General features: G+C 39.0%; 1 protein-coding gene and 1 pseudogene across 1 annotated transcript; one reads left to right on the top strand and one right to left on the bottom strand.

Moving 5' to 3' along the window:
- Positions 1 to 44,811: 44,811 nt before the first annotated feature.
- SH3BGRL (SH3 domain binding glutamate rich protein like) lies at positions 44,812 to 125,241 on the bottom strand. Its single transcript, XM_036305038.1, has 4 exons — positions 124,999 to 125,241; positions 69,123 to 69,308; positions 64,713 to 64,793; positions 44,812 to 46,434 (listed from the first exon to the last, which is right to left on the bottom strand). Exons 1-4 carry the CDS (start codon positions 125,041 to 125,043, stop codon positions 46,402 to 46,404), a joined length of 345 nt encoding a protein of 114 aa, XP_036160931.1. The 5' UTR covers positions 125,044 to 125,241; the 3' UTR covers positions 44,812 to 46,401.
- A 12,065-nt stretch (positions 125,242 to 137,306) lies between these two features.
- On the top strand, positions 137,307 to 142,269 carry LOC118653533 (annotated as a pseudogene).
- The last annotated feature ends 1,910 nt before the right edge of the window (positions 142,270 to 144,179 follow it).

Raw genomic sequence — 144,179 nt, 5'->3', positions numbered from 1 at the left:
CAGACCCACTGACTTAATCTGGCAGAGAATTAATTCTATTAAGCTTATAGTCCTCAGGGGTCAATATAACTCCCTCCCCAACAATGACCCAAAAGAGTCAATGATTTGACTCATGTACATAAAACCAGTGGGGAATGAAGCATCCATCTTATATAAAAACTGCTGTTTGAAATTTTAACCCTGCTATTTTTGGCTTCTATAAATGCTTGCTTGCTTAAACAATAAGTAAAATAAGACTACTCCCATTTCAGAGAGGCCATTAAACTTTCCCCAGATGAAGTTATCAGTGTTGGCACCAGGCCAAGCCTTTGGTTGAGGTCTCAAAGCCCCAGCATATAGGGCTCTTTAAGAACTTGCAAAGAGGACTGGAAAAAAAAACCATATTTGGAAGACAAAGAGGGTAAAAAAGTATAAATACAGGAAACTTCCTGTGTGACTTGGCCCAGAATTTGAGAGACATTTTCCTCTGGGCTTGTGTAATAATAATAATAATAATCCTATCTAATAAAAGAGAAACATGGTAATTAGCTTATGACCGCTACCCTTCCCATTGGCTAATCAGTGAGACATGCATATTAACTGCCAGCCAAGATGGCAGCCGGCAGCCAGGCGCTTGAAACTAACATGAGGCTTGCTTGCTTCAGTGACGGAGGACTCCAACGTTCCCCGCCTGCCTTGCCGGCCCCTGAGCCTGCAGTTTAAGAAACATTGTAACAAATATAGAAGCTAAACAAAACCCCAGAAACCTGCTTGCAGCGAGCTGGGATCTCAGAGCTGGAGTTATACATTGTTTCGATTATAGAACCGAAACAAATCAGATACCTGCTTTTAGCAGCGGAAGCCTCAGAGCTAAAGCTGGCCCAGAAAAAAAAAAGAAAAGAAAAGAAGGAGCAGTTGGGAGCTTCTGTCACCCGCCAGCCTGAAAACAGCCCTCAGCCCCTCACCCAGACTGGCCAGGCACCCCAGTGGGGACCCCCACCCTGAAGGGTGTGTGACCAGCTGCAAACAGCCATCATCCCCTCATCCAGGCTGGCCAGGCACTCCAGTGGGGACCCCCACCCTGATCCGGGACACCCTTCAGGGCAAACCATCCAGCCCCACCCATGCACCAGGCCTCTATCCTATATAGTAAAAGGGTAATATGCCTCCCAGCACCAGGATCAGCGGAGCCGAGAGGCCTCCCAGCACCGGGATCAGCGTGACAGGGGGCAGCGCCCAAACCCCCTGATTGCCCTGCGGCTCTGTGTGTGACGGCGGCAGGGCCACAACCTCCCAATCTGCCCTGCTCTGTTCGTGACAGGGGAAGGTGCCCCAACCTCCTGATCAGCCCTGCTCTGTGCCTGATACGGGGGGAGCTCCCCAACCCGCTGATTGCCCTGCGGCTCTGTGTGTGACAGGGTGTGGTGCCCCAACCTCCCCCCCACGGGCCCTGCTCTGTGTGTGACAGGGTAGAGCCATAACCTCCCCATTGGCCCTGCCCTGAGTGTGAGAGTGGCGGCGCCCCAACCCCCTGATCGGCCCTGCTCTGTGGGTGATAGAGGGTGGCTCCCCAACCCCCTGATCCGCCCTGCTCTGTGTGTGTCACAGGGGGCGGTGCCCCAACTCCCCTATCGGCCCTACCCTGTGAGTGACAGTGGGGAGCTCCTCAACCCCCTGATGGGCCCTGCTCTGTGCGTGACAGGGGTGAGCTCCCCAACCCCCTGATGGGCCCTGCTCTGTGCATGACAGGAGGGAGCTCCCCAACCCCCTGATGGGCCCTGCTCTGTGCGTGACAGGATAAGGAGCCCCAACCCCCCTGATGGGCCCTGCTCTGTGTGTGACAGGGGGCAGTGCCCCAACCCCCTGATTGGCCCTGCTCTGTGCATGAGAAGGGGTGGCGCCGCAACCTCCCCATTGACCCTGCCTTGAGTGTGATAGGGGGCGGTGCCCCAAACCCCCAATCTGCCCTACCCTGAGCGTGACTGAGGGTGGCATCACAACCTCCCAATCCGCCCTGCTCTGTGCATGACAGGGGGCGGCACCCCAACTCCCCAATCAGCCCTGCTCTGAGCTCGACCAGGGGCTGCACCTAGGGATTGGGCCTGCCCTCTGCCACCCGGGAGCAGGCCTAAGCCAGCAGGGCGTTATCTCCCAAGGGGTCCCAGACTGTGAGAGGGCACAGGCCAGGCTGAGGGGCCCCTTTTCCCCCCTGAGTGCACAAATTTTTGTGCACCGGGCCTCTAGTAATAATAATAATAATAAATGTAACTCCATCTCTCTAAGCATTGCTTGGTTTTTTTCTGGTTTTCTGTAACACTATTTCTGACAGGGCTATAAATGGGGTTGGTGCTGTTTCACTCAGGGAATGTAATGGGTGCTTTTTTCCTGTACCAGAGCTACTCCTCCACGAGTGGCCCAAAATATTACTTTGCCCTTGGTTGGACAGAGATCCTTGTATGGAGACCAATAGGGTCAGCTGGGATCCTGGAGTTTTTATCAGTCTGGTTCCAGAATAGTGGGGCAGAGGGTCCCTCTTCCAATCCAGTCACTGAGGCCTCTTTGAGATTATTCAGAGCCATAAACTTGGCCTCTACCTTTGTTTCCTCTGTAAAGCTTACAATGCAGGGTGTGGTAGGCTGTATCACCTGTCCTGAGGCTACTGGGAGGGGCTAGCTAGCTCCTCTGAGGAGAAATGGCCACTTAGGTTTGGAAGCCTAAGAACACCCCAATGCAGGACTCCTGGCCAAGTCTCCCTGCCCTGCTTCCCTCCCCTGCCTCTCCTCAGGCACTCCAAGTCCATGCCTCCCTCACTGTACCAAAGCCTCAGGTGAGTGATTGCAATTGAAAAGACCTGTGTTCTGGGTTTAGAGAATGAAAAACAACAACAACAACCAAAAACACACACAACAAAAACACGGCTTTCTCTCCCTGCAGCACTGCACTGCTTTCCTCAAGTGGCGTTGCCTTTCGCAACTGTGGTATTGGGTGCAGACTCCCAGGCAGCCAGCAGCCCTGCAGCTTTTCTTTTCACAGTTAGATGTTATGCATGCAGCCAAGGGACAGTTGGTGCTCAGCCTGGGCCAGGTTTCTATTTTGTCTGAGGGAACTGATACTCCCTCGGCCTCTTTGCCCACTGGTCTGCCACCCTTCTTGAGCCTTTGCCACCCTTCCTACCAGTCTCCAGGCATTTTGTGCCCTTCCTTGGTGTAAGTTGCCTCCTCAGCTGTGCCTAATTTGTTAATTCCTTGTGGATGTTCTCTGATTTAGTTGTATTTCCAGTCTGGACCCATGATGATGTGCTGGACACATCTGCCTATTCGGCCCCCATTTCATTTTTTCTTTCCTCTATCCTTTCTTTTGTTAATGTGCTGTATTACATTGATTGGTTTGAATATGTTGAAACATCTGTGTGCCCCTGGAATGAACCCCACTTGATCATGATGCATTAATTTTTGGATGTACTATTGTATTCAATTTGCTAGTATTTTGTTTAGGATTTTTGTATCTGTATTCATCAGAGATATACTAGTAGATCTGTAATTTTTCTTATTTTGTGTGCTATCTTTGCCAGGTTTTGGTATCAGGGTTATATTGGCCTCATAGAATGTGTTAGGAAGTATTGCCTCTTCTTCAATTTTTGGGAGAGTTTGAGAAGGATAAATTTTAAATCTTCTTTGAACATTTGGTAAAATTCACTGTTAAAGCCATCTGGTCCTGGACTTTTATTTTTGGGGAGGTTTTTTGATGGTTGTCCCTATTTCTTCACTGCTGATTGGTCTATTTAGATTTTCAATTCATCATGATTAACCTAGGAAGGTCATGCATTTCTAGGAACTTATCCATTTCTTCTAGGTTATTGAAGTTGATGGCATATAATCTTTCATAATATTCTAGTATGATCCTTTGTGATATATGCTATCTGTGATGTCTGTGGTAACTTCTCTCTCACTTCTGATTTTGATTATAAGGGTCTTTTCCCTTTTTCCTTAGTGAATCTAGTCAGGGGTTTGTCAAATTTATTCATCTTTTCAAAGTACCAGCTCTTTGTTTTATTAACATTTTGCATAGTCCTTTTGTTCTCTATTTCATTCAATTATGTTCTAATTTTTATTATTTCCTTTCTCCTGCTGACTTTGGGTTGCTTTTGTTCTTCTTTTTCTAGTTCTTAAGATGTGATGTTGGGTTGTTTACTTGAGATATTTCTTGTTTCCTGAGATAGGCCTATAATGATAAAAACTTACATCATATGAATGCATTTGCTGCATCCCAGATGTTTCGATATGTTGTATTGTCATTCTCATTTGTCTCTCTATATCTTTTGATCTCATCTTTTATATCTTCTTTGACCCAGTTATTTTGTAGTAGTATGTTATTTAATCTCCACATAGTTGTGGATTTCTTTACTTGCTTTTTGTAATTGATTTATAATATCAAGGCATTATGGTCAGAGAATATGCTTGTTATAATTTCAATGTTCTTGAATTTGTTTTGTTTCTTTTAAAGCGAAAGCAAAGTTTTATTACAGAAAAAGTTCCCTGCAGTAAGGAGGGGACTCAAGCAGGTTGCCCTCAATGTTCTTAAATTTGTTGACGCTAGTTTTGTGACTCAACATATTGTTTATCCTTAAGAATGTTCCATGCACACTGGAGAAGAATGTATAATGAGATGTTTTGGGATGAAAGGTTCTCTAAATGTCAATTATGTCCATTTGGTCTAGTGTTTCATTTAAGGCTGATATTTCTTTATTGATTTTCTGTTTGGTTAATATTTCCAGAGCTGTCAGTGGAGTATTAATGGCTATGAGTGTGATTGTATTTTCATCTGTCTCTCCCTTTAGTTCTGTGAGTAGTTTTATATATTTTGGTGCTTCCTGATTGGGTACATATATATTAAGAAGTGTTATGTTTTCTTGATATAGTGTCCCATTTATCATTTTAAAGTGTCCATCATTGTCCCTTGTTATCTTGAAATCTATTTTTTTAGATATAAATATGGCTACATCTGCTTTTCTGTGGATACTGTTTGCTTGGAGAATCATTGTCCACCCTTTTACTTTGAATCAACCTTTGTCTTTGTAGCTTAGATGTGTCTCTTGTAGGCAGCATATACTTGGGTTTTGATTTTTGATCCACTCTACTACTATGTGCCTCTTTATTGGTGAATTCAGACCATTTTCATTCAGGTTAAGTATTGATGTATGAGGATTTCCTATAGCCATTTTATCTTTTGTTTTCTGGTAGCTCTGTGCCACCATTGGTTTTCTTTTGTTTATTTATATTGTTTTTGCTTGGTGGTATTCCATACTTCTTTCCTCTGCTTCATTTTTTTAAGCTGTATGTCCTGGTTTGGGGATTTTTGTGTGTGGTTATCATTAGCTTTATAAAAAACATATTTGCATATATACAGTAGTTATTTTCTTTTTTTCTTTTAAGTGCATTTGATCTTCCTCCTTCTTTGCCAGTCCAAACCTTTACCCCCTCTTTATCTTTTGTTATCACAAATTATCCCTGTTTGTGCTGTAAGTTATGTGGTGATCTTACTCATAGGGTTGTGACCTTATATTCTTTGTTTCAGGTAGAATAACTCCCTTGAGTATTTACTGCAATGGAGGTTTTCTGCTGATAAAATCCCTCAGATTCTTATGTCTTGGACCATCTTTATTTCTCTTTCATATTTAACAGATAATTTTGCTGGATATATTATTTGTGACTGGTAATTTCTCTTTTTGAGATATATGAATATTCGATTCCTCTCTCTTCTGACTTGTAGAGTCTCTTCTCAGAAGTCAGATGAAAAGAAGGAGGTCACTTCCTTCTTTTCCCTGTTTTGAGAATTTTTTATTTGTCTTTAATTTTTGACAGTTTTAATAGCAAATGATTGGAGAGGGCCTCTTTGAATCAAGGTAACTAGTGGTTCTGTTTGCTTCTTGGATTCAAGTATGTATTTCTTTCCATAGATTTGGGAAGTTCTTATGCACTATTTGTTTGAATACACTCTCTGTTTCCTGCTCCCTCTCTTGCTCTTCTGAAATGCCAATTTTCTAATATTGCTTTGTCTGGTGAAGTTAGATAGTTTTTGTAGAACTCTTTCATTTTTCTTTATGATCAAGTCTCTCTCTTCTTTCCTATCTATCATTTCTAGAATAATATCTCTAATATCACTTATTGTTTCTTCCATCTGCTTGGCTCTGTTTTCTATGCTTAGTAGTTTCACTCTTAATCTCCTTAATTGCATGCTTCATTTCCAGGATTTCTTTTTTTAAAAATATATTTTTATTGATTTCAGAGAGGAAGGGAGAGGGAGAAACATCAATGATGAAAGAGAGTCATTGATTGGCTGCCTCCTGCATGCCCCCTACTGGGGAAAGAGCCAGCAACCTAGGCATGTGCCCTTGACTGGAATTGAACCAGGGACTCTTCAGTCCACAGGCCACTGCTCTATCCACTGTGCCAAACCCACTAGGGCCATTTCCAGGATTTCTGATTGGTTCTTTTGTAAAATTTAAATCCCTTAGGTAAAGTACTCATTTTGTTTATTGATTTATTTTCTGGGTGCACTGAATTGCCTGTCTGTATTTTCTTGCATCTCATTGAGTATTTTCAGAACTGAAATCTTGAAATCTCTGTCATTTATATCACATATTTCCATGTTTTCCACCTTGCTTTCTGGGGATTTTTCATTTTCTTTCTGATCATCCTTGTTATTGTGGTTTTTCATGGTATTTGCTATTCTCCTTTGCATAGGTATGAATGCCTGTCTATATTAATCGCCTTCTATATAGCAGCTTTCTCTGAAGAGGTCTTTTTGCTATTTCCCAGTGGATGTTGCTGAATTGCAACAGTTTTATATCTGTGATCTCCCAGTCTTGACCTCCACAGCCTCAGTAAGACAGTACAGCTGCACTGCTTGGGAATGGGGTTTGTTTTGCCCTCACCATAATGGTGACCCCAGATCTCTATGAGGTACCTCCCAAAGCAACCCTCCCGGGGATCAGTCACAGAGGGAAACAGTGGTTCTACTGCAATAGCTCTTGGTTTACAGATAAAATGCTCTGCGACCTGACTCAAAGGGCAACTGGGGGTGAGTTTGGAGAGTTCAAGTGGCAGCAGGGCTCTGTGGTTCTTTTTCTTTGTTTGAAAAACCAATGCCAGGCCAGACAATAAAGAGCTACATGGCAGAACACTGTGCTCTTTTAGGCATCTGCTGGCTCAATCACTGTTTGCTCTGCTGGCTTGTATTAGCTCTGCTGGACTACTCCCTGCAGCTCTTTGTTCCTCCAGGCCGAAGGAAGTGCCTCCTAGGCTGACTTTCACCCCACTCCAGTGCTGAGCCTGGGGGCTGTCTGTGTTTTCCTCCCTTCTCACCTCCCTGTTTGTTCTAGGTTTATCTCCTTTAGATGTTTCAATGCATGGGTCTGTCAGGCATGCCTCTGTATTGAGCAGGGAATTTTTTGTTGAATTATAGTTGGTTAACTTGTTGTAATTTCAGGGTGAGAGGCCAAGGGGATCTCTCACACTGTCATTTCTCTAATATCACGCTCTTCCCTCAAAATTAAAATCTGGTTATCATGTCTGTTTCCTACACAGAGCTACCATAGATATTGGCATAAATTAATGCAGTGATAAGTTCAAAAGCCTATTTCAACCATTAGAAAAATGGCCATACCACTTTATAGGCGGTATGAAATCAATCTGATAAAAATTTATAATCTATTAGAGATTTTCTGCCCCCACTGATATCTTGCTACAATTGTTCATACACATAATAAAAATATTTATATAGCATGTATGCTACATATAAGTGATATACATATGTATATGAAAAAGTATATAACTTTTGCTTCTCCAAGAAGCATCACATCATTAAAATATGTTCCTCTTCTGCAGCATAATGCACAGGGAAGATAAAAATTAAACATAACACTTTGGAATCAGTTGATTAACATATTTTTATTGTTTTATATCTTTACTTCGGTGAAGTAGAGACAGAAAGAAGTCTGCAGAATTTTAGATATTTACAAAATAAAGTATGAATTAATAGATATTTCTGTCAGTTTGAAAAAACTTCAAGATATGAGAATGAAGGTTTCTACGCCTAAGGCTCTACCATTGAATATCATCTCAGATATTCAATGATAAGCAATATTGTGGAGTAAGAGTAAAAGTTAATTTTTATTTTATTTTATATCTTGGGGTGATATTAATGGTGAAATAACACATTTATGAAGTGTGATGGTCAGGTTTCTCCACTTATGGAATATATGCCTAAAGAAACAATTCGTAATTTAGTACAAAAAGACTTCATAAAAGAAACTATTTCATGCTGCTTGTTTGGGGAAACTTATGCAGTATTTTTCATCAGATGTCAGAATATGAACCTACTGATACTCCGGAGATTTTTTAAAAATCTAACTTAGCTGGCACAAGTTTGCAAAGGCCCAGACAAGATAATTAGCAAACTTACCTAGACACTTGAGTTTAATGACTTAATAATTGGGAATTATCAGCATTGATATTGCAAATTAATTTTAATTCTAGTTAGGATTTTGAAAAGTTTCACAAGGCAAAGGAGAACAAAGAAATTCTGAAATTCTTGAAGATGGAATGAATCAGCAATAATGACACAAAAGATGTTTACTCATATGGATCTGCATACACTTCCATATATACTGGTTACTTTTAATAATAATAAAAATTGTTTCATTCATTAAAATTAATTACAACCTAGGTTAAGTGGTATTCATTAATAGATGGGGCTTTACTATTTCAACAATGCATTAAAATCATTTAGCTATTACACTGTGAACATTTTATAAAACTGTAAAAAGAAAAACATTGTTTAATATCTATCCTTAAATCACTAGTAGCAGTCACTATATAGGCATGAAATAGATATTTACTGCAATTTCCAATTTACCTTCAGCTTTATTTTATAAATGTTTCTCAGTACATTTAACAAAGTCTTACAATCTGTACTGGGGTTGTTTAAAAAGCAAAAGAAAAAAGCAGATAACTGGAATCCATTTCAAGACCTCCTAAATGGAAATGGGGGAGAATAAATATTGTGTTGATAATAAACCCTGGTGATCTCTTCTTGTACACTAAAGTCTGGGAACCAATAGCAAAAAATAGCAATAATTTTAGGTCACCTCTCCCTTATCCTCCACTACTGCTATAAAATGATAGTCTTCTTCCAAATCTGATTTTCCTCTGTGGCTCATCTCTTGTTGAATGGCACCTCCAAGCACTCAAACCCAAACTCAGCAACCTGGGTATCATCCTTAATATTGACCACTCCCTCACCTCATATATAATTAATCATTAAATCCTACATGAGCTAGTTTTAATATCTCAGTTTCCCCACACTCTCCACCTCTCCAGATATTGACTTTGCTCATATCCTCATCACTTTTGCCTATACATTTTCAATAATATGTTAACTTCCTACTTCCAGTTTTAATATCTGCTCTCCTCATGGCTGCTAAATCAGGGCTGTTCAATCTTGACTGAACTGTGGAATCACCTGAGGAACTTTGAAGACCATAATATCTGGATCCCAATGTTAATTATTCTAATGTGCAGCTAGAGTTGGGAACAGCAGTATTAAAGGGATGTCTCTAAAACGTAAGTTTAAGTTTATGTAGCTGCAGCAGAAAGTTTATCACAGTGTGGTGTAGGAAAACCACATCCCTCAGAATCATCTGGAGAACTTAATAAATAAGCAGATTCCTGAGCCCTGACCCAGAACTTTAAAGTTGGGGAAAATATATTTGAATTTTAAATGAATACATCCAGATGACACACTAATTTCTGAGAAGTGTTAAAATCTAAACTTCATACTTGTTCATTGAAACAATTTTCTGTAGAGCACACTTTTCCTATCTTTTAATTACATCTACCTCTTTCCCCCATTAACCTTACTTATCTTTTTGTAGTTTCCTAAATTTATCAGTTTTGCATTCTCTTGCCTATTCACACACACACCACACACACACACACACACACACACACACACACACACACACCTGCAGGTCTATATAATCGTGCCATCTGCTTAACAAGTATTGGCCTTAAACAAATAGCCAGAGATTTCTTCAGCAAAATGGGTTTCTTTGGGAACAATAAAGAATTGCAATTCAGGACATGTGTTCCAATGATGAATCACATGCAAGTCCAGAGAAAATCTCTATGAACTTGAGATTTAGCAAAAAAAAAAAAACCAACAAAAAAGAAAAACTCATGGAAATGGACAACAGTGTGTTTAATGCTGAGGTTTGGGGGAGGGGGATGAGAAGAGGTGAAGGAGGGTATGGGGAATAAATGGTGATGGAAGGATATTTAAATTAGGGTGGTGAATACATAATACAGTGTACAGATGAAGTATTGTAGAATTGTGTACCCAAAATCTATATAATTGTATAACCACTGTCATCCCCAATAAATTCAATAAAAAGGAAAAAAAAGTATATTGGAGGAAACTGAAAGTCAAAGTGTGTATAGTGAATTTTCATTGGGCAGCTTATGGCAGTCTCCTATTGGCTGAGATGATACTGGACAATGAAAAATATTTTCTTCCTCCTGCAAAGGTAAAAAGAGTATCATTTCCTGTTGGAGATGTAAGGTAAGTCTCTTCCTGTTGAGGTCAGTAGTATATGTTGAGTGACATGTGTGAAAGTTCTCTCTTCTAGCCTCCTGACTCCATTTTAAATGCATTTTATGTTTATTAGCTAGAGGCCCGGCGCACAAATTCGTGCACAGATGGGGTCCTTCAGCTTGGCCCCACCCTCAGCCTGGCTGGTGATCGGGCCATCTTGCCCAGTCCAGGGGGAGGGACCACAGGAGGTTGGCTGTGAGAGTGTACTGACCACCAGAAGGAAGCTCCTGCATTAAGCATATGCCCCCTGGTGGTCAATGCATATCATAGCTACCAACCAGTTGTCCAGTCATAATGGTCGCTTAGGCTTTTATATATATACTGGAGGCCCGGTGCACAAAAATTTGTGCACTCAGAAGGGAGGTGGGGGGGTCCCTCAGCCCGGCCTGTGCACTCTTGCAGTCTGGGACCCCTCGGGAGATAACGACCTGCTGGCTTAGGCCTGCTCCTGGGTGGCAGGGGGCAAGCCCAATCCCTAGGTGCAGTGCCTGGTCGGGCTCAGAGCAGGGCTGATTGGGGAGTTGGGGCGCCGCCCCCTGTCATGCACAGAGCAGGGTCAATCAGGGGGTTGGGGTGCTGCACCCTGTCACACACAGAGCAGGGTCAATCAGGGGGTTGGGGAGCTCCCCCTTGTCACTCACAGAATACAGCCAATAGGGGAGTTGGGGCACTGCCCCATCACCCACAGAGCAGGGCCGATCAGGGGGTTGGGACGCCACCACTGTCACACTCAGGGCAGGGCCGATGGGGAGGTTATGGCTCTACCCCGTCACACACAGAGCAGGGCCCGTGGGGGGGGGGGGTTGAGGTGCCACACCCTGTCACACACAGAGCCACAGGGCAATCAGGGGGTTTGGATGCTGCCCCCTGTCACGCTGATCCCGGTGCTGGGAGGCATATTACCCTTTTACTACATAGGATAGAGGCCTGGTGCACAGGTGGGGGCCGGCTGGTTTGCCCTGAAGGGTGTCCTGGATCAGGTTGGGGGTCCCGCTTGGGTTCCTGGCCAGCCTGGGTGAGGGGATGATGGCTGTTTGCAGCTGGTCACACCCTCTTCAGGGTGGGGGTCCCCACTGTGGTGCCTGGCCAGTCTGGGTGAGGGGCTGAGGGCTGTTTTCAGGCTGGCAGGTGACTGAAGCTCCCAATCACTCCTTTTTTTCTTTTCTTTTTTTATTCTGGGCCAGCTTTAGCTCTGAGGCTTAGCTCCAGCTCTGAGGCCTCTGCTGCTGAAAGCAGGTATCTGTTTTTTTTGGGTTCTATAATCGAAACACTGTTTCAACTCCAGCTCTGAGATCCCCGCTGGCTGAAAGCAGGTTTCTAGGGTTTTGTTTAGCTTCTATATTTGTAACAATGTTTCAAACTGCAAGCTCAGAGGCCGGCAGTGACAGGCGGGGAACATTAGGTTCCTCCGTCACTGAAGCAAGCTAGCCTCATGTTCGCTTCAAGCTGCCTGGCTTCCGGCTGCCATCTTGGCTGGCAGTTAATTTGCATATTTCCCTGATTTGCCAATGGGAAGGGTAGCAGAGGTATGGCTAATTACCATGTTTCTCTTTTATTAGATAGGACTAGAGGCCCGGTGCATGAAAAAATTCATGCACTGGAGCGGGGAGTCCCTCAGCACGGCCTTACCCCTCTCACAGTCTGGGAGCCCTCAGGGGCGGGAGGAGACCTGGCGAACAGGGGAAGGCAATGCCCTCATTACACCTCTGCTGCTGCCACTGCCGGCAGCGCAAGCCTTGGCTGGCCTGGTTTCCTGAGCCTCGGGCGACCCTGGGCAGCTGGGCAGCCATCACCCAAGGTTTGCCTGCACCTTGGGCCAGCCATGAGAAGCTGGGCAGCCAACATCTGAGGCTTCCTGCGCTTCAGGCTGGCAGTAGGTGGCTGGGGGGCTGAGGGGACTGGGGGTCTCAGGAGGCAGGCACGTGGCGACTGGGCCTGCCTAGGGGTGCGCCTAGCCTTGCCACATGCCTGTTGCCCTGGTGGGGCTGAGGGGACTGGGCACTGCCATCCTGTGGCTGTGGGTGCTGCCATCTTTGAGGGCAGAACAGTCAATTAGCATATTCCCTTCTTATTGGCTGTGCGTGCCACCATCTTTGAGGGTGGGATGGTCAATTAGCATATTCCCTCCTAATTGGCTGTGGGTGCCACCATCTTTGAGGGTGGGCCAGTCAATTAGCATATTCCCTCCTTATTGGCTGTTGGAGCCACCCTCTTTGAGAGTAGGACAGTCAATTAACATATTCCCTTCTTATTGGCTGTGGGTGCCGCCATGTTTGAGGGCATGGCAGTCAATTAGCATATTCCCTCCTTATTGGCTATGGGCGCCACCATCTTTGCAGCCCGCTGCTCAGTCATTTGATCGTCCCTCACTAACCCCCCTGCCGGCCTGGTTGCCCCACATAGCCTGTTCGGTCATCTGTTCAGTTGCGACGGTCGCTAAGGCTTTTATATATATAGATTTTCACATTTCTGTCTTTTGATTAGGATCTTTCTCTGAAAGCATTTCTGATCAAGAGTCATGTTTTTCCTGATTCAGTGGACTTTTATCCCTCAATGCTAGAAATGACCTTTTCTGGGTGTCATGTCTCATTTCAGAGGGAAAGTTCATAGATTAGAAGCCTATTGTGATCACATTTGAGTAACAAGGAACAATAGGAGATAGATTTCTCTGGCATTTCTATCTAAAATCTGTATCTTAGAATAGTGAGCACACCAAAAGTATACTCAAAACTGAATTAAATAAATGCATTGGGAAGACACTATGCATGAATAAAACATGAAGCAATTAAAGAGTATTGTTATTTCAAAACATAATGTCTTATTAATAATACAACCTTTAGGTTGCAAATTCAGAGACTTTGAATTGGATTAGAATCCAGAGTCACTTCATAGTCTGGATGAAAGAGAGACTTCTCTGAATTTAAACCTTTTAACTGTCCTGTTCTAAACATCTTAGGAAAGCTGCCTCATCAGATGCTGTTTGTTCCAATTGTTTCAGGAATCTTCACCTTCAGGTCACCTGTTGTTGTGTAAGTCCAGTCAGGGTGAGGTGCATTCTTTAAGTGTGTCACACAAGTCAAGGAGTCTATGCCCTGGAGGTTGGCAGCACAAGGATTTGGAGACAGTACCTGATAGGGGCCTTTCCAGAAAGGTTAAAGAGAGTCTTTCTGGAGGTGTTTCTTTCTTAATAGATGGAATCTTCAAGTTACAAAGTGTGTTGCATAATTTCTCTCTTCTTGGAGCATACTTATAAATAAGAACCATCAATGCACCATGAGAAGTCTGAGTTACTCAAAGGAGTTTCCTACAGATCATTACAAGGGGTCAGGAGATAATCTGTCAGTGTTAAGAAGTCTTGAGGGGCATCATTAGTAATGGAGGGGAGAAGAATAGCAGAGTTATTACAGTGTGAAAAAAGAGTTATGTGAGGAGCAGTTAATAAAAGGATTTCATAAGAGGTGAAGAGGTTGACTGAAAAATGTTGAGTATGATGAGAATGCAGGAAGTGTATGGGGTACAAATATGGTTAGAATGAATTTCACAAAAATTTCCTTGGTGGCTTTAACGAAAACTGCCATGGCAATAATGGCTTTAAGGAAAGGGGGATATCCCCAAGCCACAAGGTACAGTTTCTGGATATAACACCCTATTGGTCTGTGGGGGCTAAAATACTCTCCCACTTTCTAAGTTCTTCTAGCTGAAATAATAAATTGACAGAGACAGATTAGCAGGAGAAAATCAAATTTAAATATGAGCACACGGAGAATTCATATAAGCATAAAATTTCCAAAAACAGTGAAGTAAAATTGGGTATATATGCCATTTTGGACAAAGGAAAATGGGGGTATGAGTCTGAGATTTCAAAGGAAGTAGAAAATTTAAAGATAATTGAAGAAGAGGGGAACAAATCTGGTAAATTTTGCTAGGCAACACAGAAACAATGAGACACAGGAGGTAATCTAGTAAACAAAACCCTGCTTATCTCCTTTCCATCCACCATATCAAACAACAACAAAAACAAACAAACCAGAATAGCTGCAGCAATCCTGAGAAAGAAGAACAAAGTAGGTGGGATCTCAATACCAGATATCAAGCTGTATTACAAAGCCACTGTTCTCAAAACTGCTTGGTACTGGCACAAGAACAGACATATAGATCAATGGAATAGAATAGAGAGCCCAGAAATCGACCCTAACCAATATGCTCAATTAATATTTGACAAAGGAGGCAAGAACATACAATGGAGTCAAGACAGTCTCTTCAATAAGTGGTGTTGGGAAAATTGGACAGATACATGCAAAAAAATGAAACTAGACCACCAACTTACACCATACACAAAAATAAGCGCAAAATGGATAAGGACTTAAATGTAAGATGGGAAACCATACAAATACTAGAGGAATCCAAAGGCAACAAAATCTCAGACATATTCTGAAGCAATTTCTTCACTGATACAGCTTCTAGGGCATTGGAAACTCAAGAGAAAATAAATAAATGGGACTACATCAAAATAAAAAGCTTCTGCACAGCAAAAGAAACCATCAACAAAACAACAAGAAAGCCCACTGCATGGGAGAACATATTTGCCAATGTTATCACCAATAAGGGTTTAATCTCCAACATTTATCGGGAACTCATACAACTTAACAAAAGGAAGATAAACAATCCAATCAAAAAATGGGCAAAGGACCTAAATAGACACTTTTCAAAAGAGTACATTCAGAAAGCCAAGAGGCATATAAAAACATGCTCAAAGCCACTAATCATCTGAGAAATGCAAATCAAAACAACAATGAGGTACCATCTCACACCTGTCAGAATGGCTATCATCAACAAATCAACAAATGACAAGTGCTGGAGAGGATGTGGAGAAAAAGCAACACTAGTGCACTGCTGTGGGAATGCAGACTGGTGCAGCCACTATGGAAGACAGTATGGAGTTTCCTCAAAAAGTTAAAAATGGAACTCCCATTTGACTCAGTGATCCCACTTCTAGCAACATATCCCAAGAAATCAGAAACACCAATCAGAAAGGATATATGCACCCCTATGCTCATAGGAACACAATTCACCATAGCTAAGATCTGGAAACAGCCTAAGTGCCCATCAGCAGATGAATGGATTAGAAAACAGTGATGGAATCTATGCTGCTGTAAAAAAGAAGGAATTCTTACCATTTGCAACAGCATGGATGGAATTGGAGAGCATTACGCTAAGTGAACTAAGCCAGTCAATGAAAGAAAAATACCACATAATGTTACTCATTTATGGATAATTAAGACCATTATAAACCGATGAGCAAAAATAGATACAGAGGCAGAGCAGCATCAAACAGACTGTCAAACTACAGTGGGAAGGCTAGGGAGGGTTGGGGGGTGGAGGGTGGGGTAAGAGATCAATGGAAGGACTTGTATGCATACATAGGAGCATAACCAATGGACACAAGACACTGGGGGGCATGGAAGGCTAGGGGAGGGTCACGGGGGGAAAAAAGGAGACATATATAATACTCTTGGTAATACTTTAAGCAATAAAACAATTAAAAAAATAAGAAGTACAAATTGGTTGTTACAGAATAGTCATGGGGATATATAGTACAGCATAAGAAATATAATCAATTTACACTAATAAAAGACAAAGATGCTAATTGACTGTACCTTCATTATGCCCTAAGCCATGCCTACCAGCCAATCAGAGCAACTATATGCAAATTCACCCAACCCAGATTGTGGCCGGTGGGCACGTAGCTGGAGCAAGCAGGAGGCTTGGTTGCCCTGGTGATGGAGAAAGCCAAGCTTCCCGCCTGCACTGGCTGTCTGTGGCCTCCGCAAAAGGCAACAAAGTTTCAATTATAGAAGCTAAATATATCCCAGATACCTGCTTCTAGCCAACCTCCACTGGGAGCTTGGGTAGCTGGGGGCTGTGCCCAGCCTCCAAAGAGCCATAAGCCCCTTACCCAGGATGGCCACACCCTCATGGGGTGAGGGTCCCTGCTGGGGGGCTTGGCCAGCCTGCAAACAGCCATCAGCCCCTCACCCAGGCTGTCAAGGCATCCCAGCGGGGACCCCTACCCTGAAGGGGCTGTGGCCAGCCTACAAAGAGCCATCAGCCCCTCACCCAGGATGGCCACACCCTAATGCAGTGAGGGTCCCCACTGGGGGCCTTGGCCAACTGCAAACAGCCATCAGCCCCTCACCCAGGCTGGCCAAGCACCCCAGAGGGGACCCCCACCCTGAAGGGGCTGTGGCCAGCCTAAAAACAGCCATCAGCCCCTTCCCCAGGCTGGCCAGGCACCCCAGTGGGGACCCTCACCCTGAAGGGACTTTGAGCAACCTGCAAACAGCCATCAGTCCTTCACCCAGGCTGGCCAAGCACCCCAGCAGGGACCCCCACCCTGTTCTAGGACACCCTTCAGGGCAAACAAGCTGGCCCCCACCCATGCACCAGGCCTCTATCCTAGATAATAAAAGGGTAATATGCAAATTGACCCTAACAGCAGAAAGACTGGGAATGACTGGTCACTATGACACACACTTACCACCAGGGGGCAGACACTCAATGCAGGAGCTGCCCCCTGGTGGTCAGTGTGCTCCCACAGGGGGAGCTCTGCTCAGCCACAAGCCAGACTAATGCCTGCCAGTACAGTGGTGGTGGTGGGAGCCTCTCCTGCCTCCTCAGCAGTGCTAAGGATGTCCAACTGCAGCTAGGCCTGCTCCCCACTGGCAAGTGGACATCCCCTGAGGGTTCCCGGGCTGCCAGAGGGATGTCTGCCTGCCAGCTTAGGCCCAATCCCCCGGGGAGTGGGCCTAAGCCAGCAGGTGGTCATTCCCCAAGGGGTCCCAGACTGTGAGAGGGCACAGGCCTGGCTGAGGGACCCTCCCGAGTACACAAATTTTTGTGCACCGGCCCTCTCCTACTGTAATAACTATGTATGATGTCAGATGGGTACTAACTAGATTTATTGGGATGATCACTTAGCAAGCCATATAATGTCTTATCACTGGGTGTACACTAGTATAATATTGTATGGCAACTGTAAGTGAAAATTTAAACTGATTTAAATTAAAAATAAACAAAAATTAAATCAAAAATAAATAAATAAAGTAAAATAAAACCCCAGTTAATTTTAGAAGGACAAGAAAACAGAAAAGACTGGTGACTCTTATTTTCAAATTCTAGTCAGAGAACTCTCATAGCTCTCATTGCACCACAAATGGAGTTGGAATTCTTAATGATGGATCTAGGACAGTGGTTGGCAAACTCATTAGTCAACAGAGCCAAATATCAACAGTAAAACGGTTGAAATTTCTTTTGAGAGCCAAATTTTTTTAACTTAAACTATATAGGTGGGTACATTGTTATTAACTTAATTAGGGTACTCTTAAGCTGGCTTTTGCTAAAAAACATCCTCAATCTGAGGGGTCGACCTCAGTGAACATACCCCCACTTCTTCAAAATAGACTCGCCCAGGCCGAAAACCGACTTCTGTGCATGGGCCACGAAGTTTCAATCGCACTGTACGTGTCGCCCGCAAGTGGTATTTTGTGGAAGAGTCACACTCAAGGGGCCAAAGAGCTGCATGTGGCTCGTGAGCCATGGTTTGCCGACCACTGATCTAGGATGATGGAACTGAGGAAAGCCTTGTAGAGCCCTATATCTCTATTACAATGAGTGAGAGAGCATTCAAAATTTCTCCATGACTCCAGTGAAAATACAGAAATACCAACCAACTAGAACAATTAAATCTAGAGTTTGTTATAATAAGAAGCCAGCCACCATTCCTTGCATTTTTTTCAGAGATTCAAAGGCAAAGGAGTGGTAAAGTTTTATAGTGGGGGAAAAAGTGAAGTCTTCAGGTATATCCTTATTTGGAAGCTGTTGGCATGCAGAAGCTGGAGATATAGGCTAACAAGAAGCAGAGCAGCCTATGTTTATCTGATATGGGATCATATTTTATTTACTCCAGTTAGTTCTAAGTTGGAAGTGTATCCAAAGTATACGGAAGCTGGAAGTTATTGGTCAATTTCTGGCTGACTTGGACTGATTACACAGAGGTTTTTTTGTTTGTTTTTTCTGTTACTTCTTAGACAGTTTACTGCAGCGGTTGTTTGACTTCCTGGGCTGGCTGTTGCAAGTTATGGGTTAGAGTTCTATTTTTATCTAAGGATTGACCTTTGTTTATTCAGTTTTATACTCCAGGATAGGATCAAAGGGACCTGAATGAGGCAACAGATATAGAAAACTTCAAGTTCAGAAAATTGATGAGAGACTTTTGTGGACCTGGTGACTAGAGAGTAAAATATATTTATATCACTCACAGTTTAAAATAAGTTTGCCCTTTATGGAAGAAGCTAGAAGAAACAGATGAAAAAATCAACAACTTAAGTAAGACCCAAGAAGATATGAAGAGCGATATAGCTGCAATGAAAAACTCCATTGAAAGTATCAACAGTAGACTAGGAGAAGCGGAGGACCGAATTAGTGATTTAGAAGACAAGGAAGCAAAACACACCCAAAATGTACTGCAATTGGAGAAAAAAATGAAAAGACAGGAGGAGAGCCTAAGGGAGCTTTGGGACAACATGAAACGAAACAACATACGAATAATAGGGGTACCAGAACAACAGAAGGATGAACAAGGATTAGAAAACCTATTAGAAGAAATAATATCAGAAAACTTCCCTGAGGTGGGGAAGAAAAAAGTCACACAAGCCCAGAGAGTCCCAAACAAGGTGAACCCAAAAAGACCCACACCAAGACACATCATAATTACCATGGCAAATGTTCAGGACAAAGAGAGAATCTTACAGGCTGCAAGAGAGAGACGGAAAGTTACATACAAGGGATCTCCCATTAGATTGTCAAATGATTTCTCAACAGAAACACATCAGGCCAGAAAAGAATGGACGGAAATTTACAAAGTGATGCAAAGCAAAGGACTGAATCCAAGAATACTCTATCCAGCAAGGCTATCATTCAAACTTGAAGGGGAAATAAGAAGCTTCACAGACAAAAAAAGGCTAAGGGAGTTTATCACCACCAAGCCAGCAATGCAAGGAATGCTAAAGGGACTGGTATAAAAATAAGAAATTAAAAGCTCAGAAAGAAAACAGCCACACAAAAACAGAAATGCCTACAAACAACTACCTTTCAATAATAACTTTAACCGTAAACGGACTAAATGCTCCAAACAAAAGACATCGAGTGGCTGAATGGATAAAAAAACATGACCCATACATCTGCTGTCTACAAGAAACCCACCTCATTAGAAGGGACTCACACAGACTGAAAGTGAAAGGATGGAAAAATATCTTTCAGGCAAATGGAAAGGAAAAGAAAGCTGGGGTAGCAATACTTATATCGGAAAAAATAGACCTCAAAGTGAAGGCCATAACAAGAGATAAGGAAGGCCACTTCATAATACTAAAGGGATCAATACAACAAGAAGATATAATCCTGGTAAACATATATGCACCCAATGCAGGAGCACCCAAATTCATAAAAAAACTCCTGGAAGATATCAAAGGAGACATCGACAACAATACAATCATAGTAGGGGACTTTAATACACCACTGACAGCACTGGATAAGTCCTCTAGACAAATAATCAGCAAAGATACAGCAATCCTAAATGACTCACTAGATCAGATGGACTTAATAGACATCTTCAGAACACTTCACCCGAAAGCCAGGGAATATACATTCTACTCAAATGCTCATAGGACATATTCAAAAATAGACCATATATTGGGTCACAAGCAAAGTATCCCCAAATTCAAGAAAATTGAAATCATAAAAAGCGTCTTCGCAGACCACGATGGCATAATATTAGAAATAAACTACAATAAAAACAACCCAAAATACTCAAACACCTGGAAGCTGAATAGCATGCTATTAAATATTGATTGGGTTACCAATGAAATCAAAGACGAAATTCGAAACATCCTGGAAACTAATGACAATGAAAACACAACAATCCAAAACCTATGGGACACAATGAAAGCAGTCCTGAGAGGGAAGTTTATAGCTCTACAGGCCTATCTCAAAAAACAAGAAAAAATGGTAGTAAATCATCTAACTCTACAACTCAAAGAATTAGAAAGAGAGCAACAAGAAAACCCCAGAGTGAGCAGAAGGAAGGAGATAATAAAGATTAGAGCAGAAATAAATGACATAGAGACCAAAAAAACAATACAGAAAATCAATGAAACCAAGAGCTGGTTCTTTGAAAGGATAAACAAGATTGACAAACCTCTAGCCAGACTCACCAAGAAGCAAAGAGAGAGGACCCAAATAAACAAAATCAGAAACGATAGAGGCGAAATAACAACAGACCCCACAGAAATACAAATGATTGTTAAAAAATACTATGGACAGCTCTACTCCAACAAACTAGACAACCTGGAGGAAATGGACAAATTCCTAGAAAAATACAACATTCCAAAACTCAATCAGGAAGAATCTAAAAATCTCAACAGGCCAATAACTATGGAAGAAATTGAAGCAGTCATCAAAAAGCTTCCAGCAAACAAAAGCCCAGGACCAGACGGCTTCACAGGGGAGTTTTACCAAACATTCAAGGAAGAACTAAAACCTATCCTCCTCAGACTACTACAAAAAATTCAAGAGAAAGGAACACTTCCAAGCTCATTCTATGAAGCCAGCATCACCCTAATACCAAAACCAGGTAAAGACAACACAATGAAAGAGAATTACAGGCCAATATCCCTCATGAACATAGATGCCAAAATCCTCAACAAAATCTTAGCAAATCGGATCCAGCAGTACATCAGAAAGATCATACACCATGACCAAGTAGGATTTATCCCAGGGATGCAAGGATGGTACAATATCCGCAAATCAATAAACGTGATACATCACATAAACAAATTGAAAGAAAAAAACCACATGGTCATATCAATTGATGCAGAAAAAGCATTTGACAAAATTCAACACCCATTTTTGATAAAAGCTCTCAGCAAGGTGGGAGTATAAGGATCATACCTCAACATAATAAAAGCCATATATGACAGGCCCACAGCCAACATCATACTCAATGGACAAAAACTAACACCATTTCCCCTAAGATCAGGAACAAGACAGGGATGCCCCCTCTCACCACTCCTGTTCAACATAGTACTGGAAGTGTTAGCCATTGCAATTCGGCAAGAAGAAGAAATAAAAGGCATCCAAATTGGAAAAGAGGAAGTAAAACTGTCCTTATTTGCAGACGACATGATATTATACATACAAAACCCTAGAGACTCCATCAAAAAGCTACTGGACTTAATACATGAATTTGGCAATGTAGCAGGATACAAAATTAACCCCAAGAAATCCGAGGCATTTCTATACACCAATAGTGAACTTTCAGAAAGAGAGATTATAAAAACAATCCCGTTTACCATCGCACCAAAAAAATTAAGCTACCTAGGAATAAACTTAACTAAAGAGGTAAAAGACCTCTACTCAGAAAACTACAGGACGTTGAAAAAAGATATAGAGGAAGACATAAACAGATGGAAGAACATACCGTGTTCATGGATTGGTAGAATCAACATCATTAAAATGTCCATACTACCCAAAGCAATCTATAAATTCAACGCACTTCCCATTAAAATACCAACGGCATACTTCAGAGATCTAGAACGAACTCTCCAAAAATTCATCTGGAATAAAAAAAGACCTCGAATAGCTGCAGCAATCCTGAAAAAGACCAAAGTAGGTGGGATCTCAATACCAGATATCAAGATGTATAACAAAGCCACTGTTCTCAAAACTGCCTGGTACTGGCACAAGAATAGGCATATAGATCAATGGAATAGAATAGAGAGCCCAGAAATCGGCCCGAACCAATATGCTCAATTAATATTTGACAAAGGAGGCAAGAACATACAATGGAGCCAAGATAGTCTCTTCAATAAATGGTGCTGGGAAAATTGGACAGATATATGCAAGAAAATGAAACTAGACCACCAACTTACACCATACACAAAAATAAACTCAAAATGGATAAAGGACTTAAATGTACGACAGGAAACTATAAAAATTCTAGAAGAATCCAAAGGCAACAAAATCTCAGACATATGCCGAAGCAATTTCTTCACTGATACAGCTCCTAGGGCACTTGAAACTAAAGAGAAAATGAACAAATGGGACTACATCAAAATAAAAAGCTTCTGCACAGCAAAAGAAACCATCAACAAAACAACGAGAAAACCCACTGTGTGGGAAAACATATTTGCCAATGTCATATCCGATAAGGGCCTAATCTCCAAAATTTATAGGGAACTCATACAACTTAACAAAAGGAAGATAAACAATCCAATCAAAAAATGGGCAAAGGACCTAAATAGACACCTTTCAAAAGAGGACATTCAGAAAGCCAAGAGACATATGAAAACATGCTCAAAGTCACTAATCATCCGAGAGATGCAAATCAAAACAACAATGAGGTACCATCTCACACCTGTCAGACTGGCTATCATCAACAAATCAACAAACGACAAGTGCTGGAGAGGATGTGGAGAAAAAGGAACACTTGTGCACTGCTGGTGGGAATGCAGACTGGTGCAGCCACTATGGAAGACAGTATGGAGTTTCCTTAAAAAACTGAAAATGGAACTCCCATTTGACCCTGTGATCCCACTTCTAGGAATATATCCCAAGAAACCAGAAACACCAATCAGAAAGGATATATGCACCCCTATGTTCATAGCAGCACAATTCACCATAGCTAAGATCTGGAAACAGCCTAAGTGCCCATCAGTAGATGAATGGATTAGAAAACTGTGGTACATCTACACGATGGAATACTATGCTGCTCTAAAAAGGAAGGAACTCTTACCATTTGCAACGTCATGGATGGAACTGGAGAGCATTATGCTAAGTGAAATAAGCCAGTCAATGAAGGAAAAATACCACATGATCTCACTCATTCATGGATAATAGAGACCATTATAAACTTTTGAACAATAATAGATACAGAGGCAGAGCTCCCTCAAACAGATTGTCAAACTGCAGCAGGAAGGCCGGGGAGGGTTGGGGGGCAGGAGGTAGGGGGGTAAGAGATCAACTAAAGGACTTGTATGCATGCATAGAAGCATAACCAGTGGACATAAGACATGGGGGGATAGGGGAGGCTAGGGGACTGTCTAGGGCGGGGGGATAAAATGGACACATATGTAATACCCTTTGTAATACTTTAAGCAATAAAAAAAATAAAAATAAAAATAAAAAAAAATAAAAATAAAAATAAAATAAGTTTGCCCTTTAAAAGATAAAAAATGTCTACTATGTGCAAATGTTTTCTTTTCCTTTAACATCTTATTCCTCTAACATTTATATAGAAACAAAGAAAACTGAGGAGTATTATCACTTCATAATAACCTGGACCTGCTAACAAGGCTGTTAATCTGGGTAGTATAAAAAGTCTACTGATTTTGCAGATACAGCACTCTGACAGCCATGCACTAAGAAGGCCATTTTCTCATTTCTCTTCCTAAATCATATGTGATGTATTGTATTGTGGGCCCTGAAATGATATGTCCACATCCTAATCCATGGAACCTATGAATGTTAACCTTATTTGGAAAAAGGTGGGTTTTTTTTTAAGTGTAATTAGGGACCTGGAGAACATTATGCTAAGTGAAGTAAGCCTGTCAGAGAAAGACAAGTACCATACATATGATTTCACTCATATGTGGAACTTAATAAACAAACTGAACTACTAAGCAAAATAAAGACAGATTCATAGAGAGCAGGCAGATAGCTTTGCTATGGGTGGGGGGGGGGTGGAGAGATTGAGAAAAAAATAAAAAAAGAGAGAGAGAACTCATGGACATGAACAATAGTGTGGTGACTTTGTGGGGAGGGGGTGGGGAAGAAGAGGGCATAGAGGGGTTAGTGATGGAAAACATAAAACAAAACAAAATTTTAAAAACATAATTAGGGATCTTGAGAGGAGGAGATCATTCTGGATTATCTAGGTAGATCCTAAAGGTAATGACGAGAATCCTTGTAAAAATGACATGGAGCCTTAGGTGGTATGACTCAGTTGGTTGAGTATGCCTCTAGGAGGAATCCGCATAGCAACTGAAAACTTGCTGGTTCGATTCCAGTCAGAGCAACATTCCTGGATTGCCAGATTGATCCCCGGTAGGGGGCACGCAGGAGGCGGCTGATCAATGTTTTAACTCTCACATTAATGTTTCTCTCTCTCTCTCTCCTCTCCTCTCCCTAAAAAAGTCAATAAAAATATTTTTTTTTAAATGAAGCAGAGGGATATTAGATAGAGAGAAGAGGAGGAACTGTGAACACTAAGGTAGAGATTGGAAGAATGTGACTACAGGCTCAGGAATGTCTGGAACTAAAGAATGGATTTTCCCTTAGAGCCTCCAGAGGGAATGCAGATGTACTGACACCTTGATTTCAAACTTCTGGCCTCCAGGACTGGGAGAGAATAAATGTCTGTTGTTTTAGGCCAACAAAATCATTGTAAGTTACTGGAATTGCAGGGAACTAATATTATGCTTTGCATGCAATTTCTCTAAAGTGAGACCAAAAGAAATAAAAAATATCTGGGTCATAGATTATGTCAAAAGAGGAAGAGGTTTCCCTTTACACTATTAAAGAATGGACACACGAATATTCCTAAGGTTACATTATAAATGAGAAATCTATGGAATAGGGCAAGAATCACTCCCAAGTCCCAAGTACCTTCTATAAATTCTGCAATTCAGAGATTTAAAAAAGGCAGGCAGCTCCACAATAATATTAATAGAATAATGTTAGTATGCTATTAGTATTTTTGATAAATGAAATGAAACACTAAAAATACTATACAGTATATATGGCACATGTTATAAAGAAATATTTAACTCAGAACTCAATCAGATTGAAAAGGCAATGGTGGGAGATTCCAAGATGGCTGCAGAGTAGCTAGAAGGTGTGTCCACCTGCTTCCATCCCCAAACCAGATTTACAGCTAAATCACAGAGCAATCAACTTGAAAATCAAATTGAAGTATAGCTGATCTGAAATGTTATAACCAAGGAGCACAGAAGAAGCCACAAAGAGACTAGTAAGAGGGGCAGAGATGCAGAAAGGGAGAGCCCCCTCATGCAGGTGCAGTGGCTGAGAAGCTGGAGGGATACTGTGGCTGTAAAACTCCCTCTCCCTAGAAGTATGGAATCTCAACCCCATGCAGGAATCCCTAACTCAGAGTAACAGAGACTGGAGGAGGAATCCACATAGCATCAGGTGGTTGGAATTAGTGGGAATTCTGTCCACCTGGGAGACTTGGACCACACCATCCCAGGGAAGGAGCACTACTATTGTTGTAGCATCAGCCTGGGGAGTTCACTCTGGACTCCAACAGCTGAAGAGGCCATGCTGTCATACTCAGTTACTGCAGAAGGATCTGCTGGCTACATCCAGCAGTGACTTTGAGGAACCCTCTAATTTCTGGTAAGACTTTGGGCATAGACCCAGTCAGTAACTAAACTGTGTGGCTTGGGAAAGAGAAACAGTCCCTCCCACCTTGAGCACATGGTCTGTGTCCTCCATCCCTTCCCTGACCCCTCCCCCAGCTCCCTTTGCTCTGCTCAGCTTGCTTTGTCCTGCTGGGTTGGGTGGCACAAGGGAGCTGTGCAAGATTGGGATTTTTTCCTGTCCTGCTATGTTTGATGGTTCAAGGAAGTCAGAATTTTGGCTCTTATTGCTGGATTCAGTGCCCAAGTAGAGGTAGGAATTTTGGCCAGCCCTGCCAGAAGGATCAAAGTGCCACACAGGGCTGATTTTGGTCACCCTCCTGCTTGGTTTAGTGGTGTGGGGGTGCTGGGGAGCCATGCAGAGCTGAAATTTTCTACTGTGTCCCAGGGAGGCACCTGTCCAAGAGCCAGATCAATAAGTGCTAGGCTCTGTGGCTGCATTGTGGGGAAGCAGACCTGAGCTCTTTTGAAAGTTCAACTTGCACTGCCCCAGAAAGGAGAGGAAGTGCCCATTCCCCCATGCTACAGGTTGTAGGAACTACCCCCAACAAGAGACTGTTTGGATTTATCCTGCCAAATCCTGGATATCTCTGTAGTGTGCAGTTCCATGGATGAAGGGAGAGTGGCTCAAAGTGGAGATATTGAAAGTGTGAGACCCTTAGAGGCTATTGTCTAGGATAAGGAGGAAGTACCTAACTCCCTACTGCAGGCTGGGCTGGCAACATTATCAATAAGATACTCTTTCAATCTATTCCTGAGCCCAGGGTGACTAAACTTGTTCCTGCAGTGGAGATGGGTGGCTATAATAAACCTGAACCTGCAGTGAGCCCCTGAGGGAAAACTAGAGTTAGAGACTCTGTCAGTGACTGAGGGACGTGGCTTTGAAGCAAGGACTAATTTCCCCTCATTGAGTACCTGACTGCCTGATCCCTAAATAGGGGACCCATTAACCCTATTTCAGCTAGCCTGGGTTATCATGTACTCTCTATTGGGAAGGCTCTAGAGAAATACTAGGCAACCTCAGGTGGTAGACAGAGTAGCTAACAGGTAGAGGTGGACTTCAGGGAACCTTGGTCCTATCACAGATCTCCTCCCAGCTGTGAACTGAAAGAAGCTTACTCTTTTACACAGATTGGCCCCTCCCATACACATGAAAATCTAATAGGTGCAGTCACAAACAGTGAAAAGTCTGGTAGCTACAGACAGGTAGCCAAAGGCCAGTTACACACAACATATGAAGGCAACCTGCATCTGAAACCCACCCAAGTGGATCCAGAACCAACACAACCAGTGGTGGGCTTTACACCACACCAGAGCTCAACCCAACATGCCATAAGAGCAGCACACATAAAAGGGGTGTCCCAGTAGGCACCAAACACTTCTGGGAACAACTCAGCCTCATGGGCTAGCTAGCCCCTGCACAGCATCTCATACATGGTGATCAAGATTTACATCTGTAGTACCCCAGCCTGAAGGGTTAACTTCACTCATGAAAAGGCCAACAGTAATCAAGCCTACACTACAACATGGAGTACACATAACCCACAAGAGACATTCCTGTGGTACAGAGCACAGGTGATCTGGAAGATTATGCCACTGAGCTCAACAAGATACCTTGAGACTGCACCTGCACAGCAGCTTGCATAATGTGGTTGGGGTTGAGCCTCACAGTCAGCCAGCCTGAGGGTCAATACCACCAATGAAAGGGCCAACAGCAATAAACACCCAACAACAGGAGGGCCCACATAACTCACATAAGGGAAATTGCTTAGTGCACCCAGCTCAGTAGATTAAGAAGGCTTCACCACTGGGTCCCACAGGACACCCATCACATAAAGCCACCCCATGAAGACTGGGAGTCATAGCAGTTCTATCTAATACATAGAAACAAACACAAAGAGAAAGCTAAAATGTGGAGACAAGGAAAGAAGACTTACATGAAAGAAAAGGAGGAATCCCCAGAAAAAGAGCAAAATAAACAGAGACAAGCTATATATCAGAAATAAAGTTCAAAGTAGTGTTTATATGATGCATAAGGAAATAAGCAAGAACTACAACAGTATTAAAAAGAACATACAAACCATAAAAATAACCAGTCAGAAAACAATACACACATATGTTCAGATGACATCAAAGGAATGGTGTTTGGAGAGTGCACCTGGTCCTCTCTCCCTGAAATTTCAATAAGGTTTAACCAACTATAATTCAACTAAGAAATTCCCGTTCAACACAGACACACACCTGAGAGACATGCACAATGAAACATCTAAAAGAGGGCAACTGGGAATAAACAGGGAGATGAGAAGGGAGGAAAGCATAGATAGCCTGCAGACCCAGCACTGTAGAGAGGTGAAAACTAGGGTTTCAGGTGCTACTTTTGGCCTGGATGAACAGAGAGCTGCAGAGGGCAGCTCAGCAGGGCTAATGCAAACCAGCAGAGCAAACAGTGACTGGGCCAACAGATGCCTAACAGAACACAGGGTTCTGCCATGTAGCTCTCTACTGTCCAGCCTGGCAATGGTTTTTCAGACAAAGAAAAGGAACCACAGAGCCCTTCTTCCACTTGAACTCCCCAAACTCAACTCCATTTGCCCTTGGAGTCAGGTCACAGAGCATATCCTATGTAATAAAAGACTAATATGCAAATTGATGGAACAGCAGAATGACCAGTCACTATGATGTGCACTGACCACCAAGGGGCAGACACTCAACACAGGAACTGCCTCCTGGTGGTCAGTGTGCTCCCACAGGGGGAGCCCGGCTCATCCACAAGCTGGACTCACAGCCGCCAAGTTCACCGGTGGTGGCAGGAGCCTCTCCCACTGCCGAGGCAGCGCTAAGGATGTTCAACTGACAGCTTAGGCCCACTCCCCACGGGCTCCTGGACTTCTAAAGGGTGCAGGCCAGGCTGAGGGATGCGCCTCCCCCCGCATGTTGTGCACCTCTAGTTATCTATAAACCAAGAGCTATTGTAGTAGAGCCACTGTTTCCCTCTGTGACTGATCCCCAGGCTGGTTGCTTGGGAGGTAACTCATGAAGGTCTAGGGTCACCATTATGGTGAGGGCAAAACAAACCCCATTCCCAAGCAGTGCAGCTGTACTGTCTTATGGAGGCTGTGGAGGTCAGTACTGGGAGATCCCAGAGATAAAACTGTTGCAATTCAGCAACATCCACTGGAAAATAACAAAAAGACCTCTTCAGAAAAAGCTGCTATATAGAAGGCCATTAATATAGACAGGCATACATGCCTATGCAAAGGAGAAAAGCAAATACCATGAATAACCACAGTAACAAGGATGATCAGAAAGAAAATGAAAAATCCCCAGAAAGCAAGGTGGAAAACATGGAAATATGTGATATAAATGACAGAGATTTCAAGATTTCAGTTCTGAAAATACTCAATGAGATGCAAGAAAATACAGACAGGCAATTCAGTGCACCCAGAAAAATAAATCAATAAACAAAATGAGTACTCTACCTAAGAGATTTAAATTTTACAAAAGAACCAATCAGAAATCCTGGAAATGATGTATGCAATTAAGGATATTAAGAGTGAAACTACTGAGCACAGAAAACAGAGCCAACCAGGTAGAAGAAAGAATTAGTGATATTGAAGATATGAATCTGGAAATGATAGAGAGGAAAGAAGAGAGAGACCTGAGCATAAAGAGAAATGAAAGAGCTCTACAAAACCTATCTCACTCTATCAGAAGAATCAATATTAGAAAAATTGGCATTTCTGAAGAGCAAGAGAGGGAGCAAGGAAAAGAGAGTGCATTCAAACAAATAGTGCATAAGAACTTCCCAAATCTGTGGAAAGAAATACATACTTGAATCCCAAAAGCAAACAGAACCATTAGTTACCTTGATTCAAAACAGACCCTCTCCAAGACACTTGCTATTAAAACTGTCAAAAATTAATGACAAATGAAAAATTCTCAAAACAGCTACAAAAAAAGGAAGTGACTTCCAAGGGAAAACCCATAACAATTTCATCTGACATTTCAGCAGAATTTCTACAAGTCAAAAGAGAATTGAACCAAATATTCAAATTTCTGAAAAAGAGAAATTACTAGCCATGAATAATATATTCAGCAAAATTACCCTTTAAATATGAAGGAGAAGTAAAGATAGTCTAAGACATAAAGAATCTGAGGGATTTTATCAGGAAGAAAACCTCCTTTGCAAGAAATACTCAAGGGAGTTATTCTACCTGAAACAAAGAACATAAGGTCAATACAAAACTATGAGTACGATCACAAAATAACTTACAGCATAAACAGGGATAATTTGTGATAACAAAAACATAAAAAGGGGGGTAAAGGTTTGAACTGGCAGAGAAGGAGGAAGATCAAATGCACTCAAAAGAAAAAAAACTACTGTATATATGCAAGTATATATTTTATAAACTTAATAGTAACCACACATAAAAAAAAAATCACACAAATCAAGACACATAGCATAAAAAAAGAGGAAGCAGAGGAAAGAAGTATGGAATACCACCAAACAAAAACAACAGAAATAAACAAAGAAAAAGAACCAATGGAGACACAGAGCTACCAGAAAACAAAAGATAAAATGTCAGTAGGAAATCCTCACACATCAATAACTGCCCTATATATAAACGGTCTGAATTCACTAATAAAGAAGCACAGAAATGAGGCAGAGTGGATCAAAAAATAAAACCCAAGTATATACTGCCTACAAGAGACACATCTAAGTTTCAAAGACAAAGGTTGATTCAAAGTAAAAGGGTGGACAATGATTCTCCAAGCAAATAATATCCACAGAAAAGCAGGTGTAGCCATACTTATATCTGACAAAATAGATTTCAAAATAACAACGGACAAAAATGGACACTTTAAAATGATAAATGGCACGGTATATCAAGAGAACATAACACTTCTTAATATATATGCACCCAATCAGAGAGCACGGAAATACATAAAACAACTACTCACAAAACTAAAGGGAGAAACAGAACAAAACAGTCATATTCACGGACCTTAATACTCCATTGACAGCTCTAAACAGATCAACCAAGCAGAAAATCAATAAAGAAATATCAGTCTTAAATGAAACACTAGACCAAATGGGCATAATTGACATTTAGAGAGCTTTTCATCCCAGAATATCAGATTATACATTCTTGTTCAGTATACACAGAACATTCCCAAGGATAAACCATATGTTGGCTCACAAAACTAGCATCAATAAATTTAAGAACATTGAAATTATTCCAAGCATATGCTGTGACCATGATGCCTTGAAATTGGAAATCAACTGCAAAAAGCAAGTAAAGAAACCCACAACTATGTGGAGATTAAACAACATACTACCACAAAATAACTGGGTCAAAGAGGAAATAAAAATGAGATCAAAAGATATATAGAGATCAATTAGAATGACAATACAACATATAAAAACTTCTGGGATTCAGCAAGAGCTGTAATAAAAGGGAAGTTTATACCATTACAGGTTTAACTAAAAAAAAAAAAAAAAAAAAAAAAAAAAAAAAAGAATCCCAAGTAAAAAACCTAATACCACCAATAATGGAACTAGAAAAAAAAAATACCAAAAGCAACCTAAAATCAGTGGAAGAAAGGAAATAATAAAAAAGTATACTTGAATGAGCTAGAGAACAAAAAGATCTTACAAAAATTAATAAAACAAAGAGTTGGTTCTTTGAAAAGATTAATAAAATTGACAAACCCCTGGCTAAACTCACTAAGAAAAAAAGGTAAAAGACCCATATAAAAAAATCAGAAATAAGAGAGGATAAGTCACCACAGACTTCATAATATATAAAGGATCAATTAGAATATTATGAAAGACTATATGCCACCAAATTTAATAACCAAGAAAAAATGGATGAGTTCCTAGAATTCATAGAATAAATGATGAAGAATTGAAAATCTAAATAGACCAATCAGCAATGAGGAAATTGAAAGTAACATAAAAATCCTCTCAAAAAAACAAAATCCATGACCAGATGGCTTCAACAGTGAATTCTACCAGACATTCGAATAAGATTTAAAACCTATCCTTCTCAAACTTCTAAAAAATTGAAGAAGAGGCAATACTTCCTAACACATTCTATGAGGCCAATATAACCCTGATACCAAAATCTGGCAAAGATAGCACACAAAATAAGAAAATTACAGATTGATATCTCAGATGAATACAGCTGCAAAATCCTAAACAAAATACTAGCATATCGAATACAACAGTACATTAAAAAATTAATGCATTAGGATCAAGTGGGGTTCATTCCAGGGGCACAAGGATGGCTCAACATACTCAAATAAATAAATGTAATACAGCACATTAACAAAAGAAATGATAAAAATCATATTATCTTATCAGTAGATGCAGAAAAGCATTTGATATGACACAACATCCATTTATGATTAAAACTTTCAATAATGTAGGAATAGAAGGAAAGTACTTCAACATAGTAAAGGTCATCTATGATAAACCCTCAGCTAATATCATACTAAATTGTGAAAAACTGAAAGCTTTTACTCTAAGGTCAGGAACAAGACAAGGATGTCCACTCCCACAACTCTTATTCAACATAGTGCTGGAAGACCTAGCCAGAGCAATAAGACAAGAGAAAGAAATAAAAGGCATCCATATAGGGAAGAAAAAAGTCAAACTGTCATTTTTGGTGGATGACATGTTTCTATATATAGAAAACCCTAAACACTCCACAAACAACAACAAACTATTAGAAACAATACACAAATATAGTCAAGTTGCAGGATACAAAAGCAATGTGCAAAAACCCATTGCCTTCCTGTATACTAACAACAAAACTTCAGAAAAAGAAATGAAAAAAATTCATTTTGCAATTGCAACCAAAAGATTAAAATACCTAGGAATAAAGTTAACAAAGAATGTGCAAAACCTATACATTGAAAATTTCAAAGGATTATTAAAATAGATCGAAATAAACTCAATAAAATGGAAAAATATCCAGAGTTCATGGATTGGAAGAATCGACATAGTTAAAATGGCCATAATACCAAAAGCAATGCACAGATTTAATGCAATCCCCATCCAAATCCCAATGTCATTTTTTAAATAAATAGAATGAGAAATCATCAGATTTGTATGGAGCACATAAATATATAAAAATAACTCTTAGTGGGCTGTAAGGGAGAGATCAACAGCATTACAGTCATAGTAAGGGACTTTAACACAACAAAGTCATCACAGGATAGATCCTCCAAACAAAATATCAACAAGAAAACAGCAACCCTAAACAATACACCAGATCAGATGGATTTAATTGATATTTACAGAACATTTTATCCCAAAGCCACAAAATATATATGCTTCTCAAGTGCACATGGAACAGTCTCAAAGATAGACCAAATCTTAAGACACAAAATAAGACTTAAAAATTTTAAAAATATTGAAATCATATCAAACATCTTCTGGGATCACAAAGGCATGAAATGAGAAATCAATTACAATAAAAAAACTCAAAAAAATTCAAGCACATGGAGGTTAAGCACATGATCAATAGCATGTTATTGAACATCACTGGGTTAACAATGTGATCAAGGAAGAAATAAAAAAATTACCTGGACACAAATGAAAATGAACACACAACAAAATAAAATCTATATGAGACCCAGGAAAAGCAGTCCTGACAGGAAAGTTCATAACATTATAAGCCTACCTCTAGAAGCAAGAAAATCTCAAATAAACAAACAAACCACACCAAAAAAAAAAAATTAGAAAAAGAACACCTAGAATAAGTAGACAGAAGGAAATAATAAATATCAGAATGGAAATAAATGACATAAAAGTGAAGTAAACAACACAAAACATTAATGAATCCAAGAGCTGATTCTTCAAAAAGACAAAAAAAAAGTTTTATTCAACTTTAACCAGTCACATCAATAAAAAAAGAAAGAGGACCTAAATAAATGTAATCAGAAATTAAAGAGGCAAAGTAACAGCTCACACCACAGAAATATAAAGAATTGTAAAAAAAAAAATATGAATAACTATATGCCAACAAATTGAAAAACGAGGGAGAAAGGGACAAATTCTTAGAAACATACAATCTTCAAAAACTGAATCAGGAAGAATCAGAAAACCTGAATAGACCAATAGCAGCTAAGAAAATGAAGCAGTAATCCCAGCAAACCAAAGTCCTGGATCAGATGGCTTCACGGGTGAATTTTACCAAACATTCAAAAAGAACTAATACCAACACTCCTAAAAATATTCCAAAAAATTTAAGAGAAAGAAAGACTTCCATGATGTTTTTTTCGAGGCCAGCAGTATCCTAAATCCAGAATCAGATAAAGACACTAGAAAGAAAGAGAATTACAGGCCAATATCCCTGATGAACATAGATGCTAAAATACTCAACAAAATATTAGCAAATCAATTCCTGTGCATTGAAAAGATCATACAGCATGACCAAATGGGATTTATCCCAGGGATGCAAGGTTGGTACAAAATTATCAAATAAATAAATGTGATACATCACATAAACAAAGGAAGAAATAAAAATCACATGATCATATCAATAGTTGAAGAAAAAGCATTGGATAAAATTCAGCACACATCCTATCTAATAAAAGAGAAACATGGTAATTGACATACGACCGCTACCCTTCCCATTGGCTAATCAGTGAGATATGCAAATTAACTGCCAGCAAAGATGGTGGCTGGCAGCCAGGCAGCTTAAAGCGAACATGAATGAGGCTTGCTTGCTTCAGTGACGGTGGTCTCCAACGTTCCCCACCTGCCTTGCCGGCCTCTGAGCTGGCAGTTTGAAACATTGTAACAAATATAGAAGCTAAACAAAACCCCAGAAACCTGCTTTCAGCGAGCCAGGATCTCAGAGGTGGAGTTGATAAAGAGTTTCAATTATAGAACACAAACAAACCAGATACCTGCTTTTAGCAGCAGAGGCCTCAGAGCTGGAGCGAGAGCTAAAGCTGGCCCAGAATTAAAAAAAAAAAAAAAAAAGGAGCAGTTGGGAGCTTCAGTCACCCACCAGGCTGAAAACAGACCTCAGCCCCTCACCCAGACTGGCCAGGCACCCCAGTGGGGACCCCTACAGTGAAAGGGGTGTGACCAGCTGCAAACAGCCATCATCCCCTCACCCAGGCTGACCAGTCACCCCAGTGGGGACCCCCACACTGATCCAGGACACCCTTCAGGGCAAACCAGCCGGCCCCCACCCGTGCACCAGGCCTCTATGCTATATAGTAAAAGGGTAATATGCCTCCCAGCACCGGGATCAGCGGAGCCGCGAGGCCTCCCGACACTGGGATCAGAGTGACAGGGGACAGCGCCCAAACCTCCTGATGGGCCCTGCTCTGTGTGTGACAGGGTGCGGCACCCCAACCCCCCCCCCCACGGGACCTGCTCTGTGTGTGACAGGATAGAGCCATAACCTCCCCATCAGCCCTGCCCTGAGTGTGAGAGTGGCAGCGCCCCAACCCCCTGATCGGCCCTGCTCTGTGGGTCATAGAGGGCGGTGCCCCAACCCCCCCCCCCACGGGCCCTGCTCTTTGTGTGACAGGGTAGAGCCATAACCTCCCCATCGGCCCTGCCCTGAGTGTGACAGTGATGGCGCCTCAACCCCCTGATTGGCCCTGCTCTGTGGGTTATAGAGGGCGGTGCCCCAACCCCTGATCCGCTCTGCTCTGTGTGTGACAGGGGGCGGTGCGCCAACTACCCTATTGGCCCTACTCTGTGAGTGACAGGGGGGAGCTCCTCAACCCCCTGATGGGCCCTGCTCTGTGCGTGACAGGGTACAGAGCCCCAACCCCCCTGATGGGCCCTGCTCTGTGCATGACAGGGGGCAGCACCCCAACCCCCTGATTGGCCCTGCTCTGTGCGTGACAGGGGGTGGTGCCACAACCTCCCCATCGACCCTGCCTTGAGTGTGACTGAGGGTGGCATCGCAACCTCCCAATCTGCCCTGCTCTGTGCATGACAGGGGGCGGCGCCCCAACTCCCCAATCGGCCCTGCTCTGAGCCCGACCAGGGCCTGCACCTAGGGATTGGGCCTGCCCTCTGCCACCCGGGAGCAGGCCTAAGCCAGCAGGGCATTATCTCCCGAGGGGTCCCAGACTGCGAGAGGGCACAGGCCGGGCTGAGGGACCCCCCCTTCCCCCCCGAGTGCAAATTTTTTGCACCAGGCCTCTAGTCTATATATATAAAAGCCTTTTATATATGACTAAAAGACCAAATGACTGACAGTCAGACATCCCTCTCGCAATCTGGGATTGCTGGCTCCTAACTGCTCGCCTGCCTACCTGCCTCATCACCCCTAATCACCTCTGCCTGCCTGATCGCCCCTAACTGCTCCCTTGCTGGTCTGATCATCCCTAACTGCCCCCTTGCAGGCCTGATCCGCCTTAACCACTTCTGCCTCAGCCCCTACACCCAGAACCTGGGCTTCTCTCCCTCTGGCCAGCTGCAGGCACCTGGGACCCAAGACAGCTTCGCCGGGCCGGCCTCAGGTGCCTGGGACCATGGGCAGCTTTGCCCGGGCTGGCCGCAGGCACCCAGGACCACAGGGAGCTTTGCCCAGGCTGACCACAAGTGCCCTTGATCCCAGGTGGCTTCATCCAGGCCCAGCTTTGTCAGAAAGGACGTCCAGAAGGTCATCCAGAAGACATCCAGTCTAATTAGCATATTACCCTTTTATCAGTATAGATAGTACTGGAAGTCATAGCAACAAATTGGAAAAGAAGAACTCAAACTGTCACACTTTGCAGATGACATGATATTGTATATAGAGAACCCTAAAGATTCAAGGAAAAAATTAGTAGATCTAATGAATGAATTTGGCAAAGTAGGAGGATACAAAATTAATATCCAGAAATTGGTCACAATTTTACATATCAATAATGTACAATCAGAAAGAGAATCTAAGAAAACCCATTTACTATTGCAACAACAACAACAAAAATAAGGTATGCAGGAATAAATTTAACCAAGAAGGTAAAAGACCAGTACTTGGAAAACTATAAGGCATTGAAGAATGAAACTGAGAAGGAAACAAAGAAAAGAGAAACAACTGTAATAATCTGAACAAGAAAGATTTAATTATTTAAAAATATATATATAAAGAAGAAAATAAAAGTCACCTGTACAAATACAAAAAAAAAAAAAATGAGCTTGGGAGTCTTCCCTCCTCTTGAATCTTTTTGGATTATTTTGAGAAAGATTGGTGTTCATTTTCTATTAATGTTTGGTAAAATTTACCTGTAAAGCCATCATTTCCAGGACTTTTGTTTGTTAGGAGGTTTTTTCTTTTTCTGCTTCAATTTCACTAGCCGTAATCTGTGTATTAGGATTCTCTGACTCTTGTTGATGTAGTTTCAGAAGGTTGTATGTTTCTAGGTATTTATCCATTTCTTCCATATTGTCCAATTTGTTGGCATATAGTTATTCATATTTTTTGTAATATTTTCTTACAATCTTTTGTATTTCTCTGGGGTTAATTGTCACCTCTCCTCTTTCATTTTTGATTTTATTCATTTGGGTCCTCTCTCTCTTTTTCTTTTTTGTTAATCCTCACCAGAAGATATTTTTCCATGGATTTTTAGAGATTAGAAGGGGAGAAAGAAAGAGAGAAACATCAATGTGAGAGAGATGCATCAGTTGGTTTTCTCCTGCATGGAGATCAAGCCTGTAACTAAGGTACATGCCCTTGACCAGAATTGAACCTGGGACCTTTTATTCCATAGGCTGATGCTCTATCCACTGAGCTAAACTGGCTAGGGCTCTTTTTTTCTTGATGAGTCTCATTAAAGGTTTGTCATTCTTGTTTATCTTTTTAATGAACCAGCTCTTGGTTTCTTTGATCTTTTGTATTTTCATTTACTTATGCTCTGATTTTTATTATTTCCTTCCTTCTACTGACTCTGAATTTGTTTGTGTCATTTTTCTAGTTCCTTTAAGTGTAAAGTTAGTGCTCATTTGAGCTTTTTCTTGTTTATTTGTTTTTTGAGATAAGCCTGTAATGCTATGAATCTCTCTTTTAAGACTGATTTCCCTTGTGTCCCACAGATTTTGGGTTGTTTTGTTCTCATTTTATTTTGTTTTATGCCATCTTTTGATTTCTTTCTTGATCTCGTTGTTAACCCATTCATTGTTTAGTAATATGTTATTTAGCATCTATGTCTTTGTGTGTTTTTCAGTTTTATTCCTGTGGTTGATTTCAAATTTCGTAGCATTTTGGTCAGAGAAGATGCTTTATAGAATTTTAATTTTCTTAAATTTATTGAGAATTGTTTTTGTGCCCTAACATGTGCTCTATTCTAGAAAACATTCCTCTGATGACTTGGGGTGAAATGCTCTGAAGATATCAACTAAATCCTTTTGATACAGTGTGTCACTTAAGGCTGCCATCTCCTTATTTTATCTGGAATATCTACCCATTGATGTAAATGGGGTGTTAAAATCTCCTGTTATAACTGTATTACTGTAAACCTCTCCCTTTATGTCCATCAAGATTTCCTTTACATATTTAGGGGCTCCTATATTGGGTGCATAAATAGTTACAAGGGTTATATCTCGTTGGATTGATCCCTTTATCATTATGTAGTGTCCTTTGTCTCTTACTATATCCTTGATTTTAAAGTCTATTTTGTCAAATATAAATATTGCTTTTTTCCCTTTCCAGGTGCATGAAATATATTTTTCCATTCTTTTACTTTTATTCTGTATGTATCTTTTGGTCTGAGGTGACTCTCTTGAAGATAGCATGTTTTCTTCTCCATTCAGCTATTGCATGCCTTTTAATTGAAGCATTTAAACAATTTACATTTAAAGTGATTATTGATAGGTATGTATTTATTTCCGTTTTATTTTTTAACTATATTCCTCTGTTTTGTTTTTCTTCTTTTACTTTTTTTTAATATATATATATGTATGTATATGTATATATATATATTGATTTCACAGAGGAAGGGAGAGGGAGAGAGACATAGAAACATCAATGATGAGAGAGAATCATTGATTGGCTGCCTCATGTATGCCCTACACTGGGGATCAAACCTGCAACCCACACATATGCCCTGACTTAGAATTGAACCGTGGTCTCATGATTCATAGGTTGATGCTCAACCACTGAGCCACACTGTCTGGGCTCTTCTTACACTTCTTAAAGCAAACCCTTCAACATTTCTTGTAATGCTGGTTTGGTGGTAGCAAACTATTTTAGGTTTTTCTTGTCTGGGAAGCTCTTTATTTCTCCTTCAATTTTAAATGATGGCCTTGCAAGTTAATGTAGCCTTGGTTGTAGGTCCTTGCTTTTCTTCACTTTGAATAGTTCATGCCAATCCCTTCCCACTTGAAATGTTTCTGTTGAGATATCACCTGACAGTCTTATGGAAGCTGCCTTGTAGGTCACTTACTGCCTTTCCTTTGTGGCTTTCTAGATTATCTCTTTGTTTTTAGCTTTTGACATTTTAATTATGATGTGTTGTGATGTGGGCCTCTTTGGGTCCATCTTGTTTGTGAGTCTCTGAGCTTCCTGGACTTGTATATCTTTTTCTTTCACCAGGTTAGGAAAGTTTTCAGACATTATTTCTTCAAATAGGTTCTCAATCCCTTGTTTCCTCAGTTCTGTTTCTGGTACCCCTATCACATGGATGTTGTTGTGCTCCTTGTTGTCACAAAGATCCGTTAAACTATCCTCATTTTGTCTGAGTCTTCTTTCTTTTTGCTGCTCTGATTGGGGATTTTTTCTACATTGTATTCCAAATCACTGATTCAATCCTCTGCTTCATTGAGCCTGCTTTTTATTCCTTTCAGTGTATTCTTAATTTCAGATATGGCATTCTTTGTTTCTGACTGATCCTTTCTTATGGCTGCTATGTCTTTTTTCATACTGTTGAGCATGCTTATAATCATTACTCTGAGCTCTATTGCTGATAAATTGCTTACCTCTACTTTATTTAGCTCTTCTTCTGGAGAATTATCTTGTTCCTTCATTTGGAACCTGTTTCTTTGTCTCCCCGCTTTGGTTGCCTGTTTGTGTTTGTTTCTATGTATTAGATACATCTGATATGACTCACAGTCTTTGTATGGTGGAGTTATGAAGTAGGTGATCAGTGGGCCCTATTGGCACAGTGTACCTGATCACCAGAACTGGGTTTTCTAAGGATGTCCCTTGTGCACGTTTTGTGGTCCCTCCTGTTGTTATTGAGTCTTGATTGCTATTGGTCTTTTTGTTTGTGGGCTCAACCCTCAGGCTGTCTGAGAGTGAGGCCCAACTCCCAACACAGCGTGCAGGCTGCTGTGTAGATGCTAATCACATAAAATGAATCCACCTCAGCAGGATTTGTTGCCTGCCACTATCTGCCTGTGGATATGCTGCTTGTGAAGCTTATTGGATCCTGTTCTGTTGTCTGAAGCTGGAAACTAGGTGTACTGGTCTTAGCCTCTTCAGAGGGTCTCTGGTGCAGACCACTGTCAGACATTGTCTGGGTTTGGCTCTGAGCAACCTGTTTGGAGCTGTCAGCAACCCATAGCTTGTGGCTTCCTCTGCTGGGCCTGTGTGCTTATGGAAAGGACCAAGCTGAGCACTACATTATGCATTTACTAGTCCCAGGCCCAGGAGCAGATCAAGCAAAGACTCAAAGCATACGAGGATCCGCCTCTGCCTGCAGGCTGTCAGTCTTAGTCACTTAATGATCATCTGGCTGTAGTCAGGGCTTAATCTCCACAGAGTGGGATGAGCGGGATCTCAAAATATGTGGCTATCACTTCCCCCGCAAGCTAATGCTACCTGGATGGTAACTGTCTGCCTGATAATGATGGCTTCTGCAGTATAAGGGAATGGCTCAGCACAGGGATCCAGGAGCCTGTTGTCTCAGGTCTCTCCCCAAGGCCACCAACTCCAGACTCCCCTCACACAGTGGTAGTCCACTCTGCTCTCCCTCTACTGAAGCTCAAGGTGAATGGCTACAAACAAACTTTTTGTTCATTGGCCCTTTAAGAGAGTGCCATCGCTCCCTGGTGGACAGAAACCCCATTTCTTTTCAAAGCCAGATGTTATGTGAGCACTTTTCCCAGTTCTGGTGCTCTGGGCTGTGGAGCCTGGTTTGGAGGATAGACTCCAGACTTCTCAGAGGGAACTCCCACAGCTGAGAATCTCTCCAGAACTTCAGCTACTGCCTGTGGGAGGCTGACAAGCCACCTCACACCTCCACACTTCCTACCAGTCTTGATGTGGCCTCCTCTTTAAGTCCTTGGTTATCAGGCTTTCTCCAGCTAGTTTTCAGTTGGTTATTCAGAATGATTTTTCTATATTTTAGTTGGAATTCCAATTTGGTCCCAGTGGAAGGTCAATGTAGCTTTCTCCTAGTCCACCACCATGTCAGGCTCCCTAACAATATTATTGACTATATTATTCCCTATGCTGTATTTTACATCCCCATGACTATTTTATAACTACCAATTTGTACTTCTTAATCCCTTCACTTCTTTCATCCAGTTATCCAACCTCCTTAGAGCATATTTTGATAAATGAACTGTCAACAGTCAGAGAAAGACAAAGACCATATTATTTCACTTATATGTAAAATATAATGAATATATATATATATATATATATATATATATATATATATATATATCAGACTCACAGATACAGAAAACAGATTGATGGTTGCCAGAGGGGAGGTGGATTGGGGTACTAGCTGAAAAAAGGTGAAAATATTGAGAAGTACAGATTGTTCATTACAAAATAGTCATGAGGATGTAAAGCACAGTATAGGAAATACAGTCAATTATATTGTAATAAGTATATATTGTGCCAGGCAGGTGCTGGAAATATCAGGGAGAACAGTTTATTATTTGTCTAACCACTATGCTCTACACCTGAAATTAATACAACAAAATATTAAATGTAAATTGTAATTGCAAAAATAAATTTAAAAAATATAGAATATAAAAAAAGAAAATAAGACAATCCATGGAATGGGAGAACATCTTTGCAAATCGCATATCTGATAAGACATGTTTTCTGAATATACTGTGTAAAGGACACTTGCAATTTAAGAATGAAAATATAACCTAGGAGAACCAAGATGGCGGCATAGGTTAACGCTGGAGTTTGCTGCCTCGAACAACCACTTCAAAAATACAACTAAAAGATGGAATGGACATCACCCAGAACCACAGGAACGCTGGCTGAGTGGAAGTCCTACAATTAGGAGGAAAGAGAAACGCATACGGACACTCAGAGGAGGCGCAGTGCTGAAGTCAAATACTAAGGTGCGGAGTGCATGCAGAGCCGGCTGGTGGCTGAGGGTGTGGTTGGCGTTTTCAATAGGGAGGGAGTCGCAGACTCTGAGCTCCAGATATGGGCGAGTCTTTAGGGACCCAGACTCAAACGGGAGAAGCGGGACTTTCTGGCTTCGGTCAGAACTCGAAGGCAGCTTTCTCTCCGAGGTTTACAGCGGTTGCTGGGACTCAGAGAGGCAGAGCCCCTGGGGACAGGACTGAGAGCAACCATAACTGCTCCCTCCGCCCGCCCTCTTGATCCCGTGCGACCCGCCCCGCCCAAGCACTGCACAGAGCCATTTGCCGGATAGCCTCAGGCAAAGGCTAGATTAGCACCTCCCCAGAGGACAGAAGTTTTCCCACTGCAGACACAGCTGATTCTCACAGACAGTTGGCCTGGAGATTAAATCCCCCTAGTATTAACTACAACAATCAAGGCTTAACTACAACAAGACTGTGCACAAAGACCACTAGGGGGTGCACCAAGAAAGCATAAAAAATGCAGAGACAAAGAAACAGGACAAAACTGTCAGTGGAGGATATTGAGTTCAGAACCACACTTTTAAGGTCTCTCAAGAACTGTCTAGAAGCCGCCGATAAACTTATTGAGATCTACAAGAAATCTAATGAGACCCTCGATGTTGTGATAAAGAACCAACTAGAAATTAAGCATACACGGACTGAAATAAAGAATATTATACAGACACCCAACAGCGGACCAGAGGAGTGCAAGAATCAAGTCAAAGAATTGAAATGTGAAAAGCAAAATGAAAAAAGAATCCGAAAATACGAAGATAGTGTAAGGAGCCTCTGGGACAGCTTCAAGCGTACCAACATCAGAATTATAGGGGTGCCAGAAGATGAGAGAGAGCAAGATATTGAAAACCTATTTGAAGAAATAATGACAGAAAACTTCCCCCACCTGGTGAAAGAAATAGACATACAGGTCCAAGAAGCGCAGAGAACCCCAAACAAAAGGAATCCAAAGAGGACCACACCAGGACACATCATAATTAAAAGGCCAAGAGCAAAAGACAAAGAGAGAATCTTAAAAACAGCAAGAGAAAGAAACTCAGTTACCTACAAGGGAATACCCATATGACTGTCAGCTGATTTCTCAACAGAAACTTTGCAGGTCAGAAGGGAGTGGCAAGAAATATTCAAAGTGATGAATGCCAAGAATCTACAGCCAAGATTACTTTATCCAGCAAAGCTATCATTCAGAATTGAAGGTCGGATAAAGAGCTTCACAGATAAGGAAAAGCTAAAGGAGTTCATCACCACCAAACCAGGATTATATGAAATGCTGAAAGGTATCCTTTAAGAAGAGGAAGAGGAAGAAAAAGGTAAAGATACAAATTATGAACAACAAATATGCATCTATTAACAAGTGAATCTAAGAATCAAGTGAATAAATAATCTGATGAACAGAATGAACTGGTGATTATAATAGAATCAGGGACATAGAAAGGGAATGGACTGACTATTCTTGCTGGGGAAAGGGGTGTGGGAGATGTGGGAAGAGACTGGACAAAAATCGTGCACCTATGGATGAGGATAATGGGTGGGGAGTGAGGGCGGAGGGTGGGGCGGGAACTGGGAGGAGGGGAGTTATGGGGGGGAAAAAGAGGAACAAATATAATAATCTGAACAATAAAGATTTAATTAAAAAAAAAAGAAAATATAACCTAGTTGAAAATGGATAGTGTATTTGAAAGGATATTTTTATAAAGTGGTTATATAAATAATCATAATCACATGGAAAGATGTTTAAATCACAATTATAATGAGATATAAATTTACAGCCACTAAAATGATTATATTAAAAAAGACAAATAATAACAACTGTCAGGCAGAAAATGAAGAAATTATATCCTCATATACTGCTGGTGAGAATGCAAAATAGTGCAGCAACTTTGGAAAATTTTGGCAGATCCTCAAATTTTTAAACATAGAACTACCACATGACTTATATATACACTCTAGAAAACAAAACAAATTTTGAAAAAAAAATTGTATAGGAATATTCATAGCAGAATTATGTATAATAGCCAAAAGTGGAAACAACTTGATGTCTCTCAACTGATTAATGGATAAAGTTGGTTGTATCAATATAATTATGCAGGCAAATTTTGTGAAAATTCTTTATAAAACTCACCTTAATAATCAGAATTTACCTTCCTGTTCTTGTATCTACCAGACATATAGTGTTCAGCTGACAAAATGAAAGATTTCACTTTAGGAAGACTCAATCCAACCTTTTACTTTAAATATACATATCTGTTAATTGTAAGGTACAGTCTAGTAGATACAAACATCTCAAAAAGGTCATCTATTTTTGAAGACTGTTTTTGATAGTGTTAACTTATTTGATACTAAAATAAAGGAAAATGTCCACACAGATTATTAAAAGTAGCATCATCAGCATTTAATAAAGCTCAGGAAAAAATATTGACCAATTTTTAAAAACATTTTCCAGAATCTATTACAAAACACCCTGTTTTCTCTAATGTTCTCCAGAGCATATTTTTATACACAAAACAATGGAATATTTTTTTGTTTGACTCTAGTGTGTATTGCAAAATTTAGGGCCCTAAAAATGAAATTTAGAAACTGCATCCCCAAATGTTTTCTTTGTTATTACATCTCAAAAATTTGCACTACTCACCTAAATTTATTATTAAACTATCTAGAACTCCAGGAACTCATCAATTGTATTTCTAACAGTACTGACTTTAGTTTAAAGCATCACATCAAGTTTGAATCTCAGTAAACAAAGCCATGTTTTCATTATATGTTGATTTTTGCAAAGAGCACAGACTTAAACACTTCAAATGACAATGAAAAAGTAATTTTAAAAAGTGTTTTATTAATAAAATAGTGTGGAACTAAAGTACAATGTATATTCCTTGTGGGTCAGTGATTCAGGCCATGACGTTTCTTGTCATCTTAGAAGTCTTTAGAATTAACATTTTAAAATTGACCTTTTTATCTGACACTTATACTATTCACTGGAATAGAGGCATAGAAAATATCCCCTGTACTTGGATTAATGTATTCATACACTATGTGGCCATGATGAAATACAAAGGTCAAATATCTGAGAGATAGTAGCATTTGTGATCACAATTTATTTTAAAAGGAGGAAACGACTAAGATACTGCTAGCAAAGATCCCCAAAAACAGAATTAAGCAATTAATGTTGACCTATTTTATAACAGTTAATTAAAAGTCTGAGCTCTTTACAAAAGAATGCCACTTTAAATGTACTTATCATCCCACTTTCATAACATACGTATGCATATTTCACTGGAGCAAGCAACTTCAAAACATGATTACATCATTTTGCTGTGTAGTTAAGCAAAAAATCTGTCAAACAAATGCATTATTTTGTGGGAGGTCATCTTTTCTAATCACTGAAATATGCAATGAAAGGCTACATTTAGAAGCCTGGAAAACCTATACTCCAGTACATATAGGTTTCAACAACAAAATAATGGGAATGTTATAATTACCATTGGAAATTACAATGTCCTCCATATCATCAGAATTACCTGCAACTACTTTTTAGTCACAATAACATCACTAAAAAAGATACACTAAAATTAATGAGGCAATTTGGGAACAAAAGACAGATTCTTTCTCTCCTTTTTAAATTCCTCAATGTAGAGCTACAGATATACTTAAGCTGCAATAATAATACCAACAAAGTACAAAAGTGTTTGCTTTTTAAAATCATTGAAGTACATAAAATGTCTTGGCAGATTACAAAACTATTCTATAACATCTACTTAAAATTTTATGCTCATTCACATTCTCCTCATCATGACATTCACATTTAATTATGTATTCAGTTTGATTGTTTGCATGCAAAAACAACCAACTAATCTATTATTTCAAGACAGCCTATTTCTTTTGAAGCCAAGATAATTCTGCTCTTTTATAAAAATAATGGAGATTCCTTTTCCAGGATGTGTAGGGCAGAATGTTTAAGGTTCATGCTTGCTGCTTTGCTTGTGCTTCTGCTTCCTGAAATGAAAACAAAAACAAAAAACAGATTTAAATATCACAAATCAGATATCCATATCCATGTATATTTTGGTTGGACTACATTACTTTAAATTACTAAAAACAGTCAAAAGCAAAAAGTGGCCCTCGGAAAAGACAGTCTTACCCAGGCCATGAATCACCCTTGGTGCAACGTATCTACAATATATATTATACCCACTCAGTAGTCACTTAAGTAGCTGTCCAAACAACTTCCATAGTGCATTCAAATAACCTTTAGTGAACTTAATAATGGCCCCAAAGTGCAAGAGTACTATTGCTGGCAGTTCAACTATGCTAAAGAGAAGCCATAAAGTACTTCCTTTAAGTGAACAGGTGAGTATAATACAGTAAGAAAATTTTAGAGAGATAAAGAACACACATAACTTTATTGCAACATATTGTTTAAATTGTTCTATTTTATTATTATTTTTGTTGTGACTCTATTACTGTGCCTAATTTATAAAGTAAACTTTATTATGGGTATGTATGTATAGGAAAAATCATATATGTACATGCTTCAATACTATCCATTATCCATTGCTGGGACTGACCAACAGACCCTGAGTGACAGATGAATGATTACTCTGACACATGTTTCTGTGAAAGAGAGGGCTAAGGGACTTCCTGGCTAAAGGAACCAGACAATCCCATTCGCCTGCCTCCTTAGGCTTTTATTATAGCAACAGCTTGAACTAAAATTAACCTCTAGATACAATCAGCAGGGTAAGCATCCTTGAGAAAACACATGTATCTGTAGTGTCTTTAAAACAATGACGTTTTGAAGTCTAAACATAAAGATTCCAGTAAAATACCTAGGGGCTCAGACTTGTTTGGAAAAGTCAAGGCTAGGTCTACTGCCTTAGGTAAGAATCCCCTAGAGGCCTCCGACCTTCCAGAGAATCCTCTTTACAGACTTTCCAACCAAGTCCCGTGATTCCCCACAATCCATGGTTCCAGGCATCCACTGCGTGTTGGAATGTATCCCCCGAAAATAAGGGGGAATACTCTACCATCACGTATAGGTATACCCCAATGCAGTGGTTCCTGTTGATGCTTCTGTAAAAATGTCTTAATGTCACTTCAGTATTTTGAAATTCCTAACAGCTCTAAATGTCACCTCTTTTGTGAATCTGTCCCCAAATTCCTTCCTAGTAATGTACGATTATTTCTTCTGGACACCTGTAGACCTTATTTGAAATAATTGTATAGAATTTTCTGTAGTATGTCTTTTAAAATTTTTTCATAATATCTCTTAAATTATAATTATTTGTAGACATATATATTATATACATATTTGTATACATGGCCCTCACTAAAAACTTTGAAAGTAGGGACTATGATGTATTTCCTGTATTTGCTCCATCATCAAGGCTAAGTCAGTGCTTGACATTCAATACATACTTGTTGAATGAACAAATGAATGAATGAATAATTGCTATGTTTAATTGAAGGAGAGTTATTGTCACATAAAACAGACTATCCTCACTTTCATACTTCCTAAAATATGTACTGAAATCAATTACTTAAGTTGCATTTTACTAATTTTTTTAAACAAAAATGCCTTACCTAACATTTCTTGTGATTTAAATTACACAAAGCCTAAAAGAAGCAATTTTAAGAAAGTTTGACAAAGAAACAGAATTTCACAGTAACTCAGATAACAATGCAAGTAAATGCTTTCTAGTGAAAACACAAACAATAACACAGACTTTCAAAATCGGAGGAGATGCATTTCAATGAATCTGTTCAAAATAAAATCAGTTCCTAATAACAAAATGCAAACTGATGGGATAGGGGACATACAGCCTGATCAAGCTAGTCAGTGTGGAGAAGACCTACAATAAAAGGCAAAGGTGTATTTATTTATTTATTGTTATCTCCCATTTTATTTATTTATTTATTTATTTATTTATTTATTTATTTATTTACTTATATCTTTATTGTTGAAAGTATTTAAAGTATTTATAGATGTCCCTTTTGCCCCAATTGTCCCCTACCTCCCCACTCTACCCATTCTCCAGGCTGTAACCACATCATGGGTTATGTATATATGCATATAAATTCTTTGGTTAATCTAATCTCACCCCACCCCTTCCCTCTGAGATTCCTCAATCTGTTGTATGCTTCCATGTCTCTGGATCTATTTTGTTCCTTAGCTTATTTTGTTCATTAGATTCCACATATGAGTAAGATCGTGTGGTACTCAACTTTCTCTGACTGCTTTATTTAGCTTAACATAATACTCTCCAGGACCCTCCATGCTGTTTCAAAGGGTATGAGATCCTTCTATTTTATAGCTGCATAGTATTCCATGGTGTAAATGTACCACTGCTTTGTTATCCACTCATCTACTGATAGGCACTTGGGCTGTTTTCAGACCTTAGCTATTGTAAATAGTGCTGCTATGAACATAGGGGTGCGTATGATATTTTTGATTGGTGTTTCAGGCTTCTTAAAATATATTTGTATAAGTGGGATTACTTCTATTTATAAGTTCAATTTTTAATTTTTTTAGAAAGCTACACACAGTTTTCCATAGTGGCTGCACCAGTCTGCATTCCTAACAGCAGTGTACTAGGGTTCTGCCGGAGTTCTTATTCCTTTATGCTGCTCAAGTACACCAACTGTGGGGCCACAGGTCCTCCTCTTCTAGGAACTGGACCTTCACTGATGCCAGGCAGTGGATGAAGATGATATGAGCAGTTTATAGGCATATAGGAGAGTCTTTATTGCAGCCCAAGTAGCCATTGCTAACAAGGAGCCATCAGATAAAACAGTTCTTCAAAGTAGCTTACAAAGTAGTCCAGCAAACATAGGAGCCATTGCACACACAGGAACCCAACCCTACATAAAAGTAGCCTCATACCAGCTGGTCAGCAATATATCTTTATACCAACTTAGACAAAATAGGCTTCTTGCCAAATAGTGACATCAATACTTGGGCTACAGAAAGGCATGCCTGTGCATTGCATACAGTCCAATCGCTATGTCCTTGCATTTGCACCTGCAGGTGGCACATTGACCTTGAGCATGCAGTGTACACTGGACAGAGCCCCAGCACTCAAATTGGCCTCAAACACCCGGTGTACTTTGTTTAAGGTTCCCACACTCCACCCCTTACACCAGATGATCTTCGCAGGGTACCATGGCCTATTTGTCAGCTCCTTGAACACAGAGCTTACAATAATAATATAAACTGTAGCATGTTAGGACCAGTACTCAGGCCCTAATAGTAAAACTCACAAATGTCAGTGCTATGTCCTTGACAGTCTATCCTACTAATCTTGGAGGGGTTCATGGGAAAGGGTTTGTATGGCTTGTACTTCACTATCTCTTGCAGGGTACTAGTTATATTGCCAGGGCTGGATCAAGGGGTGTGACTGTAACTTATAGTCATATCCGCTTCCTCAAGGTGATAGGAGGGCCACCAATGGCCCTTCTCCTGTAATGGACCATGGCCAAGTCCACACTCCCTGTTCCCCTCTGCCAAGGGAGAAACCTTGGGTCGCAATAGTTCATCTGTTGCTTTATTTGTACATGCAGTGTCTGAGGATACCTCTGCATACACTTGTCTAGCCTAATATTTTAGGCTATGTGGATCCAGCCCCAGGTGGAGCTCCCATTTCCTGTCCCCTCATGAGGTTATGGCCTACTAGCCACTGTTGCTTGTGGCATCACGGCAACTACAAAGACATCCCAGCTGTCTATTCTAATGGCCAAAGGGATATTTTGCCCGGTAACTTAATCAAACTACATAGTTCATTAATATGTAAACGGACAGTCACAGCTCTCCATGTAGCAGGATTCCCCCTACTAGACCTGTCCTTATACCACATGGTCTCCGGGAGGCGTGGCATACCCTCTTGAAAAGGACTCGGGAGTACCTCCTCCATAGGATTTTTATCCCTTGACAGGATCTTATAAATTACAGTTTCCAACAGGGTCTGTAATTCCTGTAACAGACAGCTGGTACTTACCACTGCCCTCTGTTCCAAATAGCCCCCACTGTGCTAAAGTTGGGGTTTTGCCACTCCTGACATGGGCGTGGTCACACAGACCTGTAAGGCAGCACACATGGCTTCTGACTGTCTCTCAACAAGAGAGTATTTGCTCTCAGTTTTCTTCCATAACTGGGACCAAAAGCTGATGGGTACCCTTCTCTGCCCACTTGGGAGACTGCCCTCTTGGCAGCTAGGTACCCTCTACTTCTGGGGTTCAACCTCATTTCACCTCCTTCCATGACAACTGACACATGGCCATAACAACTACGCCAAGTGGGGACTGGATACTCACCAATACCCCCTAAAAGACCAACACAGGTCTGTCATAAACTACTTCATCTGCGTTCAAATTCTTCAAGAGAACCACAGGTTAGTACAACATTACTATCACAATGAAATACTGATACTGTGGCAGCCCCAAGTAGCCAAATCCTGTGCAATCAAACCATAACACATGGTAGGGCCATACAAACATCTCTGAGGGAGGGCAACCAAAGTCCACTGTTGACCTTCCTACTTAAAAGCAAACTGTTCCTGACTCTCTGGAGTCCTGTCCATGGAGAAGAAGGCACCAGCAATTTCATCATGTAGGACATTGCTCCAATGCCAGAGCAAAGTGATCTATGCAATCTGCTAAGCCGGCACCGCAAAGTGTAGCAGGGGAGTCACTCTGGTGCAGGAGAGAGTTGCCTGCTTCACATGGACAGCTCAACTCCTACACCTATCTACATGAGCAACTGGGCCTGCACATCTATTCGGGCCACTACAGAGAAAACTGAAGTTCGCATAAGTGAGTTCAACATGTGGTCTCCAGGCTCCCCAACCAGGTAGGTGCCTTGGCTGTCCCTTAGTCTAGATCAAAGTCCTTCTCTGGTTCAGGGGGAGTGCCTTTCCTCTGCACTCTCCGGGATCACTGCTCCACCCCTGTAGCCAGCAGGTATTGTCTTACATCTAGTCACAGGCCTCGCTGCCCCCTTATCTCACCAACCCTTTTCGCACCACCCAACCTTCATGTTGCCAGTGAGCCAAATAATGCTGGGACTGCAGTGAGAGTCAAATCTTCATAAGCATTGCAAAATGGTGGCAGTTTGGGAACCTGGCCTTCTCGCCATCTTTTGCCTGTTCCTGCTTCTCCTGCTTCCATTGTGGGGATTACCAGGGCAGCTGTGGCTTTGCATGCAGACAGCAGCCCAAGGGTTCCTGAGGCAGCTGCATAATTGCGGCATCATCCGGGTGACGGCTGCTGTTGCAAAGCTCAGCTCAGCCTTTGACTCTCCCCGGGTCTTGGAAGCTCAGTCTCTCTCAAGCCATAATGCTCCCTACTGCTCTTTGGGGCTCTGGGCCAGAAGGGACCCTAATGTCTTCTCCACTGCCATTGGCATCACTGTGTCCAGTTTCCATTTCATCAGGACCACCACTACCAGATAACACAGTCAGGTCAGAGGCCACATGCCTCCCAATGGGGTAGAAAGGACATTTACCCATAAACCCTGCTCACTGTGCCAATTGTTGGAGTCCTTACTCCTTTATCCTACTCAACTACACCAATCATGGGGCCACAGGTCCTCCTCTATTAGGAACTGGACCTACGTAGATGCCAGGCAGTGGATAAAGATGATAGGAGCAGTAATATTGCAGCCCAAGTAGCCATTGCTAACAAGGAGCCATCAGATAAAACAGTTCTTCAAAGTAGCTTACAAAGTAGTCCAGCAAACATAGGAGCTACTGCACACACAGGAGCCGAGCGCTACATAAAAGCAGGCTTGTACCAGCTGGTTAGTAACATATCCTTATACCAACTCAGATAAAAGAGGCTTCTGGCCAAATAGTGATATCAATAAACTAAAAGTGGAACTACCATTTGACCCAGTGATCACACTTCTAGGAATATATCCCAAGAAACTAGAAACAGCAATCAAAAAGGATATATGCACCCCTAGGTTCATAGCAGCACAATTCACCATAGCTAAGATTTGGAAACAGCCTAAGTGACCATCAGCAGATGAGTAGATTAAAAATGTGTGGTACACTGTTTCAGCCACAGACTCCGAGATTCCTATATCCCTAGCTGCTGGATCCTGAACCCCCTCCTGATTCAGAGAGGGAAATCACTTTGGCCAGAGTCCCCCTGCCTCAACCACAGGCTACAAGACATCAGCCCCCCACCCCATCACAGGCTACAGCTCCCTCGTAGTGAGGTACAGAGTGATGCTAATCCAGCAAGAGTCACACCACACCAGCCAGAGTCACAGTACCTGGGCCTCAGGTCCTCCCAAGCCATGGACTCTGGGCACCCACAGTGAGCACGTCCCAGTGAGACTTAAGACAACCATTTCCACAAGAGCCAGAACCATGATCACATCCAAAAAGCTTGCACAACAAAGCTTGGGGTGAGGGACATTACTAACCAGTGAGGAGACTTCATCCACGAATAAGAAACTAACATTCAAGATCCAACTACATCAAGAGAACCCAAATAGCTCAAGTGGAAAGCTCTGCTAGATCACCAAGCCCAGGAGACCTGAGAGACTGCACCACTAGCACCACTCCCAAAAGAACCTGGGTAGCAAAGCAGCTGGATCTAAGACACAGAAACAATTGAAACATTACAGAAAACAATGGAGAGACCAAAAAAAGTAAATTTCCAATGGAAAGAAGAGGAATCACCAGAAAGGGAGTTGAATGAAATGGAGGCAAGCAACATGTCAGAGAAAGAATTCAGAGTAATGGTTATAAGGATGCTCAAATAGCTGGATGACAAATACACACAACTCAATGAGAATTGTAAGCAGCTGAATGAGAATGTCACCAACATGAAAAGGAACCAAGGGGAAATAAAGAATGACAGAACTGCAATAAAGAACACAATGGAAGGCTTAAACAGCAGACTAGAAGATGCTGAGGACCGCATCAGTGAATTAGAAAACAAGGTAGGAAAAAACACACAAACACAGCAGCAACTGGAAAGAAATCTTAAAAAGCAGGAGGAGAGCCTAAGGGAGTTTTGGGACAACATGAAACAAAACAACATCTGAATAATAGGGGTACCAGAAGGAGAGGAAGCAGAGAAAGGAATAGAAAACCTGTTTGAAGAAATAATGACAGGAACTAACTTACTGATGCTGGCAAGAAAATAACCACGCAAGTCCAAGAAGCACATAGAGTCTCAAAAAAGATGTACTCAAAAAGACCAACAAAAAGACACATCATAATTACATTGGCAAACATCAACAACAAAGTAAGAATCTTAAAGGATGCCAGAGAGAGATAGAAAGTTACCTACAAAGGATCTCCCATTAGAATATCAACTGATGTCTCAACAGAAACACACCAGGCCAGAAGGGAATGGAATGAAGTATACAAAGTGATGCAAAGTGAGGAACTGAATCCAAGAATACTATACCCAGCAAGGCTATCATTAAAAATTGAAGGTGGAATCAGGAGCTTCACAGACAAAAAAGGGCTAAGAGAGTTTATTACCACAAAGCCAGCAATGTAAGAAATGCTAAAGGGACTACTGTAAAAAGAAAAAACAGAAAAGCAAGAAGTAACACAAACATAAAGAATAAAAATGAAAAAGGTGAAGTAACAACTATAAAGAATAAAAATGAAAAAAGGTGAACTAACAACTGACACCACAGATATACAAATTATTGTAAAAAATATTACGAACAACTCTACTCCTACAAACTGGACAACCTCGAAGAAATGGACATATTCCTAGAAAAATACAAGCTTCCAAAACTCAATCAGGAAGAATCAAAAACCCTGAAGAGGCTGATAACTACTGATGAAATTGAAACAGTAATCAAAAAGCTTCCAGCAAGCAAAATCGCTGGACCAGAAGGCTTCACAGAGGAGTTTTACCAAACATTCAAAGAACTGAAACCAATCCTTCTCAGACTATTCTAAAAATTCAAGAGGAAGGCACATTTACAAGGTCTTTCCATGAAGCCAGCATTACCCTAATCCCAAAACCAGATAAAGACACTACAAAGAAAGAAAATTACCGGCCAATATCCCTGATGAAATAGATGCTAAAATTATCAACAAAATTCTAGGAAACCAGATTCAGCATTACATTGGCAAGATCATAAACCATGACCAAGTGGGATTTATTCCAAGGATGCAAGGCTGTTACAATATCTGCAAATCACTAAATGTGATACATCACCTGAACAAATTGAGATATAAAAATCATATAATCATATCGATTGATGCAGAAAAGGGATTTGACAAGGTACAAGACCCTTTTCTGAAAACAAACAAACAAACAAAAAAAAACGCTCAGCAATGTGGGAAAAAGAGGGATCATACCTCAACACAATAAAAGCTTTATTTGACAAACCTACAGCCAACATCATACTCAAAGGGCAAAAAGTAAAACCATTTTCCCAAAGAACAGGAACAAGACAGGGATGCCTGCTTTCACCACTCCTGTTCGACATAGTACTGGAAGTGCTAACCACAGTGATCAGACAAGAAGAAAAAATAAAAGGCATCCAAATTGGAAAAGAAGTAAAATCGTCATTATTCGCAGATGACATGATACTGTACATAGAAAACCCTAAAGACTCCATCAAAAAATTATTAGACTTGCCAAAACCGGTTTGGCTCAGCGGATAGAGTGTTGGCCTGCGGACTGGAAGGTCCCGGGTTCGATTCCGGTCAAGGGCATGTATCTGGGTTGCGGGCACATCTCCAGTGGGGGATGTGCAGGAGGCGGCTGATCGATGTTTCTCTCTCATCGATGTTTCTGACTCTCTATCTCTCTCCCTTCCTCTCTGTGAAAAATCAATAAAATATATTAAAAAAAATTATTAGACTTAATAAATGAATTTGGCAACGTAGCAAGATACAAAGTTAACAGCAAGAAATCTCTGACAATAGTGAACTAACAGAAAGAGAGGCTAAAAAAAAAATCCCATTTATCATTGCACCAAAAAAAATTAAGACACTTAGGAATAAACTTAACTAAGGAGGTAAAAGACCTGTACTCAGAAAACTACAGGACACTCAAAAAAGAGATAGAAGAAGACATAAACAGATGGAATAACATACCGTGTTCATGGATTGGTAGAATCAACATCATTAAAGTGTTTATACTACCCAAAGCAAACTACAGATTCAATGCAATCCCCATTAAAATACCAATGGCATATTTCACAGACCTAGAACAAACTCTCCAAAAATTCATCCGAAATAAATTTTAAAAAGACCCAGAATAGCTGCAGCAATCCTGAGAAAGAGGAACAAAGTAGGATGGATCTCAATACCAGATATAAAGCTGTATTACAAAGCCACTGTTCTCAAAACTGCCTGGTATTGGCACAAGAACAGACATATAGACCAATGGAATAGAATAGATAACCCAGAAATTGACCCAAAACTCTATGCTTAATTAATATTGACAAAGGGGGCAAGAGCATACAGTGGTGTCAAGACAATCTCTTCAAAAAATGGTGTTGGGAAAATTGGACAGATACATGCAAGAAAATGAAACTAGACCACCAACTTACACCATACACAAAAATAAACTCAAAATGGATAAAGGACTTAAACGTGAGACCGGAAACCATAAAAATCTTAGAGGAATCCACAGGCAGCAAAATCTCAGACATGCTAAAGCAATATCTTCACCGACACAGCTCCTAGGGCAATGGAAACTAAAGAGAACATAAACAAATGGGACTACATCAAAATAAAAAGCTTCTGCACAGCAAAAGAAACCATCAGCAAAACAACAAAAAAGTCAACTGCATGGGAGAACATATTTGCCAATGTTATCGCTGATAACAGTTTAATCTCCAGCATTTACAGGGTACTCATAAAACTTAACAAAAGGAAGATAAACAATCCAATCAAAGAATGGGCAATGGACCTAAATTGATACTTTTCAAAAGAGGACATAAGGAAGATCAAGAGACATATGAAAACATGCTCAAAGTCACTAATCATCTGAGAGATGCAAATCAAAACGACAATGAGCTACCATCTTACACATGTCAGAATGGCTATCATCAACAAATTAACAAATGAGAAGTGCTGGCGAGGATGTGGAGAAAAGGGAACCCTCATGCACTGCTGGTGGGAATGCAGACTGGTGCAGCCACTGTGGAGAACAGTATGGAGTTTCCTCAAAAAATTAAAAATGGAACTCCCATTTGACCTAGTGATCCCACCTCTAGGAATATATCCCAAGAGCCTAGAAACACCAATCAGAAATGATATATGCACCCCTATGTTCATAGCAGCACAATTTACAATAGCTAAGATTTGGAAACAGCCTAAGTGCCCATCAGTAGATGAGTGGATTTAAAAACGGTGGTACATCTATACAGTGGAATACTACGCTGCTGTAAAAAGGAAGGAACTCTAACGATTTGCAAAAACATGGATGGAGCTGGAGAGCATTATGCTAGGCAAAATAAGTCATTCAGAGAAAGATAAATATTACATGTTCTCACTCAGTTGTGGATTATAATGAACAACATAAACTGATGAACAAAAACAGATCTGGAGACTGAGAAGCACAGATCAGATGTTCAAACCTCAGAGGGAAGGTAGGGGAGGGTGGAGGTAAGGGGGGGAGAGATCAACCAAAGGGCTTGCATGCATACATATAAGCTTAACCAAAGGACACAGACACCAGGCGTTGAGGGCCTGAATGGGAGGGGCAGGCAATGGGGGGATAAGGACACATATGTAATACCTTAATCAATAAAAAGAAAATAAAATCCTTTTGCAATAATAATAAAAAACTGTGGTTCATCTACAGAATGGAATACTACACTGCTAAAAAAAAATAAAAAGGAAGTCTTCCCATTTGCAACAGCATGGATGGAACTAGAGAGCATTATGCTAAGCGAAATAAGCCAGTCAGAGAAAGATAAATATCACATGATCTCACTCATTTGTGGAATATAATGAAAAACATAAACTGGTGAACAAAAATTAATCCAGAGAGACAGAAGCATTGAACAGACTGTCAAACCTCAGAGGGGAAGCAGGGGACAGTGGAAGGGGGGGTAAGAGTTCAACCAAAGGACTTGCATGCATGCATATAAGCCTAACCAATGGACACAGAGACCAGGGGTGTGAGGGCATGAGTAGGGGGGTGAGGTGGAAATGCGGGGATAAGGACACATATGTAATACATTAATCAATAAATAAAAATAACACCTTGGGCTACAGAAAGGCATGCCTGAGCACTGCATACAGTATAATCACTGTGTCCTTGCCTTAGCACCTGCATATGGCAAATAGGCCTTGAACATCAAATTGGACTTGAACATCCAGTGTATCCTGCACAGGATTCCCACAGGTCCCCTTTTCTCTACATCTTCACCAGCATTTGTTGTTTGTTGATTTACTGTAGCCATTCTGGCAGGTGTGAGGTAATATCTCATTGTGGTTTTAATTTGCATATTTCTCACTACAGGCCTGGTGCACAAAATATGTGCACTTTGGGGGAAGGAGTCCCTCATCCTGGCCTGTGCCCTCTCACAGTCTGAGAGCCCTTGTGGGGGGATGGGGGGGAGAGTCCAACTGACAGCTTAGGTCTGCTCCCCATCAGTTGGACATTCTTAGTGCTGCTAAGGAGGCGAGATACACTCCTACCACCGCCTCTGCGCTCACCAGCCGTGAGCCCAGCTTCTGGATGAGTGGTGCTCCCACTGTGGGAGTACACTGACCACCAGGGGGCAGCTCCTGCATTGAGTGTCTGCCCCCTGGTGGTCAGTGAGCGTCATAGAGACTGGTCATTCCATCGATTTGCATATTAGCCTTTTATTATATAGGATTATATAGGATGATTAGTGACACTGAGCATTTTTCATATATCTCTTTGCCATTTGTATGTCCTCTTTGGAGAATTGTCTATTTAGGTCTTCTGCCCAATTTTTAATTGGATTGCTTGTCTTCATTTGGTTGAGTTGTATGTGTACTATATATATTTTGGAAATTAACCCCTTATCAGATGTATCATTGGCAAATATGTTTTCCCATACAGTGGGTTCCGTTTTAAGTTTGATGATGGTTTCTTTTGCTGTGCTGAAGCTTCTTATTTTGATGTCCATTTGCTTATTTTTTCCTTTGTTTCTTTGGTCCTAGGCATTGTATCAGTGAAAATTATGCTATGTGAAATGTCTGATATTTTGCTGCCTATGTTTCATTCTAGGATTTTCATTGTTTTGAGACATACATGTAAGTCTTTTATCCATTTTGACTTTATTCTTGTTTATATGGTAAATTTGTGCTGTAGTTTCAAATACTTTTGCATGTACTTGTCTAATTTTCCCAACATCATTTATTGAAGATACCATCTAACTCCATTGTATACTCTTGCCTCCTTTAGTAAATATTAATTCAGCATAATATCTTGGGTTAGTTTACGGGTTCTCTGTTCTATTCCACTGATCTATATTCCTATTCTAGTGCAAGTACCATGCTGTTTTGATTATAGTGAATTGGTAGTGTAGCTCGATATCTGCTATTGTGAACCCTCCAACTTTGTTCTTCTTTCTCAAGTTTTCTGTGGTTATTCAGGATCTTTTTTTGGTTCCATATAAATATTTGGAGTGTGTGTTCTAGATCTGTGAAATATGGCATTGGTATCTTAATGGAGATTATAATGAATCTATAGATTGCTTTGGGTAGTATTGACATTTTAATGATGTTGATTCTATCAATCCATGAACATGGTATATTCTTCCATTGCTTATATCCTCTCCTATCTCTTTATTCAACATTCTGTAGTTTTTTGAGTATAAGTATTTTACCTCCTTGGTTAAATTTATTCCCAAGTATCTTAATTTGTTTTTATTGCAATGGTAAATGTGATTTTTTTTTTTAGTTTCTCTTTCTGAACATTCAATATTAGTGTGTAAAAATGCCATCAATTTCTCAGTATTAATTTTGTATCCTGCTATATTGCTAAATTTATTTCTTAAATCTGGTAGTTTTTTGGTGGAGTCTTTTTTGGGGGGTGGTCTTTAGAGTTTTCTATGTACACTATCATGTCATTTGCTAATAATGATAATTTTACCTCCTCCTTTCCAATTTGGATGTCTTTTATTTTTTTCTCCTTGCCTAATTGTTGTGGCTAGTACTTCCAGTAGTATGTTTAATAAGAGTGATGAAAGCAGATATTTCTGTCTTGTTTCTGTTCTTACGGGAAATGGTTTTAGTTTATGCCCATTAAATATGGTGTTGGCTATAGGTTTCTCAAATACGGCATTTATTATGTTTAGGTATGGTCCCTCCATTCCCACTTTGCTGAGTGTATTTATTAAAAATGAGTGTTGTATTTTGTCAAATGCTTTTTCTGCATCAATTGATATGATCATGTGATTTTTGTCTTGCAATTTCTTTATGTGAGGTATCACATCTATTGATTTTCAAATATTGCACCAGCCTTGCATCCCTGGAATCAATCCTCCTTGGTCATGGTGTATTATTTTTTAAAAAATATTGCTGGATCTGATTTGGAAATATTTTGTTCAGGATTTTAGCACCTATATTCATTAGGGATATTGGCTGGTATTTTCTTTCTTTGTAGTATCTTTATCTGGTTTTAGAATTAGGCTTATGTTGGTCTCATGAAAAGAGCTAGGAAGTGTTTCTTTCTCTTGGATTCTTTTTGAATAGTTTGACTAGGTAGGTGCTAGTTTTGCTTTAAATATTTGGTAAAATACCCCAGTGAAGGCATACATGCCAGGGCTTTTGTTTGCTGGGAGGTTTTTGATTACTGCTTCAATTTCATCAGTAGTTATAATCCTATTCAAGTTTTCTCATTCTTCCTGGTTGCATTTTGGAATGTTGTATTTTTCTAAGTATTTTTCCATTTTGTCCAGGTTGTCCAGTTTGTTGACATATTGTTTATCATTGTTCATAATATTCTCTTACAATACTTTGTATTTCTGTGGTGTCAATTATAACTTCACCTTTTCATTTCTGATTTTACATATTTGGTTCCTCTATCTTTGTTTCTTGTTGATACTGGCTGAAGGTTCATCAATCTCATTTATCCTTTCAAAGAATCAGGTCTTATTTCCATTGATATATATATATATATATATATATATATATATATATATATATATATATATATATATATTAGTATATATGTCATTTATTTCCACTTGGATATTTATTATTTCCTTCCGTAATCTGGGCTTTTCTTTTGTTCCCTTTTTAATTCTTTAAATTGTAGGGTTAGATAGTGTGGGGAAATATGGGACTTATTGGAAAGTCTGTAAGGAGGATTCTCTTAAAGGTCAGAGGCCTCTAGGGGATTCTTGTCAAATGCAGCAGACCTTGCCTTGACTTTTCCAAACAAGTCTGAGCCCCTGGGTGTTTTGCTGGAATCTTTATGTTTAGACTTCAAAACATCCTTGTTTTAAAGACACTACAGATACATGTGTTTTCTCAAGGATACTTACCCTGCTAATAGTATCTAGAGGTTAATTTTAGTTCAAGCTGTTGCTATAATAAAAGCCTAAGGAGGCAGGTGAATGGGACTGTCTGTTTCCTTTAGCCAGACAGTCTCTTAGCCATCTTTTTCACAGAAACATGTGTCAGAGTAATCATTCATCCGTCACTTAGGGTCTGCTGGTCAGCCCCAGCAAGATAGTTTATTAGAAATTTTTCTTGTTTCTTGAGGTAATCCTGTAGTGATATGAACTTCCCTTTCAGGACTGCTTTCACTGTGTCCCATAGATTTTGAGTTGTTGTGTGTTCATTTTCATTTGTTACCAGGAAGATTTGATTTCTTCCTTGATCTCATTGATAAACCCTTCATTGTTTAATAACATGCTATATAGCCTCCATGTGTTTGAATGTTTTGGGGGTGTTTATTGTAGTTGATCTCTAGTTTCATGCCATTGTGATCAAAGAAGATGCTTGTTATTATTTAAATCCTCTTGAATTTTTAGAAACTTTGTGTCCTAACATGTGGCCTATATATAAGAATGCCCCATGTTCACTTGAGAAGAATGTATATTCTGCAGCTTTGAGGTGAAATGTTCTGTAAATTTCAATTAAATCCATTTAATCAAATGTGTATTTTAGGTTTGCTGTTTCCTTTTTGATTTTTTGTCTAGAACAGTGGTTCTCAACCTGTGGGTCGTGACTCCTTTGGCGGTCAAACGACCCTCTCACAGGGGTCGCCTAACACCATTCTGCATATCAGATATTTACATTACGATTCATAACAGTAGCAACAATACAGTTATGAAGTAGCAACAAAAATAATTTTATGGTTGGGCCACAACATGAGGAACTTTATTTAAAGGGCCAGAAGGTTGAGAACCACTGACCGTGGTCGGCAAACTGCAGCTCGCGAGCCACGTGCGGCTCTTTGGCCCCTTGAGTGTGGCTCTTCCTAAGCCTTAGGTGTACCCTAATTAAGTTAATAACAATGTACCTACCCATATAGTTTAAGTTTAAAAAATTTGGCTCTCAAAAGAAATTTCAATCGTTGTACTGTTGATATTTGCCTCTGTTGACTAATGAGTTTGCCTACCACTGGAGAAGAACTATTCAATGATGTCAGTGGGTGTTAAAGACCCTACTATGATTGTATTGCTGATGATATCTCCCTTAATATCCTCCAGAAATATTTTTATATATTTGGGTGCTCCTATATTAGATGCATATATGTTTACCAGAGTTATATCCTCTTGTTATATTGTTCCTTTTAGTATTATTAAGTGTCCTTCCTTATTTCTTGCTATGGCTTTCTCTTTGAAGTATATTTTGTCAGAAATGAATATTGCTACCCCAGCTTTTTTTTCTATTTCCTTTCACATGGAAAAAAATTTCCATCCCTTCACTGTCATCCTGTAAGTGAATTTTTTGTTCTGAGGTTGGTCTCTTGTAGACAGCATATATATGGGTCATGTTTTCTTATCCATTCAACTACCCTATGTCTTTTGATTAGAGCATTTAGGCCATTTACATTTAAAGTTATGATTGGTGGGTACTTATTTGTTGTCATTTTTATTCTCTTTGCATGTGTTCTCTCCCCCTCCTCTCTCTCTCTCTCTCTCTCTCTCTCTCTCTCTCTCTCTCTCTCTCTTTCTTACAATATTACTTAAGCATTTCTTGCAGTACTAGATTGGTGGTAATAAACTCCTTTTGTCATTTTTTTTGTCTGCAAAGCATTTTATTTCACATTCAATTTTGAATGATACACTTGCTGGATAGAGTAGTTTTGGATTCAGTCCCTTCATTTTCATTCCTGTGTATACTTCATGCCACTCCCTTCTGGCCTGAAGTGTTTGTATTGAGAAATCAGCTGAGAGTCTAATGGAGGTTCCCTTGTAGGTAACTTTCTGTCTCTCTTGCATCCTTTAAGATTCTTTCTTTGTTTCTAATGTTTGCCATTTTAATTATGATGTGTTTTTGTGTGGGTTTTGGGGGGCGGTTCATCTTGATTGAGACTCTTTGTTCCCTGGACTTGTGTGACTTTTTCCTTCACCAGGTTAGGGAAGTTTTATGTCATTTTTTCTTCAAACAGGTTCTATATTCCTCACTCAGATTCTTTCCCTTCTGGTACCCCCATGTTGTTACATTTCATGTTGTCCCAAAGCTCCCTTAAACTTCCCTGGTGTTTTTTTCCCAATTGCTACTCCAAATAGGTGGTTTTCTACTTTGTTTTCTAATTTGTTGATCCAGTCCTCAGCTTCTAATCTACTGTTGATTTCTTCCAGGGTATTCTTTATTGTAGTTATTTCATTTATGTCATTTTTCATTTCTGTTTGATTCTTATTCATGGTTTCATCCTTCTTTTCATGCTGGTGTAGTTCTCATTAAGTATTTATAGTTACCATTAAGTTCCTTGTAGTTCTCACTAAGTTGTTTGAACACCCTTATAGCCATTACTTTGAATTATTTATCTGAACACTTGCTTTCCTCCATTTCATTTAGTTCATTTTCTGTAAATTCTCCTTTTATTTCATTTGGAGGTTGTTTCTTTATCTCCCCATTTTAGCAGCCCTGCGGTCCAGGGAGTTGGGTGAGGCCAGCCAAGTCAAGGAGGCAGGCTCGTGTGTCTGAGAGTGTCAGGTCTCAGCTATGGGGCCAGTGTCAAGGTGGCCAGGCTGGTTGTCCAGGATTTCCTTGCCAGGCACAATGATTTTTGATGGAAGGTTCATGTATCTTGGGATGTTTTGTCATGGTGGCAGGTCCAGGAGCACCACTTCAAGTCACTAAGGCCTGCTGTCCAGGGGTTCCAGGTCGGGCATGCCAGAATGGGGAAACAAGTCTGTGCATCCAGGTTGGCTGTATGTCAAGTTGGTGAAGCAGGCCACATGCACTGCATATTAAGGAGTGGGTGCAGGCCACGCATACCATTCCTCAAAATGTGGGGGTGGGTAGGGCACTCCAATCATCAAGGGGGCTGAGCAACCAAGTTCATCTCTAGACAAGGGCTAGACACTCACTTCCTTTATGGGGCAGGGTGGGCAGGGCCCTCTGCTGATGAAGGGGGTGGGTCTGGCTGGACTTGTTGCTCCTCAAGGCCTCCTGGTGAGCAGGGCACTCCTATTTTCAAGGGGGTGGGGTGGCCAGGTGTGCCCTATTTACCTATTTTTATTTTACTTTTTAATCCTCACCCTGCATTTACTTCTCCTTCCCACTGGACCTGACAAAGGTATATTTAAAGTCCAGAGTTCTGAGACATTTCATTATGTAGGCAATTTAATTTTTGATTCTTTTCTTTAAATGATCTTCATGGGAATACTGCCACTTGAAATATTTTTTTTGTTGCCAGAGGAAAAGGTCCAAATTTAGCCAGCAATTTTGTGACCAGTTTTGAAACTCAAATGTCCTCAGTTAATTTGAATGGATGACTCTAACATTTGCCTCACACAAAGACAATAGATGCTGCCAAGAAGATTACTATGAACTAAGACACTTTATGTCGATGTAGAACCATGAATGGCAGCTAGAATAATGGAGTCTTTAAAATGCTTACCACTTATTTGCAAATGGGTTAATGAGAAATTTGCTGCCTTGATAAGATTGATGAAGAAGCCACTCTACCTACTTCTTACGCACATACTAGTACATATATATTTGATTATGCACATCTGACTACCCTACTAGGGATTAAGTGCATGCAGAGCAGGAACATTTCCTTTCAGTTATGTTGCCTGGCCTCTGGCTTAATCTGAGTACTTAATAAAGGTAGAAATCTTACAATTAAAATATCTCAGCAGCAATAAAGTGGCCTATAAAACAGGAAAATCATACCTTTGAACCTGGTGGGGCGGTCAAGCCTAAAAAGGCATACACTGCATTATTTTCTCTGGCTTCAAAGAAGGCATCATAGTCCTCGTTGGAAAAAAAAAAAGGTAAGAAGAATTAGCAATATGCAACGAAAAAATAAATAAATAAAAAGGAAGAAAAAGAGGACATTTATTTAAAATAGCTTGACAAGTCAACCTCCGTGGTAGCAGCAGGCTAACTAACTTCCATAATGCTAGAATTATGAAAAGATAATAAAGAGGCAAGGCTTAGAAGATACGCTGTTCTGTTGGGCAAAAACTGCAAAATGGCTTATTCCGCATCACACAGAATTGAAATCTGTCTTTGGGAAAGCAGCTTTCTCCACAGCCCAAAGGAGTTTACCAGTAAGAGGTTATTTATTCTGGCATGAATTTGTTGTTCCAGTTTCCCATTATTTTTGTTCTATTATTTATTAGGTAGAGGTGTCCTCAGAGCCTATGGTAGACCATATATTTGCTAGATATGCCCAAGGCCATAAGAATATTAAATTTGTGCTGTCTTTGGAGGAAGTGAATATGATTTTCATGAAATATGACCAGAAGAGCAAACAAGCTACTAAAAGGTTCCTATCTGGTGAGCCGAGCAAGCGTCATGTGACTGAATTTGGTTGGGCTTTCTTTATACTGTCATCCTCTAAGCCACCAAATATTTTCCAAAAATAACAAGTAAAATACCCTAAATTTGACTATGGAGTTACTAACACACCTATTTTGGAAACAGAGCCACTATCTATACGTGGCCTTAGTTTGTTTGATTTAAAATAGAGATAAGCTTAGCATTTAACGGATATAATTAACACTCAATATGCTGGATTCTCTAGAGATTGCCTCACTAACAGATCACAGTGTTATAGGGTTCTTTTCTAGCATGTATAGTTCTTGGTATCTGAAGAATCTGGAGGTATAAAGTTGAGAGCCTCTCAAGCCATTGGTGACCCTAAATTTGAGCCCCACCCCATGATACATCAGAATTTCTCCCTTATTTAGGGATTATAGTCAGAATTGTTTAGAGCCCCTAGTATCTCCACAAAGATTGACTCAAATCATCTTTTTGTGTACCCTAGATGTTGACAAAGGAATAAACCCTAAATAACAGGCATATATGAGCCTCCTATACTCTTTGAGTTTACTATTCAAAAGTGAAACTAACTGGATCTTGATACTAGTTCCATACTGAGACACATGATCTATAAGCTACTCAAGGTAAACAAACAATACAGATCATATCTATACTTAATCACTTTGAAATAACCTCAAAATGCTAGTTAAAAGAATCTAACAAGAGATATTTCTTACTAACATCAAAGCAATAAAAACATTTATCATTCTTTAAAATTATGGGAAAGAAAGCAGGTCTTCAGCTTTATTGAAATCTGATAAAAATGCTATGTAGGGGACTCTTTCGTCTTTCTTTCAAGTGTTTTAGTATCAAAGTATATTATGATTTTTTGGCCTTGGACTTAGCAAACAAACAGACTTGTAACTCTGAAAGAAAAGAACACTGGTTTCTCAATTAAGCCAGATTAAATAATTTAGTCAGCAAATATATATTGAGCACCTACTATATTCCAATCACTATTCTTGGTGCTAAGAATATAAGAGTAAACAAAACAGACTGTGACATAGTCTGCTTCTTATATAGGAATTCTCTTGAGAAAAAATAAAGATAATTTATTTACATCTCTGATATTCCAATAACATTAATACAGAATGTATTATACCACATGTTGGTATAATATTATTTATTATTTCATGGAAATGTGTTTTAGTTATCCATATAGAAGCATAGCTCTTTCAGAGCAAAGCTTACTTTATAAATTTTGTATCTTTTATATCAGAGTCTCATGTATATATATAGGGTAGTTGTTTCAGTCACATTCCAGTCTGGAAATAAGAACCTAAGCTACCATAGTTAAGTGTTTCTCACTTAACTAAGGAGGTAATTTTTCCCACAGAGACATCTGGCAAAGTCTGGAGATATGTTTTCACAAATGTAAGCGTGCTACTGGAATTCAAGGATAGAAACCTGGGTTGCTGCTAAACATTTTACAATGTTTAGAGCAGTTGCTCACAGCAAAGAATTGTCCAACCCATAATGTCAGTAGTGCCAAGATTGAGAAACCTTGAGATAGTTAAAACAGGCAATTTAATATGAAGAACTACTTAGAAAAGATAAAAAATCTGAAAGGCAAACAGGTGATGGTGAGACAACCCAGAGATTAGCAAACAACAGGAAGCTGCTACCAAATCTAGGGCAAAAGGAAAGAATAAAGAGGTGATATTACAGGACCCAGGAGCTGGGGTACCTGGTAGAGCTGGTACCATAAAGGAGATTCAGTCACTGTCATGGATCATCCAGATAGAAAGGAGGAGGATACTTTGGTTTTTCCTCTCCTCCTGCCCTCCATTCTTCAAACTAGTACCTCTTATTATCAGCCAAACCTAATAGGCAGCCAGTTGGCAATGTAGATTAGAAAATTTAATTTGCTGTGGTCAGACCCACCACATAATGGAGCAAGAAAAGAAAGAAGATGGAAACTTTGAATAAACAAGAAAATAAATAATGCAGTGATTTAACAGAAAGTATAAGAGCTTCAAAGCAAGGCATATCTAGATTTAAATCCTAGCTTCATCACTTATTGTGTAATTTAGGAAGTCAGTTAAACACTTCTAGGCCTCAATTTCTTCATCTATAGAATAAGAACAATTACCTATGTCAGGGGATTAGTATGAGAACTGAGATATAATACACACAAAACATGTAGCACAATAGATGACATGCAATATTTTTTGTATGAAAGCTTGCTATATACTCTTCTAAGTGTCTGTATAGGGACAAATCTTCATTCTTATTGTTTTTAAACTCCTAACTCAGTGCCTGGCATCCAGGAAGTACTCACTAGAAGTTGGATTCCTTTTCCACTAAGAAATGTTTATGCATTTGGTTGAGTCTCACTCTCTTGCCCCTTCCTTTCCATCTTCCCATTTCTCAGTGATTCTTGCCATATTTCTATAACATACCCCATTCTCTTGCAGTGTGGCTTCACAAGGAGAAATAAACCAGGTAAATGTGGTTTCTCAAATGTTACCCTTATAACCCAAAATGTGTTTGTTTTCAAAAGTCAAACAAATTGAAATGTCCGTTTTAAAAAGGAGAGGTTAAGATAATATATGCTGCTTTAGATTGGACTGTATGACCCCTGAGGTCTTTTTCAACCACTCTAATTCACCAATTTTCAGAAATTTCAAATATAGAGGAAGTGAGATTTCAATATCTAAATGGATAGCACACTTGCCTTTTCCTTATCTGTAGTTTGGCTATGTTTGCAGCGACAGATGAAATTTTTAGGCCCCCCTCCTCAGAAGTGACTAAAGACAAACACTTCTGTGCCAATAAACTCAAGTTTGTCACACCCATCCCTTATAAGATTTGAACTGGTCCATGAAAAGATCCCCACCAAAAAGTGTCTGTTTCACTCCTGTATAAACCTATGAGCTAGAAGATATGGATTGCTGGCTCTAAAAAGATCTGTTCCTCAATAATGCTAATTCTGAGGATATAGCAATGCAAACAGTTCTCTATTGGAAATTCTTATGGCCCTTACTTATGCTTTCTCTACCATGACTTCAGAACTATTCTCTGATTGTTTCAGGTATGTATGATTCTTCCCACACCCCACTCCTAATCAGCTCCTTAAGAGAAGAGTCTGTGTCTTATTTAGATTTCTACTTGCCATTGTGCTGCCTAGAATAGCCATAAACTACAAATTGTACTTGAATATACAATTAATAACGTATTAAGGAAAATGCTCCATGGTTTAAATGAAGACTAAACAAAATAGCATATTTGAAAGCACCAGTCAAAAAGCAAAGAAAAAGAAAAAGAAAAAGAAAAAAGAAAAATATTTTCTCTCATTTCTTACATTAGTTCAATGAGCTGAATTAAAACTTTAACAAAATTCATTAATGATACCAAAATAAAAGTATTTACTAGTTTTAAGCAGGAAATAAGACATTCCTCTTTTTTTTTAACTAATGTTAATCTAAATAAGTCAAACGGCTGACCTCTTTCCAGAGACGCCTTCATGGACGTACCGGAAACATTAATACAATTGTTCTTGTTGGAATTGAGATGAAGAAATGTAAAATTATATGTTCAAAATCTGTATTTCTACATTTACAGGTAATTTTGATGGATCACTTCATTTACCTCCTAGTCATCAGCAAAATACCTCAGCTGCCTATGATGGATGCAAAGAATGAACAAGAGAAATGATTGTATGCATATCTAGGCAAGAGAGTGAAATGGATAGGATGGATTTGAGCAAATCCATTTGAAAAACACACACACCAAGTATTTAAATTGATTCCTTACCCCACGGTACTGGCTTTCATTGAAAATTTGAGGTGGTAGGGGGTACCCCGTAGCTGGTCGACTGTTTTCAGGTACATTTTCTCTCATCCACTTCCGATTTTCTTCATTGGCAGCAATATCTTTTTCTTCAAATCCTATTTTGTTAGCTTCTAAAAAACCAAGCACATCCTGCTGTTTCTTCTTAATCTAGGACCCAAAGGACAATAAACTATATTACTGAACAAAAAGCTTCTATTATTTTCAAATTCAACAAAAGTCAGTGTTTGTGAACTAGCATAAATGAACTCAGACATGGATCAAGATTTATGGTTTCACAGAAGACACATGGTTTTCCCACTTTATTATTTTGTTGTTAACAATGTCTCACAAGTGGATTGAAGAGCTTTCAGATGACAGATCCTTTTATCAACCTGAATTTTTCTTTTTCTAGAAAATTTCCCACATCTAATGAGCAAAAATAAGGCTAGATGATGCATATCAATAACCTAAAATGCAGTTAATGCAAAAGTGTGAGTGGTAGGAAGCTTTGTTTTCTGGTTATCTACAAGCTTTTCTTAATTTCAGCCCTTGTTGAAAATCTTCACAAACAATCCAAGTCTACTACCTATCTTAATAAGCATCATGTAATGAACAGAAATAAATACTTCCTTGAGAATGTTACAAGCCTCAGAGTCACTCTATGCTTCAATGTTCATAGTTTACAACAGAAACTGAATGAGAAGATATAACCTAAGTCTCCTTGTATACTAAGTCTGGAATATACTTGTACCACTCATTAGTCATTAACATGTGTTGCTAAGGGGTCTTTCATGTGTATCTGTGCTACTTCTTCAGCTAGGTTAACAGGTAGAGATAATATAATTATTTTGCCTCTTAATCATACCTAAAAGAGAGTTTTAAGATAGTAAAATTAATACTATTTAGTTAGGCTTCTCCTCTAATATGCATTTATTTTAGAATGTTAATTCACACTTCTATGGTAATTTGTCCAAACTTAAATCTCTTACTTAACATTTCGGAGGTACAGAGCATAATAAAAAAATTATTCATGGAGTCACAGTAAAAAGAAACATGGAGTAGAATAATCAGAAAAAATAAAATCAAAATAAGCAGTCTTCCCAATGGAAATAAAAATACAAAATAATAAAGCTTCCATACAGTTAAGTCCTCTATGGAATTACACCCCCCCAACACACACATACATGCATACACAGAGATTTGTATTTTTGTCCTTCTAACTTGCTTGTGTGTAAGTAATTTTCTCTCTCATCACATAACTCCAGAGAAAAAAATTCTCAATTTCTCCGAATAAGAACTGAAATTTCCATAGGCTATTTAGATCAGAGTATAGAATGCCCTTCTTTAAAGACCAGTAATTTTTCCAACAGGAATCATATTTCCTTATTAGCTTATAAAATCAAACTTTCAGTCCTAAATATAACATATACTCCCTTTTTAATTTTTATAAAAATCAATGTAAAAGTCAAATAATCAGGAGTGAATGTCTAATGGACTAGACCAGTGATTTTCACATGTTGTGCCACAAGAATTTTTAAAACATGGAATACCTGACTATTTAGTCAGGGGCCCTGACCTTTTTTCCCTTAGATTGTCAGATTAAAAAAAATGACAACAGCCAACACAATTGCCATCTGGTGTTAATGAATCAAAATTATACCCATTTTTGTCAGATTGGCAAAAAAAGAATATATATTTTGGTGTGCCAGATAATTTTAGTAATAAGTATATGTGTCCTGAGATGAAATGTTGAAAATTTCTGGACCAGAAGCTTCATAGAAGGTTCAGTTAAATCAGTGGTTTTTAATCTCCATAATGCAACAGGAAGTGTTCAGTTAGTATAAATTTTATCAAGTAATTTATCTACTATTTGCATATTTACAAATTTAAGTAGGTATAAAGATGCCCCTAAATATGGTACTTTGAGTCACTTGCTATTTGCAACAGTTGGTTTTAAATTAATGAAGAGGTAACATTTAGCTAACATGCTAAAAATTATACATGGCCCTGGGTTAAAGTCATCTGTCATGTTTGTGTGAGAAAAAGGGCAGAAGACCTTTGAGATAAATTACTCTGAAGCCTTCTTACTTTAGTGAATGCTTACTATATTGAGAGCAGTGTTCTTTCTGCTGAGTTAAGATGGTGGCCAGGCTTGTTATCACTGGGCATTGTAGTATAACTTCACTGATATCTTTACCCTCCAGCCATCATCTCTGGACCACAAGTATTCATCCCATGCTCTGGAACTACCTGACAATAAGTACACATACTTCCTATAATGCTCTACACCTCCATAAGGCTGAAAAGAATGGGCCATAATAACACTTTTTAGTAGGTTCTGTCTTGTCAAATGTGAAAATTTGTTCAGTTTTGAATCTTTGGGGAATGTTAAAAAAATTTCTCCTAACTTGATCATATCTGTAAGTCCAAAATTTCAAATAGCAAATTTATTCTAACAAAGGATATTTTATATCTAAAGAGTTATTGCTTTTGTTATACACCTACAAGCACAAGTTCACTACAACATATCTTGATAAAGGGGCTTCAGGTGGTGCTAATTTCCTAATTTCCCAATGGGACTTAAAATAAAAGGACACAGTAAATATAGGTGACTGAAAATCATAAAATGCAAGAAAAATTAGGAATGGGTATCACAAGGGTTTACTAAGGAATACAACTCACATTTCCTACAGAAAAAAATTAATTTGCACTACCAAGTAGACAATGACACTGTCCAGAAATTTAAATCAATCTTCTTCAAAGAGCAAATCATACCCTTCACCTCCACTCAATGAATGTCCAGTATTTCTTCTCAGATGTCCGGGTTTAAAATTCAAGGTATCCTTCCCTCCAAAGATACAGAGAGGGCTACTGAGGAATGTTACCTAGAGGGAAGTTACTTTCCAGCTAGCCTCAGTAAGCTTTTTGTCAGTCATGACAAGGGTAAAATAAATTTCTTTTAAATGAAGGAAACTGACAAGGTGTCTGTATGTGCTTTAAAATGGTCCAGTGTGAATATTCAACTTTCAATGGATTACTGAAACTTTAATAACCATGCTTCAATTGGGAAAACAAGTAATTTTCATAGAGTGCCAATCTAGCATAAAACGTTTAATAAATGTGAGGTTTTATATTGTGGTTTTTGTTTTTTTTTTAAATTTCTTCCCCTTTATTGATTAAGGTATTACAAATGTGTCCTTATCCCCCATTGCCCCCCACCCCCCAATCCTGCCCTCACCCTCACCCCCTGCTGTCTGAGTCCATTGGTTATGCTTATATGCATGCATACAAGTCCTTTGGTTGATCTCTCCCCCTTACCCCCACCCTCCCCTACTTTCCCTCTGAGGTTTGAGCATCTGATCAATGATTCACTGTCTCTGGATCTGTTTTTGTTCATCGGTTTATGTTGTTCATTATAACCCACAAATGAGTCACAGCATGTGATATTTATCTTCTGACTGACTTATTTCACTTAGCATAATGTTCTCCAGCTCCATCATGCTGTTGCAAATGGTAGGAGTTCCTTCCTTTTTACAGTAGTATAGTATTCCATTGTGTAGATGTACCACAGTTTTCTAATCCACTCACCCACTGATAGGCACTTAGGCTGTTTCCAGATCATAGCTATGGAATTGTTTTTATTTTTTTATTTTCTCTTTTGGAGAGTTTATTATTGGTGTATAAAAATGCTATCAATTTCTGGATGTTGATTTTGTATCTTGCTACCTTGCTTAATTCATTTATTATGTATAGAAGTTTACTGGTAGAGTTTTTAGGGTTTTTTATGTACAATATTATGTGATCTGCAAATAATGACAGATTTACTTCCACCTTTCCAATTTGGATGCCTTTTGTCTCTTTTACTTGTCTGATTGCTATGGTAAGGAATTCCAGCACTATGTAGAGTAAGAGTGGTGAAAGTGGACATCCTTGTCTTGTTCCTGTTCTTAAGGGAAACATTTTTAGTTGTTGTCCATTGAGTATTATCTTAGCTGTAACTTTGTCATATATGGCCTTTATTATGTTGAGGTATGATCTCTCTATTCCCACTTTCCTGAGAGATTTTATTAAAAAGGGTGATGAATTTTGTCTAATGCTTTTTCTACATTAATTGATATGATGTGATTTTTATCTTTCATTTTGTTTATGTGATGTATCACTTTTATTGATTTGTAATTATTGTACCAGCCTTGCATCACCAGAATAAATCTCACTTGATTATGGTGGATGATCTTTTTAATATATTACTGGATCCAATTTGCTAATATTTTGTTGAGGATTTTAGCATCTGTGTTCATCTGGGATATTGGACTGTAATTCCTTTCTTTGTAGTATCTTTATCTGGTTTTGGAATTAGGATGATGCTGGCTTCATTAAAATAGCTTGAAAATGTTCCTTCCTCTTGAATTTTTTGGGATATTTTGAGGAGGGTAGATGTTAGTTCTTCTTTCAATGTTTGGTAAAATTCTCCTATAAATCCATCTGTTGCAAGACATTTAGTTAGGAGTTTTTTACTGCTTCAATTTTATCAGTTGTTATTGGTCTACTCAGGATATCTGATTCTTCCTGATTGAGTTTTGGAAAATTGTACATTTTGGGGAATTTGTCCATTTTGCCCAGTTTGTCCAATTTATTGGCAAATAGTTTTTTATAGTATTTGTTTACAATCCTTTTATTTCTATGGTGTCTGTTGTTATAGCACCTCTTTCATTTTTCAATTTATTTATTTTGGTCCTCTCTCTTTGTTTCTTAATGAGCCTGGCTAGGGGTTCATCAATCTTGTTTTTCTTTTCAAAAAACCAGCTCTTGGATTCATTTATCTTTTGTACTGTTTTATTAATCTCTACTAGAGGCCTAGAGACCTGGCACCGCCCACTGGCCAGCCCCGCCCCCTGGTCACCACGACCAGTCACCTCCCACTGCATTGAGCATCTGCCCCCGGTGGTCAGTGTGCATCATAGCACAGGTCATTCTGCTGGTCACTCCGCCGTTCTGTAGATTTATATATTAGGGTTTTATTATATAGGATGTCATTTATTTCTGCTCTGATTTTTTTTTTTCTCTTATTTCTGCTCTGATTTTTATTATTTCCTTCCTTCTACTTCTTCTGGGCTTTTCTTGCTCTTCTCTTTGTAATTCATTTAGTTGTGAGGCTAAATAGTTTATTAGTGCTTTCTCTTGTTTCTTGAGATAGGCCCTGTAATACTATCAACTTCCCTCTCAACAGTGCTTTCACCTTGTCCCATAGGTTTTGGGGTTTTGTGTGTTCATTTTTACTTATTTCTAGGAAGCTTTTAATTTCTTGCTTTATCTAATTAGTAACCCATTCATTTTTTTAATAGCATGCTATTTAGCCTCCATGTTGTTGACTGTTTTTTATTGTACTTGATTTCTAACTTCATGTCATTGTGTTCCAAGAAGATGCTTGGAATTACATACATCTTCTTGCATTTGTATAGACTTTGTGTCCAAACATGTGGTCTATCTCTGAGAATGTTCCATGTGTGCTTGAGAAGAATGTATATTCTGTTGCTTTGGGATGAAATATTCTGTAAGTATCAGTTAGATCCATATGATCTAGTGTGTTATTTAAGGACTCTGTTTCCTTGTTGATTTTTTTTTGTCTGAAAGATCTATCCAGTGGTGTCAGTGGGATGTTAAGGTCCCCTACTATGACTGTATTGCTGTTAATCTCTCCCTGAAAGTTCATCAAGAGTTTTTATGGCCCTTGCCAGTTTGGCTCAGTGAATAGACCATCATCCTGCAGACCAAAGGGTCCCAGGTTCAATTACCATCAAGGGCATGTACCTTGGTTGCAGGCTCCTCCCTGGCCTGGGCTCTGGTCTGGGCTCATGCAGGAGGCAATCAATCGATGTGTTTTTCTCACATCTATGTTTCTCTCTGTCTTTCCCTCTCTCTTCTACTCTCCCTAAAAATCAATGGAAAAATATTCTCGGGTGAGGATTAACAAAAAACAAACAAAAAGAGTGTTTTGTTTTGTTTTTTATGAACTTGGGTGTTCCTATATTGGGTTCATATATATTTACAAGGGTTATATTTTCTAGTTAAATCATTCCCTTTAGTATTATGTAGCAGCCTTATTTGTCTCTTGGTATGGGTTTTGTTTTGAACTCTATTTTGTCTGATTTGACTATTGCTACCCCAGCTTATTTTTCCTTTCCATTTGCATGGAATAAATTTTCCATCCCTGCTCTCTTAGTCTGTATCTTTTGTTCTGATGTGGGTCTCTTGTAGACAGCATATATATGGGTCATGTTTTCTTATCCATTCCATTACCCTATGTCTATTCACTGGAGCATTTAATCCATTTACATTTAAGGTTATTATTAATAAGTATTTATTTATTGCCATTTTTATTTTCTTTATGCCTATGATCCTCTTTCTCTCATTTTCTTCTTAAAGCAGTGCTCTTAACATTTCTTGCATTGCTGCTTTGGTGGTAATTTACTCCTTTAACCTTTTTTTTTTTTTTAATCTGGAAAGCTTTTTATTTCATCTTCAATTTTAAATGATAGCCTTGCTGAATACGGTAGTCTTAGATTTAGTTCCTTGCTTTTCATCACTTTGAATACTTCATGCCTGAAGTGTTTCTATTGAAAAGTCAGCTGACATTGTAATGGGAATTCCTTTGTAGGTAATTTTCTGTCTCTCTCTTGCTGCCTTTAAGATTCTTTCTTTCCATTTAATGTTTGTCATTTTAATTATGGTGTGTCTAGATGTGGAACTCTTTAGGTTTATCTTGATTGGGACTCTCTGTGCCTCCTGAACTTGTGTGACATTTTCCTTCACCAGGTTGGGGTAGTTGTCTTACATTATTTCTTTAACCATGGTTCTGGTCCTTGCTTACATCCTTCCCCTTTTGGTATTCCTATAATGCAGATGTTGTTATGTTTCATGTTGTCTCAGAGCTCTCTTAAGCTATTCCTGCTTTTTAATTACTTTTTTCTATTTGCTGCTCTAATTGGGTATTTATTTCTACCTTGTCTTCCAAATCACTGGTTCGATCTTCTGCTTCATCCAATCTACTTTTAATTCCTTCCAGTGTGTTCTTGATGTCAGAAAATGCATTCTTCATTTCTGTTTTGTTCCTGTTCATGGCCTCTATCACATTGTTGCAATTTGCACTAAGTTCCTTAAGCATTTTTATAACCACTGCTTTGAACTCTATGTCTGATAGGTTGCTTATCTCCCTTTCATTTAGTTCTTTTTCTGGACATTCTGTCTTTTTCCTTCATTGGGAGGTTCTTTGTCTCCCCATTTTATCTGTCTTTTTGTATTTGCTTCTTTGTATTACATAGACCTACTATTGCTCCCAATCTTTGTGGGATGGCCTATGTATGAACTGTCTTGAGAGGTCTAATGCTACAGTCTCTTTGTTCACCTGAGCTAGATGCTCTAGGCATGCCCCTTGTGTGTGTTATTTGGGTTCTCCAGTTAAAATTGGGACTTGATTGTTGATGTCCCATTCATGGAAGTGATCTCCCCTCCGAACTGCTGCCAGTGAAGTTCAACCCTAATGTCATCATACCAGCTAAAGATCTGCAGCCTCTTCAGTCTCCTCAAGTCCACAGTTCAATAAGTCTGAGTCAGGGAAGGCTACATCCATCTCATGGCCTTCAGCACAATTCCTGCCCCTGATTCCTGGTGGTGGAGCCTAACAGCTGGGCTCTAAAGTGGTTGTGGTAACACAGTAGTAGTGCTAGCAGGTGAGTGCACCACAGGGGCAAAAGCTCTGCTGTGTCAGTGGTGGTTGCATGGAGGTGGCACAGTGTCCAGGCTGGGTACCTTCAGGCACACGGGTTCAGGCTGAGAGCATGCCAGGCATGCAGAGGACCCACCAGTGTCTGTTGCAGTCATGCAGGTCTGGGTTGTTACCTCTGTAGGCACGCTAGGTCTGGGGCAGGATGAGTCTGGATGGTGGTGAAGCTTGGTGTCTAGCTGCTGCAGCTCCCCACATCCTCAAGGAGGACCTTGTAAAACCTTCAAGATGGTGCACCCTGACTGGCTTATTTCACTTAGCATAATGCTCTCCAGTTCCATCCACGCTGTTGCAAATGGTAAGAACTCCTTTTTTACCACAGCATAGTATTCCATTGTGTAGATGTACCACAGTTTTCTATCCACTCACCTACTGATGGGCACTTAGGCTGTTTCCAAATCTTAGCTATGGTGAATTGTGCTGCTATGAACATAGGGGTGCATATATCCTTTCTAATTGGCGTTTCTAGTTTCTTGGGATCACTGGGTCAAATGGGAGTTCCATTTTTAGTTTTTTGAGGAAACTACATACTGTTCTCCACAGTGGCTGCACCAGTCTGCATTCCCACCAGCAGTGCACAAAGGTTCCTTTTTCTCCACATCCTCTCCAGCACTTATCATTTGTTGATTTGTTGATGACAGCCATTCTTACAGGTGTGAGATGGTACCGCATTGTTGTTTTGAAGATAAATATCACATGATGTCACTCATTTGTGGAATACAATGAACAACATAAACTGATGAACAAAAACAGATCCAGAGATAGAGAAGCATCGATCAGACTGTCAAACCTCAGAGGGAAGGTAGGGGAGGATGGGGTAAGGAGGAGAGATCAACCAAAGGACTTATATGCAAGCATATAGGCCTAACCAATGGACACAGACAACAGGGGGGTGAGGGCATGAGTGGGAGGAATAGGGGGTAACGGGAGGATAAGGACACATATGTAATAACTTAATCAATAAAAATATTTTAAAAACTGGGAAAAAATAAATAAACTGCAAATAAAAAAATAAAAAATAGAAAAAGATGGCGTGCTCTCCAAGCTAGAGCTGTGCCCAGGAAATGGCTATGGTGGTAGCAGCAGCTCCTTTTGGTAGTTGTGTGGGGTTCTGCAACTGTCAGTTGTAGGCGCATGGGATCTTGCTGCTGTTCACTTAGGTGTGCGGCCTGGGCATTGTCTGCAGTGATCTCTGGTGGGCTGGTGTGTGCAGGGTCTTGTTGCTGTTACTGTTCACTTAGGTGCGGGGACCAGCATTGTCTGCGGGGAAGGGGGTGTGCATAGGGTCTGAGTTATGTCCTTGGGGTGTACCCGCACAAGGGGTCCAGGGTGGGGTGCCTGTGTGTTCAGACCCCAGCCATGGTTAGTCTGAATCTGACGCTTTTTTAAAAACTTTGTTATTGTTGACACTATTACAGATGTACCATGCCCCCTTTTTCTCACCTCCACCCAGGCCCGCCATCCCCTCTTCCCTCTGGCCATCATCATGCTGTTTTCTGTGTCTATGGGTTATGCATATATTTTCTTTGGCTAATCCCTTCTATTTCTTTCATCCAACTCTTTCTCCCCTTCCCCTCTGACAGCTGTCAGTCTGTTCCATGTATCCACGCCCCTGTTTCTATTTTGTTTGTCAGTTTATTTTGTTCATTAGATTAATGAACACTGACAGAGGTTCCCACTATAATGCACAAAAATCTAAAATGATTATTCAAAATTATATTTAGTAGCAATTTCAACAGTATGTCTTGGGTGCCTATTACATGTGCAAAAATTTTATTTTAGGTTCTCTTACATGCCTAAAGAAAAATAGCAGAAATTCCTATGCAGGTTTATAATCTAAAGGGAGGGATTAGACATAGCTATATTAAAAAGTTCAATTACAACATGAAATTTAAATATGAAGCTAAGACAACCATCGATACAAGATAGTTAGGTGAGAGAGGCCTAGTGAATGACAAAGCCAGTGATTGTAAAAAAAAAAAAAAAAAAAAAAACTAAGAAAGAACAAATGCTTATTGCTATTATTGATGCCATTTAGATTAAGCTTAATAATAATAGCACAAATTCTATATACTACATCCATGATGCAATTTTTAGTTTCAGTGAAAGGATGATGTAAAGTTTAATATAACTAGCCATTTGTGAAAACTGAGCCAACAAAAGAATATTGCACCAGAGCAATGAAGATATGGTAGTACAAAATAAACTTGGAAATTTTCTAAATGGATGCCCAAAATTTCTATGTCTAAATTCTTACACATAATTAAAGCCTATTAGTGAATAAACAGTTGTATAGTTGTGTATTTTGTCATTTTCAACATGTTATAATGTATTACCTAGTCAACTTCTATAAAGAGAAATTCAGATATATAGAGTCCCTCCAATTCATTCTATTTATTTCAACAATCTCCTAAGAATAGTCATTCTACTTTATAAAAAATCATAAATCCATCTTTGCCTATCCTGTTGCCTAAGAATTTAACAGTGGGGTGAAAGTAGAGTGAATAAATAGCATTTAAAGCTACCTTTTCATTTTTTTCTAATCTACTTACAAAACTGACCTAAAAGGAAAATCAAATCTGAATCCCCAGTTAGTCTGTTTGCCACTGTGTAGCCCTTTTGGTAACCAGAGAGATCTCTGTGCATTTTTAAATGAATACTGTCATGAGTCCGTAAGCCACTGAATTCCTATTGCTTAATCTAATGGCATAACCACATCATGAGACAGTTGTTTTCAGCTTGTCTGTTTTGCAATATTTTAAAAAAATGCTTTGATCACAATCAGCAATGTACAACTTGTAATTCAGAGCTCTTCTCCAGCAAGTCTGCAACAAATCTGAGTCAACATGATTATTAACAATTTTCTTGATCTCCCACCTCTACTTACAGCTCCCTGGAGTTATCTCCAGACAGATCCCAAGATGTGGCAGCAAAAGAGCACAATCTAAATTTGCTATTTTACTGCTGCCAAAAGAAAAAAAAAATGTACTGTTATTATTTCCTTTTTAGTTGCAATTCTAACCATGTCTAAAAATATGTTAAGGCCCAAATAATTTCAAAAGTAGATCCTGGTATGAAAAGAAGAGAAATTCAATATTAATGGCAGTTTTTCAAAAATAGCAATGTCTTAACATGGCCACAGTAAAGAAAATACAGTCATTCCCATTTTCTGGGTTAAAAGGGTTTTTCTTAAACAAATGAAATAGTCTTACATAACCTCATCTATATAGCCTTTTCTTATCTGACACTTATATCTGCCTATACTCTTTTTTCTAGAATCAGAAGGAACTTTAGTCCGTCTCCCATTCCTTCAGAGATGGCTTTCTGTATAGACACAGGAAGCTGTGAAATATATAGCACCCGGAGTACCATCCTACCTCAAAATTCTATCCTCTGATGGCTGAAACCCAACCATTACTGGTTTACTAGTTTGGCTTTCATAGAAGTGCCAGGCAGTGTGTATGTTTGGAATGGAGGTAGGAACTTCCTGGAGAGACACAGGTAAAGAGGACAGTCAATTTCATTTGCTTGCCCTAGAATTGTGCCCATAGTTGTTCTTATATAAACTCTAACAGTGAATCACATGAAAAAGCAGCAGGAATTGCCTTCCTGGATAATCCTAAGAGGAAATATCCAAGCCTTACTATATGTTAGTACTGGGTTAAACTTTGCACAAGATAAAGACCTCTAAGGAGAAAGAGAGATTAACACTTAACTGAGTGCTTACTGAGTATCAAACTCTTTGTGAGGCTATTTACATGCATCCCTTCAAATCCTCACAATTCTGAAAGGTTATAGTATGATTACCCCTACTTTACAACAAAGGAAATTGAAGCTCACATAGGTTAAGGGACCTGCTGAGGAAGACAGATATTTTAATTGTCTACAGTACACCAAGTTATAAATCTAAATCTATCTGACTACAAAGCCTTATTGTTTTTCACTATATGCAGTACATACTATAATTCCCAGTCTAGCTGGGGAGATAATACTGGCATATATAAAAGAGTTCCTTATAAACTATATGATATTGATTAGAAAGACAAAAGTTGAGATATGTTCTCTTCTAAATAGTCCATTTTTTTTTTAGTTTGAATTCCTAGTTATTATGGTCTCTTTCTCCTGGACCAGTTAAATTGACCCTAATGAATTCCTCAGCCTATCAATTTGTGATGTGGCTTGCACACAGAATAAAAAAATTGATGAGGCCTCTGGCTTCTCATTAACTGCATGGAGAACAATGCAACCTATGCCTTCCCTTTGTTAAGCAGTCAGCCACTTAAAGAAAAAGATATCAGTGGGCAAAGTTGGTGTAGAGGGTATTAATTTCTGTACGTTAAACTTTATATAAACTTACAAAGAAACATACAAGAAAATTCAAAGGCATCAGATCCTTCCCATTCTTTATTTTATTTTTAAATGAGCAGTATACTTATCACTTAAAAAGTTCAACAGCCTTTCTAAGAACAAAATGATCAGAACTGAGTCAGTAACAGACAAAAGGACTAAAGTTCCTTCTGCTTCCGGAAAAGGGTATGAACAGAGCAAGGTTCCAGATAAGAGCTTATAAATGAGGTTATTCAGAACTGACATATGATTCAATCAATAAAGCCTTTTAATCCAGAACATAAGCATGCCTGTACTTTTCCCTCTTGCAGGTGAACTTCATCCCTACACAGTCTTAACAAATGTACATGCTGAGAGAGGGGTTAACAGGTTAATAAATGTTAAGACATAGATTTCACCAGGAGCTAAAAGCCACAAAATGAAACATAAACTGGAATACTACTGCTGTTACATTGGATCCCTGTGACCAACTTCAACCCCACCCCAAAGCTTAACTTTCAAGATTCTGCATAAAGGCTCTGAACTAGCTCCCTTTCTATGGATATGCATTCCCCTCCCTCTCCCAGATCAGATCAGGTTGCCTTTACTTTTATCTGAGTCTATTCTACTCAAGACCTCAGGTCTTTTTATTTTTATTTTATTGTTTAAAGTATTACAGATAGTAGTACATATGTCTCCCCCCCCCCCCGCCATTGATCTTCCCCTGGCCTCTCTTACCCCCCTTGCACATGCCTTCACGCCCACTCCCCCACCCCCTGGTGTCTTGTGTCCATTGGTTATGCTTATATGCATGCATACAAGTCCTTCGGTTGATCTCTTACCTCCCCCCCTCAACACTCCCCAGGTTTCCCACTGTAATTTGACAGTCTCTTCCATGCTTCTCTGCCTCTGTATCTACCTTTTTGTTCATCAGGTTATATATGTTCTTTATTATCCAGGTCTTTTTTTTTTTTTTTCTGTTCCCTTCAACTGCAAATCTCCTCTCTCTCCATGGATGCAATTCTAACCACTCATCAAGGTTCACTTCTGCTGTGAAGCTCTTCATTAGCCACTCCAGCCCTCACTTTTTGACTTCCTACTGTCTGTATTACCAAGTTTAGAGCTTAATCAAATACATGTAATACCAATGTTTGCTAATCTCTCCACATGTCAAATCTTCTTTTCTTCAATTAGTTATTTGGCAAGCCATATGAAGAAAGTATGAGCCACACCTTTTGCTTATGTCTCTTGACAGTGCTCACCTTCAGGCTGGACAAAAAAAAGTAGATAATACTGATTAATAAAAATATTATTTTAAATTCAGCACTACCAAAATGTTTTCTTTTTAATTTTTTATCTTAATAAACTTCAACTTTAGAATAATTTTATATTTATAGAAAATTTGCAGCTATATTCCAGAGAATAGGTGTCACTCTGTTTCCCCTGATATTAACATCTTACTTCACAGTGGAAAATAACATTGGAGAAGCACTATTCATTAAACTTCAGACTATTTGAATTTTTCTAGCTTTTCCACTAAAGTTCTTTTTTGGTTTCAAGATATCTTTCTCAAGATACCACATTACGTTCGGTTATGTCTCCTTAGTCTCTTCTGGTCTCTGACAGTTTCTCAAACTTTTCTTGTTTCCCATGATTTTGACAGTTTGGAGGAGCACTGGTCAGGTATTGCATAGGATGTCCCTCAATTCAGGTTTGTCTGATGTTTTTCTTTTTTTCCCCCTAATGACTATATTGGGACTATAGATTTGTGGGAATAATATCACAAAGAAGTGCCTTTCACATAACATTATAACAGAGGGCACATGATATCAACATGACTTATTGATGGTGTTATTAACTTTGATTACTTAATTAAGACAGTCTTCCAGCTTTCTCCACTGAAAAGTCACTATTTTCCCCCTTTCCATTCTCTGTGTTTAGGATGCAAGTAAATAAGTCAATTATACATAAATAAAGCTGAAAAAAAGTTAAGTCCAGCCATGTAAAGGAAGCAAAGTACTCATTTGAAAACTCTTGCAGCATACTAGAAACCTGACAATACTTTCTGGGAAAGTTTGAGAAAAGTGAGGTGGCTATAATCAGCAACCTATGAGAGCTTATTCAAGAGTAATACATATCAGTCTTTGAGGATGACTGGGCTGAATTTCTCATAGATTAGCTGTTACCCAGAAATATGTCTTCAAAGAAATTCCCTGTATTAAACATCTTGTGCATCAAATTAGATGGGTGGGTTCTCCACAATGGATCGGAGATAATTCAATCTATTAGTGAATTTTAGTTATGCTTTATTTTTTTAATTTCTTTATTGATTAAGGTATTACATATGTGTCCTTATCCCCCCATTACCCCCCACCCCTCATTCATGCCCTCAACCCCTGTTGTCTGTGTCCATTGCATAGATAGCTTTTACAATATCAGATATTTTTGTCACTCTTAAAGTATTGATGACTGTGGAATTTTCAATACGCCTATATATATTCCATTTACCCAAGATTTGAATGCAGAGAGATATTGCTAAGGATTACTGTTTGCACACAGACTCTTTTCCATCCCCAACTAGCAAAGTAAGTCTTTTTTCTCTAAAATAACACTTGAAAATCCTAGAACAAAGTTGATTAGAAGATAGAGCCCTTAGAAATCTCCAAAGCCCAACAGAGCACATCATTACTAGCACATTCCATGGCAAGGACATAGCAGCAGCATTAAGCAAAGTATAGATGTACTTAAGTTCAAAAGTTTCACAAGCGTTAGAGTTTTGGGGTTCACAGAAGCTTTGGGTTTGTCTAGGATAGAGAGACACTTGGGGATATCAGAAGGTACTCAATAATTATTCCCAAATTCACAGAAATTTCAAGTTATGGCTGTGTTCAGATGAGATTCAAACAGACACTGTCTTCTTATTACTCATACCAATTATAACTACCATTTATAGAAGGCCAATTAAGTGACTGTAGCTAAAAATGGTCATTTTACATGTTATTTCATTTAATATTTATAATAACCCTCTAAGATAGATATTATTGTTGCTGGAGGATTGGGTTGGTAGGATTCCTCCATCATTAGTGGGAGTGGGGTGGCTTTTGTGATATCTTCAGAAAAGGAATTTTCTAAGACTTGCATGGGAGAATGAATGGTTTTTATTTGTGTGGAATTATACCCCTCGCTTTGTAAAGTCCTATTGTCTCTAAAGCAGTCCTGGAAAAGGTACAGCTGGGAGCTCAGCAGGGCCAGAAGCAAAGCCAGTGTTCAGAGTTTCCATTCCATGGTGGAGCTAGGTCTGATGTAGCATCAGGACAGATTCAGTCCATTGTGTTGGTACCACATGGCCATGAGCCATGTGGGAGAATGCAGGGGAGCATGCCCCCTGCAATAGGAGTCCTAAGAGCATGAGGGCCAAGAATGCAAGGGCACAAGAGAGAGAACTTCCTTTGTTCACAAGCTTAAATATTAAATCTTCCTGCACTTGTAATGGCCATGTCTATTCTGGTCACCAACTTGTCCCCAGGTGTGACTGACAGGTGAACATCTTCCCATGTCACCCAGACCTTATAGGGCATGTGTCTATTGTCCAGTCCCTTCCCCCAGCGATTTGTAGGGAATAGACTTGGAGAGTCTTAAATTGTAGGTTTCTGGCAAAGCTGTATAAATGGCATGACTATATTATCTAGCCGACCCATTATTTATTTATTTCCTTTTGTTTAATAACCAGGTTATTATAATGGTATCATTATTACCACCATTTTACAGATTAGAATATTGAGGCTCAAACAGGTTATTTATACAAAGTCATAAAGCTAGCGGGGGGCGGGGGCAAGGGGGGGAGGCAGGGCCAGCATTCAAACCTAGATGCTCCTAACTCCAAAGCTTAAGTTTGTTCCATTATATTTCCCTGTCCAGCTTCATGATATTTTTTGTATGGATTTTTTTCTTAAGAAATTTTTATATAAGGCTGACAAACTCTTATAAAGACTAATACCAATTTTATGTGTTCTTAATATATAATTTCATTCTCAATCCTACTCACCAGACTATGCTTTCCCTGCCATTATCACTGAAATGAATATATATGTACACAATTTGATCATTCTCCACATCAATATGAACAAAAAGTGACTGTAATACCCAATTCCAATTCTAAAATTCTCTGCCGCCAGGAAAGGATTAGTCTTGAAACCCTGCTCAGGTAATGTTAGGGGCTACCATTTAATCAAGAATACAATTACTACATACACATTAAGCCTCAAGGCCACTGTTCTTACCTTGACAAAAATAAAAATAAAAATAAAATAAAATAAAATAGAGGTATTATTTATGGTCTCAAGGAATTTATAAATTAGAATTATAGAATTATAAATTTCATCCTAGAAGATAATTTAAGGGATGGAATCTAGCCAGTTCTTTTTTTTTAAATCCTCACCCAATGATATGTTTTTATTGATTTGAGAAAGAGAAGAAGGGAGAGAGTGAGAGAGAGAATCATCGATATAAGAGAGAAACATCCATCGGTTGCCGCCTATATGCTCCTCAAACGGGGATCAAGCCCTGACTGGGAATCGACAACACTCCAACTGAGCTACCTGCCTGGCGCTAGACAGTTCTTAAAGTCTGGCCTCTTTATGTTGCAGTTAAGTGGGTGGATTAGAGATGGGCTAATAAAGGAAAACAAAGAGACACAGATCCCACTTTAGGGTGTGCTAACAATGGGCTGCAGAATTTTATAGGTAAGAGATCCCTCTTTGTATTGCACCAAATGTAATTTCACTTTAAAGTATAATAATAATTGTTTATTAAGTGCTTCCTATAGATCAGACACTACTAAGCCCTTTATTTGCTAATCTTATTTAATTATCACAATAATTTTATGAGGTACCTGTTACTATTTTCATTCCAGTTTCACAGATAAAGAAACAAATGTTCAAGTGAATTAGTAACTTTCTCCAAAGCACACACTTGCCCTAGATCTGTCAGAGTAAAAAGCACTTCTTAAACACTACAAAGTAATACATTACCATGCTTATCTCATGCTAATTAGACTGTCAGCTTAATGATGGCTTCTTGACTCTAAATATGGTTCATAATTTTTTTTTGTATCATTCTTAATTCCAAAGCTTGGCCTAAAGTAAGAGCAAGAAAGCCTGTTGATTATTTTATACACAGGGTAGATTTTCCTAGATGACCCCTTCCATCCTTCCCACTCTGAGGTGCTGTGTTAATTAAACAAAGAAACATGCCAGAAAGCAATAAAAGACTCCTGGGAACTTAAGTCTTGGAAAGAAAAAGTTATAGTGAAGAAGTAATGATTCATAAGAATTCCATTGCCTTTACTAGAAAAAAATGTTGCATCACCATTTAAAACTGTTGTATGTTTGGACAAATAAACTGTGAAGGTAAGGTCATTTTAAAATGCTTCCACAAAAGTGTCAGTGACTTGTCACCATAGGTGGCTACAGGAAATGAGTGCTAATGGATGAGGTACGTTAGGCTGTTCTGGTAGTTTGAAGAGAATCCTTAAAGCAAACGTTTTCCTTGAAACAAATCACAGTAACTTTTAGAATCAAATATCAAAACTAAACATTTGTGACAAGTGATAGTCTAACATATGTGGAGTTTATGTTTCAAAAAACTTCATACTAAGGTTCCCCTAAGAATTTAAAATTAAACAACTTCATTCCAGCCTTCACCTCCCTGCACTAATCACTATTATTAACAACTCAATACAATGCATTTCTATACAGATTTTAATTCTCTTTAGAACTCTGTCATAGTAGAAGGAAGGGAATTTGCTTGATATATGAAGAGGTATAAAATGCTGGTGATTTTATCGTCAGCAAAGATGTTCTCCAACTCACTGCTTCTCAATGAAACAAATTCTGGCTGTAAGCAAGCTTAATTTCACAAACCACTGCTTTTGCCGAAAGCCACACTTCTGAAAACACTGCAGGGCTTCTAATTCTGGTCAGACATATTTCCAGGCTGCTTTCCCATGTAAGGATAAGCAAAAACACACAAATCTTCCAGGAGGCTGATGTAAGGTCACAGGGCAGGCATATGAGAACCAAATATGGTAGCTAAATTCTCCAGCTCACAACAGATATTTTTTTAAAGCTGTAACCACCAATTTCCATCAGTTCTTGAATCACAAGAAAATAATACACAATTCATCTGTTCTTATTAGTTACCTGGGTGACAAATATGAGTCAGTCTGCTATGTAAAACATTAGCTCTGCCTTTTTCTAATTGTCCTTTTTCACTGCAGAAAAGGCTACTGTAAAAGCCTGCTAAAGTGGACATATTGAAAAACGGGGTATTGCATCTGAGTAAATAAATTAGTCCATTTGTGAGTATACATAAGGAAATATTGAATTCCCAAATGTCTCATGTTAATAGCTTCTGCCTCATTATAGGGAGGGCACGGTCCTACACTATGAACAAGAAAAATATCCATATAAGTGACATCCTTTTGTACTAAGAAAAAGTCATGAGGGGATCCTTGTCATTACATGAACTCCAGGATAGAACGACACCCTGAGATCTGGTCCATAGCCATAAACAGAAGATAATTTCCTTTACTTCATACTATGAAACCCCCATGATTAAAAGCAAGTAAGGCCCAGCCAGCATGGCTCAGTGGTTTAGTGTTGATCTATGAACCAGGAGGTCACAGGTCTATTCCCAGTGGGGGGTGTACAGGAGGTAGCCGATCAATGATTCTCTCTCATCATTGATGTTCCTATCTCTCTCTCCCTCTCCCTTCCTCTCTGAAATCAATAAAATATATTTTTTAAAATCTGATCATGAAAACATTTATGTAAAAAATCAAGTAATTTTATTTCTGGATTCCTAGTTTAAGTAAACCATGTTAGAGGATAAAAACTATGTGCCTGAAGAAATTATGCAATGTTTTGGTATAGTTTTTTTGTTGTTGTTAATTTGTTTCTTAGTGGTGGCGGATTGAAAATTACCTATATATCCAACCATTCAACTTGGTCAAGTAAACAGTGGTGTGGTCATTTGAAAGACTGCAGTGAGCATACTGAAATTGACCATTATATTATTATGTAGCAACAAGGAAAATATTATGATAACATGAGTAAAAAATAAGTTTAGACAATCATGTATTTGCTATGACTCTGTGAAAAGAACTGTGTATGTTTTTAAAAGACTAAACAGGAATTGAAACACAATTATTATGACTGCTTAGAGATAGTAGGGGTGAGTGCTTAGTGCATTGTTCAGGAAGCTAATTGAGCTGTGGTGGGATCATGGGATTATGGGACCCCTCCACCAAACTTCTATAGTGATGTTATATTGCTTTATATAAGTTAAAAATACTTCAAAAATTAATCCATGTATATTGAGCTCTTACTAGAAGCAGCATAGCATAAATGAAAGACCACATACTATGGAATCTGTGCTACACACACTCTTATGTTGTCCCCCATGATCCTCACCTCCTGGTGTTCACTACCTTGTGTAATACCCTCCCCAGAGTGCGGACAGAACCTGTTACTTGTTTCTAATCAATAGAATATGGCAAATGTAATGGGATTTCACTCTAGTGATGATGCTGTCATCCAAGGCTTTATCTTTCTAGCTGACTCATGTTAAAGTTTCTACCTCTCCTGTTGTCTATGAAGAAGCAAGATGCCATGATTATGTAATACAGTCTCAAGAGAATGAATTCTAAAATAACCACATGCACTTGAAAGTGGATTCTTCTATAGTGGAGCCTCCAGAAGAAAAACCAGTCCTGTTTGACACACTGATTGCAATCTTGTAGAGGACCCAGCTATGCCAGGACTCCTGACCCAAAGACACTCTCCTATATAATAAAAGGCTAATATGCAAATTGTCCCCTTGGGAGTTCAACCAACTGGGAGTTCAACTGACCTGGAGTTCGACCACTTGCTATGACATGCGCTGACCACCAGGGGCTGTGGTGGAATGAAGGAAGGCCCCAGACAGCAGCTGGCAGCCGGAGGAAAGAAGGCCCTGATTGGCCCTGATTACCGGCCAGGCCTAGGGACCCTACATGTGCATGAATTTTATGCACTGGACCTCTAGTGATATAATAAATGTGCATTGTTTTAAGCTACTAAATTTATAGTAATTTGTTATACAACATAGAAAACTAATGCAGAACTCAACTAACGGATTTGAATCTCAGAGCCTCCATTCATTATCAGTGTGGCTGAGTTTATTAATCTTCCTGCGTTTCAACTTCCTCACTCATTATGAGACAGGCCAGTAAGACAGGACAAGTGGAATAGGGAAACAGGGAGATAGCCGAACAAAGTGGCAGAGCAATTTACAGCAAATACAGAAGGTCACATCCCTAGAGATAATATCTAGGCCTCAGTTATACTTCAGTTCCAGTCCCAGAAAAGCAGCAAAACCAGTGGGTGACACTAGGACCAGCTGCAATGACTACTGACCCCTTGCCCTGACACTAAACAATCAGTGAAGACCACAACACTGAAAGAGCACACCTGGAAAACTGATGAATTTTCTGCTGAAGCCATTCCCTAAGATTTCCACCTGCAAAAGAGAGATAAAAGCCTCAAGACAAAGAACCCAGCATGTGCCCTCTCCCTCTGGGAAACAGCGCCCCCACCATTCCCTTTCCATTCTTCTTCCCCCACAGACAAGCATCTCCTAAACTCTAAAGGACCCCATGAGGCTTGCAATCAGGAGAGCAATGGGCAGCAGCAGCTAATCCTCTGAGCCTACCACCAGGGCCTCCTTTTCTCTGACTTCCCAGAGAGTTAAGGCAGCCCAGCCTAGGCTCTCCTGTTGCTTTTTCCATGATAAAACCTTCATTGTTTTACTATCCCTGGCTTTCATAAATGTTTCCCCATAGTCACGTGGACTCCTGCTGTGAAATTTTTTCCTGCACGAAGTCAAGATCCCACATACTATCCTAGGCAGACCCGCTCAGGGCCAGGTTCCCTATCCAGTGACAATTGGTTGAGAACTATACCCACCTCCCAGAACTGCTGCACAGAAAATTATAGGTAATAAAAGAAATCTGCCTCTCATATTGCCTAGACCAGGGGTCCTCAAACTACGGCCCGCAGGCCACATGCAAATACAAATATTGTATTTGTTCCCATTTTGTGTTTTTTTTACTTCAAAATAAGATATGTGCAGTGTGCATAGGAATTTGTTCATAGTTTTTTTTTTTAAACTATAGTCCGGCCCTCCAACGGTCTGAGGGACAGTGAACTGGCCCCCTGTTTAAAAAGTTTGAGGACCCCTGGCCTAGATTATAAATTATAAGCGCTCTCATGGCTAGAACCTTGTCTATCCTGCTCATCATTTTATCCAGTGCCTATTATCATATCTGACCCATAGCAAGTGTTCTGTAAATCTGTAGCAAATGAATAAAAAAATAAGAATAAGCTGTCAAGGTATGCTAGTCACTATTTTAAATATGCATAAGGTACTGTAATTATATATAATTGAGAAAGAACCCCTGCCCTCAAGGTACTAAAAACAATGAATTACACCATGATGTATCATTCATAATATAGGACAGTCCTGGAGCAGTATGATATTGAGGCAATGCAAAGGAAAAGCCACAATTCAATGTAGCCTTTTGATAAGCTGCTATGAATATCAATAGAAACTACTCATGAAGTAGATAAATAAGTGTTTAAAGCAGGCAGTGTAGTCCCTAAGTCTTCATTATAAGGAAAGTGATTTGTAAAATGCTGGGCTGATTCCTGAGCATTCATAAAGTCTAGAGACTTTCTTCACTCATTTCATGGGACTCTGAGAAGCAAGATAGGCAACACAGTAAATTGTGTATCCTGGCCAAACCAAATTCATTTGCCATAGGAAAAATATTCTTAATCTTTAGATGAGCAGTGTGCTCCAGATGAACAATTCAAAAAACACTATGAATGCACTCCCAGATGAGAGCCAGTAAAGCATGTTCTAAACTGTCAAACTGAAATAAACTGTCATGTGCTGCCTAATTAGTTAAATAAGACAAGGACCAAATGGTCCAATAATTTAACCAACTAATAAACTAAAGTAGCTAAGACAAAAGAGTCATGGATCATGTAGTTCTGTGAGCTCTAGTTCTGTGAACTCTCTGTGCAATCAGTGAGTTTCTGTGCAATTTAATTGTTATTGCTGTTATTTGGACTATGACCATCAAGAACAACAGCATGTCTAGTGATAAGAAGGGTGAAAGATCTGATGTTTTTACTTTATTTGCAAACTAACAAGTTTTAAAGATGATGGCAGAAAATATGAGACTTCTGGGTCACAGAAACAGCAGAAGCCAGAGTATCAGCATTTTCTTGAATCTGTTCCTTGATATGCAATTCCTGCAGAGTGACCCCAGAAGCCAGGTTATGGAACCCAAATCTTTTCTACTGGGCACCTTTTCTTGACACAGAGACACTATCTCATCTTTCAATGCTGGTTGTCTCCTTGTAAAGATAATACAGGACAAAGGTAGTCAATGCGTCTGCTTACAAGATGTACACCAATGCAAAAGACCAATGGAAAACTGTCTGCCAACACCTACCATTATGAATATAGTCAATAATTTATGACCTCTTTCCTCTTTTATCCATCTTTTCAAGCTCTGGGTTCTTAAAATTAGAGACTCCTTTAAACTTCACAAAAGATAAGAGATAGCTTGGTAGTTAGTGGTTTCTCTGGGGCATACCAGATCCCAAATCCTCAAGCTCATAAATACATTGTATGCTTTTTTGTTAAAGTTAGACATCATCGTTATCATCATCATCATCATTACCACCACCATCATCATCCTCAACTTATATTTTATTGAGTGCCCTGTATGTGCTAGGCACAGTGTAAAACGTATCACATTTTCCCTTAAACTTTATAAGACATCTGTAAGTTTAATATTATTATCTTTATTTGACAGATAAATAGATTCTCTAAGAGGGATAAGTTATGTAATTTACTCAAAAAAAAAAAAAAAAAAAAAACCACACCCGTAAATGGTAGTTTAAACCATTACATGGAATTTGAATCCATGGGGAATGAATCCAAAGTCTGTGCTCTTGATTGTGCAACACTACAGTCTGTGAAAACACAGATGTTTCATGATTATTTGGCAACTCATAAATATCTGAAATAACAACTGGCATGGGTCAAAAACTGCCACAAAAATATTAAGGAAAAGGACCTAGTCCAAAGCCCAGAATTATAATCTTTCATGATAGTAGACCATGCCTGACAAATCTTCATGACCAAACTTATACAGACATAATCATGTATTTTTGTGCCTCAAAGATTCAGAGATGTTTAATTATTTAATGGAAGATTTAATTGGAAAAAAAGATGAATAATTCCAGTTAAGTCTCTTCTAAGAATTTTGACATTTCCATAACTTCTATTTGTATGTTAATTATCATATGTCCTGTCACAAAACAAGAAAGTATTTCCATTTTAGTGGAATAAAACTCAATGAAAAACATTTTGCTGTGACATAAATTATAAAACAAAGTAATAAAAAAATCACAGGTACTGCCTGTACTTGGATACAAAATAATCAGAACAACACTAGAAGAAAAGAATAATTAAAATCTTTAAAAGGAAAAGTTGCACAGAACTTTTTATATATACACTGTGTAAAATATATCACAGACAACTAAAGAAAAAACCCATTTCTTTATGCACAATGAATTGATTTTACAATGTTTCCTTTATTATTTTTAGAAAATGAGCAAGTTAAGGTATTTCTACTTTGCTGCAAACTATTTGGAATGAGAACCTTCTTCTTCACATGCAATTTGAAAAATTTAGAAAGGGCGATCAAGGGACTACATATGTTTCTGTGACCTGCTTCAGATAGCCTGTGAAAAAATAGATAATTCTGGACCATGGAAAGAGCCTAGGCAGTGGAGTTAAACATTAATATTAAAGTCAATCAAATATTAAATAATGGTGGTCTAGAGACATGAGATTTCTCAACTGGATATTAAAAAACACAGAGATAATTAATATTGGCCTGCTAAATTAGTAAGTACAAAAGCAAACAACTGCTATAATTTCTGTGGGCTCCACAATTACCAGTTCAAATGCATACTCTCTTTATCGTCATTAATAGTGGTTTCCTTCTGCCCTTCTCATTAGAATAATGATAATTTAAAAGTCCTAGGTATGAATCCTGACTCTGCAAATTTACTGAGTATAAGCAGTTGGCCCAAAGATGGGTAGAAGATTTATTGGGATGATCATTTTGTAAAGTATATAAATGTCTAAACACTATGTTGTACACCTGAAAGTCATATAGTGTTGTATGTCAAGTATAATTGAAAGTAATTTAAAAAAAAACTTTAACCAAGTTATTCAAATATTTGAAGATTTGGTTTTGCTATATGCAAAATGGCATAATATGTCTACTTCATAGAGGTAAGGACTAAATTAGAACAGGAATGTAAAGTGCATAAATTTGAGCCAGGCACTCCAAAGGCACTCAATAAATAAAAAGTCTTTCCACGCCCATTTCCTCCTTTTCTCTTACCCATTCTTCGAAATCAGGCAAAAGTTTTAAATTTCCTAAAATATATTTTAGGCACACTGATTTGCCTTGTATCTGAATTTTCATAGAAGTGTTTTTTGATCTGTGCTCCAGAGATCACTATGGGGAAGAAAAATTATTGTAAAGGGCCTACAAAACAATAAGTACACAAAGAAGTTTCTACAGACTGAAAGAATAAGTCTTGCACTGAAATATACAACTATGTTTTCCAAAATGTATAAATACTGTTTTGTAAATTAAAATGTAATTTTATTTTAAGGTGTTACATAATTAATGGTAGCTTTTTGTTACTATTTATTTTCTTAATCAACGGAGAGTAAAATTCAATTACTATTATGGTAGACTTCCGTGTTTATACTCTGAAAAGCTAGATCCCACTATCACAAGTGGCTCTATAGTTGCATGGAGCGCTTCCATTGTTTCAACTGGACTAGGGTGAAGTAAGTGAGGCACTCAACTGAAGTGAAAATTTAAGGGGTACCAAAATGCTTAGTCATCAAGATAAATAAGATTTTAAAGAAAATTTTAAAATAAACATTATTGCAAATATATATGATAACCAAAAATGCAAAATTTCAAATAAAGACATGATATGACAGGGCCAAGATTATGGTGAGGTGAGTCAGATAAGTGCAAGGTCAAACCTTGGTTCATAAACATATTAAGGATTTGACCCTTCGTGTCTACAGAAGAAAAAAAATGTTTCTATTTCATAATATGAAAAGTGCTCATTAAAATGTTCATCTGGACCTCTGAAAGAGTAGCCAAATCCATGTCATTAGTGCTTTCAGGAAGAAACATCTGCTTTTGACATGCAAAAAACAGAGCAAGCATGGGGGAGAGAAAGAGAAGGAATGAGAGAGAGATGGGTATGCACGTTGAAAGCCTGAATTTATAAATAGAAAAAAAAAAACAACAGCTCTGTGAGAGTATTAATTAAGCAGCAAAAGTCTTGTTGTTCAGAAAGGCTGACAGCTGCCCTACATTTGTTTTCCAAAAGGTAGGTGTCATCATCTTCTTTAGCATCATTATCATCATCAAATACCATTTATTGAATATTTACTGTGTGCCAAGCACAACACTGAGAGTTTCATCTTATTTATTCATCACAATGATTCCATGTTATATACGTAATTTTATTACCCTCATTTTGTTAACTGAATTTCAGAGGGAATTAAATTGCTTGTATACAGCACTGTACTTAATAAAAGATTTTAGAGACAATATTAAATTATCCATGTATAATAATAATAACAAAAATAAAAAATATTGAACAGTTCCTGTTTTAAGCACTGTGCTACACATATTGTCTCACTTAAAGTTTATAACAGCCAAGTAATGTATGTAGGTATTATTATCCTTGTTGCTACAGAGCTTAGAATGGTAGAGAGGAGAGGGAGGGAGGGAGGGAGAGAGGGAGGGGGAGAAAGAGAGGGAGAGAGGGAGAGAGAGAGAGAGAGAGAGAGAGAGAGAGAGAGAGAGAGAGAGAGAGAGAGAGAGAGAGAATATTTGAAATAACTGTTTAGGCCCAAGATGAAGCAGTTTCTTCCCAAGGTGACATGTCAGCAAAACAAAACTCAGGTAACTTTCATGTCCATGAAAATACTTTACTTGACCAGAAATTCAGTGTATCCAGTCAGCCAATCCCTAAACACCAAGCCAACTCTGTGCCTTCTCACGCCAACAAGGTTGACTATGTGGTCCCAAACAATTAGATAGTTTTCTATTTTTCTCTTCTTTATCCTTTATTCTTCATCCTATAAAGCTTTCTGCCTTCCATGCCCTTTTTGCATTTCTCTTAATGAAGACCTTTTGCTTTATAAAATGTTAAATAAAATTTGTGTCCCCTAAATTGTCTTCTTTAATAATTTATATATATAAACACACACATAATATATGAACATATATATTTCACATTGATACGCAAGGTATTATGTTAAGTACCACATGCATTATCTCATGTGATTTCATTTTCTAGTTCCCAGGGAATAGTGCGACTGTAATTTTGTATCCAAAATTGGAACTTTTACAACTGGGATTTTCTAACAGCTTGGCATTAGATTTTATCTGGCTGGGTTTCATATATACTATAAGACTCTGAATGGTTCTCCTAGAGATATTACAGCTATAACCTATGGAGACTGATTAAGGTTACAAAATCAGAACCAAGGAGGACTCTTAGAATTTAAATGGAAAATATTTGTATTTTAATCACCAAACAAATTAACCACCATTGTTGGATAGTTATTTTGGCAACAACTATATGTTATTTTTCTACACCAACAATCAATTTTCTGACACCAACTGGGTTTCCAAAAAGACATTTCTGACACTACCTTAGTTAGATCAGATTTCACAAATTAGAGGGCTCAGTCTAGCAAGATTGCCCTCAATTCCAATGATAGCCACAAGTGAGGTTTCCAGGTGACCCACCCTTCTGCCTGGCCAATTATAAATTCAAGGGTTCCCACAACCCTCCCTTCAGGATATTTTACTGGAACAATTCATGGAATTCAAGAATGTACTCTCTTTGCTATTACAGTTTATTATAAAGGATACAAATGAGCAACCAGATGAATGGGTACATAGGGTGAGGTTTGGAAGGATCACAATTGCAGGAGCCTCTGTTCCTGTGGAGTTAGGGTGTACCACGCTCCTGGAACATGGACATATTCACCAACTTAGAAGCTCCCTAAACACTTTTGGGGGTTTTATGGAAGTTTCACTTTGTAGGCATGATTAATTAAATCAATGGTCCCTAGTGATTGAACTCAATCTCCGGCCCCACTCTCTCCAGAGTGAAAAGTTCCAACCCTCCAATATTTTGATTGGTTCCTTTGGAGACCATCCCACATCCTGAAGCTACCTAAAGGCCCTAACCGGCCAAGAGCCACCTCATGAGCATAAACTCATACTGGGTTGAAAGGGGCTCATTATGGATAACAAAAGGCACTGGTATCATTCAGAAAACTCCACTGGGTTTTAGAGGTTCTGTGCCAGGAGCCAGAGAAAAAGACCAAATACATATGTGTGTATTATACTACAATGATATTCTAAAAATTAAAATAAGTCATTTTGAAAATTAACACATTAATTTTGCACAAATTGAATATTCTGTTTTGAACTTAACTATACTTAACTTTTCAGCAAAAAATTTACTAGTTCTCTCCAGCACAGAAGTTCTCCCACCATAGACACAGCTGATTCTCACAGCCAATTGGCCTGGAGGTCAATTCCTCCCAGTGATACCAACAACAATCAAGGCTTAACTACAACAAGATTTTGCACACAGCCCACAAAGGGGTGCACCAAGAGTGTCCACCTCAGGTAATTGGGGAGGCTGAGCTATTGGGCCCTATAGGACACCTAGCACAGAAAGCCACTCTATCAACACAGGGAAACAGCCAAAATGTGGAGACAAAGAAACAGGTCACAACTGACAGAAATGGAGGAAAGCAAGCTACTGGATATAGAGTTCAAAACCACGGTTATAAGGTTTTTCAAGAATTTTCTAGAAACCACCGATAAATTTAGTGAGACCCTCAATAAGTCTAGTGAGACCCTCGAAGATATGAAAAAGGACCAACTATATAAATTAAGCATACACTGACTGAAATAAAGAATATTGTACAGAGACCCAACAGCAGACTAGAGGATCCCAAGAATCAAGTCAAAGATTTGAAGTATGAAGAAGTAAAAAACACCCAACCGGAAAAGCAAAAAGAAAAAAGAATCCAAAAATATGAAGATAGTGTAAGGAGCCTCTGGGACAACTTCAAGCGAACCAACATCCAAATTATGGGGGTGCCAGAAGAAGAGAGAGAGCAAGATATTGAAAACCTATTTGAAGAAATAATGACAGAAAATTTCCTATCTAGTGAAAGAAATAGACTTACAAGTCCAGGAAGCTCAGAGAATCCCAAACAAAAGGAATCCAAAGAGGACCACACCAAGGCACATCATAATTAAAATGCCAAGAGAAAAAGACAAAGAGAGAATCTTAAAAGCAGCAAGAGAAAAAAAGTCAGTTACCTACAAGGGAGTACCCATACGACTGTCAGCTGATTTCTCAACAGAAACTATGCAGGCCAGAAGGGAGTGGCAAGAAATATTCAAAGTGATGAATAGCAAGAACCTACAACCAAGATTACTTTACCCAGCAAAGCTATCATTCAGAATTGAAGGTCAGATAAAGAGCTTCACAGATAAGAATAAGCTAAAGGAGGTCATCACCACCAAACCAGTATTATATGAAATGCTGAAAGGTATCCTTTAAGAAGAGGAAGAGGAAGAAAAAGGTAAAGATAAAAATTATGAACAACAAATACATATCTATCAACAAGTGAATCTAAAAATCAAGTGAATAAAAAATCTGATGAACAGAATAAACTGGTGCATATAATAGAATCAGGGGCATAGAAAGGGAGTGGAATGACAATTATCAGGGGGAAAAGGGTGTAGGGGATGTGGGAAGAGACTGGACAAAAATCATACACCTATGGATGAGGACAGTGTGGGGGGGGGGGCGGTAAGGGCAGAGGATGGGGTTGGAACCAGGTGGAGGGGAGCTATGGGGGGGAAAAGAGGAACAACTGTAATAATCTGAACAATAAAGATTAAAAAAATAATTATGCATAACAGGATATTGTAAAAATTAAGTTACAAAATTTTTATTAAAACATTTCTTATAAAAAAAATCAATGGAAAAAAAGTATGTACTCATTACATACTTTTTAAGTATTGTACTGTGTTCCATATAGTCTTAGAATACAACAGATATACCAGTAAATATAATAAAATCCCTGCACCCAAGGAGCTCACAGCCTAGTGGGGATGGCAGGTATAAACGGAAAATTACAATACTATATTCAATAAAAATATGCACAAGGATTTACTGGATTATAAAAAGATACTTAGACTGAAGGTGTTTATGGAGAATATTAAAGAATATTTATGAAAGTTAATATAAAATTCTGGGTGGAATGAATTTCTAAGAGACAATTTAGAGACAATTGAGAGAATGTTGATTTTTTTCTCCCAATGAATGAAAAAGTATTAATTTAATTCAGCTGGGATTTAACCTGTAGTTCTCAGAAATGTATACATTATCAAATGGATTCTGAGATTCCTAAGTCATCCCTCCTATTTATGAAGTTTATCAACATAACCCATTCATTACATAAAAAAAAACTTTCATAGGAGCAAAAGTTCAGCTAATGTTTACAAACCCATATGCTTCACCAAATAATATCCAAGAGAACCTTGAACTGAATGTAGGTGTCTAAAAATCTGACAAAGGCCTAACTTTAAAAACAAATTTCATTTTTTAAAAATAAAAAATAAAAAATAATTTACTGCCTACATTTAAGTTAAGGTACAGCATTCTCTTTCTGAGGCTTTGACTTTATTTACATATAATTGGTAGTAAGTCAACTAGGATCATAGTGTTTCCTTGCTCTTAATTATATAAAATTAATAGAATTGGTTTTGAGGGTGGCAGAACTTCCGTCAGGTTTGAAAGCCTTTAAAAAAATGCCCAGGTGTTGAGTGAGGAAGCCAGATTTACTTAGCTCTGCATATCATTCATCAGGTCAGTATCTGAGCCATTATCTTCTTCAAAAAAGACTGAAGTTGAGTCAGCTTTATATCAGCAATCTCTAAGCAGAATCTACATTAGCATTCCTCTTATGGCTTCTCTAATTATTTTTTTAGATCCATGTTCCCAACCCAGAGTTGAGACAACAAAAAAGGTAAAGAGACTGTTGACAAAACTGACTAAACAAAGAATGTCAGTGGTCCTATCAAGAAAATGAAGTTTAAGGAAATGCAATGGAACCGTAAGGGACACTAAAAATAAGCTTTATGTATAAATGAAGTTAGTAAATACAAACCATCTTAATCTCACAGATTAATTATGACCTGAAATAATACTTTCTAATAGCTATTCTTGATTCATTCTCAGTCTTGCTTCCAACTATGAGGTTTTGTGTTAAGTACACAAACTGTGCATCAGCTTGTCTTTCTAATTCATAAATTGTACTTATAAGTAGTCAAATTTGGGGTATATGCAGTAGGGTTTCATTAAATTTGTTTATAATTTAGCATAGTCTTGAGACTGGAACTTACTGCAAATTTCCCTGAAAGACCTGAAAAATATCCAAAGAGAGTAGATTTTTAATATTTTGCAAATAATTATGAGTTATTTAGTAATAGATTCAAAAGAAATTGGGGTGGGGAGGAAACGATTTAAAGAGAAAGATTATCAATGAAATGAATGTGATCATTTTCAATAGCATAGGATTCTCTTTCCAGAACACAATAATAAATATATAAAATTCTTTATATGTGACAATTTTTGTGGAAATATGAATGTCACAAGCAGCATTATTAGCCAGAGTTCACAATCCTGTATAAGTTTTTAATATCTTTTTTCTTGCTTAAAATATATCTCCTTTGGGACACACCTCTATTATTAAACATCACACTCAACTAACTGCAAATCACTGTGCATTTCTTCAAAGGCATAGAAAAGAACCAGAGAAAGGAAGGGGGAGAAAGATGGAGAGGGAGGAAGGGAGGAAGAGGGGAAGGAAGAGAGGGAGATGGAGATAGAGAGAGAGAGAGAGAGAGAGAGAGAGAGAGAGAGAGAGAGAGAGAGAGAGAATGAATACAAACATAAGAGCCGACAGTATTTCTCTTTAAAAGAAGAATTTATTTTTAATGGAAAAGGAATATTTGGTAGGACATTATTCTGGGACAATATTAAGATTTCAAAACAAAACAAGAAACTGAGGTTCTCTTGCAACCTAATCTTGGACTTCTAAAAACAAACACAAAATCCCAATTTAAACAAAAATAGAAAACCCATTTTACCTTTACAGTTTTAACAATTTATTTTAGGCTTGTAATGAAAAAGATTTTTTTCAAAGGAACTCAAAGTACTAGCTATTAATCACATTTTTTGCTATTAATCATATTTTTAAAAATCTAAGTAACATTCTTTGGAAGTAGGGATAAGGTCATTCTGTTTTACAGAAGGAAAAACAAAAAAAACAAAAAACAGAGAGACTAACCTATTATCCTAAGGCCTTTGCTCCCCAATCCAGGTTGATTAGTACACTAATTATGAGAAAGAGTCCAAACAAATTATTATTAAACAACATTAAAATGCCACAGCTTTCAATTCAGAGTTTTAAAACAGCTATGTTTTTTCTACAGCAGCAAGCAGTACTATTCATAATTTTACAACAAAATATTTTCTGAAAATTGAAACTTTTAAAGGCATTACATTAACCATATTATATGATTTTCATCATTAATTACACCATTATATATCATAAATGAACACTGCCCAATACTTGGACTTTAGGGAATTATTGATTTAAAAATGTTTAAAATGCTGATTTCAAGATTAAATTCAATAAATTACAAGTCTCACAAAATAACCAATATATGATAATATTCCCTTATGGCATGATCTTAGAGTGTACTGATCTATAAGCATAACAATATCTACCATGCTTCCTAAGAGAAGAAAAGGGGTAGAAGAGAAGAGAAAAATATCACCAGACCTATTTCAAGCCTTCCAAACCAAGGTAGGTTGTAAGCTCTTTCAGGACAAATACCTTGTCCTATGTTGAACATTTTATCAGCAGATGTTTAGGAAACATATTTTAAATTGATAACTGGTAGATCTCTATGTATTGTATAGTGCTTTGCCTCCTTTGCTGTAATGTTTTAAAAAATCTGATGTTCCTCTTCACACAAAAAGAGGTAAAAAATATATCCTTCATTGGTCACCCTGATTTCTACAATCTTAGTCTCAGAGTCTAGGACAACAAGTAATAGAAAGTAGTACTGCAGCATATTACCAAGGGAGGTTGTATATTTCCTTCTTTGGAGAGTTTACTAAAAGAAAATTGATTACAATCTTTCTGGGACAGTTCACAGGCAGTCCTTATGCGGATGGACTAGATGACCTCCTATGATCCGTTCTATCCAGATGCTTCTGATATTTTATTTTCAGTATGTTTGATGCTGATAAAAATAAAACAGGACAAAAGCCATTTTTTTACAATGGAAAGGGAATTTGTGTTACACTCTAGATTCTTAATAATAAGTGGCATTAATCACAATAAAGATTAATGTTTCCCATACCCTCTATATAGATATAGTTGTTTTAGTCTACTAAAGCACCATTATAAAAATTTGAAAGCAACAATCCTATTTTAAGAAGAATGATCTGGTACTAGGAAAAGTTATACACCAGAACAATAAGACTCAACTAGATTATGATGTTTATTAACTCTTGGAGATGAGGCAACCAGTGTTGACAGAGTTTAAATGTTTGTGGTTGGGAATGGACAATGGGGGGAAAGGGGGACATATGTAATACTTGCAAAAATAAAGAATTAAAAATAAATAAATAAACAAACACACCTAAGACTTTTGTAAGGCATAATTGTTTACACAAAAGATCAAGGCCAGGGTGATCCCAAGGTGAAGAAGTCTAAAGGCATTTTTCACACAAAGAAAAAGGGCCTTAGGATGCTTCATTCCAGAATCCAAAGATAACTGGTAGAAATAGGCAATGAAACCACAATCTTTAACTTGGTATCATCACTGCTACATTTGGCTTTAATCAGAACTGTATAATAGTCATCACTGTGCAACATGTTCAAATATAAAAAGAAAGGGCAAATTGTGCTTACAATCTACTCTCCACACCTTTCTCTAGTGAAATGGCAGGAAAACTGAGTAAACGTTGAATTGAACTGATAAACAATTCCTGTTTCCAGAATAGTTATTCAAGGAGGAAATCATTATCAGGATGACTGGAAGGGGTATAGAAAGTACTTTGGGAAATTTGTTGTGGGGCAGTAGATTGATTCCTGTGAGACAATGTACCAGCGTGCATGCAAGTAGTCCCTAAAGTATTTCTGCTTCTCAGCCCATCATATATACTTCCTTTTTGCAGACATTATAGTTTAGTACTCCAAAGTGACACATCCATACTTCCTTTCTTATTCTGGATCAGGGAAAAGGCCGAGAAATCTTTAATCCTGATCTCTTTTCGCACTGGAGGACCTTAGTCCAGAGTCTAGCTCAATGGATAGAAAAAAAAAAAAATTCTGAATAAATGAATTTATGGTAAAAGGAAGAGAATCCTCAGCACAGCCTATAGATCCAGACTTGGCAGGGCCTGTCTACATAATTTATTCAAATTGTCTACCCCATGTAAAGCTGTGTTTTTACACATCTCTGCCAAGTTCATATGGTATGTATGTGTACATATATTATTATGTTTGCTCAATTAGAAATATTAATATTACACTCTCTGATTTAGAATTTAATAATTTTAAATTATGTGGAATCCCAAATACCAATTTCTTTCCATTTATCTTTCACTGTTGTTGTTTTTCTTGAATTGCATTCACTAGATCCCAAGTCAGTCCAGAAATCTTAAGTGAGCTATCTGCCTACTGACCTGCCAATCCAATACTTGTTCTATCTAGCCCCTTGGAAACCAGAATAGGATTGGAGGAGGGGAACTAGATAGAAAAGACTAAATTTAAAAAAAAAAAAAACAGATTGGTGTACTTTCTTATGAATAAAATAATCCATTTCATAGCATGAAGTTAGAACAATAGTTTCTAAAGAGTTAAACTGGTCTTTAATTAAATTTGGCAAGTATGGTAATAGAAATTGTTCAGCTGTACTTCGTAATTTCTATAAGAAATTCAACTTTCCTGCTTATTCTCTTTACAAGGTTAACAAATTTACCACTAAAAATAAAGACGTGTTTCCACATGGTCAACACAGACTTTATAAGACTTTATTTCTAACTAAAATTAGCAAAGGCTCTTATACTTTAAAGACAATGTTGTCTAAAATAATTTGGATTTGCCTTGATGAAATATTCATTGGAAATTTTCAGATATAAATCATAAAGATGGTCATTTGGTTTCATTGTTTTCTAATCATATATATTCATCTTCTCTTTCTGTCATAATTTATAAAATATTAATTTTTGGATATTTCAGCCACTAGTCATTGAGTTAGTTTAAAGTTGATTCTACACTGAAATTTTAAAAAAAAAAATCAACAATGTTCTAATAAATATAGGCTGGGGAAACTGACAAATAGGTTTTTTTGAGGCGAAATTCTAGTTCACTTAGTGTTGTTCTTTTTTAATAGCTCTAGAATAATTTTTCTTTTCTTTTCAACTACCTTCCTTCTCCTTTCCTTTCATCTAGCTACTCAAATATTAGTCTATATGCTTACCTTTCCCTCATTATATACTGCATTTCTTAATACTTTCCTATTAGGCTGTTTCCTCTTATTTCACTGTTTCCTCTTATTTCACTGAAACTCCTATTTCAAAGGTCACTAATAATTTCCTTATTTTGGATTCAATGACCTTTTGAAGTCAGTTTTTATTATTTCTGTATAGCACCAGCAACAATGTTCTTCACCCTCCTTGAAAACTCTTCCCTACCCATTTCTATTAAGAACACTACTCTGATGTCTCAGTGAATCTTCTTGTTTCCTTACCCACCTGCTTCCTTTCACGTCATCCTAAATGTGAGCATTCCCTAGGGTCCTGTCCTTGTTCTCAGCCATCTTTTCATCTCACTTTATAATTACTCCCTCCAAGTGAGCTCATTCTTTCCTTTGGTTTCAAGCACCTCTTTGTGAATGACTCCCAAAGAGTAGTCTCCAGCCACCACCTTTCCCAAGTTCTAGTTACACATTTCCTAATAGCAACTGCACATCTCTATTTGGATGACTTATTTCCACTTGAATTTAAACATCACATCCATTAATATCACAAATATTATTTAGAAGCTTACCATGTATAAGCATATGATGGGCAGTAAGAAGCTAATGGTCTGATGGAGAAGGTAGATTGAGTTGTTGTTGGTATCTCTGTTGAATTTTGAAGTAGTACTACTCCAAAGTAGATCTCTACAAAGTATCATCAATTTTGACAGACCCATTAATATAAGAGGAATAAGGCTAGGACAGTGATGGCAAACCTATGACACGCGTGTCAGAGGTGACACGCGAACTCACTTTTTTGGTTGATTTTTCTTTGTTAAATGGTATTTAAATATCCTATCTAATAAAAGAGAAACATGGTAATTGGCGTACGACCACTACCCTTCCCATTGGATAATCAGGGAGATATGCAAATTAACTGCCAGCCAAGATGGCGGCCAGCAGCCAGGCACCTTGAAACTAACATGAGGTTTGCTTGCTTCAGTGACGGAGGACTCCAACGTTCCCCGCCTGCCGCTGCAGGCCTCTGAGCTGGCAGTTTGAAACATAGTTACAAAAATAGAAGCTAAACAAAAACCCAGAAACCAGCTTTCAGCTAGCCAGGATCTCAGACCTGGAGTTGATACAGAGTTTCGATTGTAGAACGCAAACAAACCAGATACCTGCTTTCAGGAGTGGAGGCCTAAGAGCTGGAGCCTCAGAGCTAAAGCTGGCTCAGAATAAAAAATAAATAAAAATAAAAAAAGGACCAGTTGGGAGCTTCAGTCCCAGCCTGAAAACAGCCCTCAGCCCCTCACCAGACTGGCCAGGCACCCCAGTGGGGACCCCCACCCTGAAGGGAGTGTGACCAGCTGCAAACAGCCATCATCCCTTCATCCAGGCTGGCCAGGCACCCCAGTGGGGACCCCCACCCTGATCCGGGACACCATTCAGGGCAAACCAGCCAGCCCCCACCCATGCACCAGGCCTCTATTCTATATAGTAAAAGGGAAATATGCCTCCCAGCACCGGGATCAGCGGAGCCGCGAGGTCTCCTGGAACCGGACTCAGCATGACAGGGGGCAGTGCCCAAACCCCCTGATCGCCCTGCAGCTCTGTGTGTGACAGGGGGTGGGGCCACAACCTCCCTATCGGCCCTGCTCTGTTCCTGACAGGGGAAGGCACCCCAACCCCCTGATCGGCCCTGCTCTGTGCCTGATAGGGGGGAGCTCCCCAACCTCCTGATCGCCCTGTAGCTCTGTGTGTGACAGGGTGCGGCGCCCCAACCCCCCCCCCCCCCAAACAGGCCCTGCTCTGTGTGTGACGGGGTAGAGCCATAACCTCCCCATCGGCCCTGCCCTGAGTGTGAGAGTGGCGGCGCCCCAACCCCCTGATCGGCCCTGATCTGTGGGTGATAGAGGGCGGTGCCCCAACCCTCCCACCCCACGGGCCCTGCTCTGTGTGTGATGGGGTAGAGCCATAACCTCCCCATCAGCCCTGCCCTGAGTGTGAGAGTGGCGGCGCCCCAACCCCCTGAGCGGCCCTGCTCTGTGGGTGATAGAGGGCAGCGCCCCAACCCCCTGATGGGCCCTGCTCTGTGCGTGACAGGGGGGAGCTCCCCAACCCCCTGATGGGCCCTGCTCTGTGCGTGACAGGGGGGAGCTCCCCAACCCCCTGATTGACCCTGCTCTGTGCATGACAGGGGGCAATGCCCCAACCCCCTGATTGGCCCTGCTCTGTGTGTGACAGGGAGTGGCGCCGCAACCTCCCCATCGACCCTGCCTTGAGTGTGACAGGGGTCGGTGCCCCAACCCCCCAATCAGCCTTACCCTGAGCGTGACTGAGGGTGGCATCACAACCTCCCAATCCACCCTGCTCTGTGCATGACAGGGGGCGGCGCCCCAATTCCCCAATTGGCCCTGCTCTGAGCTCGACCAGGGGCTGCACCTAGGGATTAGGCCTGCCCTCTGCCACCCAGGAGCAGGCCTAAGCCAGCAGGTCGTTATCTCCCGAGGGGTCCCAGACTGTGAGAGGGCACAGGCCGGGCTGAGGGATCCCCCCCTCCCCCCCGAGTGCACAAATTTTTGTGCACCGGGCCTCTAGTATAAAATAAATATCAAAAATATAAGTCTTTGTTTTACTATGGTTGCAAATATCAAAAAATTTCTACATGTGACACAGCATCAGAGTTAGTTAGGGTTTTTCAAAATGCTGACACATCGAGCTCAAAAGGTTCGCCATCACTGGGCTAGGACATTAACCATAAAAACATTGACTTGGCCTCAAAATCTGTTTTCTTTTTGTATATGACTTAAAATGATTACTGTGATATAGACAATATCCATAGATTAAGAAAATATTTAGAAGAAAAGTTAAATGCTATTATATATAACATGTCTTTTATCATTTTATCATATTCTTTTGCATAGAATAAGTGCTCATCTCTAGTCATATGAAATGAAAATCGCTAGACATTTTACTAAAACAAAGTATGTCCACCATTCCAACCTCAAATATTTTCAAAACAGCTTATAAAGCCACAGAATGGCTGCAAGAGGGGGGGCATACAGAATTAGGTCATAATTATGTCAATCACTGGGAGATAATCTAATTTTCCTTATAATTGTTGGAGTAATCCAAGTTTTGATAACCCGAGGGCTCAGATTTTGGGTTTTTTCTTCCCCAGAATCTCTTAAAATGAGCTGTTGCACAACATGGTATCTAGTTGTACCATTATCACCTTTTTGTTTTTAATACTTTTATGCAGTGTTTCCCTAGTTTTATATCTACTCTAATAAAAGAGAAACATGCAAATTGACCATACCTCCACTACACCCACAAGCCATGTCCACCAGGCAATCAGGAGTGAATATGCAAATTAAAACAACTAAGATAGTGGCAGCCACAGAGCTGGAGCAAGCAGGAGGCTTGGGTTGCCCCCAGCAACGGAGGAAGCCAAGCTTCCCGCCTGCCCTGCAGGCCCTGAGCTCCATTCAAGGCTACAAAGTTTCAATTATAGAAGATAAATAAATCCCAGATATTTGCTTCCAGCCCAAGGCTGTGGCCAGCCTGAAAACGGCCCTCAGCCCCTCACCCAGGTTGGCCAAGCACCCCAGCGGGACCCCTACCCTGATCCTGGACACCCTACAGGGCAAACCAGCCGGCCCCCACCCATGCACCAGGCCTCTATCCTATATAATAAAAGGGTAATATGCAAATTGACCCTAACAGCAGAACGACTGGGAATGACTGGTCACTATGACACACACTGACTACCAGGGGGCAGATGCTCAATGCAGGAGCTGCCCCCTGGTGGTCAGTGTGCTCCCACAGGGGGAGCTCTGTTCAGCCACAAGCCAGGCTGATGGCTGCCAGCACAGTGGTGGTGGCAGGAGCCTCTCCCGCCTCCTCAGCAGCGTTAAGGATATCTGACTGCAGCTTAGGCCTGCTCTCTGCTAGCAAGTGGACATCCCCCAAGGGCTCCCGGGCTGCCAGACGGATGTCTGACTGCCAGCTTAGGCCCGATCCCTCGGGGAGCGGGCCTAAGCCAGCAGGTGGACATCCCCCGAGGGGTCCCAGACTGTGAGAGGGCACAAGTCAGGCTGAGGGACCCCCCTGAGTACACAATTTTTTGTGCACCGGGCCTCTAGTATTAACATAAAAGTACCAGTCTAATATATCTCTGTCCAACCATATTTTACAGTGAAAAAATCAAATCCATTTCTATAAATTAATGATTTTCAAAAAGTAATTATATATTGATTTACAGTACATTAACTTGGGAATCTAAACAAATTATTTAGATAAGATTGTGTTAGATGCTTTGTGTTTTAAGACATCACCTGGTACATCACTTTTCATAAAATATAAATGTAGTCACTGACTTTTGAAGGTACATACAATGCCCTGTGGCTTGTGGGACATCTCCCAAACAGTCTCTAACATTTGGGAAGTGTAAGAATCCCCTGTGATGTACAGTTTTAGTTCTCAAAGTCAACTTTCTAGTGGAGCCAGACTCAATTCCAAGTGATATATACTCTTTTCTTAAGCCTATTATGCAGAGCCTGATCATAACCATACAATTTCTAAGGTGATACACTCACCAGTCAAAAATCATTCTTTGAGTTCAACTTCAAAATGTAATCCAAGTCTTTTTTTTTTTCCAAGTCTTAATGTAACTGAGGAATAAGTAAATGTTTAGTCACATTTTCCTCACAATATTTTTATTTGCCTTTTAACAACCTCTTTTTTAAAAATCAGATAAATTCCAAGTCTAGTGGAATTGGCCTTATTCTAGATTTTGTCACATTTCCTACATATTCTGATTAAAACTCACTAGGTGTTTGTCTTGTCACCTGGGTAATTCTCTATATCACTACCACTGCCCCTGATTGCCCTGTCAACATTGATCAGAAGATTCAAATTTTAACACCTCTCATTTTTAAGTAGAAATTCACTGAAAAAGTTTTACCACAACTACTGCCTCTTCTGAGTTCAAAATACTTAATTGATACATAAGACAATTTATGTTTCAGTTTCTGATGTAACAGACCAATTAACTAAGAAGTACTTTTTATAATTTTCCAAGTTCATCAGAAAAGCAATTTTGCAATGACTTTTAAATCAGTTTCAGAATCATATTCAAGTGAGTAATTAATATATATCAATCAGTAGTCAGAAATAGCATAAGGGTTAGGATCATGGACTCCAGAATCAGATAGACCAGGGGTGTTTTGTTAACTCTCTGACATTGTTAGTTCTTTGAGCCTATTTCCTCTTCTTCAAAATGGGCATAATAAGAGTACTTAATTCATTGAGTTACCACAAGAATTAAATGGTACAATACATGTAAAGTTCTTAGCACTATGCGTGGTACATTTTAACTGCACAATGAATGATAGTTCTTATTAACAACTAAAGCTGACAAATTACTTGCATGAGAAATTAAAGGGGGTGATGTACCATATTTTAACCTATTAAATAATTATGCTCATCCTCCTTCTAAATTAATTTTCAAATATCACACTGGATAGAATAGTTTCTGATTCCACATTGCTACTACTAAATATATATTTACTGTTACAATTTTAATATTGAAAAAATGTCATTCAAAAAACTAAAAATGGAACTCCCATTTGACCCCGTGATCCCACCTCTAGGAATATATCCCAAGAAAACAGAAACACCAATCAGAAAGGATATATTCACCCTTATGTTCATAGCAGCACAATTCACCATAGCTAAGATCTGGAAACAGCCTAAGTGCCCAACAGTAGTTGAATGGATTAGAAAACTGTGGTACATCTACACGACGGAATACTATGCTGCTGTAAAAAAAGAAGGAATTCTTACCATTTGCAACGTCATGGATGGAACTGGAGAGCATTATGCTAAGTGAAATAAGCCAGTCAATGAAGGAAAAATACCACATGATCTCACTCATTCATGGATAATAAAGACCATTATAAACTTATGAACAAAAATAGAAACAGAGGCAGAGCAGCCTCGAACAGACTGTCAAACTACAGCAGGAAGGCCAGGCAGGGTTGGGGGGCAGGAGGAGGGGGTAAGAGATCAACCAAAGGACTTGTATGCATGCATATAAGCATAACCAATGGACATAAGACACTGGGGGTTAGGGGAGGCCAGGGGATTGTCAAGGGCGGGAAACAAAGGAGACGTATGTAATACTCTTTGTAACACTTTAAGCAATAAAAAAAATTAAAAAATAAAATAGACCACAGGAAAAAAAAATGTACTTTGGTGAAACAATTTGCTGAGTGGTAGTTGTAAAATAGACAAAATTTTCTTATGTTAGAATTGTTAACTGAGATGAATATTATCCAGTGTTTAAAAGGTGAAGTTATCCTCATCTTGACACTGTTGGAAATAACTTAAGCAAAAATGTTTGCCTTCACTCCAACTCTTTGATCAGGTCTCATTTCAAGAAAGAACTAAGCCAAAGGGACAGAACTCAGACTAAAGTGGCAGTGCCTTCCTGATAAATTTAGGATATTTACAGAATCATAAAAAGCGACCTTTACTGCCTATGGTTCCTTCTAGGATTTTATGGTTTCTAGCACTGTTGATGGGAATGCAGATTGGTACAGTCACTGTGGAGAGTAGAATGGAATTACCTCAAAATATTGAAAATAAGGAGTCCTGCATTTGGTCATACCCTCCAAACTGAAATGGCCATCTAACCATTCTCAGTAGCCACAGGGCAGGAAAAGAAAAAAACCCCGCCCGAGGTGATACAGCCCCGCTCCACCCTCAGGAGTCTTGTATGCCACAGCCTGCATTTGGACCTTTTCAGAGGAAACAAAAGCAGATGCCAAGCTTACAGGTTTGAATAGTCTCAGAGCTTCAGTGACTGGACTGGGGAAGGGGCCATATGCCCCACTATCCTGGGAACCTGACTGCTACTGTCCCCATATGAGAAAGCTGATAAAAAACTTCCTGTTTCCAGCCAATCTCACTGTACTGCATACTAGAATTTCTGCCCAGCCAAGGGCAGAGTAATATTTTGGGTCACTTGCAGAGTAGTAGCTCTGTGATAGGGAAACACATCCATCACATTCTGTAAAATATGAACAGCACCTCCCCTCCCTAAAGCTCTTTCAGAAACAGACTTTTAAGTGATTAAGATTGACAGCTGGCTAGCAGGCCAAGGTGGGCAGAGGCCGAGCCCAGGGAACCAGGGAAAGTTTGCTGACCAGCCCTGGGCCCCATACTACTAACAAACCTACTTTAGAGGGCAGGTTGGCCCCTCCTACTTGTAGATAAGTCTTAGGGAGATAGACACAAACACTACATCACTTGGAGCTTCAAGCTGGTTGCTGAAAGCAAAAGGACAATTTCTGACAGTGGTGAGCACCTAAGTACCTCACAGGAAGCCCAGAATTGGCAGACAGAATAGTCAGCCTCAGTCATCAGAAGAGCAAGATCCAAATGGAGCTCCCATGAGGCACTAAAGTCTGATGAACCAAAAGTCATTTCACTTTTTTTCTCTCTTTTCTTTTTCTTTTCTTCTCTTTTTTATTTGTTCCTCTTTCCTTTATTTTTCCCTTTTTAATTTATCTTCTTTACCTATCTGTGTTTTATTTGTTATTATTCTAGTCTCTATTGTTTTGTTTACATATCTAATTTTCCTCGTCCTTTTTCCTATTCAATATTTTCCTTTTTTAACTAATCATTTTTTTTCTTTTCTTTCTCTTTTCTCTTTCTCCTGCTTTCTCATATTTTATCCTTTTCTTATTTTAGCTCTATGTGCTTTCTCCTCATTTTCAATTTTTTTTCTTTTCTTTCCTTCTGCCTTTATTTTAAACAATTTTCCTTCCTCTATTCCCTTAAATTTTTATTCTTATTTTTCTTTATCAGTTCTGGATCTACCCTCCCCCCCTTTATTTTTTTGTTTGTGCTTTTTTGGTTGGTTTGTTTTGTTTTCTCATATTTATTTATTTATTTTCTGTCATTTTTGCTCTATTTTTTCTTTCTTAATTCTATCTTCTCTGGTGGTTGCTTTCATTGGTGCTGTAGGGGCCTTGTGTATGCTTTTGTTTTGTTCCTTTTGTTTCATGTCTTGTGATTTATTTTGTTTTGTTCCATCAGCACCTCCACAACAGCTCACTTGACATGGACAGAGGTGAGTCACATAGTCGGCCAGCCTGAGAGGACACTCCATCCACAAAAGGGACAATAACATTCAAGACCCAACTACAACAGGAGAACCTGAGTAATACAAACAAGAGGCTTTCCTAGAGCACCAATTTCAGGAGATGTAAGAGAATGCACCACTGGGTCCTATAAAACACCTATTACATAAGACCAACCCACAAAGTTTGGGAGGCATAGCAGTTTGATCTAATACATAGAAATGAAATCATGGGGACAAAGAAATAAACCCCAAATTACAGAAAAGGAGGAATCACCAAGAAAGGAACTAAACCAAATGAAGGCAAGCAATTTGTCAAATAAAGAATTTACAGTAACTATAATAAGGGTACTCAAAAAACTCAGTGAGAACTGCAAATAACTTACTGAGTATTATAAGGGACTTAATGAGAATTACACCAACATGAAAAGATAGGTTGAAAAATAAGTAAGAATGAATTGAAAATAAGTAATGACATACCTGAAATAAAGAAGATGCTGGAAGGATTCAACAGTAAACTAGAAGAAGCTGAGGACTGAATCAATAAATTAAAAGGCAAAGTAGAAAAAAAAAAAACATTCAGAGCAGCAAATGAAAAAAAAAATTTTTTTTAAAGCAGGCAAGGCTAAGGAAGCTTTGAGATAACATGAAATATAACATTTGCATCATAGAGGTACCAGAAGGAGGAGAATCTGAGAAAGGAATAGAGAGCCTGTTTGAACAAATAATGACAGAAAAATTCCCTAACCTGGTGAAGGAAAAAGTCACGCAAGTTCAGTAAACACAGAGTCCCAATCAAGACGAACTCCAAAAGACCCAAACCTAGGCACATAATAATTAAAATGGCAAATATTAGGGACAAAGAAAGAATCTTAAAGGAAGCAAGAGAGAGACAGAAAGTTACCTAAAAGGGAGCTCCCATTAGATTGTCACCTGATTTATCAACAAAAATACTTCAGACCAAAAAGGAGTGGCATGGACTATACAAAGTTATGAAAACCAAGGGAATGAATCCGAAACTACTCTATCCAGCAAGGCTATCATTCAAAATTGAAGGTGAATTAAAGAACTTCACAGGCAAAAAAAAAAGGTTAAGAGTTTATTATCACCAGGCGTTGGTGGTATAGTGGTGAGCATAGCTGCCTTCCAAGAGTTTATTATCACCAAACCAGCACTGAAAGAAATGCTAAAGGGGCTATTGTAAGAAGAAGAAATAGAGAAAAAGGGAACACGGGCATAAAGAATAAGAAAGGCAACAAATAAGTACCTATAAATAATCACCTTAAATGCAAATTGCTTAAATGCTCCAATCAAAAGACATATGGTAACTGAATAGATAAGAAAACATGAATATATATATACATATATATATACATATATATATATGTATATGTGTATATATATATATATATATATATATATATATATATATATAATTTCTACAAGAGACCCACCACAGAACAAAGGTCTCACACAAAATGAAAATGAATGGATAGAAAATATTTCCCAGACAAATGGAAATTTAAAAAGCTGGGGTAACAATACTCATATCTGACAAAATAGATTTTGAAGTGAAAGCTATAAGAACTAATAAAGGCTACTTCATAATACTAAAGGGACCCATACAACAAGAGGATATATCTCTGGTAAGCTTATATGCACCCAATAGAGGAGTACCCAAATATGTAAAATAACTTCTGGAGAATTTTAAGGAAGAGATCAACAGCAATACAGTCATAGTAGAGGATTTAAACACCTCACTGACATCAATGCATATATCTTCTGCCGGGAACCGGTCCATCCTTGCTGTTTCAAGGGACCTGGCATATATGGCATACTGTTCTTAATATGTTTACTCACCTTCTTGGCACTATGTGTTTTAACCAAGGTCGCCTCTCTGAGAAAGGTTGTTTCCCCAAGTAGGGATTTTCCCCTGAAGTTAGGGAGGGAATAAAACCCCTCAACTAAGTGCCAGGCGGGTAACTAATCACTTTAACTATGAATAATCATGCTTAAGCTACATAATCTTTACTCCCTGGAATGGAGATAAGAAACACCCTAACCTTTGTAATAGAGATTGATAGGATTGAATCAACTGGTATAAATACAGATGTAACAAGACAGAAAGAGACAGAACTCAGAAGACAGAAGGAAGAAGACAGAACCTACACAGAACCTAGAGACAGAAGAACTTCGCTGGAGAGAACATGGCAAAAGATCCTGGACTGAACCTGACTACAGAAATTGGCAAGAGAATCTGACTAGAACCTGGTGACTGAACCTGGCTGGAGAACCTGGACAGAACCTGGCTGGAGAACCTAGCGAGGGAACATGGCTACAGAACCTGGCTGGAGAACCTGGAGAACCTAGCAAGAGAACATGGACACAGAACTTGGCTGGAGCTCCTAACCAGAACTTCACTGGAGAACCTGGAGAACCTGGTGAACTTCACTGGAGATCCTGACAAGAGAACCCGGCTATGATGATCACCTGAATGCTGCCTCTGTGTCATTCCTTCTTCGCCAACTCCGTCCACACCTACGGGGAACCCCTGGACCTGCTGGGGTTGGACCCCGGCAATCTTCCAGACAAAATGTCAACATGGAAACTGCAAACCTAAACAACACACTGGATCAGATGGAATTAATTGACATTTTTAGAACATTTTACCCCAAAGCTATAGAATATACATTCTTTTCAAGTGCACATGAGATATTTTCAAAGATAGACCACATGTTAGCAAATAAATTACTTCTCTTCAAGTTCAAGACTGAAATCATATCAAGCATCTTCTCAGATCACAATGCCATGAAATTATAAATTAACTATAATAAAAACACTCAAAAACAATCAAACACAAAAAGGCTAAACAGCATGCTATTAAACAATGAATGGGTTACCAAAGAAATAAAAGGATAAATAAAACACATCCTGGAAAAAAATGAAAATTAAAACTCAACAGTCCTAAATCTATTAGAAACAGTGAAAGCAGTCCAGAGAAGGAAGTTCACAGCTTTACAGGCCCACCTAAGATGAGAGGAAGAAAGAACGAAAGAAAGAAAGGGAGGGAGGGAGGGAGGGAGGGAAGGAGAGAGAGAGAGAAGGAAGAAGAAAGAAAGAAAGAAAGAAAGAAAGAAAGAAAGAAAGAAAGAAAGAAAGAAAGAAAGAGAAAAACTAATAAGTTGCCTAACCCTACAGCTTAAAGAATCAGAAAGAGAACAACAAGAAAAGCCCAGAGTAAGTAGAAGGAATGAAATAATAAAGATCAGAACAGAAATAAATAATATAGAGAAAAAAATAAAAAAAAGAGTCTTATTCAACATAGTATTGGAAGTCCCAGCCACAGTGATGAGACAAGAAAACATGAAAGGCATCCAAATTGGAAAGGAGGAAGTAAAATCCTCCTTATTTGCAGATGACATGATATTGTACATAGAAAACCCTAAAGACTCCACACACAAAACAATACTAGGTTTAATAAATGAATTCAGCAACGTAGCAGGATAAAAAAATTAATACCCAGAAATCTATGGCATTTGTATATACAAATAATGAACTCTCAGAAAGAGAAACTAAAAAAAAAAAAAAAATCCCATTTATTACTGCAACAAAAAAATTAAGGTACTTAGGAATAAACTTAACCAAGGAGTTAAAAGAACTATACTGGGAAAACTAGATAACATTGAAAAAAGAGATAGCAGAAGATATAAACAAGTGGAAGAATATACCATGTTCATGGATTGGTAGAATCAACATCATTAAAATGTCCATACTATCCAAAGCAATCTATAGATTCAATGCAACCCCTATTAAAATACCAATGCCATATTTCACAGATATAGAAAAAAAAACACTCCAAAAATTTATATGGAACCCAAAAAGACCCCAAGTAGTTGCAGCAACCTTGAAAAAGAAGAACAAAGTTGGAGGGATCAGAATACCAGATGTCAAGTTATACTGCAAAGCCACTGTACTCAAAGCAGCCTGGTACTGGCACAAAACAGACATATAGATCAATGGAACAGAACAGAGAGCCCAGAAGTATATCCAAGCCATTATGCTCAATTAATATTTGAGAAAGGAGGCAAGAGCATACAACCGAGACAAGATAGTCTCTTCATTAAGTGGTATTGTGAAAATTGGACAGGTGGATGCAAAAAAAAAAAAAAAGAAACTAGATCACCAATTTACACCATACACGAGGATAAACTCAAAATGGATAAAAAACTTAAATGTAAGTTGTGAAACTATAAAAATAGAATAAGAAACCATATGCGCCGAGGCCGGTTTGGCTCAGTGGATGGAGCGTCGGCCTGCAGACTGAAGGGTCCCAGGTTCGATTCCGGTCAAGGGCATGTGCCTGGGTTGCGGGCACATCTCCGGTGGGAGATGTGCAGGAGGCAGCTGATCGATGTTTCTCTCTCATAGATGTTTCTAACTCTCTATCTCTCTCCCTTCCTCTCTGTAAAAAATCAATAAAATATATTTTTTTTAAAAAAGAAACCATATGCAGCAAAATTTCCCACCTCTCTCAACCTTTCTCATAGCAATACATTTACCAATACATCTCCTAGGGCAGTGATGGCGAACCTTTTGAGCTCAGCGTATCAGCATTTGAAAAACCCTAACTTAACTCTGGTGCTGTGTCACATATAGAAATTTTTTTATATTTGCAACCATAGTAAAACAAAGACTTATATTTTTGATATTTATTTTATATATTTAAATGCCATTTAACAAAGAAAAATCAACCAAAAAAATGAGTTCGTGTGTCACCTCTGACACGTGTGTCATAGGTTCGCCATCACTGTCCTAGAGCAAAGGAAACTTAGGAGAAAATAACAACTGGGACTACATCAAAATAAAAATCTCCTGCACAGCAAAAGAAACCATGAACAAAATTAAAAGAGAGCCAGCTGCACAGGTGAACATATTTGTCAATGATACATCTGATAAGAGGTTAATTTTCAAACTATATAAGGAACTCATACAACCTAACAAAAGGAAGACAAGCAAAAATAGGCAAAGGACCTAAATAGACACTTATCCAAAGTGGACATACAGAAGGCCAAGAGACATATGAAAAAATGCTCAAAGTCACTAATTATCTGAGAGATACAAGTTAAAACGGCAATGAGGTACCACCTCACACCTGTCAGAATGGCTATCATCAACAAACCACAAGTGTTGGTGAGGATGCAGAGAAAAAGGAACCCTAGTACACTGCTGATGAGAATGCAGACTGGTGCAGCCACTGTGGAAAACAGTATGGCGTTTCCTCAAAAAATTAAAAATGGAACTCCCATTTGACCCAATGATCCCATTTCTAGGAATATATCTTAAGAATCCCCAAATACCAATCAGAAAGAATATATGCACTCCTGTGTTCATAGTAGTTAAATTTACAATAGCTAAGATTTGGAAGCAGCCCACGTGCCCATCAGCATATGAGTGGATAAAAAAATCTATTGTTCATCTTTTCAAAATGGAATACTATATGGCTGTAAAAAGGAAGGAACTTTTCCCATTTTCAATGGTATGGATGGACCTGGATAGTTTTATGCTAAGCAAAATAAGCCAGTCAGAGACAGATAAGTATAACATATGTGGAATCTAATGAACAAAATAAATTGATGAACAAAATAGATCCAGAGACACAGAAGCATGGAACAGACTGATGAATTTCAAAGGGAAGGCGGAGGTTGGGGGTTGGTGGGGAGGGATTATCCGGGGAACTTATATGCATATAGGCAGAGCTCATGGACCCAGACAATAGTGTGGTGAAGACCTGGGACGTGGGGGTGCAGGCTTGCATTGATCAATGGGAAAAATAAGCAAATGGGACATCTGTAATACTTTCAACAATAAAGATACATTTTTAAAAATTGTAAATAGAATTGCCTTGCCCTGGCCAGTGTCATTCAGTGGTTAGAGTGTCCACCCATGCACCAAAGGATTTCAGGTTCAATTGCTGCTCAGGAGCATGTGCCTGGGTTGCAAGTTTGATCCCTAGCCCCAGTCAGGGAGCATGTGGAAGCAACCAATTAATGTGTCTCTCTCACATCGATGTTTCTCTCTCTCCCCCTCTCTCCTTCCCTTCCACTCTCTCTCAAAATTAACAGGAAAAATATCCTCAGGTGAGGATTTTAAATAAGAGTTCAGTATGTGAATCTGCAATCCCACTTCTGGTAATTTATCCAAAGAAACCCGAAACACTAATTTGAAAGAACATATCGCCCTATGTTCATTGCAGCATTATTTACAATAACCAACATTTGGCTCAGTGTCAATCAATAGGTGAGTGGACAAAAAAGTGGAGGTACATTTATACAATGGGATACTACTTGGCTGTAAAAAAAAAAAAAAAAAAAAAAAAAAAAAAAGAAGGAAATCTTACCCATTGCAACAGCAGGGATGAACCTGGAGATTATTATTCTAAATGAAGTAAGCCAGTCAGAGAAAGACAAGTACCATATGATTTCATTCATGTGGAATCTACTAAACAAAATGAACTGACAAACAGAGAGCAGACTGACAGCTGGGGTGGAGCTGGGGCTGGAGGGGTGAAGGAATTGAGCAAAAAAAGAAAAAAAAAACAGAAAAGTAATGGACAAAGACAACAGTGTGGTGATTGCAGGGGGAGGGGCATAGGGGAGGGGGAAGAGAGTATAGGGAGGATAAATGGTTTTTTTTTTATTAAATCTTTATTGTTCAGATTATTACATTTGTTCCTCTTTTTTCCCCCCATAACTCCCCTCCACCCAGTTCCCACCCCACCCTCCTCCCTCACTCCCCATCCACTGTCCTCATCCATAGGTGCACGATTTTTGTCCAGTCTCTTGCCGCATAAGGGGGAATAAATGTTGATGGACAGAGACTTGACTTGGAGTGTTGGACACATAATACAATGAATAGCTGATGTATTGTAGAATTGTGCACCCGAAACCTGCATGATTTTGTTAACTAGTGTCACCCCAATAAATTCAATAAAATATTTTAAGCCACCTTTTTATTATGTTGGTCTATAGCCACGCAGACAATTTTCAGGGAGAAAAAATAATACCTAATAGTTCAATATGTAGCACAAATGTTACTTTAAAATGTGCCTTTGGTTAGGTGGCTCAGTTGCTTGGAGCACTATTCCATACACCAAAAGGTTCAGTTCCCAGTCAGGGCACATTGCAGGTTTGATCCCGTCAGGGCATGTACAAAAGGCAACCGATCAATGTTTCTCCCTCACATGGATGTTCTCTCTCTATCTTTCCCCCCTTCCTCTCTCCCTAAAATCAACAAAAACATATCCTCCCATGAGGAAAATAAATAAATAAACATGAGATAAATAAATAAATGTACATGAGAATGGCATTACTAACCTCCCGACCTCCCCCACTCTCATGCAGATTATGGATACAGACACATTTGCTTGGTTGTTAGGTAGGCATCCTCCAGCCTTTTTCTTTATTTTCAGAAATCATCCCATCTTAAATGGCAATTATAGATTCCTAATCATATTACAAGATTTTAATGTACTATTGACATATCTCTGTTCAATACCTATACACTAAGTGGATGTGTAAACAACACAGTATTTAGGAGTGGTTTCTTATGTCAGTTCTGCCATTTGCAGCTCTTGATCTTAAGTACATTGACCTTAAGCAATGTACCTTATGTTTCTTGGTCTTAGAGATACCCCCTCTGATTACATGACATGGATCTAATAATAGCACTTAACTCACAATGTTACTTTAAGAATAAAATTAATTGAGATAATTATGTAAAGCACAAGGCACAATGCCTGACATATATGATGATTAAATAAATATTAGTCTTTACTATCACAAAAGGCAAATCTTTATTAATCATGTTAATGAAAGGGTAATGAAACATAAAAAAATCTAGCGGCACTGACTCTGAATAGTTTTAAATATACAACCTTTGAAATTGTCATTATATTTTAAAACTCTTTAAATTTTGCCTCAATTCTGGCATCTACAGCACTTTGAAACAACTAATAAAACCAAAATGTAAGAGAGTGGGCTAGAAAATAATTCCTTTGCTTGGAATTCTTAACTACTGTCCAAATGTAAAAAGTCAGCTTTTCCTCTCATATTACTAAAAACCATGAGCTTAAATCAGTTTTCCCTTCTCTCTTAATGTACAGTTGTTTAATCTTGGTCTGGATTGAGAAGTAATTAAGTGTCATGTTTAAAAGGCCTCCTGGTAGACTGCAAAATAGATCTGAAAGAAAACAGATGGTCAGATAGTCACCAACAGATTCTCAATCTGTTTATCTTTATCAGTAAGTAATGAAATATAACATTCACCAATTATAATTCAGTTAAATCAGAAAATATTCCTGTAAAAGATATATGTTTGATTGCACAGTATATATTTTAGAAAATAATTTAAAGATTAACTACAGAGAATTTGAACACTTGACCCGATTGTGTGTGGGGCTTCAATTTATTTTATTTTTTGAGGCTAACCCAGGGGAAGGACTGACTTTAAGGTTTATTGATCAAAACCCTTCCTCAATAGTGTAACTAGTCTTTGAGCTAGAGATAAATGCATTTTATTCTTCTTATTCTTCTCTCCTACCAGATTATGAATCTTTTACTAAATTCCATAATATATTCTTCCCTACAACTATTTGACTTTTAAGTATCTTTTTAAAAAATATGTATGTTTTTATTGATTTTAGAGAGAGAGGACGGGAGAGGGAGAGAGAGAGAGAAACATCAATGGTAAGAGAGAATCATAAATCAGCTGCCTCCTACACGAACCTACTGGGGATGCAGCCTGCAACCAGGGTATGTGCCCTGACTGGGAATTGAACCAGGAACCTCTTGGTTCATGGGTTGATGCTCAACCACTGTGCCACACTGGCTGGGCGTAAGTACCTTTTTAAATACTCAAGAATCATCACCATTGATAACTGTATTTTCCAAGCCATTTTAAGTTGGACCAAATTATTCCAAATATTCCATCATTGCTGTGAAATTTAGGAAGTCAGTCATCAAATAGAGGGCACCCAGCTGAAGGCACTGATCTTGAGTTCCTACATTTGCCATGTAAAAACTGCCCAGTTTCCACTGTTAAAGACATCCAAAATGCATGTCCAGTCATCTGATGAACAGTTTCTGATTTTGCTCCTTTAAGTAGTTTATAAATACCTTTAAAAAGAATTCAATCAAACCTTAGAAGCTATGCAAAGACCACTGCATACATCAAATCAATGTTTGATTTATAAATACAGAGACAGAGAGGCAACAAAGTTGTCACCGAAGATGCAATTAATTGAGAATTATATAGATGAAGAACTGTGGCTTATTGTTTTATGTCCTTATCTGAATGAAGAAAATACGGTGACTAGTGACTCATGCACTGGCTATCATGAGTGTTCATTTTACTCACTTGTTTTTATAACATGTACACTGAATACTGCCATACAGACAATGTATGCATATTTCATTTGCTATATGGATAACCAAGTAGTTTATGCTTTAGCAGTCATAAAAGAAATCAGTTTACAATAGTTATCCCATAAATAAAACTCACAGAAATCATCTATCTACCACAACTTTAAAATTTCTACATAAATAATACCTAAAATGCATAGAGGCCACAAAATGGAGATCATTATAGATCTAAGGGAAAGAAGTATAGAAGGAAAACTCCTAAACCAGTTTAAACCAACCTATTATCACTCTAATAATTCCAACCAAAGGCCAATGTTGATTTTTGTTAAAAGCTATTGAAATTTAGTAAGCTATATAAGCTCTGTGCTTACTATTCCTTTTCTATTAAAAGTAAATTTATGGGCTATTACAATCTCAAGAAAATCATACTGTACATTACTGTTATAGTGAATCAAAATATGCATTAACAGTTATGAACATGTAGAAATCACTTCCTATAGACTGACAGTTTGGGAGTTGCATTCCTTCTAAATGGTTTCCATAAAACAGAATAGTATTAAGACCTGAATTTCATACCTTGACCTATAAAAAATCAGTTCCAAATGTGCATGTCTTCCCAATCTCCCTGATCTTGAATGAATAGTCATCTATTCCACTTACTGGCATTCACCTTTAAACATACTATCCCTCCTTCACATTAGCCCCCTTTTTTCCCTATTCCCCTATATGTATATGTCCAGGCAATTGTTCCACTTAGAAGACTTACTTCTTTCCATACCTCTCACCTTATGTTAACGTTTATCTCCTTATTCCTCCTAGCTGTCAAGCATCAATGGGAAGATATATATCTTGTTGTTTAAACACATAACTTGGGTTCAGACAACTTGTATGTGATTCAAGCTCTGTGATTTACTAGTTATGTGACCTTGAGAAACCTGTTTAACCTCTCTGAACCTGTATTTCCTTATCTTAAAAATAGAGATAATCATAGTGTCTAATTTATAGGACTACAGTTGTCAAGAAAAGATGAGATAGTATCTGACACACTTTAAGTGTTTCTAGCATTATTATAGTTACTATCAAGAAATCCATTGCAAAAACCAACATACTTGCTTTAATTTCTAAACTTGAAAAGCAAGTGTTACTCTTCCATATTGGGACAGAATTGAGTACTAGTTTGAAAACTGTTTTAAAAAATCAGGCTATGAGGTAGGCTTTGAGGTAAAGGGCAACTTGAGAAAAAGAAAGAATGTTAATAGATCCTATGCTGCCTGATAAAACATCTAATATTTGTTATTTTTATGACAACAATTAGGAGGAGTCAGAAAACCATCAGAGATTACCAATACAAAACCAATAGCTATATTTTAAATGTCCTTCAGAGAACTACACTTAGTCACTTAATAGGAATACCTTTGTGCAATTGTTGGGTTCCCATTATGATGTTTGCTGCAAATTTTCTAAATTGTATCTTAAAACAACATTGCATCAGTCTTTGAGGAAAACCCTTAGTATTGTAAACTGAAGTGTCCCCATTTATTGTATAAAGGATCTCTTCCTGAAGTATACTCAATTTATACTGTTTTAGTATTATTTGAAAGTGCTGTAAGATTATAATAAAACAAGGATTTATTTTGGTAATATGCAGTAGAACATTGGTAACAGGTGCATCAGAAGTATTGCTGCAACAACAGACAAATCTCTAATTATTCATAAGAAAATAAAATTGAAACAAAACACAAGAGCATAAATATTTACTTGCATGGTCTTCAACAATGGAGGCTAAAAATGGACATAATAGGAGAGAGCAGTCATTTCTCAGGCTCTTAGAAACTTATCTAAACAAAGAGAGAGGTACAATTGCTCTTACATGAACAGAAATTCTGAAAGGAGTTTCTTCTTGACTCTGCTTCCAAGGAAGAATAAATAGCAATATTGAAACTGCTTTATCACCCAAAGTGAAACTAATTTCTTGATTTGTTCAATCTAAGTAAAGGTTTAACTAAAGGTATTAAGCTGGTCTTTAAAATTTTACAATCATTGTATTGTACTTGAGACTCTGAACAACTCACATATTACTTTGAAATATAAAAATTAATATACATGGAAAATAATAAGGCAAGGAGCTCATAAGGTTCAAAGGCACTATAAAACATTTTCTTTTGTTCACCCTAACTTTGCTGAAAAAATGTAAGGTTAGGTATTCTATTTCAAAACTGTCTAAGCAACCCGCACATGGTGGCCAAAAAGACAAAGTTAAAGATTCAATCAGGGTTCTTGTGATTTCACACAACCTTCAGTTCTACTCCAAAATCTCTTTGGTGGTAAATAAACAAACCAAAAACATGGGAAAGCTGGTGTTCTGAAGCTCAGAAGAGGGAGGGGGTTCCTACATCCTGCATCTGAACCCACACATCCGCTCTGTTGGCTTTTCTCTTGAGGTGTAAACACTTTCACTTATCATGTATATGCACTAAGCGTTCACCCTTTTGCTACCCATAGCTACTGAAAATTGTTTATCCTTTTGCTACCCACAGCTGTTGAAAATTATTATAAATTAAGAGCATGTGAATGGGGGAGGGGGTTATCCTATCATTTGAAGAAACAGCAACTTTAATCTTCCACTGCATAAGCTACTCCTTAGTTCTCTTTCAATTTTTCAATGCATTTGAAGCAGTTAGGAACTGTGAGAAGTAAAATCTTTTGAAAGAAAAGAAAAAAAAAAGAAAAGTCAAAATAAGGGACAATATGGGAGGGGAAAAAACAAATCCCTCATCCTTAATTTTTTTTTAAACCTACAACTTTGTTTCCTTGTTCCCAACTTCCCCTCTCATTCTGCCTAGTTCTAACAATCTTTAGACTTAAGTTAAACACCCTCTCCTATATACTAGCAAAATAACTCTCTGAAAATAAACACAATGCCTCAGTGGGCCTTCACTCAGTCATTATCAGTTAGAGCATGATTAACATCCTTTACAGATGTGCACTTCTGCCCTGTACCTCAGTAACTAGAGCACATATGTCAAATGTCCCACTTTTGAAACTCACCAGTATGTGATTTTTTCCATGACTTCTTCACCTAACCTTAAAGACTCTCTAGCACCAACTCTGATCTACTAAAACTCGGTAGCTTTCTTTTTCCTTCAAAGAAGAAACGTGGCCCTGATGTCACTTCACAAGGCAAACAAAGCTAAATTCTATGAAAAATGAAATCGATGCAACAAAGGGAAGAAAGGAAAAAAGGAGGGGGTGGGGTGGGAATGTCTTTCAAAAGAAAAGCTGCCAGAATTTCTGCAATTTAATGATTCTCCGCAGCAGAAGACTGCTGTGTAGAAAAACAAAAAAGGTGGGCTCCCCACCCTTCTTACCGCCGTAGAGCCTGAGGAAGATGCAATATACACACGGATCACCATCCTGGGAACAGTGGTTGAGGTTGTTTGGGTCCTGCAAATGGCTTGAGAGCAGCTGCAGCAACGGCTGGAATTGAGCTAGGAGCCGAGCAGAGGTTGGAAGAGAAGGGTGGGGGAATGGGGAAGGCTGATCTCGCCAGAACCCCGCCTCCTCCCTTGGCTGCTCTCACTGTGCTGGGAACTCTGTAGTCCCTGCCCCAAATCCCGGAAGGCACAGACTTGTTTGCATCATTTCTTTTTTTTTTTTTAAATAGAGATTCTCGAATAGCACCGCGAGATCTGTTGAAACATTACTTTTTGACGATTGCCGCCCCGAGAAGAGGAATAGAAGAAGCAGGAAGAAAAAAAAAGAAGGAAGAAAAAAAGGAGCTTTTAATTAAATTAGACTAGAATGAAGGACATTTTCCCGTGGAGACTAAAAGTTCTGCATATAACTTTCTGCTCAGAAATGTATGCAAAAAAGAAGACAGATATTCCTTGAAAGAGGAAGCTGTATGTTGAATCCAGACACTAGTAAGAAAGCCCAGGCTTTCAGAACCTTGTACATTTTAATACTCTTATTAATTATGTACTGATTGTTCTGATGTTGGATGGCAGCAGGAATTGGGCACTGAAGGACTGAGCGATGCCACAGAAGGTTTTAAAAAGTTTCAGGTTTCCCTAAGCCCAGAAAAGGCAGAATTGGGTTTCTTTGTGAGCTTTGCTTTTTGTTAAGTTAGGGGATGGATCCTGCTTCTGTGAGAATACTCAGGAAGACTGATTGACTGGCAAACTCAAGCATGGAGAAAGAAATTGAAAACCAATAAAAATTGAAAGTGCGGTGTTAGAAAGTAAATGAGTTTTTGTTTTGTTTTGTATTGTTTGCTTAATAACTGACTGAGGAAAGGGTGTTTGGATCCTATGTTGTAGGAGATGTTGAAATGGTAAGCAGAAAAAGAGAGCAAAAGGCTATTTATAGCTCTACGGAAATTAGCAAACAGAAATGTCCAGAGAGGGACCATATACCTCAGACTGTAATTTCAAATTTCCAAATTATGTCAAATGAACAGAATTAAAGAACTTGCAAATTGAGTGGATAGAAGGAGTCAGTCATCTGTGTCCTACTTCCTTACTTTTCCTTTTCAGTTTGTTTCCCTCTATATTCAAGTGGTTTTATCACCGTTCAATAATTGTAGTAGCTTCCTAACTCTTTCCTGTTCACAGGTTTTCCCTTTTCCAATGTATTTGATCTATAGAACAACCTTGAGAGGTGGATATTATTACATCAGTTTTACAGAAGAAACGGAGACTCAAGAAAATAAGTAATTTCCCCAAAGTCATATAGCTAGTAAATTCCAGAGTCAGGACTAGAACTCAAGTCTAACCAACTCCAAAGGCCACCCTCTTAACCATAATTGCAATATACTGCCTGGAACAGGGAAAGTACTCAATAATTGTTAAGTTTTTTTCCCCCTAAAACATCACTTTTATATGGCACTAAAGACAATGTAATCTGAAATGCTTAACATAGTTCTCCATTAATTATCAATCCAAACCTACATTATGTTTCTAAGGAGCTCCCATCATAATCTGGCCCTATACTATTCATACAGTCTTCATTGCTTTCATAAATTAACTTCCCTGTATAATCATTGTTGACTCCCCACTGCAATCACAGTACTTACTCATTTTCATGTCTTTCTTTGTCCTATCCCTTTATTCATCTTTCTAACATCCTCATACTCTTGCCCCACCTCATCTGTCCAACTCTTTTTATTTTATTTTTTTCTTTATTGTTTAAGGCATGACATGTGTCCTTATCCTCCAATAGTCTCCCCACCCCTCCACTTATGCTCTCACCCCTCTGATGTTTGTGTCCATTGGTTAGGCTTATATGCATGCATACAAGTCCTTTGGTTGATCTCCCCCTACCCCCACCTTCCCTTACCTTCCCTCTGAGGTTTGACTGTCTGATCGATGCCTCTCTGTCTCTGGAATTCTTACCATTTGCAACAGCATGGATGGAACTGGAGAGGATTATGCTACGCGAAATAAGCCAGTCAGAGAAATATAAATATCACATGATCTCACTCATTCATGGAATATAATGAACAACATAAAGTGATGAACAAAAACAGATCCAGCCCTAACTGGTTTTGCTCAGTGGATAGAGCGTCAGCCTGCAGACTGAAGGGTCCCAGGTTCGATTCCGGTCAAGGGCATGTACCTTGGTTGTGGGCACATCCCTAGTAGGGGGTGTGCAGGAGGCAGCTGATCGATGTTTCTCTCTCATTGATGTTTCTAACTCTCTATCCTTCTACCTTCCTCTCTGTAAAAAATCAATAAAATATATTAAAAAAAAAACATCCATCTGTCCAACTCTTGCCCTGTTTAGTGAGAGAGGTCAATGGTGGAAAAGGGGATATATGTAATACTTTCAACAATAAATATTTTTTAAACTTAAAAATAGAGCTGCCTTTTGACCAAGTGATCTGACCTCTGAGAATATATACTAAGAATCCTGAAACACCATCCAGCATTACATTAGAAAGATCATACACAATGACCAAGTGGGATTTATTCTGGGGATGTAAGGATGGTACAATATCCGCAAATCAATAAAAGTGATACATCACATAAACAAATTGAGAGACAAAAATTACATAATCATATCAATTGATTCACAAAACGCTTTTGACAAAATCCAACACCCTTTCTTGATAAAAACACTCAGCAAAGTAGGAATAGAGGGATCACACCTCAACATAATAAAAGCCTTATATGACAAACCAATAGCCAACATCATACTTAATGAGCAAAGACTAAAAGTTCCCCTAAGAACAGGAAGAAGACATGGATGCCCACGTTCACCACTCTTATTCAACATAGTACTGGAAGTACTAGCCATAGCAATCAGACAAGAAAAAGAAATAAAAGACATCCAAAATAGGAAAGAAGTAAAACTGACATTATTCGCAGATGGCATGATATTATATATAGAAAACCCTAAAGGCTCCAACAAAACACTACTAGACTTTATAAAGGAATTCAGCAATGTAGCAGGATACAAAATTAACACCCAGAAATCTATGACCTTTTTATACCCCAATAATGAACTCACAGAAAGAGAAAGTAAAAAAATAACCCCAGCCCCAGGTGGTTTGGCTCAGTGGATAGAGCATAGGCCTGTGGACTAAAGAGCCAAAGGTTCGATCCTGAACAAGGGCACATGCCTGGATTGAGGGCTCAATCCCCAGTGGGGAGGGAGCAAGAGGAAGTCAATCAATGATTCTCTCTCATCATTGATGTGTCTATCTCCCCCTCTCTTTCCCTCTCACTTCCTCTCTGAAATCAATAAAAAGATATTTTTTAAAATCCAATGTTCCATTGCAACAAAAAGAATCAAGATACCTAGGAATAAACTTAACTAAGCAGGTAAAAGACCTGTACTCTGAAAACTACAGAACATTGAGAAAAAAAGAGAAGACATAAATAAATGGAAGACTATACCATGTTCTTGGTTTAGTAGAATCAACATCATTAAAATGTTCATATTACCCAAAGCAATCTATAGATTCAAAGCAATTAAAATAACAACGGCATATTTCACAGACCTAGAACAAAATCTCCAAAAATTCATATGGAATGAAAAAAGACCCCAAATAGCAACAGCAATTCTGAGAAAGAAGAACAAAGTTGGAGGGAGCACAATACCAGATATCAAGCTGTATTACAAAGCCACTGTTCTCAAAACTGCCGGGTACTGACATAAGAACAGACATATACACCAGTGGAACAGAACAGAGAACCCCAAAATCATTCTAAGCCATTATGCTCAATTAATATTTGACAAAGGAGGCAAGAGCATACAATGGAGTCAAGGCAGTCTAATCAATAAATGGTGTTGGGAAAATTGGACAGATACATGCAAAAAAAATGAAACTAGACCACCAACTTACACCATACCCAAAACTAAACTCAAAATGGATAAAGGACTTAAACGTAAGACAGGAAACCATAAAAATCTTAAAAGAATCCACAGGGAGCAAAATATCAGACATATGTCATAACAATATCTTTATAGATACAGCTCCTAGGGCAATAGAAACTAAGGAGAAAATAAACAAATGGAACTACATCAAAATAAAAAGCTTCTTCATAGCAAAAGAAACCATCAACAAAACAACAAGAAATCCCACTGCATGGGAGAACATATTTGCCAATGTTATCTCCGATGAGGGTTTAATCTCCAAAATTTACAAGGAACTCATACAACTTAACAAAAGGAAGATAAACAATCCAATCAAAAAATGGGCCAAGGACCTAAATAGATACTTTTTGAAAGAGGACATACAGAAGGCCAAGAGGCACATGAAAACATGCTCAAAGTCACTAATCATCTGAGAGATGCAAATCAAAACAACAATGAGGTACCATCTCACACCTGTCAGAATGGTTATCATCAACAAATCAACAAACTATAAGTGCTGGAATGGATGGGAAGAAAAAGAAACCCTTTTGCACTGCTGGTGGGAATGCAGACTGGTGCAGCCACTCTGAAAAACAGTATGGAGTTTCCTCAAAAAATAAAAATGGAACTCCCATTTGACCCAGTAATTCCACTTCTAGGAATGTATCACAAAAAATCAGAAACACCAATCAGAAAGGATATATGTACCCCTATGTTCATAGCAGCACAATTCACCATAGCTAAGATTTGGAAACAGCCTAAGTGCCCATCAGAAGATGAGTGGATTAAAAACCATGGTACATCTACACAATGGAATATTATGCTGCTGTAAAAAAGAATGAACTTTTACCATTTGCAACATCATGGATGGACCTGGAGAGCATTATGCTAAGCGAAATAAGTCAGTCATATATAGATAAATATTACATGACCTCACTCACTTGTGGAATATAATGAACAACATAAACTGAAGAACAAAAATAGATCCAGAGACACAGAAGCATCAAACAGACTGTCCAACCTCAGAGGGAAGGCAGGGGAGGTGGGGGTGTAAGAGATCAACCAAAGTACTTGTATGCATGAGTATAAGCACAATCCATGAACACAGATATTAGGGTTTGAGAGCATTTGCTGGGGGATGGGAACGGCTGGGGAGAGGTCAATGGGGGGGAAAGGAGACAGATGTAATACTTAAAGCAGTAAAGAATTTTTTAAAAAATGAATCCCAAAACACCAGTCAGAAAGAACATGTGCACCCCTTTGTTCACAGGAGCATTATCTACAATAGTTCTTATGTTTAAGTTGTATAAATATATCAGTCATTTCTTTTACGGCTTTATGTTTAGTTTTATGTCAGTTGTTTAAGAAATCTTTCCAGAAGATATTCTGTTATATTCATGTATAAAAGCTTTATTGTGGTGCTTTTTAGTTATATTTTTAATTCATGTTTTATTTTTCAATTCCAGTTGACATACACTATTATATTACTTTCAGGTGTACACCCTAGTGATTAGACACTACATAACTTACTAAGTGAGCATCTCAATAAATCTCGCACCAATCTGACACCATATATAGTTATTAAAATACTAGAGGCCTGGTGCATGGATTTGTGCACAGGTGGGGTCCCTCAGCCTGGCCTGTGCCTTCTAGCAATCCGGGATCCCTCAGGGGATGTCAAACTGCCGGTTTTGACCTGATCCCTGTAGTAGTGCACCAGGGAGGAGCCATGCCACTCTTGCTCATTCTGGCCTCACTGAGCCTGCCGCTGCCACCTCTTGTTAGCACTGCCATGGAGGCTGGAGAACCTCAGACTGCCACAGCCGCACTCACCAGTTGTGAGCCCGGCTTCTGGCATCTGTTTGTCAGCTGAGCGGTGCTCCCACTCTAGGAGCGCACTGACCACCAGGGAAAGCTCCTATGTTGAGCATCTGCCCCCTGATTGTCAGTGAGCATCATAGCAACCAGTCATTCAGTTGTTTGGTTGTTCGGTCACTTAGGCTTGTAGATAGATAGATAGATGATAGATAGATAGATAGATACATAGATAGATAGATACATAGATAATAGATAGATAGATAGATAGATAGTTTATTTTTTTTTTATTTTTTTTTTTAAATGTATTTTATTGATTTTTTACAGAGAGGAAAGGGAGAGAGATAGAGAGTTAGAAACATCGATGAGAGAGAAACATCGATCAGCTGCCTCCTGCACATCTCCCACCGGGGATGCGCCCGCAACTCAGGTACATGCCCTTGACCGGAATCGAACCTGGGACCTTTCAGTCTGCAGGCCGACGCTCTATCCACTGAGCCAAACCGGTTTCGGCAGATAGATAGTTTATTGACTGTATTTCCAATGCCGTAATTTAAATCCCCATGATGGTCCTATAACTACCGATTTGTATTTCTTTTTTTCTTTTCTTTTTTTTTTTGTTCTTCCTCTCCCTTCCTCTCTGAAATAAAGAGAGAGAGAGAGAAAGTTTGCTCAGAAAATCAGTAAGGTGCCCTGACCATTTTGGCTCAGTCGATAGAGCGTTGGCTGTGGACTGAAAGGTCCGGGGTTCGATTCTAGTCAAGGGCATGTTCCTTGGTTGCGGGCACGTCCCCAATAGGGGGCATGCAAGAGGCAGCTGATCAATGTTTCTCTCTAATTGATTTCTTTCTTTTTTTTTTAATGATTCCATTCATATGAAAGTGAATGAATTTCTTTTTTTTTCTTTTTTTAATTAAATCTTTATTGTTCAGATTATTACATTTGTTCCTCTTTTTTTCCCCCATAACTGCCCTCCTCCCAGTTCCCGCCCCACCCTCCGCCCTCACTCCCCACCCACTGTCCTCATCCATAGGTACAAGATTTTTGTCCAGTCTCTTCCCGCATCTCCCACACCCCTTTCCCCCCCAAGAATAGTCAGTCCATTCCCTTTCTATGTCCCTGATTCTATTATGATCACCAGATTATTAATTCACTTGATTCTTAGATTCACTTGTTGATAGATGCATGTTTGTTGTTCATAATTTGTATCTTTACCTTTTTCTTCTTCTTCCTCTTCTTAAAAGATACCTTTCAGCATTTCATATAATACTGGTTTGGTGGTGATGAACTCCTTTAGCTTTTCCTTATCTGTGAAGCTCTTTATCTGACCTTCAATTCTGAATGATATATCGCTTTGCTGGATAAAGTAATCTTGGTTGTAGGTTCTTGGTATTCATCACTTTGAATATTTCTTGCCATTCCCTTCTGGCCTGCAAAGTTTCTGTTGAGAAATCAGCTGACAATCATATGGGTATTCCCTTGTAGGTAACTGAGTTTCTTTCTCTTGCTGCTTTTAAGATTCTCTCTTTGTCTTTTGCTCTTGGCCTTTTAATTATGATGTGTCTTGGTGTGGCCCTCTTTGGATTCCTTTTTTGGGGGGTTCTCTGCGCTTCCTGGACCTGTAAGTCTATTTCTTTCACCAGGTGGGGGAAGTTTTCTGTCATTATTTCTTCAAATAGGTTTTCAATATCTTGCTCTCTCTCATCTTCTGGCACCCCTATAATTCTGATGTTGGTACGCTTGAAGCTGTCCCAGAGGCTCCTTACACTATCTTCGTATTTTTTGATTCTTTTTTCATTTTGCTTTTCTGGTTGGGTGTTTTTTCTTCTTCGCATTTCAAATCTTTGCCTTGATTCTTGCGCTCCTCTGGTCTGCTGTTGGGAGTCTGTATAGTACTTTATTTCAGTCCATGTATGCTTAAATTCTAGTTGGTTCTTTATCATAACATCGAGGGTCTCATTAGATTTCTTGAGGATCTCACTACATTTATCGGCGGCTTCTAGACAGTTCTTAAGAGACCTTAAAAGTGTGGTTCTGAACTCAATATCCTCCATTGACAGTTTTGTCCTGTTTCTTTGTCTCCGCATTTTTTATGCTTTCTTGGTGCACCCCCTAGTGGTCTTTGTGCGCAGTCTTGTTGTAGTTAAGCCTTGATTGTTGTCGGCAATACCGGGGGTGATTTGACCTCCAGGCTAACTGGCTATGAGAGTCTGCTGTGTCTGCAGTGGGAAAGCTTCTGTGCTGGATCTCTAGGGCTGTGCTAATCTAGCGTTTGCCTGAGGCTATCCGGCAAATGGCTCTGCACAGGGCTTGGGAGGGGCGGGTCCCCGGGGATCTACAGGGCGGGCCAGAGTGAGCAGTTATGGCTGCTCTCAGTTCCGTCCCCAGGGGCTCTGCCTCACAGAGTCCACTGCAAACCTCAGAGAGAAAGCTGCCTTCGAGTTCCAACCGAAGCCAGACAGTCCCGCTTCTCCCGTTTGAGTCTGGGTCCCCAGAGACTCGCCCGGATCTGGAGCTCAGAGTCTGAAACTCCCTCCCGATTGAAAACAACAACCGCACCCTCTGCCTCCAGCCCGCTCGGCGTGCACTCCGCACCTGAGCATTCCACTTCAGCACTGCGCCTCCTCTGAGTCTGGGTATGATATTCTCTTTCCTCCTAGTTGTAGAATTTCCACTCAGCCAGCCTTCCTGTGGTTCTGGATGATGTCTGTCTGTTCCGTCTTTTAGTTGTTTTTTGAAGTGGTTATTCGAGGCAGCAATCTCCGGAGTTCACCTATGCCGCCATCTTGGTTTCTCCTCTAATTGATTTCTAACTCTATCCCTCTCTCTTCCTCTCTGTAAAAAATCAATAAAATATATTTTAAAAAGAAAACAAGAAAACCAGTAAGGCAGTCCTGGCAGGTGTATCTAAGTGGTTAGAGTGCTGTCGTAAACACCAAAGGGTTGAGGGTTTGACTCCTGGCCAGTTTGTGGGTTTGATGGTACAGGAAGCAACAGGACAGTTTCTTCCTCCATTAATGATTTTTTTCTCTCTCTCCCCCACTTCCTCTCGCTCTAGAATCAATAAGGATTTTAATTTTTTATATATATATTTTTTATTTCAGAGAGGAAGGGAGGAGAGATGGAAACTTCAATGATGAGAGAGACACATTCATCGGCTGCCTCCTGCATGACCCCCACTGGGGATCAAGCCTGCAACCGGGGCTTGAACTGTGATCTCCTCTTTCATAGGTCAATGCTCAACCACTGAGCTGCACAGGCCAAGCATAGATGCTTTATTTGTATGTATTTTGGCATCTATGATTTAAAAGAAAAAGAAAACCACAGAGGTGAGGAAGTTGCATCTGGGCGCAGGGGTGGGGGTGAAGCAGGTCAGTGAGCCAGGACGAGTGGAAAGAATGGGAAACTGAGACTGAGCTGAACAAACTCAGAACAATTTACAGGCAACACAGAAGGTAACCTCCTTGGAAATAACATTGAGGCCTCTGCTGCATTTCAGCTCCAGGCCCAGAAAAGCAGCTGAACCAGGTGGGTGACACCAGGACCAGCTGTGATGACTGACAGCTCCTTCCCCTGCCACTGGCCAATCCTAGGAGACCCTGGCCCTGAAGCAGCACCTTTAAAACACTGACACATTGAAACCCTCCCCTGAGACCTCCCCTAAGATTTCCACATTCCAGATACAAGGCTCAGGACAACGGACCCAGGGTGTGCCTTCCCTATAGCCCAGCCACTCCCTGTCCCCTCTTCTTCCTCCATTTCTTCCCCCACAGCCTTGCGTCTCCCGAACCCTAAAGGATCGCATGAGACTTGCAACCAGGGGAGCCCTGGATACCAGCAGCTCGTCCCAGGCTTACCCCTGAATCTGATCCCCAAGCCCCCTTCTCTCTGACTTCCCTGAGAGCTAGGGCAGCCCAGCTTAGCTCTCCTGTTGATTCTTTCTTGTCTGATTGTCCTGGCTTTAATAAATGTTCCCTCACAGTTATCTGGAGTCCTGTTGTGAATATTTTCCTGCACGAAGTCAAGAACCCCCACACTACTGACCAACCCTAGGCAGACCTGGACCAGGGGCCAGGCCCCCTTTCCGTAACAGGGCGGCGAGGAGGCTTAAATGTGTTCCTTAGAGACAGCTGCCTGGGGCACAGGTTTAGTGAGCCAGGGAGGGGCTGGTGTGGCCTAAAGGGCTGAAAATTCCAGGCCTGTCAGAATCTTCGAGGCAGTCGGGGTGAGAAGGGGCTGGGGACAAGGCTGGCTGGCCAGGGAAGAGAGGAAGAAGTCCCAAGGATCACAGACTCACAGAAAAGAGCATTAGAGGTGAACTCAGCAGCTGAGGCAGGGCCCCTCCCTCCCCTCAGGTCTCAGCCTGGGCTCCCAGCTCAGTCTGGGCCTCCAACCTCCCTGCACCATCCACTGCCCTGAGGCGGGCAGGCTTCCCAGCCAGGGTCCCCTCTAGGCACCCACTGCCTGTGGCTGCAGCCCAGCCCTCAGCCACTGAGTCTCCAAGCCCTCTGGCTGTGCCAGGTGTGGGATGCGGGTTCCACTACCCAGACACACACCTCAGTAGGCTAGGAGCCTCCCTTGAGACGATGAGCATGTCCCCAGGCAAACGCATGTTGGGCCCAGACTGTGTGGCCATAAGAGGTCATGGTTGGAGTCCTGGTCAAGGCACAGGCCCAGGTTGCGGGCTTGATCCCCAGTAGGGGCCGTGCAGGAGGCAGCCGATCCAATTTGTATTTCTTAATCCTTTCACCTTTTTCAGCCATCCCCCCAAATCTCCTACCAACTGGCAACTGTCAAAATGTTCTCTGTGTCTATGAGTCTGTTTCTAGTCTGCTTGTTTATTTATCTTGTTTTACAGATTCAACTAGAGGCCCGGTGCATGAAATTCATGCACAGGTAGTGTCACTAGGCCTGACCAGCACTCAGGGCCAATTGGAGCCTTCCTTCCCCCAGCTGCTGGCTGCTGGCTAGGGCCTTCCTTCATTCTGAACCGCCCCTAGTGGTCAGTGCATGTCATAGCAAGCAGTTGAACTCCCGAGGGGACAATTTGCATATTAGCCTTTTATTATATAGGATTGTTAATAGAAATGTATTTGTTGCCATTTTATTGTTCATATTTTTATCCTTTTATTTTTCATCTTAAAAGAAGATCCTTTAACATTTCATATAACACTGGTTTGGTTGTGATGAAATGCTTTAACTTTTTCTTGTCTGGGAAGCTATCTGTCCTTTGATTCTAAATGATAGCATTACTGGTTAAAGTAATCTTAGTTGTATGTCTTTGCTCTTCATCACTTTGATTATTTCTATCTGCCTTGCAATGTTTCTGTTGAGAAACCCCATCTTGCCTGCAATGTTTCTGTTGAGAAATCAGATAACAGTGTAATGCGAGTTCCCTGGTAGGTAACTAACTTTTTCTCTTGCTGCTTTTAAGATTCCCTCTATGTCTTCAAACTTAGGCATTTTAAGTATGATGTATCTTGGTGTGGATCTCTTTGGGTTCATCTTGTTTGGGAGTCTCTATGCTTCCTGGACTTGTATGTTTATTTCCTTTGCCAGGTTAGGAAAGCTTTCTGTAATTATTTTTCAAATAAGTTTTCAATTTCTTTCTCTCTCTCTTCTCCTTCCAGAACCTCATGATGCAAGTGTTGGTACACTTGAAGTTGTTCCAGAGGTTCCTTACACTATACTCATTTTTTTTGGGGGGGGGGGGTATTCTTTTTTCTTTTGCTGTTCAAATTTGGTGTTTTTTTCCTTCCTATATTACAAATCATTGATTTGATTCTCAGCTTCATCTACTCTGCTGTTGATTCTCTGTAAATTATTCTTCATTTCAGTTAGTATGTCTTTCATTTTTATGCTGTTGGAGTTCTCACTAAGTTCATTGAGCATCCTTATAACCAATGTTTTGAACTCTGCACCTACTAGATGGCTGTTTCCATTTTGTTTAGTTCTTTTTCTGAAGTTTTTCTCTGTTCTTTCATTTGGGACATGTATGTCTCCTCATTTTGGCAGCCTCCCTTTATTTGTTTCTATGTATTAGGTAGAGCTGCTATGTCTCCTAGGCTTGGTAGAGTGGCCTTGTGTAGTAACTGTTCTATAGGTTCCAGTGGTACAACTTCACCAATCACTTAAGGTATGTTCCCTATATAGCTTCCTTTTATAGTTGAACTTTGATTGCTGTTGGCACATCAGTGGAGGAGTTTACTCCCAGGCCGACTACCTGCGAGGAGTGGCTGTGACCACCAACGTCCAACCACCATGGAGGATCAGCTGAGTAGGGGCCCACCCCATAGAGCAGGACTTCCTTCAGAGGGTTTCTGGTACCTGCTGAGTCTGGCCCTTGAGTGTGTCACTTATGGAGGTGGTTGAGTGGTGATGCTTCAACGTGGTCTTAAGCTGTTCACTGGCTCTGGGGCCTCCCAGGAGGTGCAGGTAATGGTCAGTTGCCATCTCTGTTCTGCCTAGGGCCACCTGGCATGGGCTACAAAGCTATCTGCAGATGGCTGGACTTGGAAATGCCCAGGTGAGTCCAAGCTTGGAACCAAGGCCAGCTGCTGTCATGCCAGGGCTGGGTTCACTTAGAGAGAGGTATGGGGCACATTGAGGCCAGATACTGCTTGTTTAAGAGATTTTAGGAAAAGCTCTGTGATACTTTTTATTTTAAAAGCTACAATACACGTGGAGTTTAATTGTATGTAAGGTTTTAAATATGGATCACATTTACATTTTTTAAGTAGACATTCAAGTATTCTAGTACTAGAAACTGGTGGTAGGGGGCAACAATCTTTTTCCAATGCTTTACAATGCACTATTGCCAAAGATCAAGTGATCATACATGCATGAGTATTTGTTTCTGTTACCTTTTTTTTCATCTATACATGTCCATCCATACATTCTTTTCTTTTTTTAGTTGAATTTATTGGGGTGGCATTGTTAATAAAACCATACAGGTCTCCAGTGTACAACTCTATAATACATTCTCTGCATACTGCATCGTGTGTGCACCACCCAAAGTAGAGTCTCTTTCTGCCACCATTTATCCCCCTTTGCTCTCATCCACATCCCCCCACCCTCTTTTCCCTCTGGTAATTACCATAATGTTGTCTGTGTCTAGAAGGGATTTTTTTTTTGCTTAATCCCTTCCCCCCTTTTCACCTTTGCCCCCCCCCCCAACTCCTCCCTTCTGATAACAGTCAGTCTGTTCTCTGTCTATGGGTCTGTTTCTGTTTTGTTTATTCATTTATTTTGTTTGTTAGATTCCAAATATGAGTGAAATCATAGGGAACTTGTCTTTTTCCAACTGGCTTATTTCACTTGACATAATGCTCTCCACGTCCATCCATGATGTTGCAAAAGATAATATTTCCTTCTTTTTTCTGACTGGATAGTATTTCATTTAGTAAATTTACCACCATTTTTTATCTACTCATCTACTGAGGGGCACATGGGCTGCTTCCAAATCTTGACTATAGTAAATTATGTTGCAATGAATATATCGGTGTGAAGCCGCAACCAGCACGGCTAGGGTTCAGGATCTGAAGAAGGGGTCATGCACAAATGAAAACACTAGACAAGAAATATGAATTTAGAAGGCATGGGGGGCCAGGTGGAAACTTCCCTTTAGTGGAGAAGCTCCCTGAAGCCCCGGACCTGTTAGCTTTTATTCAATTCAAAGATACACATCTTTGCCCTCAGTTAAGAATGGCAAACTGGTAGCAGACAGACTGTCTCAAAGGTCAGTAAAAAGATCAGTAAAGATTTACTTTGAGGCTATGAGGTCAGGAAATTGCTTCGAGCCATCAGTATCTCAACAAAACAATTGGTGCATGCTATTAGCCCTGCTAATTATCCAAGGTCCATCGGCCTTCCAAGTTCCTTGTTGCACTTTCATGATAATGTTGACAATGGGTGGCTTCCTGCATATGGGTACATATATTCTTTCAAAATGGAGTTTCAGGTTTCTTGGGATATATTCCCAGAAATGAAATAGTTAGGTCATAAGGCAGTTCCATTTTTAATTTGTTGAGATTAACTCCAAACTGCTTTCCACAGTGGCTGCACCAATCTGCATTCCCACTAACAGTGCATGAGGGTTCCTTTTTCTCCACATCCTTACGAGTACTTATGATTTATGGACTTAATTGCTGATAACCATTATGACATGTGTGAGGTGATATCTCATTGCTGTTTTTATTTGCATTTATCTGATGATTATTGATGTCAAAAATCTTTTCATATGTGTATAAATGCATTTAAATGCAATAAAGCTAAATAAAACAGAAAGCCAGGAAACAATGAACACAGGATTAAGATTGGCTGACTTGGTAATGGAATGGTGGGAGAAAAATATATGGTTGAAAATCAAGTTAATTTTAAGACCTACCTTTCTTTATGTGTGTTGGGTTTGTGCATTCTTATTACATTAAATAAAATGATTTACTGAATAAATGGCTCAAAGTAGTCCCTGTATGAGACCAATGAAAAAAATAGGTCATAGAAAATGTTTATGATGAAGGCAATTGCGTGCTGCTGAGATCCAAATTTTTATTTAATTAAAAAATTTTTTTTCTTTATTAATTAAGGTATTTACATATGTGTCCTTATTGCCCCATTTCCCCCACCCTATCCCCCCACTCATGCCCTCACCCCCCTGTTGTCTGTGTTCATTGGATAGGATTATATGCATGCATACAAGTCTTTCGGTTGATCTCTCCCCTTTACCCCCACCCTCCCCGACCTTCCGTCTGAGGTTTGACAGTCTGATCAATGCTTCTCTTTCTCTGGATCTGTTTTTGTTCATCAGTTTATGTTGTTCATTATAGTCCATAAATGAGTAAGATCATGTGATAGTTATCTTTCTCTGACTGACTTATTTCACTTAGCATAATGCTTTCCAGTTCCATACATGATGTTGCAAATGGTAAGAATTTCTTCTTTTTTACTGCAGCATAGTATTCCATTGTGTAGATGTACCACACTTTTTTTTAAATCCATTCATTTGTTGATGGGCACTTAGGCTGTTTCCAAATCTTAGCTATGGTGAATTGTGCTGTATGAACATAGGGGTGCATATATCCTTCCTGTTTGGTGTTTCTAGTTTCTTGGGATATATTCCTAGAAGTAGGATCACTGGGTCAAATGGGAGTTCCATTTTTAGTTTTTTGAGGAAATGCCATACTGTTCTCCACAGTGGCTGCACCAGTCTGCGTTCCCACCAGCAGTGCACAAGAGTTCCTTTTTCTCTGCATCCTCTCCAGCATTTTTCATTTGTTGATTTGTTGATGATAGCCATTCTGACAGGTGTGAGATGGTTCCGCATTGTCATTTTAATTTGCATCCTCAGATGATAAGTGACTTTGAGCATGTTTTCATATGTCTCTTGGCCTTCCTTATGTCTTCTTTTGAAAAGCATCTATTTAGGTCCATTGCCCATTTTTTGATTGGGTAGTTTATATTTCTTTTGTTAAGTTGTATGAGTTCCTTGTAAATTTTGGAGATTAAACGCTTATCAGAGATAACATTGGCAAATATGTTCTCCCATGCAGTGGGCTTTCTTGTTGTTTTGTTGATGGTGTTGTTGTTGTTGTTGTTGTTCAAAAAGCTTTTTATTTTGATGTAGTCCCATTTGTTCATTTTCTCTTTAGTTTCCATTGCCCTAGGAGCTGTATCAGTGAAGAAATTGCTTTGGCATATGTCTGAGATTTTGCTGCCCGTGAATTCCTCTAGTATTTTTATGGTTTCCCATCTTATATTTAAGTTCTTTATCCATTTTGAGGTTATTTTTGTGTATGGTCTAAGTTGGTGGTCTAGTTTCATTTTCTTGCATGTATCTGTCCAATTTTCCCCACACCATTTATTGAAGAGACTGTCTTGACTCCATTGTATGGTCTTGCCTCCTTTGTCAAATATTAATTGAGCATAGTGGTTTGGGTCAATTTCTGGGCTCTCTATTCTATTCCATTGATCTATATGTCTGTTCTTGTGCCAGTACCAGGCAGTTTTGAGAACAGTGGCTTTGTAATACAGCTTGATATCTGATATTGAGATCCCATCTACTTTGTTTTTCTTTTTCAGGATTGCTGTAGCTATTCGAGGTCTTTTTTTATTCCAGATGAATTTTTGGAGATTTCACTCTAGGTCTGTGAAATATGCCATTGGTATTTTAATAGAGATTGCATTGAATCTATAAATTGCTTTGGGTATTATGGACATTTTAATGATGTTGGTTCTAGCAATCCATGAAGATGGCATGTTCTTCCATCTGTTTATGTCTTCCTCTATCTCTTTTTTCAGTGTCCTGTAGTTTTCTGAGTACAGGTCTTTTACATCCTTAGTTAAGTTAATTCCTAGGTATCTTAAATTTTTTGGTGTGCTGGTAAATGGGATTGTTTTTTTGGTGTTGTTTTTTTTTTTAACCAATTTTTTAATAATTTAAAATCAGGGTGAAAAAATGTTTGGTGTTAACTTAAAAATGTATGAGAGTATAGAAAATTCTTTTAAAGGTTATACAAGCAAAATGTTTAAAGATGACTGATCTAGAAAACATTTTTCCACCTCAGATTAATAAAATGAGTTGTTTCAAATGACATAAAGGTTAAAATATAATATGTCTCCTTATTTTCATTTCTACTACTCTATTATTCTATAAAGAAACGTAAACTAGCTCTCTTCCTCCCACCCAATAATCTGAAAGGAAGGAAGACTAAGGGGAAAGAGGTGCCCTGTTGTCATGAAGAAGCAGGAGGTCAAGAAGGTAGTAAATCTCCTGTTTGAGAAAAAGCCCAAGAATTTTGGCATTGGAAAGGATGTTCAGCCGAAAAAGGATCTCACCTGCTTTGTCAAATGACCCTACTAGATTTGGTGGCAGTGGCAAAGGGCAATTCTTTTTAAATGTCTGTAAGGGCCTGCTTCCATTAACCAGTTCACCCTGTCCTTGAACCACCAAACAGCTATTCAACTGGTTAAGCTGGCACACAAGTACAGATCAGAGACAGAGCAAGAAAAGAAGCAGAGATTGTTGGCCTGGGCTGAGAAGAAAGCTGCTGGCAAGAGTGATGTACCCACCAAGAGGCCACCTGCCCTTTGAGCAAGGGTTAACACTGTCACCACCTTGGTGGAGAACAAGAAGGCCCATCTGGTAGTGATTGCACATGATGTGGATTCCACTGAGATGACTGTCCTCCTGCCTGCCCTGTGCAGTAAGATGGGGGTTCTCTACTGCATTATCAAGGGGAAGGCCAGTCTGGGACATCTAGTCCACAAGAAGACCTGCACCACTCTCACCTTCACACAGGCTAACTTGGAAGACAATAGAGCTCTGGCTAAGCTGGTGGAAGTCATCTGGACCAATTACAACAACAGATATGATGAGATCTGCTGCCACTGAGGAGGCAATGTCAGTGGCTCATATTGCCAAGTTGGAAAAGTCAAAGACTAGACTACCGGCCAGCAAACTGGACTAAGTGTATATTGTTGAGTTTTCTGTACATAAAAGTAATAAAAATTATCATTCAAATAAACAAAACAAAAAAGAAACCTAAACTAGAACCATATTTTCAAAACTATATTTTATAAAACATTAGTTTGGAGTACTGTTGATAAGTAATGCACGGGCACACACGCAAATATACACAATCTCCACAATATAGGATGGGGCAAAAGTACATTTGCAGTTGCAAGTACGCAAAACAGACTTTGTCCTTGTATTATTATTTATTAATCATTGTATTTTTCATATGAACAACTGTAAACATACTTTTGTCTGACCTTGTAGTTATGCTGACATTTGGAAAGACTACATACTATGTTTACCTATTGAAAATATGTAATACAATATAGTGTATTAAAACTCTGAAAAGTCCTACAGTGACCTTTTAAAGTGAATACATGTGGAGACATATTTTTAACTTTGCTTAATTTCATGTGTCTTAGACTTATTTAGTCATAGAAAATATATATAATTTTGGCAGCAGTATCCTATTAGCATTCACTGTTCTGAGGGACACCAGTTTAGGTAACACTGGTCTACTGGTCTAGCATAGTATATTAGTGAACCCATACTGACATTTAGTAGTCTTCATTTTCTTTTCAAAATACTTTTAAATACATTTAGAACAGTGGTCCCCAAACTTATTTGGCCTACCGCCCCCTTTCCAGAAAAAATATTACTCAGCGCCCCCTGGAAATTAATTTTTTTTAATTTTAATAGCAATTAAACAGAAAGATATATGTCTTAATGTTTCTACCTTTTTCGTAAAATATAGTAAAGAAAGGTGTAAATTAGAAACATTGAAGTTTGAAATTATGAAACTATTTATTGAACTCAGAATAGAAAGGTAATACAAAAAAAAGTTAGAACAAATGCACCTGTGGCCATCACCGCCCCCCTGGATAGCTGCAGCGCCCACCAGGGGGCAGTAGTGCCCACTTTGGGAATCACTGATTTAGAATCTTTGTTAGAATTCCCTTGTATCATTCAAATAAATAACATGTGTTCTCCCATCATCAGTTTTCTTTTATTCTTCTTATTAAGAGTACTAATAATTATCAATTTTATTTAATAATATCCTCACTACTTTAAGAAGTTGTTCTCTCATGCCTCATAGAGCCTGAGAATTAGGATAAAAGTAAGTATTTAGAATGGGGTCACATTCTACAATAAAGCATATGAGTACTACTCTTATAAAAAGGAAGACTGCATAAAAGAACAATTCTATTTTTAGGCAATAAGAATGCAAATAACACTTTTGGAGTGGTTATTATATGCCAAGCAAGTGTACAATCTATATACACATTATTTCATCCAAATCTTAATAACAAGCCTGTGAAATAGCTATCATTGCCCTATTTGACAGAAGATAAAATTAAGGCACAGTGTTTAAGTAATTTGCTCATGGTCATGTAGAGAAGCGGTATTTCAAAAGTAGGTTTATTTAATTATATTCTTAACCATTATGCTATACTGCCTCCCTGAGGACAAAGACCATATTTTACTTATATCTTAATACTTCAGAATACCTAGCATAGCAGTTGCTCAAAAAATATTTGCTGAATGAATGAATGAATGAATGAATAATAAATAAATAAATTTCTGCTAGGAACTTTCATGCATTCAAAGAATCTACCTGTTGCTCTAGGAAAATATTTCCATCAACCTTGGAACTTCAAGTCTCATTTAGTAATGTTGTTCTACCCCACTGGTATATAGCAGTCTGTCTAAATATCATTAATGCCTTTCAAAATTAATTATTAAAATTATAGAAACTAAGCCAAAAGGAGATTTTAAAAACAGCTTAATAGATGTTTGCATACCCTTATGTGTGGGGTCTTCATAAATAAGTGCATCAGTATAATGAACAAAAGATATTTTTAA

The sequence above is a fragment of the Myotis myotis genome, unplaced genomic scaffold (assembly GCF_014108235.1).
Source record: "Myotis myotis isolate mMyoMyo1 unplaced genomic scaffold, mMyoMyo1.p scaffold_m19_p_4, whole genome shotgun sequence".
Lineage (NCBI taxonomy): Eukaryota > Metazoa > Chordata > Mammalia > Chiroptera > Vespertilionidae > Myotis > Myotis myotis.
This window is presented reverse-complemented; position numbering and strand designations above follow the sequence as displayed.

What these genes read in the sequence shown, in the direction of transcription:
- SH3BGRL (XM_036305038.1), bottom strand. Translation starts at nt 125,043, where the DNA reads ATGGTGATCCGTGTGTATATTGCATCTTCCTCAGGCTCTACGGCG. An exon ending in CTTCCTCAGGCTCTACGGCG is followed by an intron (nt 69,309 to 124,998) that starts GTAAGAAGGGTG and finishes TTTGGGTCCTAG; the next exon opens with ATTAAGAAGAAACAGCAGGA. An exon ending in CCGCCCCACCAGGTTCAAAG is followed by an intron (nt 46,435 to 64,712) that starts GTATGATTTTCC and finishes TTTTCATTTCAG; the next exon opens with GAAGCAGAAGCACAAGCAAA.